Source organism: Jaculus jaculus, unplaced genomic scaffold, assembly GCF_020740685.1.
Source record: "Jaculus jaculus isolate mJacJac1 unplaced genomic scaffold, mJacJac1.mat.Y.cur mat_scaffold_103_1_207660_arrow_ctg1, whole genome shotgun sequence".
In the NCBI taxonomy this organism is placed as follows: Eukaryota; Metazoa; Chordata; class Mammalia; order Rodentia; family Dipodidae; genus Jaculus; species Jaculus jaculus.
In genome coordinates, this window is record NW_025423391.1 from 1 (window position 1) to 144,179 (window position 144,179).

The window sequence follows — 144,179 nt, forward strand, 5'->3', positions numbered from 1 at the left end:
CTGTGAAGCCTAAGGACCCCGGTTCGAGGCTGGATTCCCCAGGACCCACGTTAGCCACATATACAAGGGGGCAGCATGCATCTGGAGTTCGTTTGCAGTGGCTGGAGGCCCTGGCGCGCCCATTCTCTCTCTCTCTCTCTCTTGCTGTCTGTTGCTCTCGAGTAAATAAAAATAAATGAAAAAAATGAAAAATGAAAGAAAATATATTAAATATATATTCAGGGACCAATACACAAAGTGAGATCAACCTAGAAAGGCTATATTAAGAGCATCAAACAAATTTTTCAACTAAGTAAAGGAATTGAAATGTTCAATGGGTTGAGTAGAGTTGCTCAAGTAGGAAAATTAGTAAATTTGAAAGCATTAATTTGAAACTACTGAATCTGACAAGCAAAGAGCAAGTAAGAGTTTGTGAATGTGCAAACAGAGCAAGGGAGTAAGTAACACACAGTCTCAGGGTTCAGGATATACGCATTATGGGAAACTCCAACAGAAGGAAGAGAAGAGTGCAGGCTGCACTGGGAGCAGCAGCCTCAAGTTCCCTAAATCTGAGGAAGGAAATGGGCATCTTAATTCAAGAATTTTGCAACATTCTACTGGCCTGGATACTTGACATTTAATTATATTTTTAATGGCCTTAAAGGGGTTCTACTATGCAGGTGAACTCCAGGTTACTTTTGTTCAGTGGAGGAACATCAGGTCTACAATAGTTAACATGTTGTGTTGGTCAAGGTAGAAAGGGAAGCCAGTCTACCAAGCGGCAGGACTCAGGAGAAGAGGCAAACAGGCTTCATTGTCCATAAGGCCTAGCAAAAGCAATGTGTAAGGGGAATTGTGATGGTTTGATTCAGGTGTCCCCCATAAACTTAAGTGTTCTGAATGCTAGGTTCCCAGCTGATGGAGATTTGGGAATTAATGCCTCCTGGAGGGAGTGTATTGTTGGGGGCGGGCTTAAGGGCTTTATAGTCAGTTTCCCCATGCCAGTGTTTGGCACACCCTCCTGTTGCTGTGTTCCATCTTATGTTGGCCAGGGGGTGATGTCCACCCTCTGCTCATGCCATCGTTTTCCCCTGCCATCGTGAAGCTTCCCCTCGAGCCTGCAAGCCAAAATAAACCTCTTTTTCCCAGAAGCTACTCTTGGTTGGGTGATTTCTACCAGCAATGCGAACCGGACTGCAACAGGAATCATGTCAACTCTGATCTATAACCTTCTGCAACTTGTTCTTTTTAATGCATTTTCAAGGCATTATAACATATAAGTAATGTTAGCTAATTCCTAAAACCAAAGTTTTTTTGAGGTAGGGTCTTACTCTAGCCCAGGCTGACCTGAAATTCATTATGTAGTCTCAGGGTGGCCTCGAATGCATCATGGTGATCCTCTTATCTCTGCCTCCTGAGTACTGAGATTAAAGGCAAACACCACCACACTGGGAGTTTTTGAAGTAAGGTCTCCCTCTAGCTTACACTGACGTGGAATTCACTAAACTAGAGTTACCCAGTCAGATTTTATTTAATTTCTGTTGTTTTGAGGTAGTCTTGTCTAGTACAGTCTGACCTGGAACTCACTATGTAGTCTCGGGGTAGCATTGAGCTCAAGGTATTAAAGAAAGCTCATCATTTTGTTAATGCAAGGTTTTTATTAACTTATATACAGTGTTTTACAACTGTCATATAAGTCATATGAATTGCATGCATGTTGCATAAATTTTGCTGGGTGTAGTGGCACACACCTTTAATCCCGGTACTTGAGAGGCAGAGGTAGGAGGATCGCTGTGAGTTCAAGGCCAGTTGGAGAGTACAGAGTGAATTCCAGGTCAGCCTGGGCTAGAGAAAGACTTTAGCTTGAAAAACCAAAACCATAACAAACAAAAATATATACCTTTTGAGTCTATACAGAAAGACTGGAAATGGTTTTTTAATAAGTTTGTTCTTTACAATATATAAAAATAAATAGTCCAATGTTTCAAAATGTTAAACATGAGCAGAGTACTGTTATACTGTCATTTTAAGTTATTGAAAAACGAATTTCTCGTTCCTTCATTGTCTCAGTTTAAAGACAAAGTAAAAATTAAACTGAAATTAAGTCGGACTATAACATTAATGGGTAGATACATAAATAAAGTTACTGCAAACATTCCAGGTTAGTGTGGGAAGTCTACTGCATTTTGCAGTCATCTGTTTCTTTTCTTGAGGAGGGTGGCCACAGATCTGGCATAGCATCCAGACTGTTTGTTTCTATTGTTCGTTCCGCTGAGAAAGAAAAGAAAAGTCAAAATTAATCCTACTACTTAAACCTAGAACAGCAGGAAGCAGAAAGGGTGTTAAAACAGAATATTTAAGGAATGAAAAACAGCAATGTGGTTCATGTGTTTGGTAACAAGGAAGATCTGTCACCCTGTTATAGAACTTATTTCCCACTCACGCAGAAGATGAACTGCTAGGAAATGGTATTACATATCAAAGAAGTGATAAAATTTTATTTAGAATTAATTAACTGGATATTTAAAGTGAATCAAATATGAACTAGTTGTCTTTAAAAAAAAAATCTAGTTAAAAAAAGGAATACTAATCAAATGAAGTAGTCTTCCCTTGTCCATAGTTAGCCATAGTTATCCATAGTCTGCCTGGTTTCACATACCTGTGGTCAACCTCATTCCAAAACTATGAAATGGAAAACTGAAAAAAAAGCATGTCAGACATCTTTCAGTTGTATTCTGGGCATGGTGGTGCATGTCTATAATCCTAGCACTTGGGAGGCTGAGGCAGGCAGCCAGGAATATGGCTGTGAGTTAGAAGTGTGCTGCCTGGACACATAGTGGAAAAAAAAAAAAAATCAAATGTGAGCTATTCTGAGCAGTAATGAAATCTCATGCTGTCCCTCTCATCCTGGATACCAGTCATGTGTCCATTCCACAGTATCCACTGTGTGTGCCCATCCATCAGCAGCCATCAGATGGACTGTCACTGATGGTGGTGCCTGTTGTCAAAGGAACCCTTAACTGTGATAATCCCCTAAAGCATAAGAGTAATAAGGCCTGAGGTGTGTGGAAATGCCAAAGAAGCTGTAAACCACCCATTATACCTCACAAGGGCCCCATCTGAAATTAAGAACAATTGGGGAAATGAGAAAGAGTGCTGCTTCTTTGGTGAACCTGGTACCAGCCCAAGGGTGAAGGAGGTAGACACAAAGAATACTCAACTCCTACCAAATCAGATATCCAGAGACACAAAGGCTCCCAAGACCTCATCACTGAAGCAGACCTAAAATGAACTCAACATGGCTCAGGGAGATTTGTGGAACAGGAGGTGGAAAGAATGTTAGAGCCACACGTTGGGCCATTATGCACAGAGACAAGTGCCTCTTACCCATAATTGATGGCTACCACCCACAATGTATGAGCCATATTCCCTGCAGAGAGAGGAGGACAGGGAGGAGGCTAACAATGGTACCAACATGACTGTATACACTGTGTCCATAACTAATTAAAAAGAAAAAATTTTTGAGCATTCAGATGCAGAAGGGGGTGCATCCACCTGGAATTCACATGCAGTGGCTAGAGGCCCTGGTGCACCTATTCTCTCTCCCTCCCTCTGTCTCGAATAAATAAATAAAAATAAAATACAATAAATTTAAACATTAAAATGATACTTCAGGAGGAAATTTACACTGTTCCAATGGTCGCTGACACACTGACAAATTCACTTTTTAATGGTTCGGTGTAAAAACATTTTTGTTTCATGCAAAAAACTGTTAGAAACCACCCATTAATTATTAATTATCAAATTACCTTCAGGCTTTGCATTTATGTGTCTAAGAAGCATACATGAATCATTTTGAAATAGATACTCAGGAAGTTCAAGCTAGAGTAGGTATCAGGCAACATCTTTTACATGGCTTTCTCTATTTTCTTTTTTTAAAACTAGATAATACATACAATTCTATATTTTGTTTGGCATTTAGTACCACTTTTTTTTTATTTTGGTTTTTCAAGGAAGGTCTCGCTCTAACCCAGGCTGACCTGGAATCCACTATGCAGTCTCAGTGTGGCCTTGAGCTCCCAGCCGCCATCCTACCTCTGCCTCCCAAGTGCTGGGATTAAAGCCGTGTGCCACCACGACTAACTTGTTTGGCATTTAGAATTCTCATTGTGCTTTCACATTTCTTTTGGTGTGATCCGAACAAGTGTGTGTGTGACTGATATGGTTCTGACCTCCACTTATGGTGTGCCATAGTCTTTGAGGGCAGAATTGGCAGCCTGGAGACTTGTTCTGAGCTTAGCTCAGTGGTGCATCAATACTAGTTAGTGCAGTCAACATTTTCTCAAAGGAAACAAAAAACAACAACCACATCAAAGGCAGTATGAGTGCATCTGCAGAAATGTGATCATTCAACCTTAAAACTGTGTTGAAGATAAATTTCAGTTTTTTTAAGAAATTACCAATGTTTTCAGTTTTTAAGAGCAAGCAGGCTAACATTAACCTCTACCCTGCAGCAGTTGTTATTTATTACTTACTGGTATACATTTACAAAAAGAGTCTGTGTGTGGAAAAGTTACATGAAAAGTATTGGAAAATACCTGCAGTTTTCTACTTACTTGAAGTATCTTGGGCCTGTTGATTTCTTCTGAGATTTTCTCTTAGTGCCCTTATCATTACTTTTTGATATTCAGTAGTAGCTTTTGTAGAATTAATTCTAATGAAAACAATAATTAAAATGTAAAATCCCAGTATATAATGTTATATGGAAGAGTAAGTAGAGCTACTGTTATGGATTTTCTAATAATAACAATAAACCATACTGACACAGTCTCCACAAGTACTAGTAGTAGTCAGCCTCCAAAGACAGCACACTGCTATCATGCCATTGATGATAAAAGCCAGCCACATGGAAACTAAGGCATGTAAAAGTCCTTAATGTTCACTTTGAAGTATACAAGACAACTTTTAAGTTTTTATTGATAGATGATTCAGGAAGACATATTCAGAGACACAGTGACCAGAGCTGGGCTCATTATTATTTTCCTTTTCAGACTGGCTGTCGAAACCAGGGAGGCCTTGAGCTTACTAGGCAAGTACTCTACTATTAGCTTCACCCCAGTTCAAAATTGTACATATAAGGTGACAACTGAATGAGTTTAAAGTCTGTGGGCATTTGAGTTTTCAAACAGCAATAACAATTATTTTCATAAGTTGCTTTTTAAAGAGTAAGTTAATGCTAAGATATTCATGTAGTTCAGAAAGAAATGTTTTATGACTAAAGCCATGTTCAACAGAGGCAAAAAACATACTCTTTTTCATGTTCTCTGCCATTTTTCATCTTTTCTAGTTCTGCTTTCACCAGTTTTGTTTTCAGGTATTCAATGTCTTCTTTATACAGTTTAGTTCTTACAGCAACTTCGTCCTAATTGTTATAGGAAAAAGAAAGGAAAAATAATGATTAGTTTTAATTTCTCCAGTTTGATTTTTAAAAATTTATTTGAGAGAGGAGAGAGAGAGAGAGAGAGAGGGAGGGAGAGAAAATGGATACAACAGGGCCTCCAGCCACTGCAAATGAACTCCAGATGCAAGTGCCACCTGGTGCATATGGCTTACATGGGGCCTGGGGAATTGAACCTCGAACTGGAGTCCTTAGGTTTCACAGGCAAGCTCATCACCACTAAGCCATCTCTCCAGCCCCTAATTTCTCCAGTTTTGAAGAGAGTTTGGCTACCTTTGCTAAGAATATTCAGTAATTTTCAACGCATGAAACATAATGTTAGTCATTAACTTTAACTGAACATCTAAGTATCTGATATAAAGTATATCTGAAGGTAATAAGGCAATATTTGATTTTTATTTATTTTCTAGTTTTTTACTTTCAAGAAGACAGAGATAGAAACAGAGAGACAGAGGATGAGAGTGAATAAATATGGGCATGCCAGGGCCTCTTGTCACTGCAAATGAACTCCAGATCCATGTACCACTTTGTGCATCTGGCTTGGTATGGGTACTGGGGAATGCAATCCAGAAGATCGGGCTTTATAAGGAAGTACCCTTAACTGCTGAGCCATCTCTCTGGTCCCTATAACATGTACATTTTCCCCCAAGGAAAATAGCAATATAATTTACAAAATGAAACAGGATAAAAATTATGAGTGGACACAGGCAGATATGGAAAAGGAAAAATAGCAGTGGTGACACTTTACACAACAAAGCAGTGTGAACATCAGTGACATCACACCACAAAGCAGTATGAGCAGCCCTGACTTGCATGCCACAAAGGAGGGTGAGCAGCAGTGACTTCAGGCCACAAAGCAATGTGTGGTAGTTTGAATGTGAATGTAGGGCCCCATAGCATAAGAAGTATTTTAAAAACATTATTTCTTTGTGAATGAGAGAAAGGGAGGGAGGAAGGAAGAGAGGGAGGGAAGGAGGAAAGGAAGGAGGAGGAGAGAGAAGGGGTGCATCAAGGCCTCCAGCCACTGCAAACAAACTCCAGATGCATAAGCCACCTTGTGCATCTGGCTTTAAGTGAGTACTAGGGAATCAAACTTGGGTCCTTAGGTTTTGGAGACAAGCACCTTAACCACTTAGATATCTCTCCAGCCCAGTAACTTTTAAGTAATTAATTTATCTGTAAGGAGAGAGAGGGAGACAGAGGGAGAGAACACACACAGAGAGAATAGGAGTGCCAGGATCTTCAGCTGTTGCAAACAAACTTCAGACACATACCACTTTGTGCATCTGGCTTTATGTGGGTACTGGGGAATTGAACCAAGGTTGTTAGGCTTTGTAGGCAAGTGCTTAAATTACTAAGCTATCTCTCTCCAGCCCAGTAAGTTATTTTTTAAAGAGTAAACTAACACATGCAATTCTAGCAACATGGAACTGACTATAAGACAGTGTGAGCAGCAGTGACTGCACATCACAAAACATTATTGGGAATCCTTTTTTATCAAAAGATGGTTAAGTCATAACAATATTATCTGCATGTGTTTTGGTTTGCTTTTTCGAGGTAAGGTCTCACGCTAGCTCAGGCTGACCTGAATTTCACAGTGTATTCTCTGGAAGGCCTCGAACTCACACTAATCCTCCTACCTCTGCCTCCTGAGTGCTGGGATTAAAGGCATGTGCCACCATGCCTGGCTCAAAACTTTTATTTTTGAAATGATTTTAGCTTACCTGAAGTAACTGAATGGTTTCTTTTGCTTTTTCAAGACATATGTTTGATTCATTAACTTTGTTTTCAAGTTTTGCTATTATGTCATTAGTCACTTTTAGTTCTCCCTGCAACTTTACAATCTTGTCTTCTTTACGTACAGCACTTTCTTTAGCTTCGTGTAGGGAAGTTTCTAGTTCCTGAATTTTCTGTTAGAAAAACATATATCCCTAATGTGTATCTTAAAGACAGTACATTTATTTGAGACAAACGGCATGTTGGCATTGTTAGTACATACCTCTGCAGTCATCTGTACGTATCCTGAGGCAACATGCTGAGTCTTCCTGCTTGGTGTAGTAGAACAAATCCGGACACTCGATTGAGAAGCTGTCAAAGATTGGTAGTCTTCAACTAGTTTTTTAGTTTTTTCTTTCATGATGTTTAGGTCACATTTCCAGTCTTTTGATCTGATAGCACTTCTTTCCTCAAACTCGGTGGATTCATTTATTATGGCCTGTGAACAGTGAAAGGTCACTGCAGCTCTAAATATTTAAAAAATCTAGAAACATGAGGAAAAATACTAGACTCCCAGAACGGAGTATACCTTGAAACTCATTTTTTAGAACATTTTGGAACAGTGCTTACAACAGTGATGGCTGGAGAGAATTCATATTGATCTGTAAGACAATCTCACTTTGTATGCAAAGAGATGGCAGACCTGTGCAGTTAGAGTCATCATCTCTGTCATGTCTGATAAGGAAATACTAGCTGTATCTGAGAGCAGAGCATTCCTAGTAGACAAGAGCTAGCTCTTTTTCCTGCCTCACTTCAAACGTCAGTGCTCACATAGATCTAACTCACTTGGAATTCATCTATAAATCTTGGCTTCTGTGCAGAGATCAACAATCAGTTTCTCTTTTACACTGATGGCTATGAACCTGCCACACTTTTTTACTTCCTAATTCCTAAGGACTGCACTTTTCACTCTCACCATGAATGTTTTACTAGTCTCATCCGTATCTGTGTGGTTTTATGGTCATTCTTCAGGTCTGGATCTAAGTTAGTTGTGCTCGGGTTGGCTTCTTGGACTATCTTTGGTCTTCTTCCTTCACACAATTCTTACTCCTGGTGGGCAGATCCACACAGCAGAAACTCCTATTTCCTGGTTGAATCACAAATGAGCCCTCAATATTATAAGAAAAGTACTGCATATCCAGAGGTTATAGCCTTTCTTCTCTGTGGACTATAGACTTATGTGTGGACAACAGCCATTTACTGTCTTACTATTTATGATTACTTAACATATTTGATGAACTATCCATGAGAAAACTGTTTTCTATAAGCATTTCAAACATAAAATATAAAAACAAACTTGGAAACTATAGTATCAATCTAGTTTTGCTGATTTCATAAATAACAAACACTTTGACAGTACATATTTTATTAACTATGCAAGAAAGGAAATATATCAGAAAGCAGAATGAATACACTCATCACTGTTAAAACTGATTAGAGCAATACTGGCTCTTATGAAGCAGTGTTATAAGACACAACATCTGGTAAAGAATGATAGACAAGCGAACATAAGACTCCCAATTGGTGGACAAATACGTAAAGGAAGATGAGAACACAGATTTTTTAAAAAATTTAATATTTATTTACTTGACAGAGGGAAAGGGGGAAGGGAGGGAGGGAAAGAGAGAGAGAGAGAGAATGGGTGCGCCAGGGCTTCAAGCCACTGCAAACGAACTCCAGATGCATGTGCCACCTTGTGCATCTGACTTACATGGGTCCTGGGGAACCAAACTGAGGTCCTTTGATTTTGCAGGCAAGCACCTTAACCACCAAGCCTTCTCTCCAGCCCAGGAACACAGGGATTTTTTATGGCATTAAAATGACCCTTCATGAGAATGGGATGATAGGTGATGTCATTACACATGAAACAGGATGTTCAGTACCGAGTGAGACTCTAATGTAAATTATGGCCTTTGGATGAGAATGAAGTTATTAGTCTAGGCTCACAGACTGCAATTTTGGTGCAGAATGTTGGTAATGAGAGAGAGCAAGTTTGTGGAGGATGGGTATGTGAGAATTCTGTAGTTTTGGCTCAATTTTGCTGTGAACCTAAAATCACTCTATTTCTCTCTGTTTTTAAACTAACACTAACCCCACGAAGTCCAGGATTAGCACATATGGTAGTGAGAATGCTGAGGTAAAAGGCATGAGTGGCCCTGCCAGAGATAGCCAGCAATGCTTATGGCTTTCCAAGTAGTTCCTGCTCAGAGCCTGCTGACACAGACTCAAGTCTCACCTCATCTGAGATGACTTGGGGGTAAAGCTCAGTTCTTCAGGAATGAGAAGGAAAAGGGAAAGTAAGAAGCCAGCAAATTCAGGATTCCATAAGTGGAAATTGAGTATCACACATAGTAGTTGTTACTATAATAAGTACAGACATAGTTAAGGAAGCAGAATACATTAGAAGCTGTTCAAAATCAAAACGTTTTATAAAGCCTATGTAAATAAATTAAGAACTGTACTCAAAATCAAGTCATCATAAGCCCTTTCAGATATGCAGTAGAAAAACAAAAACCGCCAACAGAAAGAATGAGGTAGAATAATGGAACATTGTACTTACAGTTATCTTATCATTATAGAAGTTATTCACTCGAAATAAGCTACTGTTTTCTTTCTGGATAGCAAGTTTAAGTTTTTCTGTATCAAAAGGAGCACTCAACCATTCTTCTAAGAACTGACACATTTCTTTTTGATCATTTAGTAGTTGTTGAAATTCAGTCCTTATACTTTGGAAGTCATATTCTGAGAAATCTTTGAGAATTTCCTGTGTGAGAATTAGTATCAAATTGCTTGAAGATTAGCAAAGTTGAGACTCAAATGTCATATGAGAAATAAAATTGCCATAAAAAGGAGAAAATACCTAGTGTACTCTAATTCTTCATATTGTAAAGCAAATTAGAATTATAATTCTAACTTAAACTTTATTCTAGTTATTTACATTACAAAATGTGACAATGTAGTCTAATGTGACAGAGGGACATCTATAAATTCTAATTTGTGCCTCAATATCCCAATTCATATACTGCTTCTAGAAGCTGCTATTTTGTGTCTCCAGCAGGCCTATTATGCATGTTAGGAATTGGCTGTCAGTTTTGTACAGCTGGGGAAAGGAGAAGAGTCTTTGTGGAGTGTGATAGTGATAAGACTTCTTTCAGTCGCAAGTGTAGGGATTTTCAGAGGCATTAGAAAACCTATTCCAGTGGCCTATGATTGCTGATGTTGTCAATTTCAGTGTCTATGAAAGGAGTCTAAGACATCACTTGGTAATCCTATGTCTGGTCAGGTGTCACTCAGTAAGCTATTTTTAATTAAAAAATATTTATGAGAGAGAAAGATTATGGGTACCAGGGCCTCTAGCCACTGCAAACAAACTCCAAATGCATGTACCAATTTTTGCATCTGGCTTATGTGGGTAATGGGGAATCAAGCTTTGGACCTTAGGCTTTACAGACAAGCACCTTAACCATTAAGCATTTTCTCCAGCCCTTATTTTTAATACGTATTTATTTTGTCGTTTTTGAGGAGGTCTTGCTCAAATTGAAATTGCTTTAGACATATGGAAAGGTACTTTTTGGTGTGATAAAGGCTTAAAATCATTAAACCCATTTGAAATAAAATATACCTCAATATGTAGGTCGATATTTGGGTTCAATTTGAGATCCTTTAATTCTCTGGGTGCTGGTGCATTGTAATCCATATCAAGACACTGAATTTTAGTTTGCAATTCATTTTGCTTCTCTACTTCTTCAACAAAAGCCAATTCAAATTTATTGATGGTATCATGCTGTTCTTCCTTTATCCTTGTAACATGGCTTAACACATACTTGAAGAGAAAGAATAAACAAGCTGTAAAGTGAAACTCTTACTGCATTTAGAGTATACTTTGTGCCCTTGAAATGGTAAGGAAGCAAGTGGGGAAGAAGGAAGCAGCTACTCTTCATCCTTAAATGTCTCCTCTTGCCATCTACTACTTCCACACATGACTTCCTATTGGATATACCTCCTAGATGTCTTAGCAGGATCTCCTATTCAGTATGTTTAAAGTGCTACATCGTCCTTTCTCCTTTTCATGTTGTCTTACTTTTTGTTAAATTGGCAGCCACCTAGATCAAGCATTTGAAATATTCAATGCAGTGTCCTGCCAACCTTGACTGGATAACCAAAACAGTGTCATATGCTTCTAGTTTTTGTTCCCAGCCCAGTCAGATGTAAGTACTGGATATCTGACTGTCAGGATTTGCAGAATGATTAACAGAATCTAAGGAATCAAGGTCAGGAAGATGCTTTCTCATTTCCTCAACCATTCCTTAACTTCTTATAATCTGACCAGACAACAACTTTCACTGCGTCTATGAACAGGAGCTGAGGTAATATCTCTACGCCATCGTCCTGCTCTCTGAGCATTTCTGCCCTAGGGAACTTCATCTCTGACATCCTCTCATTCATGTATCTGAGTGACAGTGCTTCTGCTTAGTTCTCTTTTGTCTCTTGGATTTATCTAACTTTGATCCCATGTTTTGTTCCTTTTTTGGGGGGTACTATCCTAGACATTTATAGTTTTTGCTGTTCTCTTCTTATGCTTTCTAGATGATCTTACTCATATTATCTATTACCTACACGGTGATGGTTTCCAAATTTTAGCCTTGACTCTTCTGACAAAGCCTAGGCACACACTAAGTGCTTTCTCGATTCTCTTCTTGAATGGAAACACAAGGGTGCTGCAACTTTAACTAGTTCAAATCAAACTCCTGATAACTCCTGTGCTCCCCTCCCCCCCAATTCCTATCTACAAACCTAGCTAAGAAGTCATGTTGGGACTCCATTCAAACTTCTCCCCCTTACTTCTACTACTGACTACACTTGCAGCTGCCAAGCATTACCTTTAATCCCTGTGTTCACTTCACCCCTAAAGAACTTTCCCTAGATGCACAGATAGTTACAAACCATACCCCATCTGGACCACTGTAACTCCCTCTTATCTCTTCTCATATTGGCCCCCCCCCCCCCATTGGAATGGTAATCTCAGCATGTTCCTACCACTACTTAAAATGACTGTCCATAGGCTCTATGTCACTTACAAAATGAACTCAAAGCTTTACTGCTTGAGTCAGGTTTCTACTACAGCCTCATTCTCTGCAACTTCTTACACATGGGATGCGTACAGCCCTCCATCACTGCACTCATTACCTGTGATAGCCAGATTATGACATCTTCAAGAAGTGACGCATATCTGTCTCCTGAGCACCCTTACAAGCCCTTAGACAGAGCTCAGGTTTTGTTTAATGAATCCTATTTTCAAAACCAAATAATCTTTAATTTGGTGATATAAATAGTACATATATTACCTTCTAAAGAAGTACTTAAATACAATGAAATGGATAGCTAAAATTTCATGTGGATATTAAAACAGGTAGTACCTTAAGTTTCTTCATGACTCTGTAGGATTCTATGGAACACCTTTGGTTTACTGCAAGAAGTTTTTGAATCTGTTTGGTTTGTGAGTATGGAAGGTACAGGTTTCCTTTTATTCTAACTGAAAGCTCTTTTTGGGTTTCAATTTCCTTCTCCAAATCAAGAGAGAATCTATCCAAGCACTCATAATCAGTATCCATCTCTGAGTACTTCTTCAGAAGCTCCTAAAGGAAATCAGAATTCATCCAATTGAACACAAAGTAGTTCCAAAGTTAGAATTTAAACAAAACTCATACTTTAAAACTTTCTTTTGGAAAGAAATTAAGATCTTTGTATGTGAAAGAAATTAATATTAATTTCTGAGTGAGGCAAAGGAGAATTATTGATAAGTGGTGAAAAAGTCCCAGTGTTTCAGGACATACTTAGGCTTTCAGCTGGTATCCAAAGAAGAAAACGTAAGGGAAAAAGGAAAACAGAAAGAAGAAAATTATGCTGAATTAGAACTCAAAGAAGTGGGCAAACTCTGCTGTGAGGGTCTGTAAGCAATTGCCTCAATTGTGGATTACACAAATGACATAACATGGAAATTAAAACAAATATTGGCAAATACAACAAAATCAGAAAATATTATCATTTGGAGGCATTTTCTAAGTTTTTTAAATCATGCATGATTTGAACAAGCAGTGGTAAAGTATGAAGAAAAACGTGAATTCACTTTAGAATTCATCACATTCAGGTTGAATGTTGGCTTACTTTTATAAAACATAAGTGTTTGCAGGTAAAGCCAGGTTGGCGTAGCCAGTTCACACATTTTATGACTTGTCAGTACTGCTTTCTAAGCCTGTATCACTGGAGTTCAGACTCCGTTTGAATTGGGGAAGTCATTGAGTCACTTTTCAACAAACTATGATATCTAGGATTGTCAGAAAGTTTTCTAGTGGGTCAAGTAAAATACACACACGCACACATACACGCACACTTATAAGGCATGGAATAGATACAAACATAACTTGAAGGAAATAAAATAAAAAATTTAAAAATATTTCTACCACTCCTAGGCATATATCCTAAGGACTTGTCTCACTACCTTAGAGATACTTGCTCAACTATGTTTATTGTTGCTCTATTCACAATAGCTAGGAAATGGAACCAGCCTAGATGGCCCTCAACTGATGAGTGGAGAATGAGGATGGGGCACATTTACACAATAGAGTTCTACTCAGCAGTAAAGAAAAATGAAGTTATGAAATTTGCAGTAATATGGATGGACCTGGAAAGGATTATACTAAGTGAGGTAACCTAGGCCCAGAAAGCCAAATGTTACACGTTCTTTCTCATATGTGGATCCTAGCTACAGATGATTGGACTTCTATGTGAGTAGTAAGAAAACTCAGTAGCAGAGGCCAATAACCTAGAAAGGAGATATAAAGGGAAGAGAAAGAAAAGGGAGGAGGGTACTTCATAGGATGGTATTTATATATGTAAGTAGAATAGATTAATGGGGCTAAAAAGGCCCAAGTGAGGTCAGGGGAAGAGACTGAGTAAAGGATAGGTGGAGGGAGGGCTAATCAAAATCTAAGAGGCTATAAATAAATCATATCGAAACCTACTTTTTTGGACAATGGAACACTCAGGAGCCATAGATTGTTACTAGAAAATTTTCAGTGCCAGGGATGGGATACCTTCCAGGGAGTTGTTGGCCAGGGAGTTCCTGATGCCCTCAAAACATTACAGGACATTACCGAGTCCCTTGGTTTCCCACCAGGAATAGATGGATGGTAAGACCCTATTGCTGAAGACTCCACATACTTGGGCTACAAGGTCACTGAGAAATCCTGCTGGAACTGAGCTGAAAACCTCCTCCATGTAGACCAGCTGACAGAAAGCTGGAAAACCACACTGCATACAGCTCAATGGGAGAGAGAAATCACCAGTGAAGATACTCAGCAGTGGACACTGCAAGCCTTATATTAGGCCAACCAGGCAAAATGAGCCAACAGGTGCAATAGTGACATGTCTACTATGGGGGAAACTAACTTCCCTCTAATGGGACTGGAGGCCTGCTCCATGGGAGGGAATTCATCCCTGACACTAAAAACCTACAACAGGGGCAGTCATGAGCCCTAGGGGTATAATGTCTGCTGCTGTCTGGCTAAATGTATATACTATGCTCACCAAACTGCCCAGTAAGCACTTCTCTTAATGTCCATACTCATATATTAACACTATTCTCACTTTTGGTTAGAGAAGCATGTCTTTTCGGATGGCAGTGACCTTGGGATGACTCAGAAGGCACCATAGTGCTGAGAAGTGACAGAGGAGTGCTCAGCAGTGAAATATCTCTATCACACCTCCCAAGATGCAGAGTCCATTGCAGAAGAGGTGGCAGAAAGAATGTAAGAGCCAAAGGAAAGTAGGACTCCTTACAATGTGCTCCTCCAGACACAAAATAGCCTAGATATCCATGACCTCACAGTGCGTGATACTACCTACACAAACCAACATAATAGGAGGAAAAGATGATGACATCAAAATAAAATAGAGGGGAGGGGTGGAGGGATGTCTTAGTGGTTAAGGCATTTGCCTACAAAGCCAAATGGCCCAGGTTAAATTTCCCAGGACTCACGTTAGCCAGGTATACAAGGGGTCTGGAGTTTGCAGTGGTTGGAGGCCCTGGCATGACCATTCTCTCTCTCTCTCCCTCTTTCTCTGTCAAATAAATAAACAAGCCGGGCGTGGTGGCGCACACCTTTAATCCCAGCCCTTGGGAGGCAGGGGTAGGAGGATCACCATGAGTTTGAGGCCACCCTGAGACTCCATAGTGAATTCCAGGTCAGCCTGGGCTAGAGTGAGACCCTACCTCGAAAAACCAATAAATAAATAAACAAATAAAAATATTTTTTAAAAAAAGAGATGGGGAGGGAATTGCTGGAGAGTAGAGTTTCAAAGGTTAAAGTGTGTGTGTGTGGGGGGGGAAGCAGGGAATTACAAAATTACCATGGGATATTGTATAAAATTATGGAGGTTGCAAAGGGACATTGTTTATAATTATGGAAGTTGTCAATATAAAAAATTAGAAATACATAACCAAAGCCACGAAAGAAAGAAAGAAAGAAAGAAAGAAAGAAAGAAAGAAAGAAAGAAAGAAAGAAAGAAAGAAAGAAAGAGAAAAAGAAATCTGACAAAAAGGAAGCTCTTCCATAGACCTGAGAAGATCGTGGCCCTTATCCATTCCTATTTAAACATCTGCATTTCCTGTCATAACATTTTTTGCCACCTATAACTAGAATGAAGTGTTGTCTTGGGTGCTGGTGTATATTTCAATAAACTTTTGTAAAACAAAAAACAAAACTGCAACTGTAAAGTACTTCTACATCCAAATTTAAACTTGGGCCTGGCAGAATCAAATTCTGACTTTACTAATTTACTTTTTGTGTAACACTGAGCAAGTGCTAAACTTCTTCCCTTAACTTCCTTTTTCATAAATAGAGTAATAAAACCTATTTCCTAAGGTCAAGGACCTAGTACGGTACCTGGTGCAGGGGATATATGTAATAAACCTGAGCCCATATGCTCAGGTAACTAAATACCAGGCAGGTGACAAACTGGCCAGAGCACAGGGGAAGGACAAAACGGGGAAAAAGGAGGGGAAAGAGCACAGCTTCTCACAATCTGTTCCTTAATCTGGGAGGTCTGAGAGGGGATTCCTGTCTTTGTCTCATGATGAACTACCTAACCATATGGAACAACACATGAAATCCATCAGCCACGAACGAGATAGCCTACACAAATTACAGAAAAGTTCTTAAAGCGCTACTTCAATTATATGTTCAGAATAGAAACACTTCTTACCACCAAATTTGCTACCACTCTACCACCTCTGGCTAGATTACTGAAATGAGTCTTTCTTCTTTCACACAGTTTTCAATACAACATTCAGAATTTATCCTTTAAAATGTAAGTCAGAAGCCAAGTGTGGTGTTGCATGCCTTTAATCCCAGTACTCAAGAGGCCAAGGTGGGAGGGCTGCTGAGAGTTTGAGGCCACCCTGAGACTAAATAGTGAATTCCACACAAAAACAAACAAACAGAAAAATTAAGTCAGACTAGGAGGTTGTCTCTCATATGGTCCAAACTCTCCAGTGTGAACTCAGAGACATTTTGTGGCCTCTTGGTCTGCTCCTTTCTGCCAGAGACGGCAAGCATGCCATTTCAGGATCACAAAGAATCGAGTGCTGAAGAGCTGCTTGACATAGTTACAGCCCAGCTGTCTCTTCCTTGAAGTCCAATGTGGCCCCTCTATAGAAAAATCTTTGGCTCTCTATGCTACAGAAATATGTGGTTTTCTGTGTAATGTTTGTCTTTCTCTGTCTTTCACTTGGTGTCCCAATCTCTAAGTTTACTTTTCCAGTAAAAATTGGTGTTGGTAAAGTGTTGGTCAATGTATCTGAAAGAGGCTCTGGCATAGAATTAGAAAAACAAGAAGATGGGTCAAAGATAATTGTTTTCCTTAAAGGCCTTAAAGAAAGTCAGGCATGGAGTACAGTAAACTTAGGAGGAAACAATAAACCTCCTGGAACAATGTAAGCATTGTTATATGACTAATTTTTCTAAATGGTGGCAATTACAATTGACTCTTTACCAGGAATCCTTACAGAAAAACAACCGAAGTCAGAAATAGTTCAATTGGGGGGACCAAAGTCTAAGTATTGGAGGGACGTGAAAAGGAAAATTCAAAATAAATAATTAAAGGATAAATGGATCTGCTGGATCAGTGATTAATGATGGGAAGCCCTATTTGTGGTTGTTTTACCTCTCACCTTTAATAGAGTAATTGAAAGTAGAATTCCAGGAAATCACAAGTGCTTGACCGCACATACATGGGAAAACAGTTAATCATTACAGGAGTCTGAAGACTTTACTTGAGGTGAATAATTATGGGAATATTGTTTGATGATAAGGAATAACAAAAAGTTTCTATGAATTCTGTAAAATTGTACCTTTCTTGAAGTTTGTTCTTGCATGACGTGATCAGAAAATAAAAGACTGAGACTAAGAGCTGTGGCAGCAGAGAAATATAGAAATATGGAAACATAGAAACAAGGAAAAACAGAAAAAAGACAAAAAATAGAAAAAGAAAAAACAAGAAAAAAATAGAAAAATAGAAAAAGAAAAATAAAAAAAATAAAAACAGAAAAGGAGGCAGAGAGAAAAAGATAGAAAAACTCAGCTGCCTTCAGCATTAGCCTGTCAGCTTGCACCAGAACTTGACTTCGAGTCGTTATTTTGCCGCTCCCTTTCACACCTCTCTTCAGGGACCCTCCTTCAAGCCAGGGCTTGGCCCTGGCACCTTTCCACTAGCTCTGACTCTCCTCCTCATTAAACTTTCCCGGTCTTGATGCCCCTAGAACACTGGGCAGGCCTGTGCCCCAGGAGCCTAGTACCACTGTGTCTTCCATCTAGACAGCTCTTTCCTCTCCATGTCCGACTGGCTGAACCCTTTAGTGGTTTCAAGAATTGCTTAGTATCAGTGAGGCCTAAAAACAATCACAAACTTGCCTTTCCAGAATCTTAGGTTAAAGTGACCAAGACAGGGTAGTAACATGATAAGGAACAGGGTGTAGGGAGAATGCAAAAGAACACATATGACATGTAAATGGCTGAGCACTCCTAATCTGATACCCAAAGTGGAAGGTTTCTGAGCACCTATGTATAAGTATACTCATGCATACAGTACCTGATATCAAGGATTAGAACAACCCTGGTAACTACCTGTTCACTTCACAGAGGCTCCCTTTACTGTACACGAGGCTTTGGGATGCCTTTGGAATAGGAGTAACATGCACATGAGTTTTTATAGAGGACACTTACTTTTATCTTCAGGCATTTTTCTATCAGGCTTTCTGTAGGGTGTTGTTCTGCATCATATAGCAATTTTCCTTTGTGTTTTACTTCCCCTTTGTGGTTCTGATACAAAGAAAAAAAATGCCACAGTGATATATTTGTATTTTACATTTCATAAAGAAGTAGGAAACAAAATAAGAATCCCTCCTCCCTTCCACAGCTTCTCCAAGTTGTGTGACTTGGTCACCTTAGTGCCTAGAAGAATGTTTGCTAATTAGGCTTGCCAAATGGATATACCTGTCTATGAATTTACTTAGGATCCATACGAAGACAATTTACTAAGCACCTAGAGTTTTGTTGATACTGAATATGATGTGTTTAACATTAATCTTCAAATATGAAATGAAAAAAATTAATTCATTTCATTCAAGTATTTGACTGAACTTTGTTGTTTTTTACAAGATCTGACTGGGCTTAAAAAGAAATGTTTCAGGGCTGGAGAGATGGCTTAGCAGTTAAGGCATTTGCCTGCAAAGCCAAAGGACCGAAGTTCAATTCCCCAGGACCCACATTAGCCAGATGCACAAGGGGGCACACACATCTGCAGACCATTTGCAGTGGCTGGAGGCCCTGGCGTGCCCATTCTCTCTCTTTCTCTCTGTCAAACAAATAAACAAACAAAAAAATTAAAAATAAAAAAAATGTTTCAAATATAAGAAGAACCTCCCCCCTTTAAAAAAAACAAAACAAAACTCTTATCTTACTTTTTTCCTTCTAACTTTACCAATGAAAAGCCATATCTAGAATTCTTTTTTTTTTTTAATTTATTTGAGAGCGACAGACACAGAGAGAAAGACAGATAGAGGAAGAGAGAGAGAATGGGCGTGCCAAGGCTTCCAGCCTCTGCAAACGAACTCCAGACGCGTGCGCCCCCTTGTGCATCTGGCTAACGTGGGACCTGGGGAACCGAGCCTCGAACCGGGGTCCTTAGGCTTCACAGGCAAGCGCTTAACCGCTAAGCCATCTCTCCAGCCCCATATCTAGAATTCTATCATAGAGGTAGGGAAATGGATAGTCTTTTTCAAATTTTCTCCTTCAAATATTTTTCCATTTGGAATGTTATTTGCTTCAGAAAATGAAATCTTTGTTGTTTCCCTGACTGCACGTTTCAGTATTCGTATGGGTGTGTACATGTGAGAGTGCGTGTGTATCCGCGTACATATGTGGAAGCTGGGGATGACACTGGGTCTCTTCTTCAGTCACTCTTTACTTGATTCTTTGAGACATGGTCTCAATGAACCTACAGCTCACCAATTCAGTGAGACCAGCTGGCCAGCCAGCCAGCTTGAGGAATCCTCCTGTCTCTGATGCCCCAGTGCTGGGACTGTAGGTGCATGCCACCACACCTGGCCTTTACAAGGGTTCTGGGGACCCAAACACAGGTTCTCATGTTTACATGAAAAAATTTTACCCAGTGAGTCATTTCCTTGCCCCAGTCAATCTTTTTAAAAAAATACTTAATTTATTTATTTGAGAGAGAAAGAGAGGGGAGAAAGAAAAAAAGAATGGGTACACCAGGGCCTCTAGCCACTGCAAACTCCAGACACATGCAGCACCTTGTGCATCTGGCTTACATGGGTACTGGAGAGTCTAACTGGGACTCCTTAGGCTTTGCTGGCAAATGCCTTAACTGCTCAGCCATCTCTTCAGCCCAAATCTTTTCTTAAAAATGAAGAATTAAATAGCATTTTCTAACAAATATTTGGCCTCTTTAAAAATGAGATTCTTTCTTAGGGAGGGACAATCACTTTCTTTTTATTTTTTTTTTTTTTTAAATGCATTTATTTATTTACAAGCAGAGAGAAAAGAGACAGACAGAGAAAGAATGGGCATGCCAGGGCCTCTAGCTACCGAAAACGAACTCCAGACTCATGTGCTACATTATGCATTTGGCTTATGTGGGTACTAAGTAATTGAACCTGGATCCTTAGTTTTTGCAGGAAAATGCCTTAACCACTAAGCCATCTCTCCAGCCCAACAATCACTTCTTTTATTTTATTTTATTTTTGTTTTTATTTTTTGGAGTAAGGGTTTCACTCTAGCTCAGGCTGACCTGGAATACACTATGTAGTCTCAGTATGGCCTTGAACTTGTTGTCTGGCGGTCCTCCTACCTCTGCCTCCCGAGTGTTGGGATTAAAGCCATGCACCACCACACCCGGCTGACAATTACTTTCTTTAGTGGTGTAGCCACTGCTCAGTTGCCCACACACACATGAATAACCCCCAACCCATGTTCATACAATCACTTGACATTAGGTGGGTGGCAAACAACGAAGACTACAAAAAGACACTGAAAGTAGGAAGGGGACTAGTTGGGAAGAAAATGGTTCAGTGGGAAGAGAATAAGACGGCAATGTGGGAGTAAATATGATCAAAATATACACAGGTTTGCTGGGCATGGTGGCACATTTCTTTAATCCCAACACTTGGGAGGCAGAATTTGGAAGACTGCCAAAAGTCCAAGGCCACCCTGAGAGTACATGGTGAATTCCAGGTCAGCCTGAGCTAGAGTGAGAACCTACCTCAAAATCTATATCTATATGTGTTAAATTATTAAAGATACCAACATTTAAATAAAATACTTTTATACTTCCTTTTCATCTAAAAATTATGTTAAGTTTTCCTACCACCCCTTACTGTTCTCAGAAGTTTCCAGAAAAATAAGATCAAAAGCAAAAGAAAACAAAATTTAAATAACCCATTTTTTAAAAACAAACTAAATTCTTATAGTTATAAATAGGGAAAGATTCTGAACTCACTCTAGTTTTTGTTTTTCTTATGGATTCTCTGAATTGGTTTCTTTCCATTTTGAGAGACTCTTTTATCTTCCTTAGCTCATTACATTCCTTAGCTACATTTTTTATTTCTTCAAGGTTTTCATACACGGTTTTAATCAAGTGAAAATTGTTTGTAGCCATACTCTGCACAGATGTATGCTGGGCCTCATATTTTTTCTTCAATTGTTCTATTTCATTCATTTTGGTATAAGTTTTACTGAAATCTTCTTTAAAAAGCTGAAGCTCTTTCATCAGAAGTTCTTGGATCTTGAGATAATTATAAAATAAATTACAATGCAAATATAATTTCTTTATGGGAGGAAAATAGTATTTTTTTTCTTATCTATGCATATATATAAAGTTGAGCTTCCTTATCTGAAATGCTTGGTAGCACAAGTACTTCAGATTTTAGAGAGTCTGTGCTAACATCACTTGTTTCAACACCCTTGATCTCAAATCTCTCAAGACCAAGGTTTTGAGTTTCACAGGTACTCAGAAACCTTCCACTTCAGTTATCAGATTAGGAGTGCTCAACTAGTTTTTACTTAAACATAGCAATATTCTTTCTCATTCTACAGATGATTATGGACATGGTTACTATCTTAAGAACAACAAGATATATACCTTTTTTGGTAATTCATCTTTTGATTTATCTAAATCCTGGATGTCTGAAATTTGAGTTGCCTTTTCTCCAAGTTTCTTTCTCAGTTTATCAATATTTTCTTCTTGTTCTTTCAAATGCATGTGAGCAATTGTTAGTTCTTGTTGTGTGTCTAGATCCTTTATTAGAAGAAAAATGTGATAATATAAAGGAACATTATTATTCTTAATGATTACTGACTTTCAGCATAATTTAAGAAAACTGTATGCTCAGCTATAAACAAGTCCTATCTCATGTCACAGATTGGAACAGGACTGCAGGACATGAGGTACACATTCCCACCCCTAGCCTTTCCTTCCAGCCCTGCTCCCTGCTGGACTCTGCCACCTGCACTTTTCCTTTCCTACACCCATTTTTGAAAAAAGCACCCTATTCCTAGGCTCAGAATTCCTTTATAGGAGAAACTTCACCGACCTAGTGCCCTGTGGGTAGATACATGGGTTACTTTTAGATTTTCATCACCACAAATCACAATTTACTATAGAATGTTATATTTTTGTCCAATGAGTGAAGAAAATATTGGTAGGATAAATTCCTATAAGTGGTACTTCCATGCCACCAAATACATGTACTTATAATTAAAAAAAAAAAGACATTGCTGAGCTGCCTCTTAAAAGGTTGTAACATTTACCTTTCTACCTCCAATATATATTGTATTTTCTAGGAAGAATAGTTTTTCACTAAGAATAATGTGTACTGCCGGGCATGGTGGTGCACACCTTTTATCCAAGCACTCGGGAGGCAGAGATAGGAGAACTGCCTTGACTTCGAGGCCACCCTAAGACTCCATAGTGAACTCCAGTCAGCCTGGGCTGGAGTGAGACCCTACCTCGAACCCCCCCCCCACCCCCCACAAAAATAATAGTGTGCACTGGGTAGGAAGAAATCACACCACTCACTTTAGCTGTGATTTTCTCTAAGTTCTCCTTAAGTTGGTCTCTTTCCAGTTTGAGTATCTCCTCTGCTTTCCTTAGGTTATCTCTTTCTGTTACAAGAGTCTTTATTTCTTCAAAGTCTTCATGATGTTTCTGAGCCAAAGTTAAATTCTCCATCTCTATCTTACTCAGAGTCCTGCCTTGTTCCTTGAGTTGTTTCTGTGCTTCACTGAGTTCTCCTTCTAATTTAAGAAGTTGAAGTTCATTTTCCTTCAGTTCTTGAATCTGAAAATATCATGAAACTCTGTTAAGACGCAGATGTTTAAAAGAAAGGCTAAAGAATACTTTCTAAACATCTTAAGATGCTAGTTTTTCCATGTTATTCCCATTCTACATAAATTCACATACTTTTCTTTTGAGGTAGAATAGAAAGTCTACTAATCTTCAGTGTGCAGCTAAATTGCCCTTGATGTATGCATGCATGTATAACAGTATAACCCAGATCAAACTAAAGGACATCTCTAGCACTTCACAAAGTATCTATGTTCCCCTTCCTAGAAGTAACCCTATTCTCATTTTTATCAACTTGGATCAGTTTTTTTTTTTTTTTACTTTTGAATGTATGGATGATAATACTATTATCTATTTTCTCATTGATAAATACTTAGATTGGTTTCATTTTCCCATTATTTTGAGTGAAGTTGCTATGAACATTCTTGCAGGTTTTTTAGGTACATACCCAATGAGTGGAAATGCTAGGCCTTACTGCAGGGGTATATTCACCAGCAGCAAAGTGCCAACTTGTTTCTCAACATGGCTGAACTCTTTATATCCCCAGAGGTTTTAGACATGAACAAACCAGATGCCAGATCAAGGGAGTGCCCTTTCCTTTCCAAAAATACTTTTTTTCTCTTTTGAAAGTTAGTCTCTGAATATTCTAAATCCACTTTCATGTGGATTCTTAGAAACAGTCACCCTGAGCATGTTGATAGTTTCTTGGTGCTCTTTCTGAGCCACATAAGCAATTCTTAGTTCCTTTTGCTTTAAGAGACCCTTAAGAGAACAGTGACTCAGGCTGGAGAGATGGCTTAGTGGTTAAGTACTTGCCTATGAAGCCTAAGGACCCAGGTTCAAGGCTCTATTCCCCAGGACCCATGTTAGCATGCCCATTCTCTCTCTCTCTCTCTCTGTCTGTCTCTTTCTGTCTGTTGCTCTCTAATAAATAATTTAAAATAGCTGGGTCATAAAATAAACAGAATAAATTTAAGTAAAAAAAGAATAGTGACTCATCTGATTATTAAACAATAAAATTAATTATGTTTTAACTTGCTCATTACTGTGAAACTGGAGCTTGAACCCGAAGCCAGTGAAGACTAGGCAAGAGCTCTACTCCTGTGCAACACTGCCAGCCTGCTTATATTTCTCTATTGTTAGAAAACTCTACCCTGAGCTGGGCATGGTGGCGCAGGCCTTTAATCCCAGCACTTGGGAGGCAGAGGTAGAAGGACTGCCAAGAGTTCGAGGCCACCCTGAGACTTCATAGTGAATTCCAGGTCAGCCTGAACTAGAAAAACCAAAAACCAAACCAAAACAAAACAAAACAAAGAAGCCCTCTTCCTGTGCTTATCTCCCCACGCTCTTTCTACTTCAAGAAATAGACAGCTGGAACTGTGAACCTGGTCCCTAGTCCATGGCTGGGAGGGTCACAGGCCCTTTTGTAGAAGCTTCTGCTGCTTTTTGGCTAAATGGACATGATGTGCTTATCAAGTGTCTTATAAATAACCACATTTCTGCCTATAGATCAGTGCTGCTGACAGCTTTGGTCACAAAAATCTGCTTTTTGCAGTGGTCAGTTGTACCAGTAGAGCCTCACAGCTGAATAAAGTGCTGAGAATAAGTGATTGATACATGTCTAGCCATAAACAGGTTATCTGTATTACTTACCCAAGGCTTAGGGAATATTTCAGAAGAGGGAACAAAAGAATTTATGAGCTGGAAGAAATGGGAGAAAATGTGTGGAATGCTGACTTCCAGGCATCTTGTAGTACTACTCTCTTACTTCACAACAGCTGTGGTTACCTTCTCAAACTGGGGTTCTGAACATCCTTTGTAGGATGGCACGCCCCATCCCTCCCTGAGGATTTATACATAGTTAATGGTTAATGGGAGAGAGGGAGGCATTTTCAGTGATGTAGCCACTGGTAAGGTACACGATGGTCTTGTACACAAACTCTCACATCTGCGCCTGGAAACAACCTTTCCAAAAGAAAAAAAAAAAAAGTAGAAAAGGGGAGAAAAAGGTGGGAAGAGGAAAGGAGTAGGTGGACAAAAGGAAAAAAATAGGGGTGAATTAAAATGCATGTTTGAAAACATCACAAGGGCTGGAGAGAAGGCTCAGGAGTAAAGTATGCTTCCTGTGCCAGTATGAGAGCCTGAGACTGTTAAGACTTCAAATCTCCAGATTGCATGAAAAACAGCTGGGCGTGGCCACTGTCTCCTCAGTCTTACAGGGGAGCAGAGACTTGAGAATCTTCAGAGCCTGGCAAGCTCCGGAATCAGTAAATACTCCCACCCAAAGAAGACCAGGGGGAAAACTGATGGAGCAGGACATCCAATGTTCCACTGTGGCCATCACAACCAGGTGAGCAAATGGGGTGCTGCAAGGGCACATAATCATGCCTACAGCACACAAACCACATACACACATACCACACTATGCAAACATGCATACAGGCAAAAAATAAAGAACATGTCATGGTGAAACTCATTATTATACATAATTATTACAGGATAACAAAAACATTAAAAGGGAACAAAGACCTAAACACACACACACATATACATAAAATTTAACAGCATGCTTCTCTGTTAGTGGTTTAGTTTTTCAGCTTCCAATAAGACTTTCAAGTTGGGTTTCCTTTTTTCAGGCTTATATAGGATTTTGACACATTACTAAGTTTCTTTCTAAGGTACACTATGATTGTTTCCCATTTTTATTACAAGCCACTCCAATAAACAACTTTATGATATATATATATTTGGGTGCATGTTTATACACACACACACACATACATATATATGCACATAAATACACATTTCTTTATTTTGACAACTGAGTCAATATATAGGTGTAGGATAAATTTCATAAACAAATACTGCTTATAGAATTTAAAAAGTGCAAGGATACTGACATATTGTATTATTTCTCATTTGCCAACAATATCACTTGTTGCAAAGAAGGATGCATTAATTGCCAGAAAAATTTCCCTTGTTGCAAAAGGGATGTGCATAACTTACATTGGCTTCTGCTTTTGTAAGGCTTGCCTTCAGTTGGTCTCGCTCTGCTCTGAGGGTTTTCTCCTCACATTTTAGGTTAGCGTTTTCCTCAGTAATGAATCCTATTTCTTCAAGGTTTTCATGAAGTTTCTTAGTCAGCCTTAACTTCTCTGTTTCTGCACATTCCAGAACTGAATTCTGGGTTTCGAGTTGCTTCTTCAATTGCTCCATTTGATACATGAATTCCACCAGATCATCTTTTGCTTTAATAAGTTGATCTTCTTTTTCTTTAAGTTCCTGGATCTTAAGATAATCATATAATAATTTCGGGCACATACAGAAAAAGCCAAATCAGTTTACTATGGAAATTTTTACCTGCCTTTGGTTTTAGGTTAATTCACATTCTGTTTCACTACACAGAAGAGCTAGCTGGTTCAGGCTCCTAGTTACTTAGATAAATTTAAAATGCATACCTGTGCTTTTGCAGCAGCATTTGCATGTCCTAAGTCCCTCTGCACAGCTGCTAGTTCATCTGTCTTGTTGGTAACATCCCTCCTGAGCTTGTCGATAGTGTCTTGCTGCTCTTTCAGGTGCACGTGAGCAATTCTTAGTTCTTCTTCTTTTTCCAGGTCCTTTATATTAGAGAAAGACAGACTACACTGAGAGGAATACTATTCCAATAGCACAGGAATGCATGTGGTCTCCTTATCCTCCCTGAGGCCTTCAAGTCCTTACCCTCCAAGTTACTTTTGCATGTGAACATATATTCTAGATATACTGCTACCCACTTAACATTTTCCATAACAGAACACTTAAGAATGCTGCATTATGGTTCTACTTGTTATCCAAGGTGCAGCACTCCATGATCTGAACATACTTGCTGAACTGACTCCTATTCATGTTATCATGTGAACATGCTTCTACAAATATATGTGCATAATCATGCAATGGGTGTAGTACAACTAGCCACAACTAGACTCGGGAGCTAATTTTATACTTCCAGTCATCCTGTCACACTGATCTTTTAGGGAAAGACAGACCAACTCGTTTTAGTGATAGTTAGCTGAAGGTTTCCCTTGAGGTGGTCTCTCTCAGTTTTATGAGTCTTCTCTACACTCTTCAGGTCATCCCTTTCTGTTATGACACATCTCATTGCTTCAAGGTTCTCATTTAGTCTTTGAGTCAACCTCACATTCTGCATTTCCACATTTTCCAGAGCTGACCTCTTGGCCTCAAGTTGCTCTTTCAAGTGTTCTGTTAGACATGTATTTTCTGTGGTGCCATCAATAGAATCTGTCTTAAGAAAGTTTTTCTCTTTCTCCACAAGCTCTTGCTGCTGAGACAGCAAGAGGGGGACACAGGCAGAACATGTTGTTTTTAAGAAAAAGGATGATGCATTTTAAATTAAGGCAAAAAAAACCCTTACATTTTAGTCTAATGTATGAAGCTTTCATTGATAAAGGGCATGAAGACAATGAGATGTCATTTTCTTTCCTTTTTTTTTTTTTTTTTTTTTTTTGTTTGTTTTTCGAGAGGTAGAGTCTCACTGTTGCTCAGGCTGATCTGGAATTCACTATATAGTCTCAGGGTAGCCTTGAACTCACCGTGATCCTCCTACCTCTGCCTCCCAAGTGGAAATGTCATTTTCTAACTTAATAAAACAAAAGAAGACCCGTGTTTTCCTGTAACTCTACATTTGAGTTTCCCAAATTCCTTAGAATATTTGCTACTATTATTATTACTATTTCTTAAAATACTCCTTGCACTATGATTTCTGTGTAATCATTAAGATCTCTTATTACAAGTAGCTCCTTAACTTGTTTAACTTCATACATATATTCATGAGATTTCTGAGCTTCCATTCTATTAAGTTTTTCCTGTTTCTCATAAAGCTCCTGGATCTTCAAAATAACAATAAAAGAAGTTACTGCCCCAAAATATTCATGCATGTGCACATATACGTTTATTTTAAGGATAAATGAAAGATAAGTTCCAAAATACTTTGTTTGTAAACAGTAGTATTACAGACAGCTGTCTCCTTCTCAAGGCTCCTCCCACTGTTCCTCATCCTCAATTTACCTTTCTCTGTAATTCATTATTGGCTGATTCCAGCTGCATCTGAAAGGTGGATATTTCATATTCCTTCTCTGATAGGTTCACTGTCAATCTATTAATCTTTTCGTGTTGCTCTTTCAGACAACAACGAGCAATTTTAAGTTCTTCCTCGGTTTCCAGAAGCTGTAGTATTAGAGACAATTCCAAGAAATTTATAGAAACATAACCATTACAATATAACCAACTTCTTTTGCCAAGCAGTTTTACAACATTTGCTTACAAAATATTTTAGGAAATTATCCATGCAAAGATGAAACCTACTTTGGCTGTGACTTCTCTTATGTGGCCTGTGAAGCGGTCCTGCTGTGAGGGAAGATTCCGCTGTATTTGGTGTAGGGCACCCACTTTCCCATGGCCTTCAAGGCTCTCAGGCAACTTTTCTATATCTATTCTTGGTGGTGCTGAATATCTGGCTTTGAACCGCCTCGTCATTGGTCCTTTCTTACTTATTTTTGTAGTATCACCATCCTTTTCCCCCATAGTCAAGGGACATTCTCCGTCTTGGGCTTCTTGGATCTTAAGAGAATCATAGAATACAGTTGTTACTCAGAAATATTTTAAATTAGGGAGAAAGAAGAACACTGAGACAGTATTCAGTGGCTCATTATACAATCTTTCTTTCTTCTTTATTTGGCTTTTCAAGGTAGGATCTAGCTCTAGTCCAGGCTGACCTGGAGTTCACTATGTAGTCTCGGGGTAGCCTTGAATTCAGGAATATTCCTACCTCTGCCTCCCAAGTGCTGGGATTAAAGGCGTGTACCACCATGCCCAGCCAGAATGATCTTTCTATTCCCCTATTCTTCCATTATTCAAGTAGTCAATGTCTTTTTAAAAGGACTAACTGTATTGTCGGGTATCTTATTAAGAGCCTGGAGATTAAAAGATATAAGATCTCATATTATTTCTATCATGAACATTAAGGAAAAAGACAGATACTACCCTAAACCTCAGCACACAGAGGTGCTGGGCTCCTACAGCAGAGCATTAATATCAAACCTACTTATAGGTGAATAGAAAGGGTTTCCTGGTGGTGGCTGGGGGGGGGGGGGCTAAGGGGACGTTCCCTGGGTCATAGAAAACTAAAAGCTGAAAGCTGTAGGAAGGAAGCACAAGTTCCACAAATGAGAGAGTGTGTGTGAATAGTGTGGGCAGTGAGATGATACCAGAGCACCCCAAAATCCCAAGAAGGTTTGCAGGAGAGCACTGTAGGGCTGTAGTGAGGCCGAATAGCAGCAGAGTTCCTAGGCTACAAGTAAGATTCTGATCTTGATTTCAAGAGTGACAGTAAGATAGCAACCAATCAGTGAAGAAAAGTGTGCTTAGGATCAGAATGAAAAATGTCACTTATATGTCTCAGGATGGCCTGGAACTTGCAATCCCCTGTCAGCCTTCCAGGAGCTAGGAGTATAGTTCTGTGGTAAGATAACGGAGCAAATAATTTATTGCTGGCTTTATCCTGTACTTTAGCTCACCACTGCTTCTTCTAAATCAGTTTTGAGTATTTAAGAAACAGTTGCTTCCTTGAACCAATTTTTTTTCAGGTTCAAGAGTTTAACACTCATGAGCAATTTGTAATAATTTTCCAGTTTCAGTCACTTAATGATTAAGAAACATTTGAAAAATATTGGCTGGCAGTATGATTTTTACGAAAACAGAACAGGCTTTTTGTAAAGACTTAATTCTGATGAACTGCTAATTAAATGGAAGAAAAAGGAGCTCACTTCAGCTAAGAATGATGTGCATGTCTGAAATCTCAGCACTAGGGAGGTGGAGCTAAGACCAGCCTTGGATACATGAAACCATGTCTTAAAAAAAAAAAAAAAAAAAAAAAAAAACCCACATCAAACAAAAACCAACTAGCCAACCAACAGACCCATTGACCAACCAACCAACCAAAAATAAAACAAAAATCCCAAGCCCTCACTTTAGCAAGAATTTCTTTATGGTCTTGTTTGAGCTGGGAATGTTCAAGTTGAAATGCCTCTAAGATTTTCCAGTCATCGCTTTGTTTAGTTAGATATTTTATCTCTTTCTTTCCTCCTTGAAGTTTCTCCGTTAGCCTGAGCTTTTCCATAGCTAAGTTTTCTACTGATGTTGAATCCGTGGGTTTGGATTGTTCTTCTAGTGGTTCTAATTTATTCACTGTTTCTGGACATTCACTGACTTCTTTCACATTAGGAAGTTGCACTTGTTCTTTATGAAGCACTGCGATCTTGTAATATTAATAAAGTACAATGGTTACTATCTTGGCACTAGGATCTTGTAATATTAAAAGTATAAAGGTTACTATCTAGGCACTATAATCTTCTGATATTAATGAAGTACCCAGGCTACTATGTAGATTATTATCATTTTTTAAAAAGAAAATATCAGGGCATTTAACAGCAGTAAAGTGACCTTCAGGGTCTAACTTAGATCATCAACCTTTGTTTACTAATTTTCTTTAATTCCCACTGATGCTATTCATGACTCTTGAGTGGCTTTCTGCTATAACTTACTTCACTCCCGCTTAGATACAAAGAAAAGCAACCCTTATATTCTATCATCAAAGTCTTAACTCTGTTAGTGTTTGAGACTAGTTCCCAAACTACTCCCCTTTGAAAAAAAATTTTTTTGTTCATGTTTATTTATTTGAGAGTGACAGAGAAAGAGGCAGATAAGGAGAGGGAGAATGAGTGCACCAGGGCTTCCAGCCACTGCAAACAAATTCCAGACACATGCACCCCTTGTGCATCTGGCTAACGTGGGTCCTGGAGAATCCAGCCTCGAACTGCTAAGCCATCTCCCCAGCCCTACTTCCCATTTTTTATTGGGGCAAACTGAATCCCCTTTTCTCCTGATCTTAGTGGGACCATGCCATTTTGCATAGCATATTTCTGCATAGGAATTGAGGGATTCAAAAAGTATGTGTGTACTGGGGGAAAGGACACTTTTCTTTATAGCATAGTTTCAATGCTTAGCACACAGAAGTCTTATTAGAATCTGTCAGTTTCTACACAGCATTAATGAATATTTGACATCTTTATTTGATTGCTTGTGTTTTGACATCTGAGACAATACATATGTGTAGGATAAATTTCATAAGAAACACTGGTTACAGAACTCAAAAAGTTCAAGGATACTGACAGACTATATTATTTCCTACTTGCCAACAATATCACGTGTTGCAAAGAAGGATACATTATTGCCAGCAAACAACATTTCCCTGGTTGTGCATAACTTACATTGGCTTCTGCTTTTGTAAGGCTTTCCCTCAGTTGGTCTCGTTCTGCTCTGAGGGTTTCATTCTCAATTTTTAGACTATCATTTTTGTAAGTAAGGAATCTTATTTCTTCAAGGTTTCTATGAAGTTGCTTAGTCAGCCTCAACTTCTCTGTTTCTGCACATTCCACAACTGAATTCTGGGTTTCGAGTCGCTTCTTCAATTCTTCCATTTGATACATTTGATACATGAATCCCACAAGATCATCATTTGCTTTTCTAAGTTGATCTTCGTTTTCTTTAAGTTCCTGGATCTAAAGATAATCATACAATAATTTCGGGCACAAATACAAAAAGCCAAATAGGTTAACTATGGAAATTTTCACGTGCCTTCAGTTTTAGGTTAATTCACATTCTTTCACTACACAGAAGAGCTAGCTGGTTCAGTCTCCTGGTTACTTAGATAAGTTTAAAATGCATACCTGCGCTTTTGCAGCAGCATTTGCATGTCCTAAGTCCCTCTGCACAGCTGCTAGTTCATCTGTCTTGTCCATAACAGCCCTCCTGAGCTTTTCGATAGTGTCTTGCTGCTCTTTCAGGTGCACATGAGCAATTCTTAGTTCATCTTCTTTTTCCAGGTCCTTTACATTAGAGAAAGAAAGACTACACTGAGAGGAATACTATTCCAATAGCACAGGAATGCATGTGGTCTCCTTATCCTCCCTGAGGTCTTCTAGTCCTTACCCTCCAAGTTACTTTTGCATGTGAACATGTGTTCTAAATATACTGCTACCCACTTAACATTTTCCCTAACAGAACACTTAAGAATGCCGTATTATGGTTCTACTTCATTTGTTATCCAAGGTGCAGCACTCCATGATCTGAACATACTTGCTGAACTGACTCCTATTCATTTTATCATGTGAACATGCTTCTACAAATATATGTGCATAATCATGCAATGGGTGTAGTACAACTAGCCACAACTAGACTCGGGAGCTGATTTTATACTTAAAAGATGAGTGCCACAGGATGACTGTAAGTATAAAATCATCTTTTAGGGAAAGACAGACCAACTCACTTTAGTACTACCTTGAGTGGGCAGTGGCAGAGAAAAATCCCACCTTGTTCCAGACATAAAGGGCAGTGGTATCTTGAGAAGGATCTATTAATAAAAACCGGACTACAGGGTCGTACACACAGCTGGAGTTCCTCTGCAGTGGCTAGAGGCTCTGGCATGCCCCCATGCCCACCTCTTTCTCTCAAATAAATAACATATTAAAACAAAACAAGACAAAACAAAACTGAACTACACTAGCAGTCTAAGTCCAAAGAACATCTACAGGTTGGGGGTTTCAGTTTGGCCTGCTACAGTTATGGGGTGAGGGAGAGTCCAGACAGGCATTTGTGGAGAATAAGAGGGCTGGACAGGGTATGGCCATGTTTAGATGTCAGGAGCAGTGTGGCTCAGACAATAAAGAATGGAAGCAAAGTATGTGTGTGTGTGTTGGGGAGTGCAGAGCTTATCAATTGAGATTTACCCTAGAATTTAATAACTGAGCTTGAGGTCAGAGGGTGAAACAGATTCTGGAAGCAACACTGTTGTTCACTGTGGTAGAGTCTGAATATTTTGAAGTCCTGAGGTGTACATCATAATTATAGCAGAATTCCTCCAGCAGGCCAATTAATATTTAGGAGGCTGCATAAGTGCATAAGTATGAACACAGGTTCTAAACTCTTTTCAGTGCTGTGGGTACCCCCAGACTCTCAACACACTTGGGAGGCATCCTTCAATTTAAATGTATGTATATCAATGAGCTTAACAGCAGCATCCAAGAACTGCTTTCTTTTTCAAAGAACCAGATGTGTGTGTGTGTTTGTGTGTGTGTGTGTGTGTGAGAGAGAGAGAGAGAGAGAGAGAGAGATAGAGAGAGAGGGAGGGAGGGAGAGAGAAAGAAACAGGCATATCAGGGCTTCCAGTTGCTATAGGCGAAGTCCAGACACATGTGCCACTTTGTGTATTTTATGTGGGTCCTGGAGAATCAAACCTTTGGCTTTGTGGGCAAGTGCCTTAACCGCTAAGCCGTCTCTCCAGCCCAAGAACTTTCTTATATAATCCAAACACCAAACCTAAGATTCTACAGGCTAGGAGTAGGGACTACACTGAAGGCACAGACAGGCCAACTCCCTGATCAGATCATTACACATTGTACAGCAAAAGTGAAATATACTATGTACTGAGAGATGAGAGAAAACAGAAAACGAACTTCTGTATTTTAAAAGACATTAATAAGTGAGGGATGGAGGTCACTGGTAGAGCACTTGTCTAATATGTAGAAGGTCTCGGTCTGATGTTCAGTAGAACATGACAAAACAGCATCATCAAACTATAAAAGTAACCCCTATGGAATGAGAAAAGTACTTGTGAATTATATAATGAATACCACATAAAAAAATTCACAACTGGCCCTGCACTGGAGGGTGCGTGCAGTGGGCACAGAAAGGCAGCAAGACTGGAGGAGATAAACTACCCTGTGGACTTGAGCCAAATGACAGCTGAATGGAGATGAGTGAAGGTGCTGCTTCCATGCTGGTCCCGATAACCAGCACCAGGGTGCAGGAGACAGATGTGGAGGATGCTCAACACCTACCAAAACAGAGAACCAGAAGCTCCTAAGAGCTCATCACTGAAGGAGACTTAAAACTCACTCACCACAGCTCAGGGAATTTTGCAGAAGAGGGGGTGGAATGACTTTAAGAGCCACAGGTTTAGACATCATGCCCAGAGACATTTCCTCCCCCAAAAGATAACTGACTGCTACTCTCTCAATGCATAAACTACAACCCCATGGGGAGTATCTGCAACCCCACTGAGGAGCATCCCCAATGGAATGGGGCAGGGACAAGGGAAAAGAGGGTACCAGCACATGATGTATCCATACGAAACATCTTGTTAATAATATAAAAAATTAATAATTAAGAACTCATTAAAAAATTACAACTCAACAAAGAATAGAAACACTCAGGCATCCTGCAAATAAGATATCAAATAGCAAAGATCTAGAGAAGGAAACTGTTCTTCTTTGAGTGGTTCTAACATCAAACCCAGGGCTCTGTTCATGCCAGGCACATGTTCACATGGAGGAACACACCTGACGCAGAAGCTGGAACTATGTCCGCACCGCAGCTGGTGATTACACAAAAGGGGACAGCCACCATGAACAATATTGCCATATTTCTTCAAAAGCTTAGAAAAAAAATTGCCATATGACCCAGCAAGATATGCACACCAACGAACTGCAAGCAGAGTCTTGATATCTGCACACACAGATTCACAGCAGTGTTAACTTTGACTACTCACAGCAGGCAAAAGGTACAAGCACCCTATATGTCCTGAAAAGATGAAGGCATAAGTGTAGTGTATACACAAACACACACACAAATGTTATTATGCCATGTAAAGGAAGGAAAAACATATTGAGGATTTGAGGACATTATGGTAACTGGAGAAAAACCACCAAATAAGATAAACAGTGCATTATTCCATTTTTCCAAAGACCCCAGAGTAGTTAAGTTACAAAGACAGCACACTTGAGTGCCCGTCAGGTCTGAGAAGGAAGTTTCTGTTTGATGGCTTTTTAAAGATTCTAAACATCATCAAGTATCAGAAAACATCTGATCTTCGATGTTTAATACATTTTTTCTCTTTCCTTTTATGCTGCCTGCTAGCAGTTTTGCTCCACGTTACTTCAAAGATATTCAAGTTGGGCTCATAAAATTGTGAGCTATTCCCACTTTAAATAACAGATAAAAGTGTGACCACCACTACATATGAAGCATGTGCTGCTGCAGAGAAAGCTTCTGTAAGAGAACATGGAAGAGTGAAACTCATCCTTTTCCTCTTGCTGAAGTTTACCCTCAGCATCCACTGAATGCAGTGTCTCAGAAGAGTCCTCAGAAATGTTCCTTTTCTGTGTGTTAATTGTTTCTTTGTGGTGCTTCAAAGACTCAAGTGCAGTGTGCAATTGTTCTTGAGTGTCTATGTTCTTTGTCAGAGAACATAAAACAATTCCCATTAGAATATGATGCACAATGATTTTATAGCTTTTATTTAATCAGAAAAATGATGCCTATAAAAAGTGTTCAGAAGGGCTGGTGAGATGGCTCAGCAGTTAAAGCACTTGCCTGCAGAGCCTAATGACCTGGGTTCGATTCCCCTAGCACCCACATAAAGGCAGATGCACAAAGTGTACATGTATCTGGAGTTTGTCTGCAGTGGCTAGAGGCCCTGGTGCAACCATTCTCTCTTTCACTTTGCTTGCCAATAATAGTACTAATTTTTTTTTAATTAAGAGTGTTTAGGGCCAGGTGTAGTGGTGCATGCTTTTTATCCCAGCACTCGGGAGGCAGAGGTAGGAGGATCACTGTAAGTTCGAGACTACCCTGATACTACATAGTGAATTTCAGGTCAGCCTGGGCTAGAGTGAGACCATACCTCGAAAAAACAAACAAACAACAACAACAACAAAGTGTTTAGAAAAAAAAAAAAAAGCGTTAGAGAGGCTCTGACTTTTCAATGCTTAATCAGCCCAAACCTTACCGTATTTATTGTGTCCGGAATGTCATTTCTGAGTTGGTCTCTCTCAATTTGCAGGCTCTTTTGGAGCTGCTGCAGGTCATCTTTTTCTTGAGTCAAAGTTTTTACTTCTTCTAATGTTTCCTGTAGTGTCTCAGTCAGCAGGCTGTTCTCCTTTTCTACAGATCGCAGTGCAGAATCCTTGTTTTCTAGCTCTTCCTTCAGTTGTTCCACCTCATCTAATCTGTCGCAACTCTTGGCTGTTTCCTGCTGGAGCTCCTGAGTCTTTCCAGAAAGCTTTAAAGTAAGAAAAAGTAATGGGATACAGTAAACACACACACACACACACACACACACACACACACACACACACACACACAAATCAAGAAAACAATAGGTCAATATTTTTCTAGAAAACATTTTGTACCAACTTCAGTTGTCAAACTTACACCAAGACATTCTGCATCTTTAGAGAGATTTCCTACCTCTTGTTTCATTTTCTCATTCTCTTCCAGGATATTTTTGTATTTTTGCTCAAATTCCATATGAAGAGTTTTGAAATTTTGAAATTCTTCATCAATGTTCTTGCAATCCAGCTGGGAAGCTGCAAGGTCACCTTTAGTTTTCCCCATTTCTTCAAGTAAACTTTGAATTTTATTGTCTTTATAAACTACTTCAGAAAGTAATTTTTCTTTTTCTGAAGTTATTATAGTGAGCTCTTTAGACTTCTTATGTATCTGTGGAAAAGATGTAAGATTTAAAAATGTTTGCAATATATGACAGCTATCCTGAAACAAGTTTCAAGGAAAAATAGCTGTTTAAATTAAGGAAAGGCAATTATTACTATTTTTGCGCTGCTGGAGCCGAGCACACTGGGCGTAGTAGGCTATCTCTCCTACTCAGATTCATTCTCAGCTCAGGCCACATTCTTGCCACTACTCCTCTACCTGGGGCTATTTAACTTCATCTTCAATGCTGTCTTTCTATTCTCTTTGGGCTCTAATAAGGAGTACAGAGAAAAAAGAGCCAGTGGAAACACTTAAGTGAGTTCTGTCTTTGTTTCCTTAGCAATCATTTTGGATTTCCAATACTATCACATGGCAGGAATTTTGTGGTTTCCCTCAAAATTAATCTCTCTCTCTCTCTCTCTCTCTCTCTCTCTCTCTCTCTCTCTCTCTCTTTCTTTTTCCTTTAAATTAAAACTACTGAATGCAGCTGCTCAAGAGTTAAAAAAAAAAATTAATCTCCCAAGTACTAATCAGGACTGACCCTGCTTAGCTTCTAAGATCAGAGGAGACTGGGCATGTTTAGGATGGTATGACCATAGACTACAAAAAAAAAAAAAAACAAAAAAAAAAACTTACGGATAAATGTTCGTATAAAATTGTTCTTTAAGAAATATTATGGGGCTGGAGAGATGGCTTAGCAGTTAAGCACTTGCTTGTGAAGCCTAAGGACCCCAGTTCGAGGCTCAATTCCCTAGGACCTACATTTGCCAGATGCACAAGGGGGCGCATGTGTCTGGAGTTCACTTTCAGTGGCTGGAGGTCCTGGCGCACCTACTCTCTCTCCCTCTGCGCCTCTTTCTCTTTCTGTCTGTCACTTTCAAATAAATAAATAAAAATAAACAAATTTTAAAAAATTATGTATGGCTTAGTACTTAAGATGTTTGCCTGCAAAACCAAAGGACCCAGGTTTTATTCCCCAGGACCCACTTTAGCCAGATGTACAAGGAGGGACACGCGTCTGGGTTTCATTTGCAGTGGATGGAAGCCCTGGCATGCCATTCTCTCTTTCTCTGTCAAATAAATAAATAAAATATTTAAAATTATTATGTAAAAAAATCAAATAATCCATATTGAGTTGATAAATAGTTCATCACTGTGAAAGATTAACATGGAGGAAAATGAGCAAAAAAGAAAGCAGGACTGAAAAGATGGCCCAGTGGTTAAGGCACTTGCCTTCAATGCCCAAAGACTCAGGTTCAATTCCCCAGTAGCCATGTAAAGGCAGATACACAAGGGGGCACATTAATCAGTTCATTTGCAGTTGCTAGAGGCTCTGGTACACCCATTCTCTCTCTGCCTCCTTTCTCTCTCAAATAAATAAAATATTTAAAAGACAGCAAAGAAGAGACAAAGAAAAGGTACATTACAGAAGAAGGTATAGTTACCAGCTTCACAGGCACATCACTGTGAATCAACTATTACATGTATTTTTCCTTTGGAGGGAAGACTAAAATCAGTACCCACTTTTGTACATCTCAAGTGTTGAGAAGTAAAAAACTTAGATTAAAATTTTTGTTGTTGTTGTTATTGTTGAGAGAGAGGGGGGAAGTGCATGTGTACAGGCATACCAAAGGCTACTGCTACTGCAAATGAACTCTCGATACATGTTCCACTTTGTGCATCCAGTTTAACATAGGTGCCAGGGAATCAAACCCAGGCCAGCAGGCTTCACAAGCAAGTGCTTTAACCACTGAGCCACCTCCCCAGCCCAAGAACTTAGTTTTATGTTTATAGGACAGCTGAATGAAATGTTCCTGAGACTAGTAAGATCTCTGCCAGAGTAGGCACTCCCATTCTCTTTTCATTTTTGTAGAGGGAAAGGTACATAGAAAGGAGACACTGACAAACCAGGGATTTACAGGCTCATTTCTTTTTCTTTCTTTCTTTCTTTTTTTTTTTTTTGGTTTTTCAAGGTAGGGTTTCACTCTAGCTCAGGCTCTCCTGGAATTCACTATGTAGTCTCAGGGTGGCCTTGAACTCACGGCAATCCTCCTACCTCTGCCCCCCAAGTGCTGGGATTAAAAGCGTGCGCCACCACGCCCGGCTTTTACAGGCTCATTTATTAGCCTGGAGTTTCAATAGTGACTCTAAAAACTACTGGTGCTAACTTTCTCCTTCTTTTCTTTTGGATGGTAGCACAAGCTGGCCTGGACAACTTCCAGCAAACTGGTTGCTTCAGCCTCCCAAATGCTGGGACATCAGGCATGAACTATCATGCTTAGCTACTTTTTGACTTTTTTCTTCTTCAACATAGTTATATGATTAGTAACACCCCTCTCCCCACACCCAATAACGACGATGACAAAAAGATAAATACCATACATGACTACTGAAATGGCTGGAACATGAATTATGCTATTAAGTGTATTGGTAAATATATCTTATACACACGTTTCTACTCAGTAGCATAAACAGACTAGAAGATGCATTTATTTTCATTTCAGGTTTAGTCAAATGTTTAGTGTCTTTTTTCTAAATCTGCTTACCTCTGTCCTTAGCATTTGCACTTCTGAAGGTAAAGGTTTTAATTCTGAGAGCAATTTAACTTCTTTTCGCAAAGCTTCATTTTCATTAGTTTCTTTATTAAGTTCACTTTGGAGGTCATCAATCTTTCTTTCCAATTCCAAATTACAGAGCAAGTCTAGGAAGTTTTTTACAAATTAGCCAATGTTGAAAAATCTTAATTTAATTCTTAATAGATTCTGAACCACTTTTCTCAAAATATGGTCCCTTTTTTGAAAAATAATTTGTTAAACCCCTCAGCCTGTGGAAACTTTAAAATAAACACCAACAACGGAATGATATTGCAAGCACATATTGTTATTAAAAATCAGAACATTTCAATTATGGGGATGTAGTCAAATTATTTAGGTACATTTCTATAGAAAGTCAATTTGCAAAAAGATGTCTGATATTGTAAATACCGTTTGGAACTTTGCCATCTAGGAGGGAATTGAGTTTTCTTATTTCATTAAAAGAAGATTGCAATTCTTTATCCAGATCAGCTTGCTTTTTCTTTTCTGTCTCCAATTGGCGTTGATATAGTTGAATATCATTTTCCATTTGCTTGCAGGAGTTTAGAAGTTTTTTCTATTTCAGAAAGATTGAAAATTCACAAAAAATGGAGTGACTGTGATAACTGCCTTATTATAAATGTGTATGTGTGCACCATGATGCATGTGTGCAGGTCCAAGGGCAGTCCCTGGTGACAATCCTTGCCTTCCATTCTGAGGCAGAGTCTCTTGCTGTTCACTACTGTGCTCACTAGGCTAGCTAGCTCCCAAGCTTCTGGGGATTCTCCTGACTCTGCCTCCACCCACTGTAGGAGCTCTGGGGTTACAGACACTAGTACTACTACTATTCCAACTTTTTGTGAGTTCTGAGGTGAGATCCTCACACTTGCATGACAAGTACTTTATCCCTTGAGCCATCTCCCCAGCCATGGAAACTTTTGGATAATTACTCACTATTTTCTCTTTCAGCTCCAAATTTTCACTTGTAAGGAAGGTTGGTTTTCTCTTGGCATAAAGGACTACAGCTTCTGTATCAACCAAATCTTGTTTCATTTGTTTTAGGTCTTTAGTGGTTTCCTGATGAGGAGACACATAGGATCCAGTTAGATCCAATTTTGGTAGATTTGGAAATTATTTTGGAAAACATGTACATAGTACATGTACATATTGATTTCCTGGGGACCTAGCTCAATTGGTAGACAGTTTGCCTGGCTGCACAGAGGTCTGGGTTCAATCCTCAGCAACACATAAATGCAGTTATGGTGGCAGCAAACGTGTAATAGGAGACCAACACTGGCTACATGAGAACAAGAGACTCTGTCTCAACAAGTCAAACAAAACAAAAAAAGATGTTGATTCTAGCTAATCAAAAAGTGTGAAACTTGGGGCTGAAGAGATAGGTTGGCAGTTAAGGCATTTGCCTGGCAAGCCTAAGGACCCACATTTTATTGCCCGAGTACCCATTTAAGCCAGATGCACAAGGTGGTGCATGTGTCTAGAATTCTTTTGCAGTGTCTGTAGGCCCTGGTCTGCCCCGGCTCTCTCAAATAAATAAGTAAATAAATAAAAATGTAAAAATGTGAAACATGCCGGGCGTGGTGGCACACACCTTTAATCCCAGCACTCAGGAGGCAGAGGTAGGATCACCATGAGTCCGAGGCTACCCTGAGATTACAGAGTGTGTTTCAGGTCAACTTGGACTACAGTGAGACCCTATCTCGAAAAAAAACAAAAATAAAAAAATAAAATAAAAATGTGAAACATATGCTATTCAATATGAAAAGAATTTTTTTTTTGGGGGGGAGGTTGAGGTAGGGTCTCACTCTAGCGCAGGCTGACCTGGAATTCACTCTGTAGTCCCAGGGTGGCCTTGAATTCATGGCATTCCTCCTACCTCTGCCTCCCAAGTGCTGGGATTAAAGGCATGCGCCACCACGCCTGGCTTAAAAAGCAATGTTTTTCACAATGAAAACATTTAAGAGATTCTAGCCATACTGTTCCATATCAAAAGAAGTAATATATGCAAGTAGAATAATTTTTTTTTTGTGTTCACAGTATGTGTGTGATGTATAGGGCATGCACATGTGTGCACCTCGTGTATGCAGAAGACAGAGGACAATGTGGTGTTCCTTTCTATCGCTCATCTGAGTATCTTCTTGAGTTATGGTCTCTCCCTCAACCCAAGATGCTGTACATCAGTAAGCCCCAGGAATTCTCCAGTTTCTGCCCCCTGCAGACTAGGGTTCATACATGTGCATAGAAATGCCCAGCTTTTTATGTAGGCTCTGTGGAGTGAAGTTTAGTTTCTGGTCCTAATGCTTAAGTGACAAGTGCTTTTAATTGCTCAGCCATCTCCTTGACACTACAAGTATAACTTAAGACATCTGTCCTGCTTAATAAATGACTTAATTAATAAACTATGGAAGCAGTTATTTTGAATTATAATATTTTGATCTCTATTAATCAAATGAAAAAACTTCAACTTATTTATTTGAGAGGAAGGGAGGGGGAGACAGAGACAGACATACAGATAACACAGATGGATCAGGGCCTCTTGCCACTACAAAAAATTCTCCAGACACATGACTATGTATCTGGCTTTACGTGGGTACTGGAAAATTGAACCTGGGCCAGCAGGCTTTAAAAATAAGTACTTTTAGCCCCTGAGCCATCTCCCCAGTCCATAAATTTATTTCTAAATTCTATGAAGTGGTAATGACACTGACAGTATATTTTTGAAAGAGTTATTGACAGATTAAACATATTGAGGCCCAGAATATAGTTGGTTCAATATAAGCATCTGCTCTCATGATTATGATGGCATATTAGAAATGCCAAAGCAATCACATAAAAAAAAAAAGCCAAATTTTACCAATGAAGATGACAAGTCCATTTTTATAGTATCAGAGTTTTGTATGTCTATGTGTTTCTGTAAATTCTTAATCTGGTCTTCTTTATCTTTAAGAAGTTCAACTTTTGACCGTAGTTCATTCTAAAAGAATGAGAGAAAAATAAAACAGTATTTAGTATATAACTTGAATTTAAAAGGATTAAAAATCACATACATAATATTTTGAATTGGTCAGAACTCAGTTGGTAATATTTACAATGTAATCCCTTTATTTTCTATAACCCTGTGTAATTACATAGTACACATTTTATAGCTGCAGTTACTTATCAACAGAAAGAACATTAGCGTTTACCTCCAGATCCTGATTATATGCTTTGGCATACTTAACTAAATCCTTTAAGTTGGAAATTTCATGAATTAGTTCCACCTGTAAGAGCACGTGAACAGGAAACACAGCAAGTGAATAGTGAAGCAAAATAAATAAACGAATAACAATTTTTTACAAAGGGTATGGGGAAGAAAACCAGAGAAGGCATTCTTTCCCAGCTTCAGAATCTCCCACACAGGTGGGACTGAGAGATCACTTCCTAAAGCTACTGCAACAGAGCACCTCGTGACTTACACCCTAAGAAACACCACCTAAGCAAAACAAAACCTACAAAATAAGGAAATACAACAAAAAACAAACACAGAAGACCTTGGCCATGATCCTATAAAGCTACAATAATGTTAGTAGCAACTTAGTAATCACCAACCAGAGGAGACAGTAAAGTGTAATCACAATTTTTAAAATATACATTATTGGACTTTGTTTAGAGTATGTTTATTCTATATGGTTTTTTTTTTTTTTTTTTTTGGTCTTCCCAGTAACCATTTACTTGGCTCTATACTAACATGCTTTTGCATAGGTGTGATCTGGAATCAATGTTTGAAGTAGTGTCATTTCATATAGGAACTTTATGATATCATTATCACTCAGCCAAGCTGCACAAGTTTGGGATTATTAATTATTACTCTGTGAGTAATATAGGAAATATTGGGAAAGGGATGCTATTGCTTTATATTGTTTATCTATTTAAGAGTATAGAGATGAAAGTATTTAACTTTAGTTTTGTTTCCACCAAAATATCTGTAGCTTAATTTTTGAGTACTGGAAAGTCTTGTACTCAAAACTAGTAAACCACAAGTGATCAAAGAAAAATAAATTTTCCCTTAGAACCATTTAATAACATTCAGACAAACACCTAAAAGTCTAAGAGCAAAGTTTCTGGGTACATGTGCATATATTGGCATGTGTGTGTGGTGAACTTGTGGAAGTCAAATTTCAATGTCAAGTTTTTTTCTCAACTGTTCTCAACCTATTTATTAAGACAGGGTCTCTGACTGAATCCAGCGAACACCCATTTAGTTACTGTAGCTAGTCAGTTTGCCCTGAGGGTCCACTTGTTTTTGCACATTCATAGGTGTGCATCGCCATACCATTTGGTCCTTATGTTCATGAGGCAAGTGCTTTACCAACTGAGCCACCTTCTCAACAGAAAAGTATTTATCAATGGAAAAAGCATATTCTAAGGAAATGTAAGGCATTTAATAAAATGGTATTTGTTTAGAACAGTTTTTGGAGGCCTAACTAGGTTCTGGTGAGTTTCAGACTTCAGACTAGAGCTATAATTGACATTCCAATTTAAGTCCTATCCAATAAAAATGTAAGAAAGAACCCCTGAAAAACATCTTAGCACTATTTCTGAGTGCTTATAGTCTAATATTTTCTCGATTAGTTCCTGTTAACCTACAACATAATATTAAGTAGCTAGAAAATTTAAGTGACCTGGTTCATTTCTAAAGAACTCCTTTTACATGCCTTTCTATATATTTTAAGACTATTTTAACTACTTATGAACATACTTTATTTTTTAGTTTTTCAAGGTAGGGTCTCACTCTAACCCAGGCTGACCTGAAATTCACTATGTAGTCTCAGGTGGCCTCGAACTCATGGCAATCCTCCTACCTCTGCCTCCCCAACTGCTGGGATTAAAGGCATGCACCATCATGCCCAGCTTATGAATATACTTTTTAAAGTGAAAAATTGTTAATACGAAGCAGCCACATGAATGACAGCTACCCACATAGTAAATTCCTATTGGTCTCAGCAGGAAATGAGGTGCTCTGGGCAGCATCTAGCGTGCCTTCAGTAACTACAACACAAATAACCAAGAGACACAGCCCCACGCTTCCCCAAGATGTTCCTGTAAGCATGATGGAAACAAATATGTGTAACCAAGTTAAAACAAGGTAAATACATTCATTCTTAAATCCTCTAGTTGTGTGTATCTGCTTACTTCTGAATCTTTTAAGAGAATGATACTTCTGCTAAGTGTGGTTTCTACTTCAACTTTCCCATTTCTCTTCCTCTTACCTCTTGATCTCTTTTACCTTCTCTTTTTAGAGTCTCAAATTCACCTATACCATTTTTTTCTGTTAATTTCAATTCCAGGTATTCATTTTGTCTTCTTAGCTGTTCATTGTCTAATACCAAATTATCATATTTAGCATGAAGGGAATTCAGCTCGCCTTCTAAGTTCTCCTATTATAAACAAACAAAAAAAAAATTTCCAAGAGATTTTCAAATCACAAATTTTTTATTTCCTTAAATAATATTTAGATGAGTTGAAGGCCTAGGGCATTCTCTTCTTCAACCTTTCTAATACTTGGGCAAATTTGCTAACTCTGACTAGCTTATTTTGGAAGGAGCATAATAAATTAACAATCATACAAATAAATCATAACTCTGTCTGTGCTAGATAGGGAAAGCCCAATTGCAAAAGCAGAGAAAATACTGATAAGCCCACGTAAGTTAAACTCAGTAATTAAGCTGATTATTTAGCTGCTCATCTGTCTGACTCATTTCTCAGATGGTTCTGAATTCAGGAAGAACAGAGATATTAGGTTGACCTCTAAATCTCTAATGGTTATTGTATTTTATGATAGATCCTTAGAGAAGCCTGTTTCTATGTCATTTTGAGAAAAGCTATGATGAGGCAAAAAAGGTTAAACTGAGGATTTGAGAATATGCTGTATTGTTTTTATTTTTTTAATTAATTATTCATTTATTTGGTTTTCTGAGGTAGGGTCTCACTCTAGCTCAGGCTGACCTGGAATTCACTATGTAGTCTCAGGATGGCCTCTAACACTGATCCTCCTACCTCTGCCTCCCAAGCACTGGGATTAAAGGTGTGCACCACCACACCTGGCTTTGCTGTATTGTTTTTAAAGAACAAACTCTAATTTCTAATGTCTTAGGGATACAAAAACACTTTGCCTTTAATATCTTATAGTCATCAGTAATGGTAATCATAAATGCAGAAAGTACTTAAATTATATTCCAAAATTAAAATAAAAATTTCTTTGACATTTATAGAACTATACTATATGTTTGAATATTTTGTCACTTTTAAATCAGCCTTATATCCTCGTGGCATTTCCAAAATCAAACTTAAAACTTTCACATATATTAAGATTTGCTGGTGAATTTGTAACTTCTTAGCACACACCTGTAGCATGGAATGTTTAGCCTACCTCTAGATGTCTCATAGTTATTAACCAGAGGTATAAAATGAGAGAAATCTTCGTTATAGTGAAAATTTTCTAAGATATTGTCAAGGTTAACAACATGCTGCAACAATAAAATCCGGTAACAAATTTAAAGACAATTATTCTGTAAGATATTTTAAGTTACCTGACTTAGTAGTGTTGTTGCTGAGCTCCATTCTGTCTCAGTTAGTGGTTCGAGAGTATTACTAAAGGTATCAGTATCAACACACACAGCTAGAATTAGAAAAAGACATGTCTATAGGCATTTATACATGTACATATATAATTTGGATATGTACATATTTATAAATAATTTTGCTCCAATTCAAATGCATGATTACTGAAATCCATTTTGAGCAGAGGTAAGGACATAGAAACTCACGGACTCTGAACATAAACACTGAGCATACACTAACAAAAGATGGGCTTAACTACAACACTGTGAATTAAGACAGCTGGATGGAACCAGTACAGTGATAACATATATCCTGGAAAGCCGGGTGTGGTGGTGCAGGCCTTTAATCCCAGCACTCAGGAGGCAAAGATAGAAAGATGGCTGTGAGTCGGAGGCCAGCCCGAGACTAGAGTGATGGCACCCTGAGCTAGAATGAGACCCTGCTTCAATCATCCCTCCCCACACAAATAGTTTTATCTCCTTGACACAGTGTAGATTTTTGAATTTAACATTTGATCATTATCAGTAGATCTTTAAACATCTCTCAAATATATTGCTGCAGACATAATTCTGAAACAAATTTCTATATAAATACCACTCTTTAAAAACTGGAAAGGCTTAAGGCAGATGTTCCATTCCAAATGAGTAACATAATATCAAGAAAACATATGACTCATGATTCCACATTCTGTTACCGTCTTTTCTTTCTTTTTGACACAGGGTCTCACAGTGCAATGCTGACTGGCTTGAAACTACATAGCTCATGCTGGCCTTGAACTCATGGTAATCCTCCTACCTCAGCCTCCCAAGCGCTGGGATAATAGGCCTGAGCCACCATACCCAGATTATTAAGAGTTCTGGAATAAGGAGAGAATATTTTACAACGGTTTGCTTTCTTAAAATTATTTTTGTCATACTCTTGTAATCAGATCTACCATACATGCATTTTACTTAACCATCTTTAACATATTGACTGAGTTAGTGTATCTCTATGGAGAAGCTTTTGTAATCCAATGCGGTTCCACTTAAGGCACTCACATTCACCGCTTTCTCCTGATACAGTTATGGAAGATTTGTGTGTTCTTGTTGTTACATTTGTTGGCACTTCAACTTCATTTACATCAGTTGAATCACTCATTTTGTTAACTTTGTCTAAGCACCAAGTAACTCTTCGCTTCTTTTTGGCCTATAAAAAAAGAAACCAAAATTACTTCATACAGATCAGGGCTCAGACATTAGTAAAACAAAAGAACTAATTCCTGGATGTAAAAGCAGCAGTGTCGCACCATGTTCAAAGCGAAGGAAATGGAAAGTGAGGATCAATACCTGAAAGCTGTCCTCTGACCTCCACCTGTGTGCTGTGGGATAGGTTCTTTCTTTCTTTTGCTGATATGTGCACATAATCGCACCCCCCACCCCAAAAAAAGAAAGCCACTGATTTGATAGAATTCTTAGGTATACTCAAAATTTTCAAATCAGTAATTACATAATGCATTTGGTAAAAACTTCTTTTGTTTTAGTTTCCCAGATGACAACCGTTATTGGAAAGTTATACACCTAGACTTACTCATCTTATGTAGTTGTTATCCTTTCAGTTTATCTGTTCTGTTAACCCCATGATGGCTACTTCCTTAACACAGTCTGCCCCTTGCTGCAGCACGTTCTTCCTGCTAACTCCTCTTGGCTCTCAGTAGTCATTCCAGATTCCATAGATTATCAATTTCACCATGTTTGTTACTTCAGGTTAGTATCCTCAAACAATTTGGCTCCTTCTCTGTCCCTCAGCTACCTCATGAAGCACATTTGCAGCTAGATCACACTGCCTTTAAGTTTCTACCAGCTTCCTGCACACTGCCAGAGTCACATAGCTGGACAAGTAGGTGCCAACATTTAAAGTCTTTAATGCTCCCTGGCAGGACTTCTTTTGCTTGTCAGATTTCTTTGCCGCTTCTAGCAAAAACAAGAATATTCAAATTCTTGGACTATCTGGGAAACCTGTGATTCTGCCTTTACCTGCCACCACAGCACACAAGTAGCCTGGATTTAGAAAAGCAATGGTTTTCCTCCACGAGTCCTTCCAAAAGACAGTCTCTGTCTTTCACCTAGGACCAGCTCTCTCTTTAAGATTCAAGAGTTCATCCTAGCCCACAGCAAGGCAGCGTTTTACCTTCACAGCTGTCAACTTACTTTTGGATATGAGTTCCCTTTTCCTAAATGCAAAGGGACTTTATTTATCTTCATTTAATTTCTTGTCAGAATGTGATACTACTGTTCATTCCTTACTTGAAATCTCTTCTCAGCTGTGACAGTCACCTTACTTCTTTGTTAACACTAGAGCAGAATTTAGACTCCTTCCTAGTTTCTTCCCTTCTTGTCTCTGCCATTAAGGTTTGTGCTGGGTCGCATGTTTCTGCTCTGTGCTCTTCTTTTCCTCTTTTAAAAATTTCATTTATGTATTTGTAAGTACAGAGAGGAGAGAGAGGAGAGCAGGGAAAGTGTAGGCACAATAGGGCCGAGGGCTACTGCAAACTCCAGAGGTATGGGCCACTTTGTGCATCTGGCTTTACATGGGTGCTGGGGAACAAAACCCAGGCTTCCAGGCTTTACAAGCAAGTTCCTTTAACCACCGAGCCACCTCTCTAGCCCTGCGTTCTTTTTTTAATGTAGATATCCCAGTACCTCTTCAGTTTCTCATTGCATTAATGAATTCTGGGCCCCCAGCAAGCAAAGCAATGATTGCAGGTCTTTTTGGGTGTCTCTATCTCTAAACATTCACAAAATGCTGCTGAATCTAACTCTCTTCTCCCAGAATGACCATTTTTACATAGGCTCAACTAATCTGATATACCCAGTAGCCACATCTTTCTAAACAGCAATTCTGATATAAAGCTCTTTCTTGTCTTTAGCACATCACATTCAAATTCCTCAATGTGACTGGATATGCCTTGGTCACCAGAACATTTTTTAAGTCCAAAGAATGTGTCATGCATGTTCAAAAATCCAGGCTTTTGTTTATGTAGGTTTTCCTGAAACACTCTTCCCGTACCTTCCACTAGGCTATTTCCTACTTATCACCCAATACTTCTACCTTATAAACACTGAGTATGCTGACTGATACAGTATGTCTAATAATAACAACAATCATATTTATAACTTAAACTTACAGAAGATTTGCTGTGCTGAAGTATTATGTTAAGCATGTTCTGTGTATTATTTCAGTCTCATAAGGTGGGATATCAATTTACCTTAACAATAAGGGCAAGAATCAGTCATCAAGGTAAGTGAATTAAGATCAAATTGGTATAGCTCTAGAGTCCATCTTTCTGTCCCTCAAAGTATCTAGTGGATGAACAAAGTCCTACTCCAGTAAAAACAAAAAGGACATGAACTAGAAAGTAGAATTTTGAACACAGCATTACCCTACTGTCCTACAGTTCCCAATCATGCAATAAATTTCATTCGAATTTATTAAGAATCATTCACATAGATTATTTTGACAATATTCTAGAGTTCTTGAATTAGGCTTTCTATGAGGGAGAATTGGGGAGAGGTACTTTTTTAAAAAGTTTTTTTTTTTTTAATTATTTATTAGAGACAGAGAGAAGGAGGGGTAATGGGCATGCCAGGGCCTCTAGCCACTGCAAACTGAACTCCACATGAATGTGCCACCTTGTGAATCTGGCTTATGTAGGACCTGGGTCCTCAGGCTTTGCAGGCAAGTACCTTAAGCACTCAGGCATATCTCCAGCCTAGGGGAGAGGAACTCTTAATGAAATACCTGTAAAGTAGATATACAGACAAACACATTAATTTGGTTTTGTAAGGTAGGGTCTCACTCTATCTCAGGCTGACCTGGAATTAACTATGTAGTCTTTCACAGTGATCCACCTACCTCTGCTTCCCATGTGCTGGGATTAAAGGTGTGCACCATCACGCCTGGCCCTATTTTAGGTTTCTTAAGTATATTGTAGTAATGAATAATTAGCACACAACCTTATAGTAAACACACAGAAATGTGTATTCTCTTTTTTACTGACATGATCACTGGCCATCTTTCAGTGTACCTTTAGCTCCTGTTGCAAGGCAATAGAAGACGAGGTGACCAGCATCCGCTTTAAGTTCTGAATTTTCTCGTCCTGTACTTTTTGAAGCAAGTCTTTTTCATCTAAAAGTTGGGCCAATTGGTCTTTTTCCATTTCTTGTACCTGAGTCTTTATGCTTACCTAAAATGTGATATTAGGTCATGTAAACCATAAATGTAGCAAAATTTTAAATCCTCAAACAGTGTTTCAACAATATTAATTTGTACTTAATGTATCAAATTTCTGTGAGCATTTAAAATTTTTGAAATAAGGCATTTCATACATGTAGAAATTCAATAGGCAGTTACCATAACTAATAACTTCTCAAACTTAAATAGAACATATTAACTTATCATACTATGTATATAATGTAAAATATGTTGTTAAAACAATTCTATTATTTGCCTGTGAATATATGAGTAACATATATTAAATATCGTAACAGCTGATATTTAAACACCAACAGTCATATTTCATCTCATTTATTTAAAATTTTTATTAATTAGGAACTTTGTTATCTGGGCAAAATATGTGTTGGTCCCATTCCTCTCATCTTATTCTTTTATATCCCTCCTCCCCAGTAAGGGCCCTCCTCCGTGGGATTACTGGTATTCATGGGGTATGTGTTAAGGGTGCAGCAGTCACTCAGTGTGTATGGGGTGGGTGGCTCTTACAATCTTTCCAGCCCCTCTTCAATGTTTCCTGACTCTTGGTGGGTGTGTTATAAGCCTACTTTAGTTCAACTCATTCCTTAAAAGATCACTAAAATGAGTTTTATGAACTATGAGACCATGATGACTCAAACAATTAGAATGACAGGTTGACTGTGCTATATTATTAGAGGACTACTTATACTCAAGAAGGAAGAGAAATTCAAGAACAGTTATCTTTCAATTTATAGTATATTAATTTTTCCTTCAGTTTTATAGTAAATTAATTTTTTTTCTTTCCATTTTGTAGTGGCCCCAGGGATACAACTCAGTACCTTGTCTGTGCTAGGGAAGCAGTTTACCATGAGCTTCAACCTTATTCCTGAAGTTAAATTTTTATAAGTTGATTTCAGTTAAAAACTGTTTTGGCTGGTGCTGCCTAAGGTGGGGGCACAAACGTGTGAACTAGCAGCTGCAGCGGCCCCTCTCGCTCTTCTTTGTAGCCAATGCTGTCAGGCGCAGGCGCGATGGGGGCCGACAAGGACCAGGAGGCTCCTTACTAACAAGATGTGTCCTTGGTACACGACCCAGGTGCGCTTGCCTGTCCTTAAATACAGCTGTGGATGACTGCTTGTGTACTGACGGTCTTCAGATTTTAAAATGTTGTCTCACAGAGATTTAACTGAATGGAACTAGAAGCTTTACGTTCTATTTATGAAGGTGATGAAAGCTTCCGGGAATTAAGTCCAGTTTCATTTCAATACAGGGTGAAAATGGTGATCCCAAAGCCTTCTTAATAGAGGTTTCCTGGACAGAAACATATCCCCAAACGCCTCCAATTATATCTATGAATGCTTTTTTTTTAATTTTTATTTATTTATTTATTTGAAAGCGACAGACACAGAGAGAAAGACAGATAGAGGGAGAGAGAGAGAATGGGCGCGCCAGGGCTTCCAGCCTCTGCAAACGAACTCCAGATGCGTGCGCCCCCTTGTGCATCTGGCTAACGTGGGACCTGGGGAACCGAGCCTCGAACCGGGGTCCTTAGGCTTCACAGGCAAGCGCTTAACTGCTAAGCCATCTCTCCAACCCTATGAATGCTTTTTTTAACAACACCATTTCCTCAGCTATAAAGCAGAGTATATTAGCCAACTTACAGGAAGCAGTGGAAGTTAATCTTGGAACCGCTATGACCTATACATTGTTTGAATACGCCAAGGACAATAAGGAGCAGTTCATGGAGAATCACCATCCCATTAACTCCACAACATCCATAAGCAACATCATCTCAGTTGCCACTCCTAATATAGCCCCATCAAGTAAGAAAAAAAGACAAAAAAGAACATCTTTCTAAAGCACAGAAACATAAGCTGGCAGATAAAACAGATCATAAAGGAGAATTTCCTCAAGGCTGGAACTGGGTTGATGCCATAAAGCATTTAAGCAAAACTGGCTCTAAAGAAGAAGAATAGTACTTAGAAACCGAGAAAAAGCAAGAGCACCCTTTACAAAGTACATTGGGTTCAACATCCTTCATTATTTGGGGGAATATAAAAGTGGCTTTTTATTAGACACAGTTCTTTTGTAGGTTTCTTAAAAATGTTAAGTGGAACGATCATGAAGAAATCTGGTTGTATTAAAATTGTTTTTCACAAACTTGCCTTAATAAAAGGTGAAAGTGTAACTTTAGAATTCTTTATAAAGCCTGTTGAGCTTTGTTAAATAGATGATGGAGTAGAACATTAATCAGTGTTAATGTATATGATCTTATTTAGTGGATGTGGTATATGCTAAAGGAGTCCAAGTCCTTTTCATACTGCCATCCCAGTAGAGAGAGCCAAATGCTTAGTCTACAGTTGTTCCAAGGCAAGAGCCTATATCCACAGGCTTCTAATCTGGAAGTCTCCATCTCTTTTCTGCTTAACGACTAAGGCATAACTTGCTTTGGAAAACTTTAATACTGATTTACCTGATTCTCTTTGTAATTAATCTTAATTTTTCAACAGTGAGCTGCTTCCCTTTAACAAATTGATGTATTTATACTTTTTTCTTGATTTGAGTCAAAGTCTTTGATCAGGAGAGCTTTCAGTGACATGTGTAATAAGAGAACTTGAAAACAAATTTGCCAAATACTTTAGGAAACATTTGAATAAGTGCTAGCTCTTATTTAAAACACTTCTTGGGCTGGAGAGATGGCTTAGCAGTTAAGCACTTGCCTGTGAAGCCTAAGGACCCTGGTTCAAGGCTCAATTCCCCAGGACCCACGTTAGCCAGATGCACAAGGGGGCGCACGCGCCTGGAGTTCGTTTGCAGTGGCTGGAAGCCCTGGCGCGCCCATTCTCTCTCTCTCTGCCTTTCTCTCTGTCTGTTGCTCTCAAATAAATAAATAAAATAAACCAAAAAAATTAAAAAAAAATAAAACACTTCTCTTTGCTGCATATACCAGGATGGAAGTAAAAGATGCCTTAATATTTAATTTTGTATTGTTGGAGATAAGTGATTTTAATAAATTTCTGTTTATCTGCTATTGTGGTGTTTTTAATTATTGGCTGACTGAGGTCTTGAAGTTGGCATGTGACAAAACCACATTTCAAGTTGTGAGGGTTTTGTAGTGTCTCTTCAAATGTGCAAATGTATTTTTTGCCCTGTGTATCTTTTCAACATTATATATAGAAGTCTTTCAAATGCTGAACTCTTACACATGCTTGTTAAAAAAAAAATCACTAGTAGAGAAACCATTGCTACAGTTTACTAGGAAAGTTACTGATATTTATGTGATTTACAGTGACTGTATGTGTGTTCCCCAGCTTGAAGAACACTTAGAACTCCATTATATCCAGAAGGGGGGATTAATAAATACAGAAAGGGGGATTGTTAATGTGTCACATTATACTTGAGTAGTTTATGTCTGAGGTTTTAAAGAATAATTAACTTTTATTAAGGACTTTATCTTAGCATAAGAGCAATTTGTGATATATCCATAGATTTATACAAAGTTAGTCTTAGCTTCAGTTAAATTGTGTGAGCTGTAAAGTGAGAATAGTAACAGTGAAAAGTTTACTCTCCTTGTGAGAAGCTGAGTCAAATTTTCCTTCTTGGGTTAATATTAAAATAGAGGAGCATTAGATGATGACATCTTTTGTTTTCAAGTTATGTGGAGTCTTATTGTCATACTGATTTGATTTTTTTTTTAAAGAAACATCTTGTAATGAAAAATATGTGTTTGTTCTACTCTGAAGATTATGAAACTGGTCAAGCTTATGGTTCTTCAATTACAAAGAAAAAATGCTAGTTAAATACCAATGAACTATTTTTACTCTTTTATATGAAATGTATAAATTTCTGGGGGTGATGGTGGCAGTAGTGCCTCTTGTTACCATATGTAAAACACTTGAACCCTTTCATCAATATTGCCATCATCTGATGAACACTCCCAATATATTTTCTCAAAGTCTGTTTAATTAAAGTTGTATGGAATGATGTAACTAATAAGCAATAAAGTCTGAATTATTATTATAAAAAAACTGCTTTGTTTTAAACTTTAGAGTTTTAGTCTTCTGGGCAGATCTCCATTATTCTAATAGGCCTGTATTTACTAAAGCAAATGATTCATACATACTTCTTCGAATTGTTTTTTCAGATCCACTATTTCTTTATTATATCTTTTTAGGAGTGCTTCATCACTTGATACCTCATTCACAAAAGGAGTGTTCTTCATATATTTAGCAATGCTGGCAAACTGCAACAAAGTAGTATAAAATGTTCAATATCAATTCTAACAGTTGATAGAATATCTTATTTTCTTAAATCAACTTTATTTGAATAAACAAACTCTTCTCAGTTGGCTTAACACTTCTGACTACAGGAAGCATTCCATGGCCTTTTAATGTTTTGTAACTAGGTCAAGTCAAGGAGAGGTGAAAGTATACCTTGAAGACAGATGCCATTAGAACCTCCAGGCACTGGTTTCTTGGAATCCCACTCAACCTGCAGCATGCTTCCTCTATTCTGAAGCTCCACTTCTGCCCCATAGTTTCTGCCCTTGCTTTGGACTCCATTCTACTTACTGGCTACTTAACTAGCAATTCATGGCAAAAATGGTGGAAGACAAATCTTTTATCTATTTTATGAATTTTGGCAGTAGTATGACTCATTGCTAAATAATGTTTTATCCCTCCTTCTTTTTTTTTATTTGTAGCCTAGACTGGACTGAAATTTCCTATGTAGACCAGGCTGGACTAGAACTCGGCAGTTTTCCTGCCTCTGCCTTCCAAGACCAGAATGACAGGCTGATCTCAAGGGATTCACCCTCCCAAATGCTGGGATTAATGGCATGTGCCACCATGCCCAGCTTTAAAGCATTCTTTTTCTTTTTGCCTGGGGAGGGGATCAAACCAAGTGCCTGTGCATGTTATGCAAGCACTCTACCATTGAGGTATGGCCCCAGCCCCTTTGGCAGCTACTTAATACCATGGTTCTTGAGTATGAATCCTCGAAGTAACCTTAAGTGGGTAGATAAGACGACCACTGAATCTATCATTGAGAAAACAATTCTGTTAATCTTTTCATTTCTTCCCCTTTATTTCCTCTGTTTTATTTTTTAAAGTTTTAAAACTCATGCTGATCCTCCTACCTCTGCCTCCCAAGCGCTGGAATTAAACGTATGCACCACCATGCCCCGCTTTACCTCTTTTCAAAAAAAATGTGTAAGTTTGAAGCTCAGATCAAGGCAGGCAATAGTTAGATAGCAGAAATTCAACAGTAATATCTACATATATACATAAGTTAGTTTTTATTTATGGAACTATATTAGTCCTATAACATTTCCTATGCTCCTATTTTAAGTACAAAAAATGAATTATTTAAACAAAATACCAAGTGATTTACGTTGGATCGATCAAAAAATCATGGAGAAGGGATACAAATTAGTAAAGCCCAGGAAGATGTTATTTAAGAGATTATTACAACAGGAATTATGTCCAGAAAGAAAACAGTACCTAATCTGACTGCTTTTCTTATATTAAGGTTAGATAAAAATCAAGCTCACCTGGAGAGTAGAAAGGGTTTCATCGAAAGAAATTGGAGTAATTGTGCAAATAATACGTGTTTTTGCATTTCCTCCCAAGGAATTCTGAAGAATTCGTGTTAATTTGCTATCTCGATAATTTATGAAACCACTTCACCAGAAACAAGTTTGGGAAGAAAAAGATTGATAAAATGCATATAGTAAGATTTTTTTAAAACACTTAAATTAGTAATCATTAAAAATGCTTTTACAGGTTATATAAGACAGATCAAAATACTAATCAAAACTACTTAAAGTAGCAGGTCAACTCAATAGGTTACAGTCATACGAATAAGAACCTATTCTGACAGAAGCCCCAAAGCTTTTGAATATGTAGATGAAATCAATATATGTGATTATTACTTAAGTATTGCTTTTTTTTGAGGTAGGTTCTAATTCTAGCCCAGGTTGGAGCTCACTAGGTAGCCCCAGGCTGACAATGAATTCACAGATCCTCCTAGTTCAGCCTCCCTAGTGCTGGGATTAAAGGTGTGTGTCACCACACCTGGCTCTGCATTTTTCTATTGAGTATAAAACACAAGCAATAAGTGCACAATGGGACAAACTTACCCAATTTGCCCATCACTAAGTTTCTTGATCACTTGTCCCAAAATAAATAAACTTCGATTTATATTGCAGCCTTCCTTGAGTCGCACACCTGAATTTATTACACAAATATAAAAATTAACCCCTGTACTAAATGATGAACTGACTTATAGGGAAGTTATGGGAGAAATCAGACATGAAAGGTCAGATGCTAGTTTATGCTCTGAGTTGGACAGAAGTCCACAATTAGTAAAACTGAGAAGCGTTCTTTTGGTATTCTGCCCACCTACTATATCAATCAGAAACATCATCACCTGTGACAAAGAGGAGAAAAAACCATGTCCTAAAAGAGCTCATCTATAACCTCAGTTCAAATCTGATTTTTAAATAAATCTTAAATAAACACAATCATGGACTCCCAACAAAATTAGTCAATTTTATTTTAGTTATTTGTTTTAGTGTATGTGTATGATGTGCCTATGTGTGTGTGGATGCACGCATGCCGCGTTATGAGTGTGGAGGTCAGAGGCCAGCTTCTGGCGTCCATCCTTACCTTCTACCTTGTTTGAGGCATTGTTTGCTCAGTGTACACCTGGCCAGCTAGCCCATGAGAGTCCAGGGATTCATCTGTCTCTACCTCCCAATGTTGGGGTAAGGAGTACTGGGACTACAGATGCATGCCACTGTTTCCAGTTTTATGTGGATCCTTGAGCCATATCCTCAGCTCAATTTTTAATTTATTTTTATTGACTTATTCATTGGGGTGGGGCACAGAGAGAGAATGGGCACGCCAGGGTCTCTAGCCACTGCAAAGGAACTCCAGACACATACACCACCATGTGCATCTGGCTTATGTGGGTTCTGGGGAATCGAACCTGGGTCCTTCGGCTTTAAAGGCAACTGCCTTAACTGCAAGCATGAATTTTTAATTTTTTTTAAACTTAAAAGGGATTTATTTGTGATTTCCTATATGTTTAGCTTGTAAATGCATTAAGAGACAATTTCTGTTAAAGTTTTCATTGTGTTTCACTTCAAGTACTACACAAGTTAAAATCTGATAAAGGATTTACATTTGATTATCTGAAACTCCCCATCTCAGACTTTTATTTTAATGTGGTGGGTGACTTCATTTCCATGGGTACCACCAGCAGGAAAGTCTCTCTTATGGCTCCTAGGACTTCCATTAATTAGTGTGCATACAGTTTTCATTCTCTAAGTCATTGTCATTTCACTGCTATCTTCATCACTTTCTACGGGGATGCCAGTGCCTTAACTGCAAGCACAAATTTTTAATTTTTTCACTTAATATGCTTACATGACTCAAGAAGTTAAAGAAAGAAAACATGTACCCTGTGAGAAAGCTCCCTCCTACTTCATCTCCCATTTAAACAGCTTTTGTTCTCCACAAACAAACCACTATCATTTCTTTTCTCACTCTTCCAGAGATGTTTTTAAAAAGTTTGTTTATTTTCATTTATGTATTTATTTCAGAGCAAGAGAGAGAGATAGAGAGAGGGGGGGAAGGGAGGGAGGGAGGGAGAGAATATGAATGAATAGGCACACCAGGGCCTCCAGCCACTTGCAAATGAACTCCAGATGCATGTGCCCCCTTGTGCATCTGGCTTACATGGGTTCTGGGTAATTGAGCCTCGAACCCAGTTCCTGAGGCTTCACAGGCAAGTGCTTAACTACGAAGCCATCTCTCCAGCCCCAGAGATTTTTTTTTTAAATGCAAATCCATACATATTCATTTTTCCTTTCTTTTTTTCATATAGACTGCATACTTTATTTTGTACTTTGCTTTTTCCCTGGACAATATATCTCAGAAAAATTTCCACATCAGTAAGGATTTTTATTTATTTTGTTATCACAGAGCACTACCATATGGATTTACCAGAATTACCTAAGGCTGCAAAGAAAGACATGTAGTTTTCCAACCTACTTATCCTATAAAAAAATACTATGCCAAACATTTTGAACAAATATGTTTCAGTTACACCAGTTAATGATGAGTTTCTACTTAACTAGAAATGTTTCTTGGTGGCCTGAGATGGCTCAGTGGTTAAAGGCACTTGCTTTTAAAGCTTGCAGTCTGTGTTTGATTCCCCAGTATCCATGTAAGGTAGATACGCAAAGTGGCACATGTATCTGGAGTTTGTTTGCAGTGGCAGAAAGCCCTAGCAAGCCCTCACATTCTATCTCTCTGTTTGCAAATAAAGAAATATTTTTTAAAACCTTATTATTTCATGTTCAGATGCCTGATAGACTGGTTTGGTGCATGACCAGTGGCTCTGGGGAGGCAGCAGAGGAACTTCTGCATCACATCTTCCTGGAGGCAGAAGCTTTCCTTAGTGCTTAGCGTGAATGCAAGCATTGCACATCCTGAACCGTTCTAAACCTTCCTTTGGGTTTTACAGCTATTAGTCTTTCTTTTCAGTTTCTGCACTTAGTGTAGTAGGTATGCAAACTGACTTCTAATAATTTTCATGGCTCTTTGTAAGACAAATTCTTCAAGCTGTTCAAAATGTATTCCTTGGTATGTGACGATGATGTAATCTAATTTCTTTCAAATAACTATCACAAATTTGAAGGACTTTAAGATTCTTTTTTTTAAATTTATTTTTACTTATTTATTTGAGAGACAGAGACAGAGAATGGTTGTGCCAGGGCCTCTAGCCATTGCAAACAAACTCCAGACGGACGCATCCCCTTGTGCATCTGCTTACATGGGTCCTGGATAATCGAACCTAGGTCCTTTTGCTTTGCAGGAAAATGCCTTAAACACTAAGTGTGGTGGTTTGATTCAGGTGTCCCCCATAAACTTAGGTGTTCTGAATGCTACATTACCAGCCGATGGAGATTTGGGAATTAATGCTTCCTGGAGGAAGTGTATTGTTGGTGGTAGGCTTATGGGTGTTACAGACAGTTTCCCCTGGCCAGCATTTGGCACACTCTCCTATTGCTGTTGTCCACCTTATGTTGGCCAGGGGGTGATATCCACCCTCTGCTCATGCCGTTATTCCCCCTGCCATCATAGAGCTTCCCCTACAGCATGTAAACCACAACAAATCTTTTTCCCACAACCTGCTTTTGGTCAGGTGATTTCTACCAGTAATGCAAACCTGACCTGGAACTCACTATGTAGTCTTAGGGTGGCCTCAAACTCATGGCCATCCTCCTACACCCCCCCCACCTCCCGAGTGCTGGGATTAAAGGTGTGTGCCACCTTATTTGAGGACTTAACATACAAATTGTTGTTACTTTTATCAGCTTCTAAATGTGTCAAGCAGCACTTTGAACTCATAAAAGAATAGGAAGACCCCTAGTAGTTCTTTTTACCTTTGCCTCCTGTTTGAGTAGCTCTTTCACTGCCTGCAAGATCCACCAAATTCTGTAACACAGATGACAATGAATTTTTAGGCAGGGAAATTGAAGTCCTAAAATACAAAATACTGAAGGAACACTTAAAAAACATAGCTTAGGACACCAAGACAATGAAAGATTTATGCCTGAGAATACCACAGTGTTATTCAGCTTTCTCAAGGATCAGTTGTGGCCCTTAATGGAGGAGCGAGAGTGGCAGCAGGAAAGCCAGTAGAAGCACACAGCAGAGGACACAGGCAGCTGGAGGCAGCACGGCCTAGGCCGGCAGCGGCGGAACCCACCTCTCTTAAGAGAGGGCTCTTGCCTTTCTTTTCATCTCAAAGCCTAGCCCTCTACTCTTGATGTGAGAAAGACTCAATATATATTCTGAATGCCTTACATGAGTTAGAGCTTTATTTCTCTGTGGAGATTCTCAAGGAACTTGTGAGTAATTATATACTCCCTCCTCTAAACTATCTATCTTACAAAGTATCCACCATAGACAATTCAGATATGCAAACACAAGAAAAGCAGCAACGAAGGCATCATGAGTGAAAGAAGCTATTACAGAGGGAGCAAGAAGTCATAAGCAGAGATGCTTTGAGAGAGAAAGTAATGGAAGGAAGTAAACTGAGAGTGATTAAAAGTGGCCAAATCTTTCCTAAGATTTGGAACCTAACAAAGCAGTATTTAGTTGCCTCAGAAGTCTGCCTGATGGACTGAAGTAAGGAAAACTGAATCACGAAGGTCAGATTCAAGAGACATGATCACTTAAATAGTGTAGCACCCACAGGAATGTACCAAGATGAAATAATTGAGACATGTGACCCACAGACAAAAGGAAAGGCAGAAAAAGATGAGTTAAACTTGACTAAAGGTTTCCTGCTTATGTGCAGAATGTTTCTTTGGTTTTGTTTTTCTTTTTTGATTTTTCGAGGTAGGGTCTCACTTTAGGTTACGCTGACCTGGAATTCACTATGTAGTCTCAGGGTGGCCTTGAACTCACAGTGATCCTCCTACCTCTCAGCCTCCTGAGTGCTGGGATTAAAGAGGTGCGCCGCCACACTTGGCCAGAATGTTGCTTTTAATGGGAAATAAGAACAGTGACTAGGGTGGGAAGAAATTCATTTAGTTCTAGATACCCTTAAGTTTCAGATAATGGATACCAAATTGTAGTAGTCTTTCTGATGATATGAATTAGAAGTCAGACATATTAGACCAAATAAGGATTGGGCAGTCAATGACACAGAAATGTTGACAGAATCATGAGAGCAAGAAAGGCCAAAGACTTTGATAAGAGAGTAGGAGAAAAGATAGGCAGGGAGAATGAGCAGAGCTAAGAGAGCCTGGATCTTGCCATCTTCCTGGGGCTAGGACACAATTAGAAATAAGACCACCCCCGAGAGCTAAAGCTCACTCTGTGGGGAAGACTTCGTCCCCAGAAGACTTTTACTTCCGGTTTGGCCCAGACAGAATCTAAGAAGCACAGATGATATGTCAGAGGAATAAGGGAGAGAACCAAATATGTTAAGAATATTAAAACTAAATTAAGAGAAATGTCAAAATTACAGTAAACTACTACAAGTCAGAGTTAGAAATAAAGCAGGAAAGGTTTTATCCATTTTTTTGGTATTAATAAACATGAATGGGATACTGCTACTCTTCAGTTGAAAGGATTTATAGTGTATAATGCTAATCATAATTATGCGTGTGTATGTGTGTAGCTGAGGGTTAGAGCACTTGCCTAGCATGCCCAAGGCTCTAAAGTTGATCCCTAGAGAGCAAAACAACAACCCCCCCCCAAATTCTCACCATTTATAATACAAACTTTCTCACTGTTTCCAAGAAAAACCTTAAAGAATGTGTCTTAAGCATTCTATCTAGTTTTTTTCTTGATTGCACAAATCTAAATTATTATTAGCTGAAGTAAAACAAACAAAAACTCCCAATTCTAAGATTATTAAAACTATCAGATATGTATAGAAAAGAACATTACAGGGCTGGAGAGACGGCTCAGTAGTTGAAGATGTTTACTAGCAAAGCTTGACAGCTTGGGGTGCAGCCCCACCCCCAGTATCCATGCAAAGCCAACTAAATGCACAAAATGATGTGTGTACCTGGAGTTTGTATTCAGTGGTATTCACCCATTCTCCTCCCCCCCCTTCCTCCCTCTCCCCCCGCCTCATAAATATTTTTAAAGATTTTTTTTAAGATTACATAATCACATTAGTAGATGGGAATAAAAAAAGAAACTCAACACCTGTAACCTTCACAGGTAAATTAGGAGACAGAAGTCTGACATACCAAAGCATTTTCTACTGAAATTAAATTGTGTGTGTGGATGCATATACACAGGGGGCCATAGGTTGATATTGGTTATTTTCCTCAATTCTTCTCCACTTTATTTACTGAGGTACAGCCTCCTACTTGAACCCAAAGCTGCCTAGTGTAGCCAACTTGCCCCAGAGACTTCTTTATCTCTGCCTCCTGCATGCTGGGATTACAACTCAGCCACCATCCCATCTGGTATAATATAAATGGGTGCTGAGCACCTGAACTCTGGTCCTCACCCTGTATGGGAAGCACTTTATCAAGAGCCATTTCCCCAGGCTCCTAAATTCTCACTGAAACATTTTGGCTAGTAATTTGAGGCTATTGATAAGGCCATTTAAGCTGCCAACTTACTAGTCTTTTCCCCCCATTTATTTAGCTAACAATTCTTATTAAAGCAAACATCCAGCAACTGAACTATCTTCTTTCAGCCTGTATGAAATTTATTATGGTATATTAATACTCACCAAATGTGACACTTTAACAGAGCCATCACAATTTGAAGATTCACCTTTTTCTCTACTTTCTAAAATCTAAACAGAAAAGGGAACTTGTCAAAAATGAGTTAATTCTTATTTAGAAAGATCAGATATAGAAGGAGGAATTACCTACCATTCTGAAAATGGCATGTGAATGACTGTTTCTTTGATTCATTTTGGCTATTCCACAATGTCTGTTTTCTGTAAAAATGAATTATATTTCTGCTGCATATATATTGAACTCAAAAAAAACCCCATCACTCTTTTTCCCAGTCTATTGATATAAAGTGTAGTCAAATTGTATTGTATTTTAGCTTAATGGTCTTACTTTCTCCCTTGGAGAGCCATTGCAGAGCCATTTCTGATGTATAAACCACTTCCTCTGTGAGATCAGCAACATATACATTCCTCTAAAAATGGTTTAATCATGGAAAGATGAGAGAAACAGTCAGTTTGCTTTTCAAAAAGAAGTTGCAACTTATTGTAGAATTCATCTGTGAGTGTTAAAAAATGGAAGCAGGGGCTAGAGAGATATCTCAGTGGTTCTGCAAAGCCTAAGGAGTTTGATTGCCCATTACCTACATAAAACCAGATGCACAAGGTGCTCATGCATCTGGAGTTCATTTACAATGGCTAGAGAACCTGGCATGCCGATTCTCTTTCTCCTTCAAATAAATAAAAAGGAAGCATTATTTTGTAGAAAATAGTAATGTATCCATAAAATTCACAAAACTGCATATGTTACAGTACACCAGATTCTATCCTGATTCAAGTTTTCTTTTTTAAAAATATATTTCATTTATTTATTTGAGACAGACAGACAGGGAATGGGTGTGCCAGGCCCTCCAGCCACTGCAAACAAACTCCAGATGCATGTGCCACCATGTGCATCTAGCTTACATAGGACCTGGGCAATCAAACCAGGGTCCTTCAGCTTTGCAGGCAGACGCCTCAACTGCTAAGCCATCCCTCCAGCCCTGATTCAATTTTTCTATTGTCAGCACGTAAACCAAAATATTCCAGCTGCTAATACATTGAAACTACACACACTGAATCAAAGATGGATCTCCACAAAGACTTAGAATATGAAAAAGAAAGAAAAAAAACAGAAATTGGAAAAATTTTAAATCATTCCAAACAACGTGGATAATCACATGTGTTGGAGTCACCTTAATTCTATTACTCACATTGATGTCTTCCCGAATTATCAGTGGTTTCACTTTCTGAGTGTTACAAAGTAAATCTGTAATGGTTTCATTATATATTTCCATGTAAGATACCCGTAAGAGAAACTCTCTCTCAGGAAGCTAAGACAAAAAAATAGTTTTAACACATTAGAGAGCACCCAATTATACAACATAATCTTGATGTCTGTTTTCTAATAGTTTTTAATTTTTTTATTTTTAGTTATTTGACGGAGAAAGAGAGAGAAAGAATGGGCGTGCCAGGGCCTCCAACCACTGCAAACGAACTCCAGATGCATGGGCCCCCTTGTGCATCTGGCTTACATGGGTCCTGGGGAATCGAACATGAGTCCTTTGACTTTGCAGGCAAATGCCTTAACCACTAAGCTAGCCCTCCAAGCCCTGTTTTCTAATATTAAAGAGGAAAAGAAGTTATTTTTATAAAACAAGCAAAACCCATGGTTATATGTTAATAACAACACTCAAAATACAAAAGGGCTATTGCAGAAATAATAAAAGTATGCTATCATTAAGAACAGAGAACTCAATCCAACTGAGTAGGCTCAAAATAAAATTCTAATACTTTACCTTAAATAAAATGCTCATTTAAAACTAGGCCTTAACTAATGAGCTTGGGGAGTCTGGCCTTCTGACTTCTTTCTATTTTTACCTACACTGTTACTGTTCCTTAGTCATCACTGGTGGTAATGCTGAACTAACCATTTGGTCAAGAATTCTTTAGCAGTTAAATGAGTTGACTTTTTTGTTGAGCATATTCCTGTTGCATGACTCCATGGGAAGAATGAAACAAGTTTAAGCTTTATAAAGTATGTGTAATAAAAGTGAATCAGTGCAATCCCTTTCTTCTTTTCGCACAGAAATCAAGAGGAAGTTTCAAGCCTGTTTTAATCATAATTACAAGAGGAAGACACTAATTTCTATCCAGTTATTATTAGTTTACCTATCTTTGTAAGAAGTCAGTGAAATTATTACCTTCCTAATTTTTTGAAAAATGTCGTGTATAGCTCTCGGGATGATTCCTAAACAATTTTCTGAACCCATCATGGTATGTGTTTTTCCTGATGCAGTCTGCCCATAGGCAAATACAGTACCTGTAACAAACAAACAAATGAGCTCAAAGCATACAAACAAATGTTTGAAATAATCCTGTAGTGAGTAAGACTAACAATGCTGCGGATGGACCCAAAGACTTAAAATGCTTCTGCAGCACAAGGTGAATACAAACCATTGTAGCCCTGTATGGCAGAATCGATGATCGGTACTGTGATTTCGTCATATACATTTTTAGTCGTTTCATTACTATGAAAGACACGATCTAAAAAGAAGATACAAGTTAAACAAATCAACTGTGTTTTCACTGAATGAGTAATTTCCCAAAGATAAAACATTGTCAGGATCTTAAATGGTGCCATATTTAAGACAGTATTTTTATCAAGTTTTTTCTTTTCTGAAAATATCCTTCTCAAAGGTTAAATGTGTTGGTTCTCATAAACAAAAACTAGTCAACTCTGTTTGTTTGTTTTGTTTTACGAGGTAGGATCTCATTCTGGTCCAGGCAGACCTGGAATTAACTATGTAATCTGAGGGTAGCCTCGAACTCTCGGTAATCCTCCTACCTCTGCCTCCCAAGTGCTGGGATTAAAGGCGAGAGCCACCATGCCTGACAACTCTATCATTTTCAACAAGCAGTAGAGTGCAGTGATTGTATATGGGGTTCAGGGCTGTCTGGGTACCAATCCTGCTTTTTGTAGCCCAGGTTGACCTTGAACTCTTGATGTTCCTGCTTCACTACAGGGATTAGAGGCTACTAGGACTTTTAAAAGCTAATTTTGATGCTGTTGTGACCTTACCAAAACTGAAGGATTTACTCCCATCAATCTGATAAATAGCATTATTGTCAGTTTTCCAATAAACACGAGTAGCTTCTTCCAGTCCTTCCCTAAAATATAAAAATAAAAAACCTTGTACTTTAGGACAATATAATTGATCACAGAAATCACGTGACAGTAAAGCTAAGTGAAAATATTTCATGTGGTGAAGGACAACTGAACAGATGGGAAAATACTAGAGAGAATGATGTAAAGTCTGCTTTGGAAGGCTTGAGTGCTGAAGTAGGGTTTAGTGACTATTTTCATCTAGATGAAGTGCTTCACTCCCATCCAAGTACCTGCACTGGAAGGAACAGATACAGACTGAAACTCTGATTATGTCCTTCAGGAGGCTTCACTGCTAAAGTGAGATTTAGTGACCTCTTTCTCAATGGAGTTTCTGAATGAAGTGCTTCACTCCAAGACAAATTGTAAGTAACAGATACAAAATGCAATGCTGATTATGTTCTTCTTGCTTTAAACCCTTAAAAGCCTTCTGGAGCTGGGTGTAGGGGCGTAAGCCTTTAATCCCAGCAGTCACAAGGCAGAAGTAGGAAGATTTCCATGAGTTCAAGACCACCCTGAGACTACATAGTAAATTCTGGGTCAGCCTGGGCTGGAGCGAGACCTACCTCGAAACACCAAGAAACAAACACAAAAACCTTCTTAAAATTTCTGAAATACCTGATATGCCACAAGACACTTGAATCACCTCCCTTCTCTCTTCAATGTCACTTTCTCCTAAATTCATACAAACATGCCAAGTATCACATTGACCAATCAATCTGATTAGGGTCTCCCTTTCCATTAACTAACCAACTAACCTATTCTTCCATTCATAAAATGTCAGGATTTTCCTGACACCCATTCTGCCCCTCCCAAACTGTCATCTCTCCATAGGTCTAATGACTGACTTCTCCAACCATCCTGCCAGTCACCATGTTTGCCTTATGTAGACACCTTTTCCCCCAACTTATTGTGAGCTTATTAAACTCAACACATTCTTCTGGCTTTTCAAACCTGAGGGACGCAGCTGGCTTCCTTTCTGTTCCCGTCCACAGGTCCACAGACAGGGAAGGCGCTGTGTGCAGCGCCCACCCCGCCAACCAGAACCGGAGCGGGGAGGTGCTGACAACCGCCAGCCCAGCACGGACCCGCGGCCAGGCCCGGCGCCCCTACCTGTTACAGACGGGCCTCACCCGCACGCACACGGCCACGGCCACGGCCACCTCCTCCGCCATCCGGCCTGGCCGAGACCCAGTGAACAAGGAAAAGGAAATCCGTAGCTGCCTTCGCCGACCGAGTGAAGTTTAAAATTTACCTAACGACACTCTGGTTCAGCAGTGGCATTGTGACGTCACGGCTGCGGAGGGGGCTTGAGACACGGCGTAGTGCTCAAGGCACTAGACTGCAAAGCCAAAGGACCCAGGTCCGATCCCCAGGACCCACGTAAGCCAGATGAACAAGGTGGCGCATGTGTCTGGAGTTTGTTTGCAACATTTAAAGGCCCTGGCATGCCTATTCTCATTCTCATTCTCTCTCCCTCCCTCCCTCTCTCTCTCTGTCTTTTAGCCTCTTTCTCTATCAAATAAATAAATTAAAAATATTTTTTAAAAATTATGGGTTGGAGAGATGGCTTAGCAGTTAAGTACTTGTCCTTTTAGCCTAAGGATCCTGGGTTCAGGGCTCCATTCCCCAGGACCCATGTAAGCTAGATGCACAAGGTGGCATGCATCTGGAGTTCGTTTGTAGTGGGCGACCATTCTCTCCCTCTCTCTCTCTCTCTCTCTCTCCCTCAAATAAATAAATAAACATAAAAAGAATTATGACTAGGTATAGAGAGGTGACTTAGTGGCTAAATTGCTTGCCTACAAAGCCTAACGACCAAGGTTTAATTTCCCAGTACCCACGTAAAGCCAGATGCACAGTGGCACATACATCTGACGTTCATTTGCAAAGGGTGGAGGCCCTGGCACACGTGCTCCCCCCCACTCTTTCTCTTTGTGTCACACTCTCTCTTTCTGCTTGAAAATAAATAAATAAATAAAACGTTTAAAATTTTATTTAATTATTTATTTGAGAGAGGGAAAGAGCAGATAGACAGAGAGACAATGAGCGCACAGGGGCCTCCAGCCATCACAAACAAACTCCAGACACATGCGCCACTTTGGGCATATGGCTTATGTGGGTCCTGGGGAATTGAACCTGGGTCCTTTTGGCTTTGCAGGCCTTAGCCTTAACCTTAACCACTAAGCCATCCCTCCAGGCCAATAAAGCATTTTTTTAACACACGTAAAACTTTATTTTAAATTTACTTAAGCACATTGCATCCCCCGTATGGAGTGCTGTGCTGCAGAGCCCAGACCTGATGCTCTTCTGTCAAGCACACAAATGGATCTGAACAAGTGCTTCTGTTTTGTCTCCTAATTTTGATCTTAAATACAAAACCAATTTTGAAATCAATTAAGAGTCATTTTGATTCAAGAAATCCTAGGAGGTCTGCACCTTTAAAAACAGTTTCTGACAGCTTTCCCTACTCTTATCACTACTGGCCCATGCCACAAATGCCCACTGGTGCAGGAAGTAACATTCCATAAAAGAGGAACCTAAAGCCTTCACCCATCACCACCAACATTCTGGTGGGTGGGCTCACCCTGTGGTGCAGCTTTTTTGAGTGGGAGGGCATGGGGCAATCAAAATGGATGAGAAAACATCTTGGTAAAGCAGCTGTTATTTGTCCACAGAAAGAGTGGAAAACAGTGATACAAAAAGAATTAATAAAATATAAACTACCATTCTGCATTTCCAGAACTTGGCTTTGTACTTGTACAGTGGACTTGATCACTATACGCCAACATTTTCTACAACAATTATCAAGTACTTTTATTATTAAATAATTAAAACTGCTGTTTTGACCATCAAGTCACATATACTGGGATGGTTAGGAAATCAATTTACTCAGTTATTACTCTGTGAAGTGCACTTGTCAGCCTGGCAAGTGTAGAGGAATTGAAAATTGAATAGAAGTCTCTCACTTTAAACTGGACAGAGGGAATTCTCAAATTAAAACCATAAAATTTTTTAAAAAGGAAAAGGAGCGTCAGGGGAGCTAACTGGCAACATTAATGCTAGACAGCACAAGACAGTGAAACTGTTTGATCAGAACCTCAGGACATAATTGCCTTGAAAAGTTTTCTTTTAAAAAAAAAAAAAAAAAAAAAAAAAAACCCTAACCCAAGCATGGCCTTAAGTCCAGCCAGTGCAACATTTCGTTAAGTTTCCCAAAAGCAGTCACTGGTGTTCACTGATGATGACCAATGCAGTCCCTGTGTCCTCCTCCCAGGTGAAGGGTTCCTTTGTCCCATCTCCTCTAACTACAGGCGATGGTCTCCAACTGCTGCTCGGCCTCTACGCCCATGGCCGTGGCCTGCAACTGTTCTGTCTCGCTCTGGATGGCACTGGGGGTGACCGGTTTCCTCTCACTGTGCATATTGTTCTCGTGCCTCTTAAGATCCGAGGCCTTGGCAAACACCTTGGTGCAGGAGCCACACACGAAAGGCTTTTCCCCTCGGTGTCTCTGTTTGTGGTCCTTGAGATGGGACTTCTGTTTGAAGGCTTTGACACACATATGACACGCGAATGGTCTCTCCTTACTGTGGACTCGGTGGTGCTTCTTTAAGTCTGGGGTGCAGATGAAGGACTTCCCGCACACCTCACAACTGCAGGGCTTATACCCTGTGTGGATCTTCAGGTGCTCCTTCAGGTGGGCCTGGGTGGTGAAGCCTTTCATACACATTTCACAGACGAACGGCCTGTCTGCCATGTGTAGCTTCTCATGCTTCCTCAATCTGCCTTCATCACAAAAGTTCTTACACACGCCTGGCAGGCAATCTGCTCCCGGGGATGGTCGTAAAGCAAATACTAAAACTTCATGTCACTGGTGGCTGTGGTCCAGCCTGACGTCTGTTCATCTTTTACCTCACTCATTCCTTCATGAAACGTTAAGGCTTGAGGGGTCTGCAACCCTAAATCTTTGGACTCAGGGGTCTCCATGGATTCTACTTCCTGGCCGTAGCAGTTGACTTTTCGAACCTCCTCACTCCCCAGCTCCTTCAAAATTGCTTTTTGAACCCTGAGCGTGGTCGTGGGTGACTTGCCGTCCTCCAGACTCAGGGGAGTGCCTTCTACACTGTCGTCAGAAGGACTGTCATCCTGATCCCCGATTTCCTCCATGTCATCGTCTCGGGCATCAGCCGCATCTCCTATGGGGCAGTTTATTTTGAGGCAGTATTTACTCTTGGACTGACTGTTGTTTTCGTCGGGACTAGACACATCACGCTTCGGAGAACAGAGTTTATCCATAAACCGGATACCGAGAATCTGACTGGAGGACATCATTAAGTTAACATCTTCCTTCTTCACAGATATCTTGGCTGTGTACATGTAGTTCAGTACTTCTTCGAATATATCGGAACAAAGGAAATCTCTCTCTATTACTGAAGAACTGTGGACCTCAAGTTTCTTGAACAGCTTCTTAAAATAGGTGCTGCAGGCAGCGAGAACGCATCGGTGTGCTCTGAACTTCACATCTTCCACCACAATAGCAATGTCACAAAACTCTCCTTCCAGGCACTGTTCATTGAGTTTTCAGAAACAGTGTTTTATGATCATCGTCATTGTACTTAATGGTTTCAGACATACTGATGAAAAACTCCATGAACAATCCAGACTATTTTCTTACTTCCTTGAACACCGAAACGTTCGGATCAGAATAACTCTGATCGGGGTATGCCAGACCCTTGCTATTTTGTGTTGGGTACATAGCCCTTCATGTGTTAAAACAGAAGTACAGATGTCCAACTGTTAACATGGGAGAGGTTAGGTGATTTTTCTTTGTACACCTGTGTGATGTAGCACACACCTGTCCTTACCACTGCACTGGAGAAATCCAGGTTGTCCTTATCCCTACATGCAGGCTCATCAAAGTTTGCTTTGGGTTTTAACTCTTACATAAATTCCATTCTGCAGCCAAGAGTCTTGAAAAAAACGCATGTGCCTGTACATATAGCCTGCTTGGTGTGGTAGGGGCAGAGGGCTGGGTTGCATACTACAGCCCCACATAAAAACTATGCAGTCAGATCTCAACTTAGAGATGACCATCTGAAACACTGAACTCTACATTAGAGGGTGTTTTTATCATCAGCAGTGTGTGAAGGCTGCTAACATTATTTCTTTCTTTTTTTTTAAATTTCTTTAAAAAATTATTTATTTATTTATTTGAGAGTGACAGACACAGAGAGAAAGACGGAGGGAGGGAGAGAGAATGGGTGCGCCAGGGCTTCCAGCCTCTGCAAACGAACTCCAGACGCGTGCGCCCCTTGTGCATCTGGCTAACGTGGGACCTGGGGAACCGAGCCTCGAACCGGGGTCCAAAGGTTACCCCATCTCTAATCCTTTCATCTCTGCCTTCCAACACCCTGGGCCTGTTGTCAGTCACTGAGGGCAGGCTGCCCCAGGCAGAACCTTTATTGGTGACACTTCCTCCAGCTGTCAATAAGTAACTCCGGAGGCTTGTGGGTTAAAAGTGCAGGGAGCTAGGGAGAGGAGTGTCCCTACAATAACCATGGGAACATATCTGTGTGCTGCTTCTCATTTTGGGCTGGTATTTAGCCAATACTTTAAAAAAAAAAAAAAAAAGTCCTCTGTAGACTGGAAAGCAGAGCACACATAAATCAGCACCCCTCTCTCCCATAGAGATGTTGCAGTTGCTAAGTTCAAAATGAGTCAAACCGGAAGACAGACATCGCCAGTATCTGTGCAAATAGGTAAGGGACTGGAAGCAGAGCCCACCCCACTAAAGTGCCAAGATAAAGCAGTCCGCCTTCCTAGGGGTGCTCCAAGCCTCGGGCTCCGCAGAGATGCCTTTTATGGAGCAGAAAAAAAAAAGAACTTACATAAGCAGCGGCATCCCCTGCTCAGGAGCAGCCGCGACAACCGCAGCTACCTCACTTCCCGGCTGCAAACCCTCAACTTGGGCACGGGGAGAAAGCAAACACCGAAAGCGTGAGTCTCAGGGTGCCATCCTAGCGTGTAGAGCCCTAGCCGGCACCTCGAGGCCACCCCACTACAAGAGGAAGCCGGGAAGTGGATAAAACCTTTCTGCATTAAACAAAAAGCTCTGGAACGCCGGGCGATGGACAAGGCCCACTTTCTCTTTCAGCGTTCCCACGATCCCCTCCCAGCGCGAGAGCATGGGATTCTCGGGCCTTAGTGATGACACCCCCAACTCCCCGCCCCAGGCTGCGGCTGCGGTGCCACGAGCTCGGGAGCGGCGTGCGGCCGACTCTTCCACAGACCCGCGCCACGCCGGTTGGTTGGTCAATGCCATGAGTTCAAGACCACCCTGAGACTACATAGTAAATTCTGGGTCAGCCTGGGCTGGAGCGAGACCTACCTCGAAACACCAAGAAACAAACACAAAAACCTTCTTAAAATTTCTGAAATACCTGATATGCCACAAGACACTTGAATCACCTCCCTTCTCTCTTCAATGTCACTTTCTCCTAAATTCATACAAACATGCCAAGTATCACATTGACCAATCAATCTGATTAGGGTCTCCCTTTCCATTAACTAACCAACTAACCTATTCTTCCATTCATAAAATGTCAGGATTTTCCTGACACCCATTCTGCCACTCCCAAACTGTCATCTCTCCATAGGTCTAATGACTGACTTCTCCAACCATCCTGCCAGTCACCATGTTTGCCTTATGTTGACACCTTTTCCCCCAACTTATTGTGAGCTTATTAAACTCAACACATTCTTCTGGCTTTTCAAACCTGAGGGACGCAGCTGGCTTCCTTTCTGTTCCCGTCCACAGGTCCACAGACAGGGAAGGCGCTGTGTGCAGCGCCCACCCCGCCAACCAGAACCGGAGCGGGGAGGTGCTGACAACCGCCAGCCCAGCACGGACCCGCGGCCAGGCCCGGCGCCCCTACCTGTTACAGACGGGCCTCACCCGCACGCACACGGCCACGGCCACGGCCACCTCCTCCGCCATCCGGCCTGGCCGAGACCCAGTGAACAAGGAAAAGGAAATCCGTAGCTGCCTCCGCACGGCTGGGCTCTCGCCGACCGAGTGAAGTTTAAAATTTGCCTAACGACACTCTGGTTCAGCAGTGGCATTGTGACGTCACAGCTGCGGAGGGGGCTCGAGACACGGCGTAGTGCTCAAGGCACTAGACTGCAAAGCCAAAGGACCCAGGTCCGATCCCCAGGACCCACGTAAGCCAGATGAACAAGGTGGCGCATGTGTCTGTGTTTGCAGCGGCTGGAGGCCCTGGTGCACCCATTTTCTTTCTTTCTTTCTCTCTCTCTCTCTCTCTCTCTTTCTCACAAATAAATAGATAGATACATAAATAGATAACTAAATAAATGTACTTCCTGCATTTTAAGCACTCCAATAACCAGGAAAGCATCCTGAAACATGTGATAGATGATGAGCAGAAAAAGAAAGAAGACAAAGAAAGGCTTGAGTTCCTCTGAGGCAGGCTATATGTATGTGCAGAACTGTGGCAGAGGAAAACCAGTGGAAAGGAGCCTGTGTGGCTGGAAAGATTTCCCCAGGAATTTATGGCTTAGTTGATACAAAATTAAAGCCTTTGGAACTCTCTCTCAAATAAATAAATATAATAACAATAAAAGGGGTGGGAGTGATGGCTTAGCTAAGGCACTTCCCAGCAAGCCAAAGGACCCAGGTTTGACTCCCCAGGACACAGGTAAGGCAGATACACATGGTAGCACATGTGTCTGGAGTTTGTTTGTGGTAGCTGGAGGCCCTAGAGTGCCCATATTCTCATTTTCTCTCTCTCTCTGCCTCTTTCTCTCTCTCTCTCAAATAAAAAAAAAAAAAAATCGTTATTTTTTTTTTTAAAGACATTAAGAGGTAGCACAAATGGAGCAGAGAATGGTGGGACAGTGGGGGTTATCTGTCAACCCAGCCCTTCTGAGGCAGGAGGGTAATATGAGACCAGCCTGCACTATAGACAGGAACATATATCATATATAGTGTGTATGCATATGTTTTGTGCTTTATATTCAATACATTGTACTTCAGACACTAACAGAAAAAACAGATCTGTGAAAAAACAAAAAAGGGCCAGAGAGATGGCTTAGAGTTTAAGGCACTTTCTTGAGAAGCCTAAGAACCCAGTTTTGATTCCCCAGTACCCATGTAGGCCAGACGCACAAGGTGGTTCATGTATCTGGAGTTCATTTGCAGTGGCTACAGGCCCTTAAATAAATAAATAAATAAAATGAGATATATTTTAATATATAATTTACATACTTAAAATAAACAAAAGAAAATATATTTAAAGAAGAAGACGAAGAGGAGAAGGAAGCCAGACATGGTGGCACACACCTTTAATCTCAGCACTCTGCAGGCAGAGGTAGGAGGATTATTGTGAGCTCAAGATCAGCCTGAGACCACAGTGCGGGTTATAGGTCAGGATGGGCTGGAGTAAGACCCTCTCTGGAGATCTATTGCAGTGGCCGAGGCCCTGGCAAACCAATTCTCACCCCCCCCCCCAAAAAAAAGAAAAAAAGAAAAATAAAAGCTATGGACTTCAAACACCTCTGAGAAAAACAGAAGACTTTAGACTTACAATAATGCACTGGAGGCCAAGTGGGCCAACTAGACAATGTTTTCTAAAAGGCTTCTTGCTAAAGACAATAAATTGCGCTTTCTAGGGGTAAATGAGGCATTCCAGAGACATCTCCAAGGTGGTTTGGATAGCAATTAGGCTGTGTTTACTAAGGGTTAAAAACCTTGGGTCTTTAGAACTCTCCTCTCATGCCTATGTCCCTGTAAAACCACTTTACAACTTTGTTTACTAAGGAAAATTCTTTAACTTTTAACTTTGTTTCACATTACACTCTAATTTAGAGAAGGGAGGGGTGGTTTCCTAGCGACCTGGGCTAAGTCTCTAAGCATGCACTGGTGTAGTCAGTCCAAAGGAAGTTAACTGCCATCCTGCCCTGAGGCGGAACAAGCCACACCTGTTTAAGAATGCTTTTCCTTTCCTTACCCCGCCCCCCAGCCCCTTTTCTATTTCTTTGTTTTCGACCTAGAATTTACTCTGTAGTCCCAACTGGCCTTCAACTCCCAGTGATCATCCTACCTCAACTGAGATTAAAGGTGTGCCACTATACCTTGCCCAGTTTCTCTCTCTCCCTCCCCCCACCTCCCCATTCCTCCCTCTCCCCCCTTTCTTTCTCTCTCTCTCTCTCTCTCTCTCTCTCTCTCTCTCTCTCTCTCTCACACACACACACACACACACAGGCAGATACACATAGAAACAGTGATACTGTTTGTGTGTATTGGGTGTGCCAAGGCCTCCATCCACTGCAAACGAATTCCAGATGCATGGACCATACTGCATCTAGCTTTTACGTGGGAATTGGGAAACTGAACCCAGGCTGCCAGGTTTTGCAAGCAAGCGCCTTTAGCCACTCTCTACAGGCTCTTCTGCTATTTTTATTTTTTATTATTATTTTATTTATTTAATTTATTTAGGTTTTATGAGGTAGGGTCTCACTCTATTTCAGGCTGACCTGGAATTAACTATGTAGTCTCATCTCAGGGTGGCCTCGAACTATGGGCGATCCTCCTACCTCTGCCTCCCAAGTGCTGGGATTAAAGGCGTGCGCCACCACACCTGGTTTTTAAAAAATATTGTTATTTACTTATTTGGAGGGAGGAAGGGAGGGAGGGAGGAAGGGAGGGAGGGAGGGAGAGGGGGAGGGGGGGGAGGGAGAGAGAGAGGGAGGGAGGGAGGGAGGGGGGGGGCGCGCGCACGCACCAGGGCCTCCAGCCGCTGCAAACAAAACTCCAGATGCATGCAGCACCCTGTGCAGATGGTTTACGTGGGTCCTGGGGAATTGAACGTGGGTCCTCTGGCTTTGCAGGCAAACACATGAACCACTAAACCATCCCTTCGGCCCTTTATCACTTAATAACATTGCCAACTCTGCTTCCTTGATCACCTCAACCTAAAATTCAGATTAGCGTCCGAGTCCCGGAGCCCCGGGGTTGAAGGTCTCTTACAAGTGAACTCCCCCAGGCTGGACAGACCGGTGCTAATTAAGTGGACAGTGAAATTTCCACAGCTGACATTCTGCTTTCTTTACTGAACTGCACCTATATCGCAAGAACGGTTTATTTTGGGGGGGGGGAGGATGAGAAGTTACTACAGCCAAGGGAAGGAATCTAGATAGGCCTAGACCCCCGAGGTCAGCCCAGTGAAAGGCTGGAGACCAGGGCTACGACAGGAGGATGGCAGAAGAGCTGCAGCAGACGGAGGAGCGGGGTGTGCAGCCATGCGGTTGGGCTAAAGCCAGAAAGGGGGGTGTGTCGGCAGATCGGAGGGACCTGTGCCAAGGGCTCTTTGGGGAGCGAGGCGGTGACTCACCTGGGCAGCTGGGTCGGGGCCATGAGCCCGAACCGAAGAGCAGCTTCCGGTAGCGCTTGAAGGCCTCGTCGAGGACGGCGAGCCGGGCTGCGCGGCCGACGTGGCATGGTAGCAGAACTGGAAGATGTTGGGGTACAGGGTGCAGCGCCGCTGGGACGTGCGGATGTACTGGGGCCAGGGCCACAGGGCCGCGGCCCAGCACGCCAACCCCGTCACCAGCAGCAGCCAAAACACCAGCCTGCAGCAGCAGCCCATGGTTCCCCCACCCCGCCCCGCAGCACCGGGCGACTCTTCTATCCTGGGCCGGCCGAGCCCCACGTGAGAGCCCGGTCTCGTGAGCGTCGCCTGCGCGTGGAGGCCGGCTGGCCACATGACCGCGGCCTACGCCGCGCAGCCGCCTTTGAAGGGAAGACGCCCGCTTCCGCCCGCCCCCTGCACGCCGCTGGCCAATCAGGAGAGGCGCGTCGGCGCGGGAGGAAAAGGGCGCCGCCTCGCTGCCTGCTCACGCGGTGGCCTGGCCTCCAGGAAGGCCTAAGGCCTTAAGGCAATTTCAGGAACCGGAAAAACAGGGTTAAAGCCCCTGAGGCATTATTAAGTGTGAAGTGCTGCGGGGCGGAAAGGCACTGAACTTGTGCAGTTCCGACCCATTCCCCATTCGGCTAGAAGGAAATGGCAAAATCACAGTGTGATCTACTTATAAGGAAAAAGTGGTTTTGTTCTCTTTAGTTTGTTTTGGGGTTTTATCAAGGCAGGGTCTCACTCTAGCCAAAGGCTGACCTAGAACTCACTCCATAGTCCCAGGCTGCCTTCGAACTCATAGCCATCCTGCCACGAACCCCCCCTCAACCTCCTGAGTTGGGATCAAAGGCATGCGCCCTCAGGATTGGTGTAGGAAAATGTTTAGAGGTACACCATTGCCTACCTCCCAGTGGGAATGATTATAAATAACCTATTCTTCTACCCTCAGACCCCTTCCCTTCAGAAAGAAATTTACACATCCTGGAGTGTGTGTGTGTGTGTGTGTGTGTTTTACCAGTAAACTTGTAGAGCACTTTTAGCAAAGTAGCAAGATACAAAATCCGTATCATTCATACATTCCAACAGTGAATTTACTGAGAAAGAATTCAGGAAAACTATACCTTATAATAGCTTCAAAAAAGGACCTAGGCGCTGAGTGTGGGGGCACACGCCTTTCATCCCAGCACTCGGGAGGCAGAGGTAGGAGGATTGCCATGATTTCGAGGCCACCCTGAGACTACATAGTGAATTCCAAGTCATCCTCGGTTTGAGTGAGACTCTACCTTGTAATAAATTAATAAATAAAATGAAATCTAGGGCTAAAGAGATGACTTAGTGGCTAAAGGCACTTGCTTGCAAAACCTAACAGCTTGGCTTTGATTCCTCAATATCCACATAAAGCCAGGTGCACAGAGTGGTGCATGAATCTGGAGTGACTTTGCAATGGCCAGAGGCCTTGGCGCCCATACTCATATTCTTTCTCTCTCCCCTTCTTGCTCTTCCTCCCTTTCAAATAAGCAAATAAAATATTGTTTAAAAAGAAGGAAAACTAGTGCCAGGGAGATGTCACAATGGTTAAAGGCACATGCTTGCAAAGCCTTACAGCTTGGGTTAGATTCCCCAATACCTATGTCAAGCCAGATACACAAAGTGGCACATGGGTCTAGTTTTTGTTTGCAATGTATGTCTATTTCTCTCCCCATCTTTTTCTCTTTCTCCCATCCAAGTATTAAATAGACCCGGCCCCACTTAGCTTCCAAGATCAGACGTGTTCTGAAAGACAACTGCCAATCCAGACTTTCATACTTAAAAAAGCTATCCATCTTAATTTAAAGAGAAAGGAAAAAATTTTATAACAAAACTGGCTCTGTAGGATATATTCATTGATGAATAGAAGACAAAGGAAATAGTAATAAATAAAGGCACTGAGAGAGGAGCATAATAAAATTACATGGTGTTAATTTCATGAATTGTCAATTAAATAAGTAACTTTTTAAACAATACTCAAAGGAACTCTCTAAACTGCGTAGAATGACAAACACATCCATAAGGCTATAGAAAAGTATAAACCATGATTGAATAGTAGTTACATAAGAAAGGAATAGGGAAAATCCCAGGCACATTCAAATCAACTCAATGACAAGACTTGTTGACTAGATTATAAAGGAGATTCTAAGGCTAGAGAGATGTCTCAGCAGTTAAAGGCACTTGTTTACACAGCCGGACACCCTGGGTTCAATTCTTCAGTACCCACATAAAGCCAGCAAGCCAGATACACAAAATGGTACATGTGTCTGGAGTTTGTTAGCAGTGGCAGGAGGTCTTGGAAAGCTCATACTCTCTTTCTCTCTCTCTCTCTCTCTCTCTCTCTCTCTCTGTGTGTGTGTGTGTGTGTGTGTTTGTCTTGCTCTTTCTCCTTAAAATAAATGAAATAAAATATCTTTTTAATATTTTTATTTCTTTGCAAACACAGAGAGAATGGGCATTCCAGGGACTCCAGGTGCTACCAATGAACTCCAGATGGAGGTGCCACTTTGTGCAACTGCCTTTATGTGTGTACTGGGAAATCAAACCTGGGTCATTAGGCTTTGCATGCCTTAACTGAGCCCCAAAAATATATTTTTTTAATTTTTTTCCATTACTTTAATTTATTTACTTGAGAGTGACAGAGAGAGAGAAAGAGAGAGATACAGAGACAGAATGGGCACGCCAGGGCCTCCAGGCCCTGCAAATGAACTCCAGACATGTGTGCTCCCTTGTACATCTGGCTAACGTGGGTCCTGAGAAATGGAGCCTCGAACCAGGGTCCTTAGACTTCACAGGCAAGCATTTAACCACTAAGCCATCTCTCTATCCCCCCAAAATATTTTTTTAAGGTAAGGCTTAGAAGTGTTTATTTTTTTTTTTTGCTTTAATTTTTATTAACATTTTCCATGATTATAAAAAAAATCCCATGGTAATACCCTCCCTGCCGCCCCCCACTCTTCCCTTTGACATTCCATTCTCCATCATATTACCTCCCCATCTCAATCATTGTACTTACATATATACATTACCAACCTATTAAGTACCCTCCTCCCTTCCTTTCTCTTCCCTTTATATCTCCTTTTTAACTTACTGGCCTCTGCTACTAAGTACCAAAAATACTTTTTAAAAAGATAAAAAATGGGAAAAAAAAAAAGCAGGTTCTATTGACCTGGTGTTTCCATGAAACTCATCTCACTATCCAACATATAATATCATAGGTGTAAAGGATGAAAGAAACATTTTCCAAACAATAGGAAGTTGAAAACAGGCAGTTGTCACAGTTCTAATTTCTGACCAAACTGACTAACAAAATCCTACTCAGTATTCACTGACTAAGGGCAGTCAATTGAGAGGATATCATAGTTCTAAACATATATCTACCAAAAATGGGTGCATACACCTTCATAAAAGAAACAATGTTAGAGGTAAAATCAAAGATTAGCAAAAGAGTATGGGTGACTTCAAAACCCCAATATTGACAACTGTCAGGCAATACAAGGAAAAAAATTAAACATGCAAACAAATGAATTGAATGACATAATAGATCTATTGGACTTAATGTTAACATCTACAGTGCATTTCACCCAAACATTCCAAAATGCATATTCTTCTCTGCAGCCAAATGAAAATTCTCTAAATCAAACTATATATTAAGACAAAAGAAGGTCTTAATACATATATTTGAAATAAGTCCTTATATGTATTACAATAGAATAAAGGTATATATCAACAATAATAGAATATATAAACATATGGAAACTCATGGAGATTAAACAATACACCATTGAATGATGAATGGGTCATTGAAGAAATCAAGATATTACTAGTAATGAATGAAAATAAATCAGAATATACAAAATTTATGGATGAAATGAAATGAAAAGTCCTAACAGAAAGGGTCATAATTCCAAGTGTGTACATTAGCAACTTTAAGCAATGTCAAATGGACAAGCTGATGGTTTACCTTGTGGCACTGGAAAAACAAGAGCAATCCAAACCCAATACCAGTACTGGAAATAATTAACATGATGAAAAACAGTGAAAAAGAAACAATAACAAAAAACATAAACACAACAAATATATAACACAAAGAGTAGGCCTTTGGAAGAAACCAATAATATTGAAAAACCCTTAACCAAAATAATGAAAAAAAAATATAAAGAAGGCTCAAATTAATAAAAGTAGAGACATAAGGGGAGCCATTACAAGAAATACTAATGAAATTCAAAAAGTCAACAACACATACATTAGAACATATATTTCATGAAATTGGATAATCTGTAAGAAATGGATCAATTTATAGATGTGTATGACCTCCCCAACCTAAACCAAGAAGAAATAAATGAGTTAAACACACACACCCGCACACAATCACATACACACACACAAATTAAAAAATCCCTTGATAAAAAAAAAATCCCTTGATGAAAAGAATTCAAGGACTAGATAGGTTCATTTCTTCTGAATTACACCGATCTTCAAAGAAAAAGTAAGTAACATTATTACATTAAATATTCTCCAACTATTTCACAAAATGAAAAAGGAAAAGAACCAATCTTTTTATATGAAGCCAATATGTGATATCAAACTAGATGGGAAGAAAAGAAAACTATACAGTAGTCCCCTGATGAACACAAATGCAAAAATTATCAGTGAAATGTGTACAAACAGATTATAGGATTATCAAACATGATCATTTATCATAATCAAGTTGGATTTACTCAAAAACAGTAAAAATGTTTCAACATGCAAAGCAGTAAATGAAATATAGAGACTTAAAGAGAAATCACATGATCACATAGATTACTGTATCTCAACATAATAAAGATTATATGCAACAAACATATAACCAACATTGTACTAAATGGGAAAAAGCTCAAAGCATTGCCACTAAAATAAGGAACAAGATGTGTATCCACTTTCTCTCTGCTTATTGAATATTGTGTCAGAAGTCTTAGCTAGAGATATAAGAGAAGCAAATAAAAGGCATACACATAAGAAAGTAAGTAGTCAAAAGGTCAGTATTTGCAGATGTTATGATTGTATATATAAATGACCATCATGACTTAGAATCCATAAACACTTTAGATAAGGTGGAAGGTTGCAATATTAACATAAAGTATGCTGCCTTCCTGTGTACTGATAACAAATATGCTGAGGAAGAAACGGGGAAATAAGTATAATATAATTACCTGAAGAAAAAAAATAACCTGGAATAAATGTAACCAAGAAAGTGAATGACTTCTTAGAACCAAAGCTTTAAGACACTCAGGAAAATAATTGAAGAGGGAGTGGTCTCCCAGGCTCATAATGTAGAAAAGTAGTGAAGAGGGCTTTGTCAAAAAATGCTACTTACAGATTCTATGCCTTCCTCATCAAAATGTCCATTCTATACAGAAATAGGAAAAACCATCTTAAAATTCACTTGAGGCACAAAAGTCCTAAGATATGCAAAGAAAGTTTGAGCAGAAGAATAGGGCCTAAGGTATCACCACACCTGCTTTAGAGCTCTACTACAGAGCCACCACAAGAAGCACTGCGTGATTCCTGCACGTAGAGAGACCGACAATAGAGGAGCCTGACACGACCCACTCAGGCGGAGCTACCTGACTTTTGACATCAAAGCTAAAAATACTCTCTGGACCCAGGCTGCCTACAACAAATGGTGTTGGCAAAGCTGCCTATCCACATGAAGAAGATTGAAACTATATTTTCTATCTTTCACCCCACACAAAAGTTATCCCTAAATGTGACATGTAAAACTTTGAAACTCTCACAGGAATATTGGATATCTTCAAAACACAGGAATGGATAAGACATTTTGGAATGGGATTCTCATCACCTGAGATAGAAGTCAACAAGATTAGAAATTCTGTACAGCAAAGGAAACAACTGGGTTAAGAGACTACCTACAGGGCTGGAGAGCTGGCTTATGGGTTAAGCGCTTGCCTGTGAAGCCTAAGGACCCCGGTTTGAGGCTCGGTTCCCCAGGTCCCACGTTAGCCAGATGCACAAGGGGGCGCACGCGTCTGGAGTTCGTTTGCAGAGGCTGGAAGCCCTGGCGCGCCCATTCTCTCTCTCTCCCTCTATCTGTCTTTCTCCCTGTGTCTGTCGCTCTCAAATAAATAAATAAAAAATGAACAAAAAATATTTTTTAAAAAAGAGACTACCTACAGAATAGGACAAAATCGTCACCAACTATACATATTATAGAATGTTAATATCAAGAATATACAAAGAATGCAAAAAAACTCAAAAATAGGAGAATAAGCAGCTGTGTAAAAAGTGGACTAAGGAACTAGAGTTCTCAAAGAAGGAATACAATGGGAAATATATATTTTCAAAAATATTCAACATACTTAGCAACCTGGGAAATGTAAAGTAAACTACTACTGAGATTCCATCTCATCCCTGTCAGAATGACGATCATAAAAGAAACAAATAACAACAAATACTGCTAAGGGTGTGGAGAAAGAGGAATCTTCATTCACTCTTGATGGGAATGTAAACGGTGCAGCCACTATGGAAATCAGTGTTTTTCAGAATGCTGTAAAAAAAATTTACCTTATGACCCAGTCCAGGCACATACCTTAACAACTCTACACTGTACTATAGAAATGCTTGTTCAACTGTGTTTATTGCTATACTCATCAAACTAGCAAGGAAATGAAATCACCTGAGATGTCCACCAACGAAGAGTAGATGGTGAAAATGTGTACACACACACACACACACACACACACACACATACACACACTGGAATTTGTCTCAGCAATAAAGCAAACATGAAAATTTTGGGAAAATGGATTGCACCAGAAAATACATATGTTAATATAATCCAGGTGCAGAAAAACAATCACTACAAGTTCTCACACATATATGGATTCTAGCTTAGAACATTTGTATTGTGGGGAAGAGAGAATTGTAGGTGCCAGGAAACTAGAAAGCTGGTTAGAGAGAGAAAATATTTGGTTACAAAGGAGAAGAGAAGGAAGTGTCAAAAATTTAAAGTGCTATGAAAGTCAAAATGGGAATGATAGAGTAGAAAGGTGAAAAAGCAGGGTTAGAGGCAGGGAGTTACATCAAAGAAGATAAGGATGAAGCTTACCAAAAATCCACAAATGTACTAACAATGCTGTGGCAGTCAGGTTTACATTGCTGGTAGAAATCACCCAACCAAGAGGAGCTTGTGGGAAAAATGTTTATTTTTGGTTTACAGACTTGAGGGGAAGTTCCATGATGACAGGAGAAAATGATGGCATGAGCAGAGGGGTACAACACTTCCTCACCAACATCAGGTGGATGACAGCAACAGGAGAGTGTGCCAAACACTGGCATGGGGAAACTGGCTATAATACCCATAAGCCCTCTCCCAACAATATATTGCCTCTAGGGAGTGTTAGTTCTCAATTCTCTATCAGCTGGGAACCTAGAATTCAGAACACCTAAGTTTATGGCGGAACACCTGAAAACCACCACAGATGCTGTATTAGTCAGGGTTCTCTAGAGGAACAGAATTACTAGAATGAATTATTTTATAAAGGGAATTTATTGGATTAGCTTACAGTAGTCCAATAGCAGTTGCAGGCCTGAGAATCACCGAACCTGGTAGCTGCTCAGTCCACGTGGCCAGATGCCTCAGCAGTCCCGACCGGCACTGCAGATGTGCCGGAAAGCCTGGAGGCCTCCTGAGGAGCTGGAAAGCCTGGAGGCTTCCTGAGGAGCCGCTGGGTTTCGATCCACGTGGGTCTTCAGTTGATGTTGGTCTTTAGTCCGTACTGGTCTTCAATCCACGCTAGAAGGTAGGGAGCAGCTCCGGCAGTCAAGTGGAAGGAAGGAAGGGAAAGGGAACTCTTCTACCCAGAGCTTCCTTATATCAAGTCCCTCTCTGAGCGGGACCGCCCACTCTGGGGGAAGGGCTCACCCTGGGAGAAAGACCTCCTCCTTTAGTTGATCCTTCCTAGAAGCAGCCTGTGGATTACTAAACAGATCAAGTTGACAACACCTTAACTATCACAGATGCATAAAAAATATTATTAGCCAGTCATGGTAGAGCACCCTTAACAAAAATATATATCTTGCTAGTCATGGTGGCACATGCCTTTAATTCCAGCACTTGGAAGGCAGAAGTAGGTGGATCACCATGAGTTCAAGGCTACGCTGAGACTACATAGAGAATTCTAGGACATCCTGAGCTGCAGTGAAACCCTACCTCGAAAAACGAATATAGATAGAAATATAGATATAGATATTGATATAGATATAGCTAGATTTTATAATATATATTATCTTTGCCCTTACCCAATTAACAACGTTATACAAAGGTCACAATTTTTTATATTAGAATAAAAGGGGAAATAAAAACATTCCAAAACAAAAATAAACTAAAATACAGATTCTACAAGCTGGTATTTCAGAAGATAATTAAAAGGATACAATACACAAAGACATAAGAAAGAGTTAAATAATCATAATAGCACAGGAAAGAATAACTTCCATGAGAGAAACAGGTGAGTAAACATAAGTAGGAAAGACAAATCATGTTCAATTCAGCAACAAAACAATCCCTAAAACATAAATTAAAAGGAAGAAAATCAACTAGAAACAAATAGGAATTTGTAAATGTTCTCTTATTACTTATTTATTTACTTATTTATCTATATTGGTTTTTCAAGGTAGGGTGGGTCTCACTCTAGGTCTAGGTAATCTCTATGTAATCTCAGGGTGGCCTTGAACTCAGTGATCCTCCTACCTCTGCCTCCTGAGTTCTAGGATTAAAGGCATGTTCTACCAGGCCCAACTATCTCTCATAACTGATCCTAAATATGAATTGTTATATTTATCCCATTAAAAGTTATAAACTTACATGGCTGGGTAAAAACACTAAGTCCGCTTCTTTTTCACTTTTTTTTTTTTTTTTTTTTGTTAGTTGGCCTACTAAGATTGATCCACCTTTTAGCCTTTAAGAAACAAACATCACTTGCCAAAATAATCTTATAAAGGGTAGTACAGAATTCAATATACCAAGAAAACATAGGACAAAAGCAAATCATAGTAGTTATATGTGATAAAGTATACTTGAGGCATGTTTAGCCAGGAGCGCTAAGGACGGTCACTATGTATAATCAAAAGAAACAACTTATCAAGAAAATATAGCAACTGTAAATATGCATGAAGGAGAAAAAAGAGGATAAGAAAGAGGAGGAAAACATATTCCAAGCAAGCAAATGTCTTAAACACTGAGCCATCTCTCCAGCCCCAGAGAGAATATTCCATATAATAGCAATGGAAATCAATCTCAGCAGCCTACAGAACTATTAATGAATAGATCATTTTAGGTCTAAAAGTGTATTATTAAATACAAAAAGCACCTAATTTCTAGTTTATTATCAGGTCATTGTAGAATAAAACTAGAAATCAAGAGCAACAAAAATTACACAAATACCTTGAGATTGAACAATACAATCAGAAAGGGCGATGCATTTTAATATTCCTAAACTCAAAAGAAGGTGAGTTTTGTAGCGATGGCTAAGCAGTTAAGGACTTACCTGCAAAGCTTAAGGACCTGGGTTTGACTCCCCAATACCCATGCAAAGCCAGATGCACAAAGTGGCACATGCATCAGGAGTTTGTTTTCAGTGGCTGGAGGCCCAAGGGTGCCCATTCTCTCTCTTTCTCCCTGTCTCTCTCTCTCTCTCTTCTATCTATCTCTGCTTGCAAGTAAATAAATAAAATTTACAAGAAAAGAAAATGTAAGAATAAATTTTCAGAAATATTGCAAATCTATAAAGGCATTTCGAAAGGTAATACTTGTAGTTATGAATACTTACACTAAAAATCAGAAAAATCTCAAATACATGACAATGATCTACCTCAAGGACTTAGAAAATTTCTCTTGTATATGGGTGTGACCCACTAAATTTAATTAGGTTGACTAAATGGAACCAGGTAGGCAATTATTTACCCAGGAAGATGGGAATACACATGCAGAAAACATCTTCCATTCCCCAGCCACCATTAACCACCAGGAACTCTTCACAGAGGAACAGGAGCCTCGTGCACCCCTCTATTGTCTATGCTGGAATGTTTTGGGGATGGCCACTACTGTCATTAAGCTATAACTCCATAGAAGGTAGCATATTTAGTATGGTGGAAATGCGTTAGAAAGAAACAAGAAAACATCTCAGCACAAAATGAGATGATAGGAAATGAATTTTCTATATTAGTATTTTCACTCAATGTAATTGGATCAAATTCATCTGTAAAGACAGAAAATCTCAGATTAGATAAATTCTATTTAAAGGAGACATTGGAGATTATACACAAGATAAATGATTTTCAAAACAAAACACAGATTTATAAAACTGTAAAATATTGGGCTGAAGGAATGGCTTAGAAGTTAAGGTGTTTGCCTGCAAATCTGAAGGATGCAGGTTCAATTTCCCAGGACCCACGTTAGCCAGATGCACAAGGGGGCACACACATCTGGAGTTTGTTTGCAGTGGCTGGAGGCCCTGGTGTGCCCATTCTCTCTCTCTCTCTCTCTCTGTCCTTTCTGTCAAATAAATAAGTAAAATTGAAAAAAAAGTAAAATATGGGCCATGCATAGGAAGTAAACATGTTTCTGAAATAGTTCAGAACACACACACACACACACACAAAGACACAGAGAGGGAAAGATTAGTGGTGTGCTCTTTACTAAAAGAAACTTAAGAGTTGTAGCAAACATATGGACCTTGTTTAGACAGTGATTCAAATTACCAACTACAAGAAAACACAAGGTTTCAGGAATGAATTATGTATTTGACAGTGCACAATACCAAAAAATTATTATTTTGTTATTTTGTCAGATGTGATACTTATACTTGATATTTTTAGAAAGAAAATGTACTATTTACAGATACATGCAGAGTGAAAAATGTAGTAAGATAATTAACTCTTGATGGTTAATCTTGTCAACAAAAAGATACTTAGAATCACAATGGAAACAAACCTCTGGGTATGTTTGTGAATGTTTCCGGATTACATTATTTAAACTAGGAAGACCTACTCACACCATTCAATTGTTACATAGTTACCTCTAGTGGTCTTGGAATGTGTAGAGGCCCAGGGGTGTTTTGTTTTGTTTTGTTTTGTTTTGTTTTGTTTTGTTTTGTTTTGTTTTGTTTTGTTTTGTTTCTGTTTGTTTGTTTTTCAAAGTTGGATCACTATCTAGCCTAGGATGACCTGGAATTCACTATGCAATCTCATGCTGGCCTCGAACTCAAAGCAATCTTCCTGTCTCCCAAGTGCTGGGATTAAATGCATGTACAATCTCCCATGGCCAATTTTTAAAAAATATTTTTTTAAATTTACTTTCAAGAAGAGAAGGAGGGAGAGGAACAGAGAGAAATAGAGAGAGAGAGAAGAATGAGTGCCCTAGAGCCTCTTGCACTGCAAATAAACTCCAGATGCATGCACCACTTTTGTACCTGCCTTTATGTGGGCTGATGAGAATTGAACCTGGGCACACAAGCAATGTAAATAGCACCTTTAACCACTGAACCATCTCACCTACTTGTATGGGACAATCTTTATATCATCTTCCTCCTAGCCTTCCTTATCTATTTTACTAAATCTCTATACATTGAATTTTTGTTAGATGCATGCAGCTGTGTATAAAGAATGTTAAAAGTACAACTGAAAGGAGTGTGTTTTCCAGAGGCAATATCTGCACTGACCTTAAAAGATGAAGGAAAACAAGTAATGGGAAAGTAAATAGCACACAAGGCAGGTAACCCAAGATTAAGATTAGAGGAAGATGTTTGTTGAAATGCATAATGATTGCTGAGGAAGGCCACACCAATAATTTTAAATCTTAGAGAACTAGCAAACAGTATTATAGCAGACAGCTTCAGGTTCACTGAGATGAACTTCCAGACCAGGCACAGTTATGGAGGAAGGGAGTTATTGAAGCTTACAGATCCAACGGAAGTTCTATAGTGGCAGAAGAAGCTGGCCTGCCTTCACAGTTCCAAGCAGACAGAGAAGCACAAGCCAAAAGCCAAAAGCCACACCACACAGCACACTTCAGGAACTCCAGCCAGGCACACTTTGCATATCTTCAGATTGAAATCTCACACCCACTACCACACCTTAAGATCTTCCCAGTGACATGCCTCCAGCCAGGTGGCTGCAGATGCAAACTACAAACTAATAAATCACTGAATATTATTGAGGGCCATCTATTAAAACTACCACATTCTGCCTCTGGCCCCCAATAGATTTATAACCATCACACATGTAAATTGTACTCAGTTCAATTTCAAAGATCCCCACCAACTTGACCATTTTAAGATAGTAAGTCCAGTAAAATCAAACAAGTTATATACCTCCAACATATAAAGGCACAGAGTAAACATTTTTAACTGGTATAATGTGTAGTAAAGAGAGAATAAAACAATGAAAACTCAACCACCATCAACCAAACATCAAACGTCTTCATTTCAAGTTCAATATAAACAGAGACTGTCTCCAGATATTTCAATTCCACCCCTCCAGCTGGGCAGGGTAGCCAGTGAATAGTTCTATCCTAGGCCAACAGTGCACTCTATGGAAGCCCTTGTATAGTCCTGGTATATCCCAAACATCCTCAGGTCTTCATGCAAAACCATGGTCCATCTTCCAAAGGCTCTTTCAGCCTATCAGGACATCAGGCTCTGCCTCATGCCACATCTCAGCAGTGGCTCTTGGAGCCATGTGCAATTCATGACCACTCCATGTATTTTTTATGTTTCTAAAACCAATACCAGGTGTGCAGGACACAGTTATATTCCTAAATCAGGGACAAAATAAATCATAACCTTGAAAAGCATGTTCCTTCTCCAGTCAATTCTTTCCAAATGAGTTTGCATTTCTATGATAGTCTTTTCTCAGGCATCCTTTCTATAGCTTTAATGTAAAGCAGGTGGGCCATTTTCCTTAAGATATAATATATTGAGGGTCATCTATTTAAACTACCACAAGTATCAAAGAAAAGACGGAAAGGTATACAGGAGGCAAAGTATGAACAATCATATGTACCTTCATGTTGCTTTTCCAGTAATGATTTAAGTGTAGTTTATGATGATATTGGCATTGGGAATAGCTGACCACACTAGCTGCAGGTTGAGGGGAATATGATGATGTACTACACAAACCTTCACTTGCAAGCTTTATCTTGTTTGACTCACACCCTCCATATTGAAGGACATTATTTTGGTTATTGATGAAAAAGGAAACAAAAAATGGAAATACAAATTATTTGTATATACAAGAAACATGGGATTTACACCTTATATTCAATCCTCTACATGACAATTTATCAATTTGGCTAAAATATTCTTATTCTATATCAATACAAAGAAAATACATGGTAAGTTTTCTTAATTCATACCTCCTCAAATGAGTAACTAGAACACTGAATTAATCAGTAAATGAAGATGAATAGATATGACATAAAATTAACAGAATGAATAGCCTAGTGGAATGATAATTGATATTTATTTATTTACTGTTGAGGGGACTGGAAAATTCAGTCCAACCACATATGGACTCAATCTCCTGGTAACTGCTGAGAGAGAGAGGCAGAGAGAAGGGCAGAGAAAGAGAGATGGAAAATCAATTGGTGTGCCAAGGCCTTCTGCTACTACAAAGGAACTCTAGATGCATATTCCACTTTGTGCGTCTGAACTTAGATGGATACTATTGAATCAAACCAGAGTATTCAGGCTTTGCATGTAAGTACCTTTCACCAGCCCTGCTTCATACACTTGAGCATCTGTAAATAAATAAATAAATAAATAAATAAAAGTTCTAAACCATTATAACTAGCTCTTCAGTAAGTATTTGAACATTTTGGGAAAATCTGAGAGTCTCATAACTAGCTAGCCATAATGACTCTTAAAACACAAAGATTGTTATTTAGAAAAATAAGAGACTGAAATACAGAAGTTAACATCTTAGTTAAAGCTTAGATATAAAATTTTTCTGGTGCTTTTTCCCACAAGGATGTCAAAAAAGGCATTTGCAACATTGTGCTAAAACTTTGTTAAATTTGTTAGAAAAAAGAAGTTAGTAATGAAAAGAGCAAGTTCCAAATATCTTAATATACTTACCTCCAGTAGTTTCAATTTTATTACCTAATTTGAATTTCTCATCCTACACTCCTTCCTCTTGGTTTGGAACATCTTTCCCTTCCTTTCTGGGCTGGATGATATTGGATATAAGATCACTACTGTATGTGTAATGTGATACATAGTTAATGATTCAGGAGAGAAAGATCAATATCAATACCCTTTGCTGAAGGCATTCCTCTGAATTTTCTAAAAAGCAAACATTGATTAAATTATTTTCAAACTTAGCAAAGCCAGACATACATCTGTGCAATACTTTGTTAGAATGGACATAAATCTGCATGTGTGTGTCTGGACATGTTGACGTTAGCTTTAGGTTTGGCAATATTTTTCACAGAAATATGTCATAGATATTCTGAACATAAACTAAGAAGGAATATTGTCTTAATAAAAGAGAAGGTTATCCTTCAAAAAAAAAATACTCTAAGAGCAACAGGATGGGAAGGAATATCATGAGGCACTGATTGCTTCTCATAGAGACTGTTACATTCATGAGCGCTCGGTGGATACCAGTAATCCCACTGAGTAGGGCCCTCAGTAGAATAGGGGTAAAGGGGATGGGATATAAGAGCATAATGAAATAGAAAATGGCCAAAATGCCAGATGTTTATGCAATAAAGTTCATAATTAACAAATGATGCCATTTCCATCAAGTAGAATTACCATGGGTAAGAGCACACAAAACATTGTGATGTATTCAGTGATGTAGAGAAAAGTGATCTGTAATCTGAGCAGTATATTATGACCCGTTCAAAATAAATGCTATTGCTGAATGGAAAGGACAATAGCCCACATCTTAATTAAAATATTTATTTATTTGTGTATGTGCATGTGTTACTGTGTGTGGGCACAACAGGGCCTCCTGCCACTGTAAACAAACGCCAAACCAGATGCTTGCATTACTTTTTGGATCTGGCTTATTTGGGTAGCTTTGAAATTGAACCTAGGCCTTCAGGCTTTGCAAGCAAGCACCTTTACCTGCTAAGTCATCTTCCCAGTCCCAACATTTTGAATATAGTGGATCTGACCCATACAGCATCCGTGTGGGTGTGTATGTGTGTGCGTGTGTGTGTGTGCATTTGTAATTTGTTATATTCTTAAACTGCTCCTATAATTTTGGGAATATTACACTGCAATTCCAGTGTATCAAGCGGTATAATTCATTTCACAGAACAGAAAGTCTTCTGAATTAACTAGATTAGAGAAACATGGTAAAATATCATACTTTTCATACCCACATACACCACTGGATGACCTATGGTCTTTGATCTTACAGACTAGTGTACTGAAAAATTCCTGGACTTCTGGTTAAGATGGCGGCATAGGTACTACACCAAAGCAGCCTGGGGGGAGGTGGGAAAGACCAAAAAACTCAGGAAAATACACACTTTTACTACAAAGCAAGGAGTGTAGGAAACTGAAATGGCAGTGGAGTAGTACAAGAGATCCAGAGGATCCAGAGCCCACACAGGCCGGCAAAAGCGGCCCCAGCACGTTCACCAACCACAGCGACAGCGGTGCACCAGAAAGTCTCCATCCTCAGCTTGAGCCACAGGAAAAGCCAGGTTAGAGGAGGTGCCACTCACACTGGAGCTCTCCACAAACACTAGAAACGTGAAGGGAGAGCGGCAGTGAACAACGGAGAAGCAGATCACAAGGTACAAAAACATGTGGAACTGTTAGAGAATTAGAGCAGCATCAGCTCCCTCCCCTCCTCCACCACCTGTGCCCAGCTCCAGCAAACAGAGCAGCGGTCCCATGACCTGGCCACGCCAACTTGAGCCAACAGCCGGACCCAAGCAGGATCAGAGTCTGGCAGCAACATCAGCAGCTCTGGCACTGGCAACAGCAGCCCCAGCGGCAGCAGATTCAGCAGTGGTAGCTTCAGTGGCAGCAGTGGCAGATCCAGCAGCAGCAGCTTCAGCAGCAGCAGTAGCGGTTCCAGCAGCCGGGGTGCCATTCTGCAGGGCCACAGTTGCCAGCCTCATTTGCCCCACAGGAAAAGCCAGTGCCCAGCTCCAGAAATCAGAACAGCAACTTGACTGAGACCAAAATCATCCAAAAAGGTAACTGGGATTGTACCAGGGAAGGGTCTCACTTGGACACAAGCTGACCTTGGATCCCTCAACAGACCAGAAATCTTAACCTCTATGTTGATAGAGGATTATAATACCTACTGTAACATATATACTCGGTGATGTTTTTAATTGAATGTGTACAGTGTTTAGTTAAACTTTAGAATCTACCTATATTTTATTCCATTCAGCCTACTGGAATACACCCATAGCAGGCAAAATCAACCCCTACGAGCACCTTTGTAGATACTCTGAGAGTCTTAAGAGCCACACCTAACACCTTAAACTCCTACCCTGAAGATATATACCATTAGATCAATTGATACAGCTAAAAACACCCTGATAGCTAGAAAATCCAAGCATTAACTTAATCCAACATGCAAAAATATATACATTATAACACAAGAAACACTAAAAAGCAAGACAATATAAATCCACCTAACAGTAATAATGCATCAGAAATGACCTCCAGTGAGAACGAGTTAGAGGAAATGCCTGAGAAATATTTCAAAAGAATGATTGTAAATATGTTCAAAGAATTCAGAGAACAAATCAAACGAGTCAAAGAGGAAATCAAAGGAATCAAAGAAGATGCAGAACACCAATTTCATGAAATAAAGAAGGCAATACAAGACATAAATAAGGAAATAGAAATAATGAAGAAAAACCAGTCAGAATTACTAGCAATGAGGAACACAGTTAGTGAAATAAAAAAAACTCTATAGAAAATCTCACCAGTAAAAAGGAAGGAGGAGAGGACAGAATATCTGAGCTAGAAGACCAGTTTGCAGATCTAATACAGTCCCACAAAGAGAAAGATAAACATATAGAAAAGTATGAGTGGGAGTTTCAAGATACTTGAGACACTATGAAAAGATCAAATATAAGAATTCAGGGCATAGTAGGAGAAGAATTCCAGTCCAAAGGCAGAGTAGGCATCTTCAGCAAAATCATAGAAGAAAATTTCCCCCATATTGGGAAAGAGGTACCAATGCAGATACAGGAATCCTTTAGAACCCCAACCAGACAAAACCTGGAAAGAACCTCTCCTCACCATATTATAATCAAACTACCAAACACACAAAACAAAGAAAAATATTGAAAGCAGTTAGAGATAAAAATCAAGTTACCGGGCTGGAGAGATGGCTTAGCGGTTAAGCGCTTGCCTGTGAAGCCTAAGGACCCCGGTTCGAGGCTCGGTTCCCCAGGTCCCACGTTAGCCAGATGCACAAGGGGGCGCACACGTCTGGAGTTCGTTTGCAGTGGCTGGAAGCCCTGGCTCGCCCATTCTCTCTCTTTCCCTCTATGTGTCTTTCTCTCTATGTCTGTCGCTCTCAAATAAATAAATAAAAAATGAACCAAAAAAAATTAAAAAAAAAAAATCAAGTTACCTACAAGGGCAAGCCCATCAGGATTACACATACTTTAAAAGTCAGAAGGGCTTGCAGTGATGTATTCCAAGTTCTAAAAGATAGCAAATGTCAACTAAAGTTACTTTATCCTTCAAAGCTATCCATTCAAATAGATGGAGAAATAAGGACATTCCATGACAAAAGCAGGTTAAAGGAGTATTTGAACACAAAACCAGCTCTACAGAAAATATTTGATAGAATCCTCCATGCTGAAGAAAAGGAAAAGCACACATATAAGGAACCTAGAAAAAAACAAGGATTACTCAAATACTAGTTAACACAAAAGAGCACAGGTAGAACTGGAAACGCACAAAAAAAAAAATGGCAAACATAAATAAACAGCTTTCAATAATATCTCTTAATATCAATGGCCTCAATGCCTCGAAAAGACATAGGTTTGCAGACTGGGTTAAAAAGCAGGATCCTACAATTTGTTGTCTCCAAGAAACTCACCTTTCTACAAAGGATAACATTATCTTAGGGTGAAAGGTTGGAAAATGGTGTTTCAAGCAAATGGGCCTAGAAAACAAGCAGGGGTTGCTATCCTAATATCTGACAAGGTAGACTTTAGTCCAACATAAGTCAAGAAAGATAAGGAAGGTCATTTTATATTGATTAAGGGCACACTCCAACAGGAGGACATTACAATCCCAAACATATATGCACCTAAAATGGGGGCTTCCAAATTCATCAAACAAAGACCATTAGAATTAAGGTCACAGACAACACCAAACACAGTGGTGGTGGGTGACTTTAACACCACACTCTCATCAATTGACAGGTCATCCCGGGAAAAAATAAACAGAGAGGCATCTGGACTAAATGAGGTCATAGAAGTAATGGACCTAACAGATACATACAGGACATTTCATCCAAAGGCTGCAGAATATATATTCTTTTCAGCAGCACATGGAACCTTCTCTAAAATTTACCATATATTAGGACACAAAGCAAATCTTAACAAATTCATGGAAAATTGAAATAATTCCTTGCATTCTATGTTACCACAAGGGAATTAAACTACAAATCAATAGCAAGAAAGGCTACAGAGCATACACAAAATCATGGAAACTAAACAATACACTACTAAATGATGAAGGGGTCAATGAAGAAATCAAGAAGGAAATCAAAAAGTTTATAGAGTCAAACGATAATGAGAACACAACTTACCAAAATCTCTGGGACACAATGAAGGCAGTCCTAAGAGGTAAATTTATAGCTTTAAGTGCCTATATTAAGAAATTAGAAAGATCGCATTAATTGACCTAATGCTTCACCTTAAAGCCTTGGAAAAAGAAGAACAAGGCAAACCAAAAATCAGTAGACGGGAAGAAATAATAAAGATTATGGAAGAAATTAATGAAATAGAAACAAAAAATCCAAAGAATTAATGAAACAAAGAGTTGGTTATTTGAAAGGATAAACAAGATTGATAAACCCTTAGCAAATCGACCAAAAGAAAGAGAGAAGAGACACAAATTGATAAAACTAGAGATGAAAAAGGTAACATCACAACAGATTTCAGAGTAATTTAAAAAATCATAGGGACATAGTATAAAAGCATATACTCCACAAAGTATGAAAATCTGAAAGAAATGGTTGATTTCCTTGATTTATATGCCCTCCCTAAATTGAATCAAGATTAGATTAATCACTTAAATAGACCTATAACAAGCATGGAGATCTGAACAGTTATCAATAATCTCCCAACTAAAAAAAGCCCAGGCCCAGATGGATTCACTGCTGAATTTTACCAGACTTTCAAGGAAGAGCTAACACCATTGCTTCTTAAGCTTTTCCAGGAAATAAATAAAGAAGGAATTCTACCAAATTCCTTCTATGAAGCCAGCATCACCCTGATACCAAAACCAGGCAAAGATAGAACAAAAAAAAGAAAATTACAGACCAATCTCCCTCATGAACATAGATGCAAAAATTCTCAACAAAACATTGGCAAACAGAATACAAGAATATATCAAAAAGATCATTCACACTAACCAAGTAGGCTTTATCCCAGAGATTCAGGGATGGTTCAATATACAGAAATCTATAAATGCAGTACATTATATATATGGGTTGAAGGACAAAAATCACATGATCATCTCATTAGACTCAGAGAAAGCGTTTGACAAAATCCAACATCCCTTCATGATAAAAGTCCTACAGAGACTGGGAATAGAAGGAACATATCCCAATATAATAAAAGCTATTTATAACAAGCCTACAGCCAACATATTACTAAATGAGGAAAAACTGGAAGCTTTTCCACTAAAATCAGGAATAAGACAAGGGTGTCCACTGTCCCCACTTTTATTTAATATAGTTCTGGAAGTCTTAGCCATAGCAATAAGGCAAGAATCACACATAAAAGGGATACAAATTGGAAAGGAAGAGATCAAGTTATCATTATTTGCAGATGACATGATTCTATACATAAAGTACCCTAAAGACTCTACTAGGAAACTGTTAGAGCTGATCAAAACCTACAGCCATGTAGCAGGATACAAAATAAATACACAGAAATCAGTAGCCTTCATATATGCAAACAACAAGCACACAGAGAATGAAATCAGAGAATCACTCCCACTCACAATTGCATTAAAAAAAAATGAAGTACCTTGGAATAAACCTATCCAAGGAAGTAAAGACTCTCTACAATGAGAACTTTAAAACTCTCAAGGGAGAGGGCTGGAGAGATGGCTTAGTGGTTAAGCGCTTGCCTGTGACGCCTAAGGACCCCAGTTCAAGACTCAGTTCCCCAGGACCCACGTTAGCCAGATGCACAAGGGGGTGCACATGTCTGGAGTATGTTTGCAGTGGCTGGAGTCCCTGGCGCACCCATTCTTTCTCTCTCTCTCTAAATGCCTCTTTCTCTCTCTGTCACTCTCAAATAAATAAATAAATAAATACACAAAATATTTTTAAAAAAAACTCTCAAGCAAGAAATAACAGAAGACACTAGAAAGTGGAAAAACATCCCTTGTTCCTTGATTGGAAGAATCAATATTGTGAAAATGGCAATCTTACCTAAAGCAATCTACACATTTAATGCAATCCCTCTCAAAATTCCAAAGGCTTTCTTCATGGAAATAGAAAAAACAATCCAAAAATTCATTTGGAATCACAAAATACCTCAAATATCTAAAATTACACTGAGCAACAAAAATAAGGCTGGTGGTATCATCATACCTGATTTTAACCTATACTACAGAGCCATAGTAACAAAAACAGCATGGTACTGGCACAAAAACAGACATGTAGACCAATGGAACAGAATAGAGGACCCAGATATAAGTCCAGGTAGCTATAGCCACCTGATATTCGATAAAAATGCCAAAAATACTCATTGGAGAAAAGACAACCTCTTCAGCAAATGGTGTTGGGAAAACTGGATATATATATGTAGAAGGATGAAAATAGATTCTTCTCTCTCTCCATGCACAAGAATTAAGTCCAAATGGATTAAAGACCTTAACATCAGCCCTGAAACTCTGAAACTGCTTGAGGAAAAATTAGGGGAAACCCTTCAACATATTTGTCTTGGCAAAGACTTTCTGAATACAACCCCAATTGCTCAGGTAATAAAACCACAGATTAATCACTGGGACCTCATGAAATTACAAAGATTTTTCACTGCAAAGGACACTGTGAATAAAGCAAGGAGGCAACCTACAGAATGGGGAAAAAAATCTTTGCTAGTTATACATCTGATAGAGGATTCATATCTAGGATATAGAATGAACTCAAAAAGTTAAATAATAAGGAATCAAACAAGCCAATCAAAAAATGGGCTATGGAGCTAAATAGAGCATTCTCAAAGGAAGAAATACGAAAGGCATATAAGCATCTACAAAATGTTCTACGTCACTAGTCATCAGGGAAATGCAGATTAAATCTACATTGAGATTCCATCTCACTCCTGTCAGATTGGCTACCATCATGAAAACAAATGATCATAAATGTTGGTGGGGATGTGGAAAAAGAGGAATCCTTCTACACTGCTGGTGGTTATGCAGTCTGGTCCAGCCATTGTGGAAATCAGTGTGGAGGTTCCTAAAACAGCTAAAGATTGATCTACCATATGACCCAGCTATAGCGCTCCTAGGCATATATCCTAAGGACTCATCTCATTTCCTTAGAAGTTTGTGCTCAACCATGTTTATTGCTGCTCAATTTGTAATAACTGGGAAATGGAACCAGCCTAGATGTCCCTCAACTGATGAGTGGATAATGAAGATGTGGCACATTTATACAATGGAGTTCTACTCAGTGGTAAAGAAAAACGAAGTTATGAAATTTGCAGAAATTGGATGGATCCAGGAAGGATTATACTAAGTGAGGTAACCCAGGCCCAGAAAGCCAAGCACCACATGTCCTCCCTCATATGTGGATCCTAGCTACAGATAATTGGGCTTCTGCGTGAGAAGGAAAATACTTAGTAGCCTTGGCCAATAAGTTAAAAAGGAGATATAAAGGGAAGAGAAAAGAAGGGACAAGGGTACTTAATAGGTTGGTATTGTATATATGTAAGTACAATGATTGAGATGGGGAGGTAATATGATGGAGAATGGAATTTTAAAGGGGAAAGTGCGGGAGGGGATGGAGGGTATTACTCTGGGATATTTTTTATAATCATAGAAAATGTTAATAATAATTGTGAAAAGAAAAAGAAAAATAATATAAAAAACCAAAAGACAAAAATAGCTCCTACCATTTGCCTTTCCCTCTTATTTTTTTAGTATATTGAATTCCATGCATTCTTTCTCCCTCTGCTTATATTCTTGGACTGTGATAGAAGTTTCTCATAGCTAATGAAGACATGCATCAGGTTACTGAATCCAATCATGTAGTCTATATGTTTTAATTACATAATTGTTATAATTTATATTTAGGATTGATATTGGAAGTTATTTGATTATTCTTCTACTTTCTTGTTGTTCTTCTTATATAGTTGTTTTTATCTTTTTTTTTGGCTTTTAAAATATTTTAATTTATTTTATTGAGAGAGAAAGAGATATATAGAGAGAAGCACAGAGAGAATGGGTGTGCCAGCATCTCCAGCCACTGAAAGAAACTCCAGATGCATGCACCACCTTGTGCTTCTGGCTTACATGGGTCCTGAGGAACTGAATCAAGCTACTCTTCTGTTTATACTGTCTGCAAATCCATCCTATGGGATAGTGCTGTCCACAGTTGGGGTTGTGCTCCTCAACTAACCTAATCTTGATAAAAACCCTCATAGAAAAGCTTGACCAGAGATTTATTTCCATTGTGAATTCTAAATTCTGTCAAGTGGACAGCCCAAGATTAACAAGTCCATCCCTTGTCAACTGACACTCAAACATGGCATGTTTAAGTCATACCTTCCACTTGTCTCCACAGATACACTGTTATCACATAATATAAACTACATTCAGTCCAACTTCAAAAGTCTTCATAGCTTTTATCAATTCCAACAGTGTCTAAATTGCTGGAGGCCCTGGCACACCTACTCATTCATAATCTCTGTCCTTGAAAATAAATAAATAAATAATTCCTTTAAAAATCCTTGCTTGCCTGCCCTAACTCTGTCTGAGTTTGTCATTCCTTCTGATTGTAAGACAATGAACTCAACTCCAACCCAGAAAACCAAGAATGTATTTTTGAGGTCCCACCAATATCTAAATAAAGAAAACAGCTGGTCAAATATTGACACAAATTCACCCTGATTTCAACAAAGACCACAGCATTTATACAGACATATATCTGAGAATAAGGACCAGTGCTTTTCCATCATGGAGTCTGGGGATATTGTCTTCTTAATTTGGTCACCACGTTTCTCTCCTCTCATAAAAAGTGACCTGTACTGAAGATACAGCCACAAAAGCCCTACCGAGGCCCTTGGATAGGCACCCAGAGGAACTTTTAACTGTCACACCTTGCAACCTTATTTCACATAAAGGTGTTAAAATGGCCATCTCTCCATTTCTCTAAGAAACAGTTAGCGTTATATCTCAGGAGGGATAGTGACAGAGATCAGGAGCAAGGTAGCTTACTTCATAGGTCTCTAGTTAAGGATCCGGGCCCAAAAGAACAGAACTGTGAACCTGCTCTGGTGAGATTGAAGGACAGCTCCAGCCTGAAACTAAACCTGATTTATCGAGGTGGTGATTAGGAGCAGCCCTCTCTTCTCTTTACTTCCTGGATCTTTCAGACAAGCTGTTTGTTGAGACTGTGTTCTTCTCCCTGACCAACAACCCAGTAACAGTCCTTTATGTACACTGAATCTTAACCCATAAAGTTCATCTCGATTTAATGTGTAACTTCCATATGGGCCAAGGACACAAAAGCTCCCAGTATGGATTCTTTGGTGGCCACATCTCTGGAGTCCTCTGCTTAGGTCAGGGAACTTCTGGTTTTCACTTCTCCACAGAACTTTCTTGCTTGCCAGCCAGAAAAGGCGGGCTCAGTCAAGGCAGGACTTGAGTGCTGGGAGCAGAATCTTCATGCTGTGGTGGTGAGGAACACTGAAGACGTTCAGCAGAGAAGCTGCAGAAGTGCTGCCGGTCCTACCATCCCTCCTGACCACTCCTGCAGCTCTTCCTGCTGTCTCAGCTCTCCAGAGACCCTGTGACCTCTGAAAGAGGGGCCAGCACTGCCAGAGAGCCACTGTTCTTCCACGCAGAACGCTGGCTCCAGCTGGCAGAGGCTACTATCTGTGAGCACAGAGCAGTCAAGACTTGATGGTCATGAAGGAGTGACAAGGACCAGTGCAGGCTGCAGATGACCTAATCCTCACCTTACCCACACACTGGGTTTAGCGTATGAGTTAATACTGGAAACTAGAAATAATTGAGTCATATGGTTTTAGCTAAAAATTATTTTGACTCATATTTATGGTATTTCATAATTATCAAGTTGTCCATAATTTACCTGAATATACAGCTTTTATTATATTGTTTTTAAGAACTCTAAGGATCACATCTTTTGTTTACATCCATATGCTCAGAGGCCATGTTATTAGTTATCTTTGCCATAGAAGCCCTGCAAAACTTACATTTTCTTTATATACTATCACTCTTATTTTCCATTATCATTCTAGTTATCATGACTTGAAAGGCAGCTATAGTATTATCATTTACTGATCTATGGAGAATATAATGTTTAAAACAGTTTCTTACAAAGCTAAAAATCTACTTTTCCCACTTTTATACTGATTCCTTTAACACGGTATCACAAAATTATAAAATTGTTTGAAAGAGCAAGGGGTTCAATGGAAGGAGAATGGGGGACAAAGGAGAGTGACAAGAGGATATTATGATCAGGGTCAGTATGTATTTGGTATTTTGCAATTTATATATCTTTGTGTTTATTTGCAAGGCAGAGGGGGGAATAGGTTGCCAGGGTCCTTCTTTCCTCTGCAAATGAACTTCATATGCACATACTACTTTGTGCATCTGGTTTTCTGTGGGTACTGGGGATTCAACCTGGGCCATCAGGTTTGCAAGAAAGTTCCTTTAACTGCTAAGCTGTCTCCCATGCAATACATTGTGTATTTGTATGAAGACTGTCAATAAAAGTTTGAGCTGGGAGATTTCTGGTTAAGATGGTGGCATAGGTACCACGCCAGAGCAGCCTAGGGGGGAAAAAGACCAAAAAAAACTCAGCAAAATACACACTTTTACTAAAAAGTGAGGTGCATAGAAAATTGAAGTAGCAGCAAAGTAGAAGAGATCCAGAGCATCCAGAGCCCGCACAGGCCAGCAAAAGCGGCCCCAGCAGCTCTGCCAACCGCGGCGGTGGCGCACCAGAAAGCAGCCAGGCTTGGCTCCAGCCGCAGGAAACACCAGATGCGGGAGCTTCCACTCACACCACGCTCTCCGCAACTCGGGAAACGTGAAGGGAGAGCGGCAGTGAGCAACAGAGGAGCAGACCGGGAGGTAGAATAACACGTGGAACAACAAGAGAACTAGAGCAGCTGCAGCTCCCTCCCCTCCCCCACTGCCTGTGCCCAGCTCCAGCGAACAGAGCAGTGGTCCCAGGACCTGGCCATGCCAACTTGGGCCGACAGCGGGACCCAAGCAGGAGCAGAGTTCAGCAGCAACATCAGCGGCTCCAGAACCGGTAACAGCAGACACAGCAGCAGCAGACCCAGTAGCAGCAGCAGCAGCAGACCCAGCAGCAGCAGCTTCAGAGGCAGCAGCAGCAGATCCAGCAGCAGCAGCCTCAATGGCAGCAGTGGTGGTGGACCCAGCAGCAGCAGCTTCAGCAGCAGCAGTGACAGACCCAGCAGAGGCAGCTTTAGCAGCAGCAGTTCCAGCAGCGGGTGTGCTGATCTTCAGGGCCACAGTTGCCAGGCTCGGTTTGCCCTTCAGGAAAAGCCAGTGCTCAGCTCCAGAAATCAGAACAGCAGCCCGACGACCCAGGCAGCAACTTGACTGAGACCAAAATCATCCAGGGTAACTGGGATTGCACCAGGGAAGGGTCTCACTTGGTCACAAGCTGACTTGGATCCCTCAACAGACCAGAAATCTTAACCTCTTTGTTGATAGAGGATCTGGTTGTTATAACTACTCTTGCATACATACTTGGGGCTGTTTTTGATTGAATGGGTACAGTGTTTAGTTAAATTTTAGAATCTACCTGTATTTTATCCCACTCAGCCTACTTGAATACTCCCATAGCAGGGAAACTCAACCTCTAGGAGCACCTTTGTAGATACTCTGAGAGTCTTAAGAGCCACACCTCACACCTTAAGCTCCTACCCTGAAAAAGTTTGAGCTGAACCATTTAAACTAATTTTCCCTGTTATAGCTTAATAATTATCCTTGTAAATCTTTTTGCCCTTATTGAATATATGAAAAGAATTTCAATTTTTCTCTGACTCATTATTGTCTCCTCAACTGATGCTCCTGTTGTCATCCAGGGCTGACTTGTCACAGGTTCTCCCAACTGCTCACAGTCTAACTCACCTCCCAGCTACACCTCCTTGAAGGGAGAGGACATTTCTTACACTTTGTCCTCAGCCACATGAAGCCTAATATGTGGGAGACACAAGTGCTTCATACTGGCCTGTTGGCAGGTCAGAATGACAGAGTCCACCTCTGGCAGCACTGGGCGACCCTGAGAGAGCAAGAGACCCCATTGCTTTCTCACTGGGGCCACTAGGACACACAAAGCCTGTTTTCCAGCACAGCGATGCATCCTCTCTGACCAGCTCTCTAAGCTCTCATGTGTCCAGGAGACTCTGAGAAAGGAAGAGACAGTCTCTGACAGTGACCTAAAACCATGTCACAGCCAGACTTCCAGCATGGAACACCTGCTTCCAAGAGAGTGGTGAGGTGGGTCCCCTGGGCCTCTCAGCTGAGGCTAAGTTAGGGTTGAACTCCAGCAGTTAACAGCCCATCAGTCATCTGAGCCTCTCAGATCCGCAACTAGCTGGAGCAGGGTCCAGCTCTGGGGGTCACAGTACAGCCAGCTGAGTGACTGCTCCTGCTCATTCCCTCTCTGGGCCTGTCCAACAACTCCCTCTGCTGCTACACTAAGAGCCTAGTCCTGGACGGGCTGAGTCCATCAGTAGCTCTGAAGAGGCCAGCAGCCCAGGCGCTGTCCACGGTTCTGGATTTGGACTGCAAACTAGAAAGTCCTTCTAAATAGCCAAGTCCGGAGAAGGACCCTGCCAGCAAGTGGGAAAAGGAGAAGCTGAGAGTGCTGAGCTCAGGTCCTGCTGCTGACCACAACTCCTGGGCAGGCCACTGTGCCTTTATTACCATTCTAAATAATTCATGTCCTGAAGAGGTTTGCAGGGAGGAAAATGGAATCCATAGATATACCCAGGACAGGCGACTCCAGCTGTCAGGTGAGTGACCAGTAGTGGTGGAAACAGCACTGGGTCCCAGGAGAAGGGCCAAGTGAGAAGACAGAGGACAAGTCAGAGCATGGGGGGCACATGAAGAGCCTTGTGGACAGAAAGCTCTCCGAAAGCAGTTGTTTAAAATGGATTTACTCCTTGTCAGATTCTGAACCCAAATGAATGAGGACAAGTCTCATGCAAACTCCCTTATGCCTCTTATGTGAAGAAGGTGGTTGCAAAAACCACTTTAATATCCGAGCTTGGGTCCATTTACCTACCATCTGGGGCCCACAAAGGCTAGAACTCTGCTATCCTGTCTTGCTTCGAATGCATGATGCAATTGGCATGGTCAGATTGTATCCTCATGTTTGGGGGACTCCCTAAATCACTTAGACATGACTAATCACATTGCAAATACTGGGCTGTCCTGTTTCCAGAGGATGATGCAACTGGCCTGCCCCCCAAAACACACCTCACTCCATCAAGGTTCCACCACCCAAATTGCCATCAGCTGTGAACCCAGCATTCAAAACATGAGTTTATAAGGGACACCTAATTCAAACCACCATACCCTTAGTCATTACATAAACTTGTAGTAGGTCTTAATATCTCCTGTATAATCTTTTCATCTTTCTTTCCTCCACTTCTTCCTCTTGGTCCTTAGCATTTCATTAGTTTTAGAATTATTTTATTATATTACTATAAAATATATAAATTAACAAGCCGGCTGGGTAGCATTGAGATTTGTTGAGTAAGTGAATTCCATATTGCTGGCATCATATCTGCATGGTTGCCTCTTGACTCACCTCATCTTGAGGCATGGCAGTGATTAACGACCTAACAAGTGGAGCGTGTGCTCAAGGACCTGGCCCCACCATCCCTGGGTCTAGACTTCTGGTCCCTCACTTCCAAGAGAAAATTCAGTCATGAGTAAGGTACAACACAGGAAGCCTCAGGGCAAACATGGCCCTAATGATGCCAGCCTTCCCAGCTCTGTCCCCAACATGAAGGCAGTTTTCTCTTTGCAGTTCCCTGAGGTGGTGCTATCACAGGAATGTCCTTGAGCAAGAGCTAGCTGAAAGCATCATCTCCAAGCAGGTGGCACCACTGTTAGTGGCCCTGGGCCACGCCACAGTCCAGTGCTTAAGCCAGCAGGCTGTGGGCCTCCTTCCCTGTGTGCAGGACACCTTCAATGTCTTGGATGCCCATGGAAACTGTGGGTTTATCCAACTTTCCAAGCCCTTCCATACAGAGCAGTCTACTTCCTTTTTACTTTCTTCTTGTCTTACTCTGAATAAACCTCAGGCAGAGACAGATCAGGTGCCTGGGTCCTCCTTGGGGCAATCTTGTGATCCTTCCTTAGCCTATTGAGTGCTGAGGTTACAGGCTGGGCCACACTGCACTTTTCTGTTGTTTCTTTTTCTGTCTTTTCCTTTTTCTTTCCATTTCTTCCCCATTTCTTTTGTCCTTTTCTTTTTTGCACATTATCTTCAGGCTGACCTGAGGCACATACATTTCATCTGAATCTGGTGGTACTCCTGCTTTACCTATCAAGTGCTGGGATTAGAGGTACAAGCTAACACATGGATGTTTACATCTTCCCTTTTTAATTTTCTTTTTCTGGCTACTGGGAATTGTTTCTAGGTAAAAAAAACTGTCTCCAGCCCTATTTTCATTTTTATTTTGAAACGAGTTCTCAAAAAGTTACACATGCTGGATTTCAAGTGATTGGGTTGCTAAGGCAAGTCTTGAATTTATAATCTTCCTGCCTCTGCCTTTGTAGTAGATAGGATTACAGGCCTGCTGCCCTAGGCTTCATCCTTTTGCCAGTGTATATGTGTACAGTGTGTGTGCCACCTTATATTTGTGTGTATTATGGGAATCTGTATGGGTGTGTGTGGGGGGGGTGGGGAAGAGTGCACAAGGAGGAAGTTAAAGAAAAATAGGAGAAAACTGTTTTAGGCTTTAGACGTTTTCTGATGACATTTTCAGTTAAGGGTGTATTTTAAAGGTGGCCATGAATCCTTACTGATGTCTTCTTTCAGGTCAGTGTTGTCATAGTTTTCTGTTCATTTGTGTTTTGTGGACATTTGGACTTGGTGAATGACGTTTTTATAGCTGTGGGTTCTATATCCCTCCAAGGGGTATTGGTTTGCTGATTTTCTATAGCAGGATTTACATTAACTTAATTCAGAGCCAAGCCTGAAGCACCATGCTATTCTGCAGCCTTAGCTGGGTTGCTTGGACGGTGGCCCCAGCTGAACCACCCAAGAAAGAGCAGAGTGGGAAATAGCATTTACTCTCTCTCACTTGCTCTGGCGTTCTCTCTCCTCACTCCCTGTCTACCTTTGATATCTTCCCACCACACATGATTTACTACAACCTGCCTTGTCTTACAAACATATATAATTACAGACTTTTAAAAATCTTGTTCATGTATTTGATAAAGACAGAGACAGAGAGTGTGGGCATGCAAAGGTCTCCAGCTGCTGCATATGAACATCAGATGTGGCCTGGTTTTACACAGCAAGTAAGGAATCTAACCTAGACTCTCAGTCTTTGAAAGCAAGAGCCTTTAACTACTGAGCCACCTCTTGAGTCCAGCTGCACTTTTGTGTTAGAGGTTCCTCCGTTCTGTGTGGTTCTGTACACAGACTAAGCACCACAACAAGTAGGAGTGCACCAGCTTCAATTCCATTCTCCCAAGTGTCTGCCTTCTTCCAGAGCCGGCCTACCTCCAGTCACTCATCAGAGCCTTCATGCCATTGTCTTTACATGTCATATTAAGTTTGTCCTATGATTACGTCATTTTTTTTGCACAATTGGTGTAACAATAATTTGGGACTGGAGAGATAGCTTGGTCAGTAAAGCGCTTGTCTCATAAGTGTGAGGACCTGAGTTCAATTGCCAATTCCAACCCAAAGGCCCAGGGCATGATGACATCTGTCATCCCAGCACAGGAGGCAGAGGTAGTAGGCTGTTTCAGGCTCTTTGGCCAGTTAGTCTAGCTGAATTGGTGCACTCCAGGCCAATGAGAGACTCTGTGTCAAAGAGTGCTCTGAAAGATGACACCTGAAGATGTCCTTAGGCCCACATGTTACATAAACCCTCTCAAACATGGGCCCACACACATATGAACATGCATACCCACACATGCAACACACATACTCAAGAAGTGGAAGTAGATACATGTTAACCACAGACTGTTGCACAGCATTACAAATTAAGTAGCCACAGAGATAACAAAGGCATCCAAGGTACCTTTTTCTGTCTACCTCACATCTCCCACTTGCCTGTGGTCATCCCCCACAGTTACTGGCAAACCTGCATTAGTAACTCCTATCATCTTTTATTTAGATGACCTAACTCTTTTTTTAAGTAGAATGCCCATGATAAGGATAACAAATTTGTTGACATTCCTCCCTTCAAAACGTGGGTGTGTTTCCTCCTCTTTGTGGAATCAAGAAGTTGAAGTGCTCTCACATCAAACAATTAAGCAGAAATAGAACATGTTGAGAATAAAGTGAGTCTTATGTGTGTGGGTATGTAATTATTTTTTTAAATTTTTTTTTTTTTTATTTGAGAGCGACAGACACAGAGAGAAAGACAGATAGGGGAGAGTGTAATTATTTTTTGAGGCAGGATCTCACTCTGGAGCCCAGGCTGGCCTGGACCTTGCGGCAACTTTCCTGCCTCATTCAGCTTCCTAAATGCTGGGGTTGCAGGTGTCCCCATACTCCTCTTAAAGTACGTCTGTACTGAATAAAGAATTATTCATCTACTCTATCCTTGAAAAATATGCTCTTCTTAGTCACTATGTGAATTCATATTAACTCTTGGGATCTGCTAGATAATCCTTCCATAATCTTCCACTTCTTCCTCTTGGCTCTTCGTATTTAAATATTTTTTACAATTATCTTAGGGTTGGAGACATGGCACGGCAGCTAGAAGTGTTTGCTTACAAAGCCTGCTGTCCCGGGTTTAGTTCCCAAGCCACTCTTGCAAGCCATCCATGAAGATCAAAAGTGTCTGGTTTTCTTTTCCACAGGCAAGAGGCCTTGGTGCTGCCCTTTACCCCAACACATGCAACTAAGTAAATAAAAATGAAACAATAAAATCATCTTAGTATATTACTATAGTACAAAAAATGCAAAAGTTGGCTGGTTTGTACTGCTCTGAATCAGAATTCCATGAATGCCAGTTTTCTTATCTATGCCTGCCTCTGGCTCATGTCATCCTGTGACATAGCTGTGATCAACATCCTGCCAGGTACAGGATGTGCTTCTGAACCTGGCCCTGCTATCCCTGGTCCAGAGGTGGAGGACATGGCAGTAAGTGAAGAAACCAAGTTTTGCCTTGTCAACAGAGTTAGGGGTAACAGACCAGATAAAGAGACAAACCACACTGCATGTCTTATAACAAGGAAGGAGAGCTGTAAAGAGGCCGAGGAAGCTTTTGAAGGGCCGGGACAGAGGAGCACAGGCCCCAGGGAAGGCCTGCTTCAGGAGAGGAAGGAATGTGAGCCAGGAAGGATGACAATGGAAATGGGATGTGACAATCAAAATCAAGGTGAGCAGGTGACATTGCCCAAGCCTCGAGCAGCCATACCCTTCATCTTCACACCTTTCCCTGGCTTCCAGCCAGAACCAGCCTTCCTTGGCCCTCTCATCCAGGCACGGCTCACCACTCCTCTGAGGCAATCGCTGCTCTGACACCAGGTGTTGAAGCCTGCCCTACACAAGGAAACTCAAGCCATCCTCCAGATGCTGCCACCACACTCTGAGCATCCTGTGCCTGCAGCTGCCTAAATGCTGGGATTGCATGGTTGAGCAGGATACCCTGAAGGCAGGTCCGCGGCTGTCTGTATCAGGTCCCAGGACAATGCCTAGCACAGGCTCCAAGTTGAGAACCTGTGGCTAAGGGAAGGGGCAGTGGTGCCCAGGAACTCTCCTGTGTATCCCACACAGTCTGCACTCTAGCTTGAGACCCAACAGGATACCCTCACTCTCTTAATGCCCCTGAAAGACACTGGCAATGCTCAGAGGAGGCTGCTCATGAAAAGTGCACCAGCCCCAAGGCTCCCATCTCCAAGGATTCAGGCCCACCACAGATTTTAAGGTCACTGGCTTGACAGGGTCACAGTTACTGAGAGCAGAGTGTGGGGAGGGGGGACTCTTGAGGGAGCATTGACCACAGTCTCCAACTGTGTCTGGGAAGTTGTGACGCACTGGTATGGAGGGAAGAGGGGGAACCTCCAGCAGAACCAAGACCTGGGCAGAAGCACCACGAAACACCTGCAGGGGCACCACGCGTGCACCTTAAAGGAGATCTCATTGCAGTCAGGCAGCTTCGTGATCCGGACCATGACCCTGGAAAAAGCTGGTCTGCTCCCTGCTCTCACTTCCTCACTTCTCAAGCTTACACAAGTTTCCCAGCCTTGCACCCCATTGATACTCACTCACTCACACCCTCCCTCCCGTATCTACCCCTCAGCTTCTCTGAGGCCAGCTCCATGGTCAGTTGCTGAGATGCTGTGACAGGGACCAGCGGAGGACAGGAGTTGGCTCCTGCCCAAAGAGGGCAGAATGGAGGAATCCCATGTAGGGCCAGTGGTCCTTGCTGGTCAAGGGGAGTTGGGCCATGGAGAAGGTACAGAGGAAGGAGAAGCCACTTCTTGTCAGGAAATGAAGAAAACCTTCCCCTACTCTACTCACCAAGAGTCACTACAAACCAGCCAGACTTGAGGACTAGAGGCATCCATGATGCAAAGCATACAGCATACTTGTCTGATGTGTTCACTCCTGGGAAAGGGGAAACTGGTCAGCAGCTCTTCCATGATGAAGCCACTGGCCATGGATTCATAGTCTGTGAAGATCAGGTCTCCCCCATGGGATGTCTCCTGTATCCCCACCCTGGTCCAGAACTCACTATGTAGCTGAGCACCAAGAAGTCCCATATTACCTTCACACCAAGGAGGAGGCTGTGGGCACTCCCTATTAGCCAGTGTTCCTCTGAAAATTTCCTGTGGAAAAGCCTGAGGCAGTTGGCATATCTCCTCCTGTACGGGACCAGGGGTGGACTTCAAGCCTGACTTCCTGTTGGTACTCTGATGGGAAACCAGGCTGGACCCCACTCTGTGATCCAAGACCACAAAGCCTCACCCCTGAGGCAGAAAGACCTTCATACACAGAGGACTATCTCTTGCCTGTGCTTACCCTGCTGCGCCAGAGTTCCCTCCCACGTTCCTCCCTCTGAAACTTTGCTCCCCCGCTGCAATTCTTTCTCCTCCATCTCCAGCCTCAAGACTTGCAGTCCTCTCTGCTGTCCATTTTTAACTCAACTGTCTCAGCTTCCATATAAGACGATGCTGGAGATTGGTCCTTCTTGGGTGGTACCTATGGAAGATTGTGTATCCCATGAGTACCATGATCATTTGTCCATTGCAAAGGATATTTTGTAAAGCACAGATAAAATAAAATTTGTATGTACAACTTGATTGCCCCACCTATCTCGATTCCTGTGGCTCCAGTCTGCTTGCCACTTCCTGGAACCACGTGGTTTTCACTCAGGTTTGAGTTTGCAGGTCAACAGCAGCATAAGCTTCCTAGGAATTTGCCAAGTCTCCTCTTTAATCTCCTAGAGCCCTGGTAGAGATTGTGAATGAATGCTGTGGCTGCATCCTGTGGGGTTGAACCGTGGGAGGATGCACTCTGGTGGTTTTGTATGTCTCTAGTTGTCTCCCCCTCAAGTGATTCTGTGGGTCTCATTGTGGGGGGTGTACTGTCAGAGTAGAAGCTGGAATTGGTGATAGTCCTACTCTCTGGGGCATCCTCAGAGTCCTTTTCACCTGTTGTATTTATTGATGGGAGCCACTGCTATTGGAAGGAGTTGGAGACCGGTGTCATGCAGCTCCAAAAGAAAGGAAGCTTCTTTTTGTGGATGCCGGAGTACTGCACATCATAGACCCCGAGGATACACTGGAGGAAAGATGAGGTGATCTGTCCACTGATGATGAGCTGCTTCCAAAAAGGGCCTCAAGGCTATCACCATCCTGGCCTATTTTGACAGCAGCTGTGGGTTTTGTCTTCAGGGCAGAGGAGCCTAATGCTACCACCCTTCTTGGCTTTCTGGACATTTGTCTTGGTGGGCCTGGAGGAAGCATGGAGAGCAGGCTGGCTGGCTGGTCTTCCCACACAGCAATGGGATGTGGAATCACCCACCAGGGTCATGGCCATGCTGCTGAGGAATCTAAGTTCAGCTTGATGCAATGAGCTTTCTCCCCAGGATGTCTCTTGTTTTACTATCAAGTATGTGCCCATGACTGGGTTGCATTTTCTGGTACATAAATCCTCTGTAATAGCTTCAAATTGATAGCCCATGAAGCACATTAGCATGCATATTCTGTGCTCAGTGTTGTCTAGAAGTGTGTTCGTGGATGGAGGCTGGGTCGGTTTTCACTGAACTTCATCCAAGCATTCTTCCTAACTTTGCCAATCGTGGGCCTCTGCCCAGACTCAATTGTCAATAGTTGTTTGACTGTTTTCACCAGATCTGTGGTCGGCCCTGAAGACAACCCTGAAGACACTTTATATTTTTAGATCATGATATTTCTTTATATTTCAGAGCGAGTCACTCCATAGAATGGGAGGTCTGCAGTGACTAAAAAATAGAGGACCACACGCATGCTCCATATATCCTGTTTTTCAGCTTTATAACTCTGTTCATCCAACACTTCAGGGGCACAAAACAGTACTGTCCCACAGAACTTACTAAGAGTCATTCCAGGGATGACATTAATTGCAAGGCCAAAACCACATAATTTTATATAGCCTTTCTTGTCTACCATAATATCATTGGGCTTGATATCACAATGGGCAAAGCCATTGCTATGACAATGTTCCACAGCTAGCACTAATTGGACAAAGATTCTATGGGCCTCCCTCTCTGACAGAGTACCTTTTTCAAGCACATGTGTCAAGGCATCTCCTCTAGAAGCGTTTTCCTGACAGTATAGGTAATGTGTCTGATCTCAATTACCTGATACAAGCGTATACTATTTGGTTGGTGTAAACTTCTCATAGCATGTAGCTCATTCTCAATGAGGAGCCAGGCTCTCCTTTTCTTCCCCATCTTAGTGGCTACATGTATTTGGGTAGAGAGGTGACAAGCAAGCTTGACCTTTGCAAAACCCCCATGGCCAAGGGTCTTTAAGATTTCATAATCAATTCCAGGACATCCTCTTTATCAGGGGAGCTGACCCTCTGGTCTCCCTCCATCCTTCCTCCTGATATGGATTCTCTGACTGGAAGTTGTTGGCACACCACTTTGCAATTCTACATCAAAAGAAAATAAAAGCAGGTCTAGGAGGTGTGTATAAATATAAATTCCCCACTTAAAAGTCAGATCTAACAAAACAAAAAAAGTCTGGGCTTTGATGGCTGGATGTGGTAACATACGCCTTTAATCCCAGTAGAAGTAGGAGGATCACTATGAGTTCAAGGCTACCCTGAGACTACATAGTGAATTCCAGGTCAGCCTGAGCTAGAGTGAGACCCTACCTCAAAAAACCACAAACAAACAAACAAACAAAACCCTTCAGATCTGTAAGCAAATTAAAGATGCACTTCAAGTTCATAAAAACAAAAACCAACCATAGAAACCCAAACTTAATAGAACTCAGAATTAAAATCAATGAGATGGAAACAGACAGAAGCAATCTAATGAACAAAGGATTGATTATTTAAAATGACAAACAAAATCAACAAACCCTTAACAAAACTAACCAAGAAAGAGAAGCTTCAAATTAATATAATTAGACTTAAAAGAAGGTGATATAAACACAGGCACTACTTAGATCCTGAGAATCAGTAGGGGAAGGTTCTGAGAACTCATTCCACAGTGAATTAAAATAAATCTGTGATAAATGGTCAAATTTATAGACACAGATGGCCCACTAAAATTGAATCAAGAAAATTGAAAAGCTAAACTGAAAAGTAATAAGCACAAGATTGAAATACTAATGAAAAGAATTCTCAGAAAAGCCCAGAACAGTCATTAGCAGAGTACAGTAGATTCTACCTTGAAATAAGAAAGAGCACCAATGTTGTCCAAAATTTCCATAGGGATCTGGAAAGGGTTATACTAAGTCAGGTAACCCAGGCCCAGAAAGCCAAGCATCGCATGTTCTCTCTCGTATGTGGATCCTAGCTACAGATAACTGGACTTCTGTGGGAATAGGAAGAAAACTCAGTAGCAGAGGCCAATAAGCTATAAATGAGATATAAAGGGAAGAGAAAGGAAGGGAGGGGAGTTCTTAATAGGATGGTATCATATATGTGTAAGTAGAAGAATAGATTAATGGGGGAGAAAAGGCCCAAGTGAAGTCAGGGGAAGAGATTGAGTAAAGGAAAGATGGAGGGAAGACTAATCAAAATCTAAGAGGATATAAATAAATCATATGGAAACCTACTTTTTTGGACAATGGAACACTCAGGAGCCACAAATTGTTGCTAGAAAGTTTTCAGTGCCAGGGATGGGATAACTTCCAGTGAGTTTTTGGCCAGGGAGGTCCCTGATGCCCCCAAAACATTATAGGCCATTGCTGAGGCCTTTGGTTTCCCACCAAGAGTAGATGGTAAGACCCTATTGCTAAAGATTGCACATACTTGGGCTGCAATGCCAGTGAGAAACCCTGCTGGAACTTAGCTGATAACCTCTTCCATGTAGACCAGCTGACAGAAAGCTGGAAGAAGCTATTCTGCATGCAGTTCAAAGGGAGAAAGAGAAAATGCCAATGAAGATACTCAACAGTGGACACTGCAAGCCTTATATTTGGCCAGCCAGCCCAAATGAGCCAATGGGTGCAGTAGTGGCACATCTGTCATGGTGGAAACCAACTGTCCTCTAATTGGACTGGATGTCTGCTCCATGGGAGGGAATAAATCCCTGATACTGAAAACTTAAAACAGGGGAAGTCATGAGCCCTAGGGGTATAACGTCTGCTGCTGTCTGGCTACATGTATATACTATGCTTATCAAACTGCCCAATAAGCACTTCTCCTAATGTTCATACCCTTACATTAATGCTACTCTCACTTTTGGTAGAGAATCTTCTCTTTTCAGATGGCAGTGATCTTGGGATGACTCATAAGGCATACTGGTGCTGGAAAGAAGCGACAGAGGAGTACTCAGTACTGCAATATCTCTGTCACACCTTCCAAGGCTCAGGGTCTATTGTGGAAGAGGTGGTGGAAAGAATATAAGAGCCAAAGAAAGGGTAGGATTCCTTATCAACGTGCTCCCTCCAGACACAAGATGTCACAGATATCCATGGCCTCACAGTGCCTGCTACTACTTACACAAGACCATCATAATAGGGGCAAAAGATCATGACATCAAAATTAAAGAGAGACTGATTTACATGGAGAGAATGGAGTTTCAAAGGGGAAAGTGGGGGAAGGTATTATAATGGGATTTTTTTTTTTTATAATCATGGAAGTTGTTAATAAAGAAAATTTGGAAAATAAATATTCCATAGAAAGGGAATGAATACTGCCAAACTCGCTCTACAAAGCCAATATTATACTCTGATACCAACACCAGATAAAAGTACAATAAATAGAAATAAATTTTAATCCAATACCCTTAAGATAGATAGATGTGAAACTATACTGGGAGTTGTGAACACTTTACACCAAACAGCACACTGAAAAGGCCATTCTGAGGGAGTCATAGGCCATGTTTATTTTTACAAGCAGTGAGGGACAGAAGTCCAAAGAGTGAACAGCCATCCTAGCAAAATTCTTCATGATCAAGATGGGTTCACTAAGGAGTGCAATGTTGGTTCCACACACACACATGGATAATCAATGCAGCACACCACACAGACAACAGAGCAAGAACCACATACACAACCATGAGGAAGAATGAGATTTTCTCATTTTTATGAAAAGGGATGGACCTGGAGATGAATGTGTTAAGTGTGAGAAGTCAGTCCCGCAAAGATAAATATCTCCTGTTTTCTCTCATAGGCAGAATTAGTGGGGGGTGATTAGAAAAGGGGGCTGCTTGTGGTATGATAAGGGAGAAAATATAATAAGCCAGGATGAACATGAAAAAACTATATCTTATGCATAAATGGAAGTTTCATTATAAGATTCCTTATTTTATACAGTTAATGAATAAAAAAGAAATATACCAAAGTAAAAATTGGCAAAGAAAATAAAGATACAGAAAGAAAAATATAGATGTTAAAACCCAAAAAGACTTAACCAAAAATCAAAATACAAAACCATAACATATGAGTGAAAGAATAATTAGTGAATGAAATAAAAACATAGGTCAAAACATAAAAACCAAAGTCCCAAACCCAAACCCCCAAACCAGAAACCAAACTCACTCTTTCAGTCTAACAGATGACAAAAGTCAATTCCAAATATTCACAAAGTAGAACTCTTTCTAAACTGAGTTCTTGTGCCTTTAATCAATCAAGCAACAATATTTCTCTGCACTATAAAGAAAATGCCCCATTTAATAATATATACTAACAAAGTTTCAAAGAAAGAAAATTTAATGAACCAAATTAAAAAATGACAAAGAAATTTGAAAAGTAAAATAAAATAAGGCATTCAAAACTAAAATCAGGCAGGAGCGATAGCTTGCACTTACTGTGCTTGCCTATAAAGCCTAAGGACCCATGTTTGACTCTCTAGATCCCATGTAAGCCAGACACACAAAGGTGAGTCTAGTGTAAGGTAGCATATGCCCTGTAGGTGGCACAAGCATCTGAAGTTCAATTGCAGTGGCCTAGGCCCTGGCATATCAATTTTCTCTCTCTCTCTCTCTAAATAATTAAAACGTAAAATAAAATAAATCCCAAACACCAATCAATCCATAAATTAAACAAAAATAAAAGACAAAGTCAAGTGTGGTGGATTACAACTGTAATCCCAGTTCTCAGGAGGCTGAAGTAGAAAGATTGCTTTCAGTTCAAGGTCATCCTGGGGTATAGACTGAGTTCATCAGTCTGGGAAGCACTGGAAACCTGTCAAAAAAAAAAAAAAGAAAGAAAGACAAACCCAGAAAACTCACTATGTCCAAACCCAGAGGTTGGTGAGCTGGCTGTGATTAAGAGCACTTCCTGTACAAACAGGATGGCCTGTGAGGGGGCCTGAGGCCTCCTGAATTTGATTACCAGCACCTATATAAACATCTGTTTGTGGCCTCACAGGTCTGTAACCCTAGTCCTGTGAGGAGCAGAGACAGGGAGTCTTTGGGACTTATGAAAACACCAAGCTCTAGAGTCAGTGAGAGTCTACATCTCAGGAAAACAAGGGAATGAAAAATGGCAGGGGACACCTGCCATTCTACTCTGGCCTCTGAGTACCCATCTGCTCTCATACACCCCCCACCTCGCAACACAAATACTACACACACAGCAAAACCATTCATCTTCCCTTGCTCTTTCTCATGTTTCCTGTGTTTCTCTCTTGCAATTTGTTCACGTGATGGTTTTTATATCTTGTCTGGTTTTGTTTAGAGATCTCCTTTGTGAATGCCATACTCAGAGGAGAAAATAAACTTCTGTAATAATAGCTAGATAAAAATTAACATAGTATAAAAATAAAGTTAAAGTTGATTAGAGCCTAATAATACACTACAAAATATTATAGTGCATAAAATTAAAAAAATAATGTGCTATATGCTATAAACAAGCATATTTAGGTTAAATGTATAAATAATGAATGAGATGATATAAGGAGAAAGAAAAGAATAAACACTCAAAAGGTAAATAAAATAGGGAAAAGATGAATGGAAAAGCCTGTAATAAAGAGGAGAATTCAAGAGATATAAAGACTTCCCAGTAATGAAGCATGTGTGGGACATAGTCAATGTTGCCTCTCCTGTAGTGTGGAATATTGGGAATCTTTTCCAGGAGAAGGGTCATATGATTGCCAGGGCAGTCCTAGTTTTAGTAGCCTTTCTTTTTTTTTTTTAATTTTTTTTTCTTTTTTTTCTTTCTTTAGTAGCCTTTCTTATTTACATACCAGTAGGCTGTGTTGGCAAAATGTAGTTTTGCAGGTGGTAGGATTGGCAAATTCTCACTCTCTAGTCTTGTAGTACACACCATGGTAGCTAATGTTCTCCACAGGAAGCAAGTGCATTGAGAGCATGGGAATCCAGCATAGCACTGATATCCATATAGGCAGACCCATCTCCATACTTTCAATATCTACTCAGTACCCTGCTTGAAAAATAAAAGTGTGAGTATCAAGTAGTCTTTGTACTAGAGATCTCTCAGCCACTATGACAGTGAACCCACCAGATATATCAGATATATCAGAGCTTGATACTCCCTCTGAACTAAGGCCTGGTATTACCAGACTCAACAATTAACCTCAGATGGTGAGTTAAACACCTAACCTCATATGGTGGGCTTATATCTCACTATATACTTACCTGGCTTCTTTGGACCTCTGGGTGTGTGAACATTCTGCCTTCTCAGTATCTAGACCGAGAATGACTGCCTCTGGACCTTCACTCACCCTGGGTTGGGGCTGTCATGTTGGCCTCAGAGTCCATAGTGTGTCCATAGTGGGTCTTGTTCCCCAGCACTTGTGTAGCTAAGGTTTAAACAATAGGTTCAATCTCAAGACAGCATGTGAATTCAGCCCTCTGAGACATAGGGAGTAACAAAATGGATCAAATTTCTTCTGTTTTCCTGCCACACCAGTGAGTTGTGATGGTCTTTCACTCCATTTCTCCTTAGAATAGACTCTATGCTTTGGTATCCTGACACTCTCATTTATTGGGAGACACTGATGTAGCTTCTAATCCCCATCTTTTGTGATGTTAATTTTTGCAGATTGTCTCTAAGAGTCATCCATTTATTTACATTGACATTGACAGTGCATTACAAGTAGATGGATAAAAAGTTGGTAAGAATTATGTTCAATAAAAAATGTTATTTGAGTTGATTGTAGGGCTCAAAAGAGATATAAATATTTGGAGGTGACTCAACAAATGGAAGATCTCAATAGCCAGTTGGTTAAGCTTATTGAAGACTTGATCAAATGCAAGAATTAATTCCAAGAAGCATCAAGAAAATCAGACCTTAAACTGAAATAGTACCTCAGAAAGGAGATGGATGCAATGTAAAATAGCAAACCGAAAACAAAAAATCAAATAGTTTTTAAAAACCTCCCTAGAATCCCTCACTAATAGAGTTACTCACATGGAAGACAGAACCTGTGAGTTGGAAGACAAGGTAGAAGAAATTGATCAGAAGGCCAAAAACTTTGCTAAGTTCAAAAAAAATCATGCAAACAATATGAGGGAACAGAGAGATACCCTAAAACAACCAAATATCCAGGTTATGGGTTTACCAGAAGGAGAGGAAATACAGGACAGACTCATAGAGAACATATTAAACAAAATTACTGAAAAAAAATTTCCCAATCTCTTAAAAAAGAGGCTCATTTAGACACCAGAGGGTTACAAAACACCAAACAGACAGGACCAGAGAAGAAACTATCTAAGGCACATCATAGTTAAAATTCTTAAAAACTAAAATAAAGAGAGAGGGCTAAAAGCAGCAAGAGAAAAACAATTCAGTATATGCAAAAGCAGTTCCATCAGAATTACCTCAGATTTCTCAGTGTAAACAACCCTGAAAGCCAGAAGGGCCTGGAATGGAACACTTCAAAGTTTAAAAGACTATGGCTTCCAACCTAAGCTACTCTACCTAGTAAAACTTCCCTCATAATAGATTGTAAAATAAAAACTTTCCATGTAAAAAGTCAACTCTCTGATTATGTGAACAAAAAGTCAAACCTACAAAGACTACCTTAGGGAATACTCCACACAGAAGAGTCAAACTACCAATCTCAAGAATGGTCTACAAGAAGAAGATTACCTGCCTGGGTTGCCTCACTTAGTATAATCCTTTCCAGATCCATCCAATTTCTGCAAATTTCATAACTTCATTTTTCTTTACCGCTGAGTAGAACTCCATTGTATAAATGTGCCACATCTTCATTATCCACTCATCAGTTGAGGGACATCTAGGCTCGTTCCATTTCCCAGCTATTATAAATTGAGCAGCAATAAACATGGTTGAGCACAAACTTCTAAGGAAATGAGATGAGTCCTTTGGATATATGCCTAGGAGTGCTATAGCTGGGTCATATGGTAGATCAATCTTTAGCTGTTTTAGGAACCTCCACACTGGTTTCCACAATGGCTGGACCAGATTGCATTCCCACCAGCAGTGTAGAAGGGTTCCTCTTTTTCCACATCCCACCAACATTTATGATTACTTGTTTTGATGATGGTAGCCAATCTGACAGGAGTGAGATGGAATCTCAATGTAGATTTAATCTGCATTCCCTGATGACTAGTGATGCAGAACATTTTTTAGATGCTTATATGCCATTAGTATTTCTTCCTTTGAGAATGCTCTATTTAGCTCCATAGCCCATTTTTGATTGGCTTGTTTGATTCCTTATTATTTAACTTTTTGAGTTCTTTGTATACCCTAGATATTAATCCTCTATCAGATTTATAGCTGGTGAAGATTTCTTCCCATTCTGTAGGTTGCCTCTTTGCTTTATTCACAGTGTCCTTTGCAGTTACAAAATCTTTGTAATTTCATGAGGTCCCAGTGATTAATCTGTGGTTTTATTTATATCAGGTGGTTATAGCTACCTGGACTTACATCTGGGTTGAATGAAGTTAATAAAAAATTCTTTTTTTGTTTTTGGCCTCTAACTCCCAGTATCAGAAATTGGTTGCTACCACACTGAGGTGATGATCGGAGAGACCTATGAGGTCCCCAAATCAAGACAGGTTTTTGTTAATGCACGTGATCAGCTGCTTATGGCAAAAGGTAAGACCCTATTGCTGAAGACACCATATGCTGCTAACACAGAACATGGAGAGACCTGGCTGGAATCCAGAAGAGAGCCAGTCCCTAGACAGTTAGCCTGTCTAGTGATGGAAAGCACTATATGAGCTACCAGAAGGAAGTGGCCAACAGTGGTCTGAGCAACCAAATGTCTAAGCTACTTAGAAGCAAACAGCTTGACAGGGTGTACATGGCAGTGAAATAGTGCTGCATTGTCTTGGTCGGTAACCAATAGCTTTCTGACTGGCTAAGAGATCCACTCTTGATGTTAAGGAATCCATACTTGGAATTGGGAACCAGGTTAGAATCCTATGGAGACAAAGATTACGCTTTCCAGTGTCAAGCTCTCACTAGCCTTTGGCTAAATGAGGGGTCACATACATCAAATTCTCCATAAATTAATACTGCTTACTCCATTTCAACTATGCTGACTTCACTCTCAGTTGGAGAATTTGTTCTTTTTCAGAAGGTAGTGAGACCCAAGGAGATAAACTACCCCTCACACTTCAGTCAAGCTATAGCTGAAACCGCACAGGAATTGGGGAAATGAGCAAGAGTTCTTCCTGTATAATCAGTGTGATAATGCTGAACCTGATAATCAGTGTGAGGGTGAAGGAGACAGATCCTGAGGATACTCAGCACCTACCAAAGCAGAGATCCAGAGGCTCCTCAGAGCTCACCACTGAAATAGACTTAAAACTCACACACCTTAAAACTCAGGGAATTTTGCAAGAGAGGAGGCAGAAAGACTGCAAGAGCCACAGGTTGAGTCATCAAACCCAGAGTCATCTCCCCACCCAAAAAATAACTGATTGCTGCTCCCACAATGCATAATCCACAACCCATAGGGAATACCTACAGCTCCACCAAGGAGGTTCCAGCAGAATGGGAGCCGGGACAAGGGAAAGGAAGGGTACCAATACATGTTGTATACATATGAAATATGTTGATGATGATGATGATGATAATAATAAGGTTATTTGGCTGGACTGAACATTTATTTAAGCATGACCACAGGTGTATACAATACCTAAGGTGTTTTAAAAAATATTTTTATTTACTCATTTGAGAAAGAGACAGATTGAGTTGGAATGCATGGGCATGCCAGGTCCTTTTGCCACTAAAAAAATATTCCAGACACATGCACCACCTTGTGCATCTAGCAGTATGTGAATCCTTCAGAACTGGACCCTGGTCAACAGGCTTTGCAAGCACGTGCAGCGCTTTAACAACTGAGACATTTAGCCATCTCTGAAAATTTCTTCTTGAAAAACAGAATACAAACAGATAAATAGAATGATAACCTGTTTTATCTAATTGCAGAAACAGGTACAATTGAGGACGTCAGTAAGCAAAGTGAATGACCAGCTCTATTTCAAGATACTCTATCACCAGAAGAAAGTGAGGAATTAAGAACACAAAAAGAGGGCTGTAGATAAGGATCAGCAGTTAAGGTGCTTATTGGCAATGCCTAACAACCCAGGTTCAATTCCCCACTACCAATGCAAAGTAAGATACAGAAAGTGGTGCATGCATTTGGAGTTTGTTTGCAGTAACTAAAGACCCGAGTGCATTCATTCACTTTCTCTCTCTTTCCCCGCTCCCAGTCTGTCTTTCTTTGCAAATAAATAAATAGAGTGGGTTTTGTTGTTGTTGTTGTTTTAAAAAATAATAGGAAACAGGAAAAGTCTACAAAGTGATAAAGGAGACATCAGAAAATAAAGAACAATAAGAAAGGCTGAGGATACAGGTGTTTGATGAGAGAAGCAAATATAAAAATACAGGTGGTAGGAAAATGAAACAATCCTTTATGCAAAATAAGAATGTGTTAGTAGATTCATGGGAAGACTATAAAGTGAGCTTCTGCTACCAGAATTTAAATTTGAAATGAAAACTTTTGTACTCCTTCTGTCTCCTCACCATGAGGAAGCCACCAAAAACTGAAGTTCTAACCATGCAAAACAATGATTTTCTTACCATAGAGGGCTAAAAAGATGTGTGGTCATCTGTGCATGAGTTCACTGGAATGTGATATAAATATTATTTAACAGTATAGTACAATTCTGACTAAATTAAGAAATGGAATGAAAAAAAGAACAAGCCAATCATGGTGGCACATGCCTTTAATCCCAGCACTAGGGAAGCAGAGGTAGGAGGATCACTATGAGTTAGAGGTCACTCTGAGACTACATAGTGAATTCCAGGTCAGCCTGAGCTAGAGTGAGACCTTACCTTGGAAAAAAATAAAAAGAATAACATAAGTGTTAGGAAGGTCAAAAATTCAAGGTGTGGTATTACTGATGAGCATTCAATATGAACATTTATTACTTCTTTGGCAGTTCAACAGAATAAGAGTGGTATGGAACAAGCAGAGGCCAGACTTGATAAAGGAATGTTGAGTAGAAATTTGGAAGCAGACTCAGTATAGAGCAGAGGTCTCACCCATCAGTGATCATCTGTTGGGATCACATTTAAAAATGCATGTAGTGAGGCATGAAGTCTGGGCTTCTGCACTTACAAGAAGTACTCATCTCATGCCCATGCTGATGGACTTTAGACCACAATCTAAGTAGCAAGGCTGTAGCTTTCTCTTTAGGAAATCTGCATGATGCTTCATTGAATTGCAGTTCAACACCTGACATGGTGAAGGGAAACTTATATTCACTTTATTTTATTTTACTTTTTATTATTATTAGTTATATACACAGTGTATATACAGCCATGTTGGTACCATCATTAGCCTTCTCCCTGTCCTCCTTGCTCCACAGGGACCTTCCTTGATGGGGAATGTGGGTCATGCATTGTGGAGTTAGCCATCAGTTATGGGTAAAAAGCAATGTCTCTGTGCATACTGTCCCAACACGTGGCTCTAACAATCTTTCCACCTGAATGATGAATGACAACATCTGTCCAAACAACTCGTGGTCTAAGCTACTCAGCAGCAAACAACATGACATGATGCCCACACAAATGCAATAGTCACACCCAGCCATGGTGGGTAACTAATTGCTCTTGATTTGGCTAATGGATCTGCTCAATGGAAGGAACCCATAGCTGGATCTGGGAAAAAAGTCAGAAACATATCCAAAAAATGAGCCTGTTTTCCATTATCTAGCTCCCATCAATCATGGGCTACTAGTGGGCCTATACCTATTAAATTATCTCTAAAATAATAATGGTTATCCCATTTATCTGGTATTGACTTCACTCTCTGTTGGAGAATTTGCTTCTTTTTTTCAGATGGATGCAGAATCTGAGGGAAGAATCAGCCCATTGCACCTCACCAGGGCCCCAGCTTAAGCCATAGAGGAATTGGGGAAATGAACAAGAGTGCTGCTTTCTTGGTGAACCTGGTACATTCACGTTTAATGCTGAGCAGGCTTCTAACAAGATAGAAGGCCTGAACATATGAATAATAGAACTTATGATTTCAAGATATCACTGCTAAGTAGAGAGGAAAGATGTCATAGGGATAATCCCTTAAATGTATCTGGGAAACAGTGAAGACCACATATGTAGAACATTTTTTGAAATGGAATACCTAAGAGGAGAAGAAAAGGAAAGAAAAAGCATATCCAAGTTATTTTTGCAGATCAACATTGGGAAGGTGGTTAGAACTAAGTTAGAATGTTCCAGTACATTGTAAACTCAACCAAAGAGTTTTTCTTTTCTGTTCCAGAGAGGAACAGGATTAGTGCTAAAATAAAAGCACATCTCAACCAGCCATTTCTCCTATCTCAAATATCACAGTCCAAAAATGAAGGTTGCACTGGAATCAACTTTTCAGATAGCTTAATTTGAATACAGAAGCATAATTTATTTGAACACAACTAATTTTCACTAAGGTATTTGTCACAGAAAATTTTAAACACTTCCATGATCTATCAACTTGAAGCAATTCTCAATACAAAATTACCCATACAATGTATTACCTTAATATAAGAATTACCTTTGTGAGATGTAGATTTTGAAATGTCAGAGCTTACTAATACCTTATTATTGTGATGATTTACTACATGCATTTCTTTTTCAGAACTAGAACTTTATTATTATGCATTAGTTCTCAGTTGTGGTTTACATACTTTCTTGCATGTGTGCCTCGGAATTTTTCAGTACACTAGTCTGTAAAATCCAAGACCATAGGCCTTCCAGTGGTGTATGTGGGTATGAAAAATATAATATTTTACCATGTTTCTCTAAGCTAGTTAATTCAGAAGACTTTCTGTGCTGTGAAATGAATTATACCACTTGATACACTGGAATTGCAGTGTAATGCTCCCAAAATTATAGGAGCAGTTTAAAAATATGACAAATTACAAACACACACACACACACACACACACACACACACACACACACACGAATGCTGTATGGGTCAGTTCCACTATATTAGAAATGTTGGGACTGGGAAGGTGACTTAGCAGGTAAAGGTACTTGCTTGCAAAGCCCGAAGGCCTAGATTCAATTTAAAAGCTACTCAAATAAGCCAGATCCAAAAAGTAATGCAAGCATCTGGTTTGGCGTTTGTTTTCAGTGGCAGGAGGCCCTGTTGTGCCCACACTCAGTAACACATGCACATACAGAAATAAATAAATATTTTCTTAAGATGTGGGCTATTGTCCTTTCCTGTCAGCAGTAGCATTTATTTTGTAGGGGTCATAATATACTGCTGATTACAGATCACTTTTCTCTACATGACTGAACACATTCACAAGGTTTTGTGTGCACTTTCCCATGGCAATTCTAGTTGATGGAAATGGCATCATTTGTTAATTATGAACATTATTGTATAAACATCTGGCATTTAGGCAATTTTCTATTTCATTATGCTCTTATAGCCCATCCCCTTTTACCCCTATTCCACTGAGGGCCCTACTCAGTGGGATTACTGGTATCCACCGAGAGCTCATGAATGTAACAGTCTCTATGAGAAGCAATCAGTGCCTCATGATATTCCTTCCAATCCTGTGGCTCTAATACTTTTTTTTTAAAGGATAACTTTCTGTTTTATTAAGACAATATTCCTTCTTAGTTTATGTTCAGAATATCTATGACATATTTCTGTGAAAAATATTGCCAAACCTAAAGCTAACGTCAACATGTCCAGACACACACATACAGATTTATGTCCATCTTAACAAGGCATTGCACAGATGTGTGTCTGGCTTTGCCAAGTTTGAACATAATTTAATCAATGGTTGCTTTTAAGAAAATTCAGAGGAATGCCTTCAGCAAAGGGTAGTGATATTGATCTTTCTTTCCTGAATCATTGAATATGCATCACATCACACATGCAGTAGTGATCTGGTTTCCAATATCATCCAGCCCAGAAAGGAAGGGAAAGATGTTCCAAATCAAGAGGAAGGAGTGAAGGATGAGAGATTCAAATTAGATAATAAAATTGAAACTACTAGAGGTAAGCATATTAAGATATTTAGAACTTGCTCTTTTCATTACTAACTTTCTAACAAATTTGACAGAGAATTTTAGCACAATGTTGCAAATGTCTTTTTTGACATCCTTGTGGGAAAAAGCACCAGAAAAATTTTATATCTAAGCTTTAACTACGATATTAACTTCTGTGTTTAAGTCTCCTATTTTTCTAAGTAGCAATCTATATATTTAAGACTCATGATGGCTAGTTAGTTATAGACTCTCAGATTTTCCCAAAATGTTCAAATACTTACTGAAAAGCCAGGTATAATGGTTTAGAACTGTTTGTTTTTTATTTTCCAGATACTCAAGAGTCTGAAGCAGGGCTGAGAGATGACACAGTGGTGAAAGGTACTTACTTGCAAAGCCTGAATACTCTGGTTTGATTCTATAGTATCCATGTAAGTTCAGATGCACAAGGTGGAACATGCATCTAGAGCTCCTTTGCAGTAGCAGAAGGCCTTGGCACACCAATTCATTTTCCTTCTCTCTTTCTCTGCCCTTCTCTCTCCCTCTCTCTCAGTAGTTATCAGGAGACTGAGTCCATATGTGGTTGGACTGGATTTTCCAGTCCCCTCAACAATAAATAAATAAATACCAATTATAATTCACTAGGCTATCCATTCTGTTAATTTTATACCATATGTATCATCCTCATTTACTGATTAATTCAGTGTTCTAGTTACTCATTTGAGGAGGTATGAATTAAGAAAACTTATATATTTTCTTTGTATTGATATAGAATAAGAATATTTTAGGGACTTCCGGTTAAGATGGTGGCGTAGGTACCACACCAAAGCAGCCTAGGGGGGAAAAAGACCAAAAAAACTCAGCAAAATACACACTTTTACTAAAAAGTGAGGTGTATAGGAAATTGAAGTGGCAGCAGAGAAGTAGAAGAGTTCCAGAGCATTCAGAGCCTGCACAGGCGGGAAAAGTGGCTCCGGCAGCTCGGCCAATCGACGCCGCCACGGTGCACCAGAAAGACGCCAGGCTCGGCTCGAGCCGCAGGAAAAGCCAGGTGCGGGAGCTTTCCCTCACACCGCGCTCTCCGCAACTCAGGAGACGTGAGGGGAGAGCAGCAGCGAGCAATGGAGGAGCAGACCGCGAGGTAGAAGAACGCATGGAGCAGCGAGAGAACCAGAGCAGCTGCGGCTCCCTCCCCTCCCCCACTGCCTGAGCCCAGCTCGGGCGAACAGAGCAGCGGGCCCGGGACCCGGCCACGCCAACTTGGGCTGACAGCGGGACCCAAGCAGGAGCAGAGTTCGGCAGCGACATCAGTGGCTCCAGCACCGGTAACAGCGACCCAGCAGCAGCAGACCCAGGAGTGGCCGCAGCGGCAGACTCGGCAGCAGCAGCTTCAGGGCAAGCAGCGGCAGTGGACACAGCAGCAGCAGCTTCAGCAGCAGTGGTGGCTCCAGCAGTGGCAGCTACAGCAGCAGCAGAGGCAGCAGCAGCGGCTCAGTTTGCCCCGTAGGAAAAGCAAGTGCCCAGCTCCAGAAATCAGAACAGCAGCCCGACGACCCAGGCAGCAACTTGACTGAGACCAAAATCATCCAAGGTAACTGGGATTGCACCAGGGAAGGGTCTCACTTGGCCACAAGCTGACTTGGATCCCTCAACAGACCAGAAATCTTAACCTCTTTGTTGATAGAGGATCTGGTCATTATAATAACTACTCTTGCATACATACTTGGGGCTATTTTTGATTGAATGTGTACAGTGTTTAGTTAAATTTTAGAATCTACCTGTATTTTATTCCACTCAGCCTGCTTGAATACTCCTATAGCAGGGAAACTCAACCCCTAAGAACATCTTTGTAGATACTCTGAGAGTCTTAAGAGCCACACCTAACACCTTAAGGTCCTACCCTGAAAATATATTACATCAAATCAATTGATACAGCTAAGAATACACAGCTAGCTAGAAAATCCAAGCATTAACTTAATCCAAGATGCAAAAATACATACATTATAACACAAGAAACACTAAAAAGCAAGACGATATAAATCCACCTAAAAGTATTAATGCATCAGAAATGTCCTCCAGTGAGAAAGAGTTAGAGGAAATGCCTGAGAAAGAGTTCAAAAGAATAATTATAAATATGTTCAAAGAGGTCAAAGAACACATGAAAACAATCAAAGAAGAAATCAAACAGGAAATCAAAGGAATCAAAGAAGACACAGGACACCAATTTAATGAAATAAAGAAGGCAATACAAGACATAAATAGGGAAATAGAAATAATAAAGAAAAACCAGTCAGAATTACTAGCAATGAAGAACACAGTTAATGAAATAAAAAACTCTGTAGAAAATCTCACCAGTAGGATGGATGAGGGAGAGGACAGAATATCTAAGCTAGAAGACCAGGTGGCAGACCTAATGCAGTCCAACAAAGAGAAAGACAAATTTATAGAAAAGTATGAGTGGGAATTTCAAGATATTCGGGACACTATGAAAAGATCCAATATATGAATTCAGGGCATAGTAGAAGGAGAAGAACTCCACTCCAGAGGCATAGTAGGCATCATCAACAAAATCATAGAGGAAAATTTCCCCCAAATTGGGAAAGAGGTGCCAATACAGATACAGGAAGCCTTTAGAACCCCAGCCAGACAAAACCCAGAAAGAACCTCTCCTCGCCATATTATAATCAAACTTCCAAACACACACACCAAAGACAAAATATTGAAAGCAGTTAGAGAGAAAAATCAAGTTACCTACAAAAGCAAGCCCATCAGGATTACAACAGATTATTCAACACAAGCTTTTAAAGCCAGAAGGGCTTGGAGTGATATATTCCAAGTTCTGAAGATAACAACTGTCAACCAAGGTTACTTTATCCTGCAAAGTTATCCATTCAAATAGATGGAGAAATAAAGACATTCCATGACAAAAGCAGGTTAAAGGAGTATTTGAAGACAAAACCAGCTCTGCAGAAAATACTTGATAGAATCTTCCATGCTGAACAAAAGGAGAAGCACACATATAAGGAACCTAGAAAAAACAAGCTATACTCAAATACCAGTTAACAGAAGAGAGCACAGGTAAAACCAGAAACACACACAAACACAAAAATGGCAAACATAAATACACACCTTTCAATAATATCTCTTAATATCAATGGCCTCAATGCCCCAACGAAAAGACATAGATTTGCAGACTGGGTTAAAAAGCAGGATCCTACAATTTGTTGTCTCCAAGGAACTCACCTTCTACAAAGGATAGACATTATCTTAGGGTGAAAGGTTGGAAGACGGTGTTTCAAGCAAATGGGCCTAGAAAACAAGCAGGGGTTGCAATCCTAATATCAGACAGGGTAGACTTTAGTCCGACGTTAGTCAAGAAAGATAAGGAAGGTCACTTTATATTGATTAAGGGCACACTCCAACAGGAGGACATTACACTCCTAAACATATATGCACCTAACATGGGGGCTCCCAAATTCGTCAAACAAACACTATTAGAACTAAGGTCACAGATAACACCAAACACAGTGGTGGTGGGTGACTTTAACACCCCACTCTCATCAATTGACAGGTCATCCAGGGAAAGAATAAACAGAGAGGCATCTGGACTAAATGAGGTCATAGAAGGAATGGACCTAACAGATATATACAGGACATTTCATCCAAAGGCTGCAGAATATACATTCTTTTCAGCAGCACATGGAACATTCTCTAAAATAGACCATATATTAGGACACAAAGCAAATCTTAACAAATTCAGGAAAATTGAAATAATTCCTTGCATTCTATCTGACCACAATGGAATTAAACTACAAACCAATAGCAAGAAAGGCTATAGAGCATACACAAAATCATGGAAACTAAACAATACACTACTAAATGATGAGTGGGTCAATGAAGAAACCAAAAAGGAAATCAAAAAATTTATAGAGTCAAATGATAATGAGAATACAACATACCAAAATCTCTAGGACACAATGAAGGCAGTTCTAAGAGGTAAATTTATAGCCTTAAGTGCCTATATTAAGAAATTAGAAAGGCTGCAAGTAAATGACCTAATGCTTCACCTTAAAGCCTTGGAAAAAGACGAACAAGGCAAACCAAAAATCAGTAGACGGGAAGAAATAATAAAGATTAGGGCAGAAATTAATGAAATAGAAACAAAAAGAATAATCCAAAGAATTAATGAAACAAAGAGTTGGTTCTTTGAAAGGATAAACAAGATTGATAAACCCTTAGCAAATCTGACTGAAAGACAGAGAGAGACACAAATTAATAAAATCAGAGATGAACAAGGTAACATCACAACAGATTCCAGAGAAATTCAAAAAATCATAGGGACATACTATAAAAGCATATACTCCACAAAGTATGAAAATCTGAAAGAAATGGATGATTTCCTTGATCTATATGACCTACCTAAATTAAATCAAAATGAGATTAATCACTTTAATAGATCTATAACAAACATGGAGATCCGAACAGTTATCAATAATCTCCCAACTAAAAAAAGCCCAGGCCCGGATGGATTCACTGCTGAATTTTACCAGACTTTTAAGGAAGAGCTAACACCATTGCTTCTTAAGCTTTTCCAGGAAATAGAAAAAGAAGGAATTCTACCAAACTCCTTCTATGAGGCCAGCATCACCCTGATATCAAAACCAGGCAAAGATAGAACAAAAAAAGAAAATTACAGACCAATCTCCCTCATGAACATAGATGCAAAAATTCTCAACAAAATATTGGCAAACAGAATATAAGAGTATATCAAAAAGATCATTCACCCTGACCAAGTAGGCTTTATCCCAGAGATGTAGGGATGGTTCAACATACGCAAATCTATAAATGTAATACATTACATAAACGGGTTGAAAGACAAAAATCACATGATCATCTCATTAGATGCAGAGAAAGCATTTGACAAAATCCAACATCCCTTCATGATAAAAGTCCTACAGAGACTGGGAATAGAAGGAACATATCTCAATATAATAAAGGCTATTTATGACAAGCCTACAGCCAACATATTACTAAATGGGGAAAAACTGGAAGCTTTTCCACTAAAATCAGGAACAAGACAAGGGTGTCCACTGTCCCCACTTTTATTTAATATAGTTCTGGAAGTCTTAGCCATAGCAATAAGGCAAGAGACACACATAAGAGGGATACAAATTGTAAAGGAAGAAATCAAGTTATCATTATTTGCATATGACATGATTCTATACATAAAGGACCCTAAAGACTCTACTAGCAAGCTGTTAGAGCTGATCAAAACCTACAGCAATGTAGCAGGATGCAAAATAAATACACAGAAATAAGTAGCCTTCATATATGCTAACAACAAACACACAGAGGATGAAATCAGAGAATCACTCCCATTCACAATTACATCAAAAAAAAAAATAAAATACCTTGGAATAAACCTAACCAAGGAAGTAAAGAATCTATACAATGAGAACTTTAAAACACTCAAGCGAGAAATTGCAGAAGACACTAGAAAGTGGAGAAACATCCCTTGTTCCTGGCTTGGAAAAATCCATATTGTGAAAATGGCAATCTTACCTAAAGCAATCTACACATTTAATGCAATCCCTCTCAAAATTCTAAAGGCTTTGTTCATGGAAATAGAAAAAACAATCCAAAAATTCATTTGGAATCACAAAAAACCTCGAATATCTAAAATAATACTGAGCAGCAAAAAAGAGGCTGGTGGTATCAACATACCTGATTTTAACCTATACTACAGAGCCATAGTAACAAAAACAGCATGGTACTGGCACAAAAACAGACATGTAGATCAGTGGAACAGAATAGAGGACCCAGATGTAAGCCCAAGTAGCTATAGCCACCTGATATTCGATAAAAATGCCAAAAATACTCATTGGAGAAGAGACAGCCTCTTCAGCAAATGGTGTTTTGAAAACTGGATATATATCTGCAGAAGGATGAAAATAGATTCTTCTCTCTCACCATGCACAAGAATTAAGTCCAAATGGATTAAAGGCCTTAACAACAGACCGGAAACTTTGAAACTGCTAGAGGAAAAAGTAGGGGAAACCCTTCAACATATAGGTCTTGGCAAAGACTTTCTGAATACAACCCCAATTGCTCAGGAAATAAAACCACAGATTAACCACTGGGAGCTAATGAAATTACAAAGATTTTGCACCGCAAAGTACACAGTGAAAAAAGCAAAGAGGCAACCTACAGAATGGGAAAAAATCTTCGCCAGCTATATATCTGATAGAGGATTAATATCTAGGATATACAAAGAACTCAAAAGTTAAATAATAAGGAATCAAACAAGCCAATCAAAAAATGGGCTAAGGAGCTAAATAGAGAGTTCTCAAAGGAAGAAATACGAATGGCATATAAGCATCTAAAAAAATGTTCTACGTCACTAGTCATCAGGGAAATGCAGATTAAAACTACATTGAGATTCCATCTCACTCCTGTCAGATTGGCCACCATCATGAAAGCAAATGATCATAAATGTTGGCGGGGATGTGGAAAAAAAGGAACCCTTCTGCACTGCTGGTGGGAATGCAATCTGGTCCAGCCATTGTGGAAAACAGTGTGGAGGTTCCTAAAACAGCTAGAGATTGATCTACCATATGACCCAGCTATAGCACTCCTAGGCATATATCCAAAGGACTCATCTCATTTCCTTAGAAGTACATGCTCAACCATGTTTATTGCTGCTCAATTTATAATAGCTGGGAAATGGAACCAGCCTAGATGTCCCTCAACAGATGAGTGGATAATGAAGATGTGGCACATTCATACACTGGAGTTCTACTCAGCAGTAAAGAAAAATGAAGTTATGAAATTTGCAGAAAAATGGATGGACCTGGAAAGTATTATACTAAATCAGGTAACCCAGGCCCAGAAAGCCAAGCGCCACATGTTCTCTCTCATATGTGGATCCTAGCTACAGATGACTGGGCTTCTGCGTGAGAATGAAAATACTTAGTAGCAGAGGCCAGTAAGTTAAAAAGGAGACATAAAGGGTAGAGAAAGGAAGGGAGGAGGATACTTAGTAGGTTGGTATTGTATATATATAATTACAATGATTGTAATGGGGAGGTAATATGATGGAGAATGGAATTTCAAATGGGAAAGTGTGGGGGTGGGGAGGGAGGGAATTACCATGGGATATATTTTATAATCATTGAAAATGTTAATAAAAATTAAAAAAAAAGAATATTTTAGTCAAATTGATAAATTTTCATGTAGAGGATTGAATATTAGGTGTAAATCCAATGTTTCTTGTATATACAAATAATTTGTATTTCCATTTTTTGTTTCCTTTTTCATCAATAACCAAAATAATGTCCTTCAATATGGAGGGTGTGACACAAACAAGATAAAGCTTGCAAGTGAAGGTTTGTGTGGTACATCATCATATTCCCCTCACCCTGCAGCTTGTGTGGTCAGCTATTCCCAATGCCAATATCATCATAAACTACACTTTAATCATTACTGGAAAAGCAACATGAAGGTACATATGATTCTTCATACTTTGCCTCCTCTATATCTTTCCATCTTTTCTTTGATACTTGTGGTAGTTTAAATAGATGACCGCCAATATATTATATCTTAAGGAAGATGGCCCAACTGCTTTACATTAAAACAACAGAAAGGATGCCTGAGGAAAGACTACCATAGAAATGCAAACTCTTTTGGAAAGAATTGGCTGAAGAAGGAACATGCTTTTCAAGGTTATGATTTATTTTGTCCCTGAATTAGGAATATGACTGTGTCCTGCACACCTGGTATTGGTTTCAGAAACATAAAAAATACATGGAGTGGTCATGAATTGCACGTGGTTCCAAGAGCCACTGCTGAGATGTGGCATGAGGCAGAGCCTGATGCCCTGATAGGCTGAAAGAGCCTTTGGAATATGGACCATGGTTTTGCATGAAGACCTGAAGATGTTTTGGATATACCAGGACTATACAAGGGCTCCCATAGAGTGCACTGTTGGCCCAGGATAGAACTGTTCTCTGGATTCTCTGCCCACCTGGAGGGGAGGAATTGAAATCACTGGAGAGAGTCGCTGGTTATATTGAACTTGAATTGAAGAAGTTTGATGTTTGTTTGATGGTGGTTGAGTTTGCATTGTTTTATTCTCTCTTTACTATGCATTATACGAGTTAAAAATGTTTACTCTGTGCCTTTATATGTTGGAGGTATTTAACTTGTTTGATTTTACAGGACTTACTATCTTAAATTAGTCAAGTCTGTGGGGATCTTTGAAATTGAACTGAGTACAATTTACAATGTGTGATTGTTATTAATCTATTGGGGGCCAGGGGCAGAATGTGGTAGTTTTAATAGATGGCCCTCAATATATTCAGTGTTTTATTAGTTTGTAGTTTTCATCTGCAGCCACCTGGCTGGAGGCAATGTCACTGGGAAGATCTTAAGGTGTGGTAGTGGGTTTGAGATTTCAATCTAAACATATTCAAAGTGTGCCTGGCTAGAATTCCTGAAGTGTGTTGTGTTTTGTGGCTTTTGGCTTTTGGCTTGTGCTTCTCTGTCTGCTTAGAACTGTGAAGGCAGGCCAGCTTCTTCTGCCACTATAGAAATTCCCTTCGATCTGTAAGCTTCAATCACTCCCTCCTCCATAACTATGCCTGGTCTGGACGTTCATCTCAGTGAACTTGAAGCTGTCTGCTACAATACTGTTTCCCAGTTCTCTAAGATTTTTAAATTATTGGTGTGGCCTTCCTCGGCAATCATTATGCTTTTCAACAAACATGCTCCTCTAATCTTATTCTTGGTTTACATGCCTTGTCTGCTATTTACATTCCCTTTCCTTCATCTTTTAAGGTCAATGAAGTTATTGCCTCTGGAAAACACACTCCTTTCAGTTATAACATTCTTTATACGCAGCTGCATGCATCTAATGAAAATTCAAAGTATAGAGATTTAGTAAAATAGATAAGGAAGGCTAGTAGGAAGATGATATAAAGATTGTCCCATACAGGTTGGTGAGATGGTTCAGTGGTTAAAGGTGCTGTTTACATTGCCTGTGTGCCCAGGTTCAATTCCCCAGTAGCCCACCTAAAGCCAGGTACACAAAGTAGTGCATGTATCTGGAGTTTATTTGCAGTGGCAAGACGCTCTAGGGCACCCATTCTTCTCTCTCTCTCTATTTCTCTATGTTCCTCTCCCTCCTCCTCCTCCCTTGCTCTCTCTCACTGCTTGAAAATAAATTAAACAATATATTTTTTAAAAAAATTGGCCATGTGAGGTTCTGTATACATTAAATCCCAGCATTTGGGAGACAGGAAGATTGCTTTGAGTTTGAGACCAGCATGAGATTGCATAGTGAATTCCAGGTCATCCTAGGCTAGTTAGTGATCCAACATTGAAAAACAAACAAACAGAAACAAAACAAAACAAAACCCTGTCCCTCCACAAATTCCAAGACCACTAGAGGTAACTATGTAACAATTGAATAGTGTGAGTAGGTCTTCCTAGCTTCAATAATGTAATCCGGAAACATTCGCAAACATACCCAGAGGTTTGTTTCCATGGTGATTCTAAGTGTCTTTTAGTTGACAAGATTAATCATCAAAAGTTAATTGTCTTACTACATTATTCACTCTGCATGTATCTCTAAATAGTACATTTTCTTTGTAAAAATACCAAGTATAAGTATCACATCTGACAAAATAACAAAATAATAATTTTTTGGTATTGTGCACTGCCAAATACATAATTCATTCCTGAAACCTTGTGTTTTCTTGTAGTTGGTAATTTGAATCACTGACTAAACAAGGTCCATATGTTTAATTTGTGTGCTATATCTCTTAAGTTTCTTTTAGTAAACAGCACACCACTAATCTTTTCCTCTCTGTCTCTCTCTCTCAGTGTGTGTGTGTGTGTGTGTGTGTGTGTGTGTGTGTGTGTTCTGAACTATTTCAGAAACATGTTTATTTCATATGGATGGCCCATGTTTTACTTTTTTTTTTCAATTTTGTTTATTTATTTGACAGAGAAAGAGGTGGAGAGAGAGAAAATGAGCACACCAGAGCCTCCAGCCACTGCAAACGGAGTCCAGATGTGTGTGCCCCCTTGTGCATCTGGCTACCGTGGGTCCTGGGGAATTGAACCTGAGTCCTTCAGATTTGCAGGCAAACGCCTTAACTTCTAAGCCATTCCTCCAGCCCAATATTTTACAGTTTTATAAATCTGTGTTCTGTTTTTAAAATCATTTATCCTGTGTATAATCTCCAATGTCTCCTTTAAATAGAGTTTATCTAATCTGAGAATTTCTGACTACAGATGAATTTGATCCATTTACATTGAGTGAAAATACTAATATAGAAAATTCATTTCCTATCATCTCATTTTGTGCTGAGATGTTTTCTTGTTTCTTTCTAATGCATTTCCACCATACTAAATATGCTACCTTCTATGGAGGTATAGCTTAATGACAGTAGTGGCCATCCCCAAAACATCCCAGCATAGACAATAGAGGGGTGCACGAGGCTCCTGTTCCTCTGTGAAGAGTTCCTGGTGGTTAATGGTGGCTGGGGAATGGAAGATGTTTTCTGCATGTGTATTCCCATCTTTCTGGGTAAATAATTGCCTACCTGCTTCCATTTAGTCAACCCTAGTTAAATTTAGTGGGTCACACCCATATACAAGAGAAATTTTCTAAGTCCTTGAGGTAGATCATTGTCATGTATTTGAGATTTTTCTGATTTTTAGTGTAAGTATTCATAACTACAAGTATTACCTTTCGAAATGCCTTTATAGATTTGCAGTATTTCTGAAAATTTATTCTTACATTTTCTTTTCTTGTAAATTTTATTTATTTACTTGCAAGCAGAGATAGATAGAAGAGAGAGAGAGAGAGACAGGGAGAAAGAGAGAGAATGGGCACCCTTGGGCCTCCAGCCACTGAAAACAAACTCCTGATGCATGTGCCACTTTGTGCATCTGGCTTTACATGGGTATTGGGGAGTCAAACCCAGGTCCTTAAGCTTTGCAGGTAAGTCCTTAACTGCTTAGCCATCTCTACAAAACTCACCTTCTTTTGAGTTTAGGAATATTAAAATGCATCTCCCTTTCTGATTGTATTGTTCAATCTCAAGGTATTTGTGTAATTTTTGTTGCTCTTGATTTCTAGTTTTATTCTACAATGACCTGATAACAAACAAGAAATTAGGTGCTTTTTGTATTTAATAATACACTTTTAGACCTAAAATGATCTATTCATTAATAGTTCTGTAGGCTGCTGAGATTGATTTCCATTGCTGTTATATGGAATATTCTCTCTGGGGCTGGAGAGATGGCTCAGTGGTTTAAGACATTTGCTTGCTTGGAATATGTTTTCCTCCTCTTTCTTATCCTCTTCTTTCTCCTTCATGCATATTTACAATTGCTATATTTTCTTGATAGGTTGTTTCTTTTGATTATACATAGTGACAGTCCTTAGCGCTCCTGGATAAACATGCCTCAAGTATACTTTATCACATATAACTACTATGATTTGCTTTTGTCCTATGTTTTCTTGGTATATTGAATTCTGTACTACCCTTTATAAGATTATTTTGGCAAGTGATGTTTGTTTCTTAAAGGCTAAAAGGTGAATCAATCTTAGTAGGCCAACTAACAAAAAAAAAAAAAAAAAAGTGAAAAAGAAGCGGACTTAGTGTTTTTACCCAGCCATGTAAGTTTATAACTTTTAATGGGATAAATATAACAATTCATATTTAGGATCAGTTATGAGAGATAGTTGGGCCTGGTAGAACATGCCTTTAATCCTAGAACTCAGGAGGCAGAGGTAGGAGGATCACTGAGTTCAAGGCCACCCTGAGATTACATAGAGATTACCTAGACCTAGAGTGAGACCCACCCTACCTTGAAAAACCAATATAGATAAATAAGTAAATAAATAAGTAATAAGAGAACATTTACAAATTCCTATTTGTTTCTAGTTGATTTTTTTCCTTTTAATTTATGTTTTAGGGATTGTTTTGTTGCTGAATTGAACATGATTTGTCTTTCCTACTTATGTTTACTCACCTGTTTCGCTCATGGAAGTTATTCTTTCCTGTGCTATTATGATTATTTAACTCTTTCTTATGTCTTTGTGTATTGTATCCTTTTAATTATCTTCTGAAATACCAGATTGTAGATTCTGTATTTTAGTTTATTTTTGTTTTGGAATGTTTTTATTTCTCCTTTTATTCTAATATAAAAAATTGCGACCTTTGTATAACGTTGTTAATTGGGTAAGGGCAAAGATAATATATATTATAAAATCTAGCTATATCTATATCAATATCTATATTTCTATCTATATTCGTTTTTCGAGGTAGGGTTTCACTGTAGCTCAGAATGTCCTAGAATTCTCTATGTAGTCTCAGCGTAGCCTTGAACTCATGGTGATCCACCTACTTCTGCCTTCCAAGTGCTGGAATTAAAGGCATGTGCCACCATGACTAGCAAGATATATATTTTTGTTAAGGGTGCTCTAGCATGACTGGCTAATAATATTTTTTATGCATCTGTGGTGGTTTGATTCAGGTGTTCTGCCATAAACTTAGGTGTTCTGAATTCTAGGTTCCCAGCTGATAGAGATTTGAGAACTAACACTCCCTCGAGGCAATATATTGTTGGGAGAGGGCTTATGGGTATTATAGCCAGTTTCCCCATGCCAGTGTTTGGCACACTCTCCTGTTGCTGTCATCCACCTGATGTTGGTGAGGAAGTGTTGTACCCCTCTGCTGATGCCATCATTTTCTCCTGTCATCATGGAACTTCCCCTCAAGTCTGTAAACCAAAAATAAACATTTGTCCCACAAGCTCCTCTTGGTTGGGTGATTTCTACCAGCAATGTAAACCTGACTGCCACAGCATTGTTAGTACATTTGTGGATTTTTGGTAAGCTTCATCCTTATCTTCTTTGATGTAACTCCCTGCCTCTAACCCTGCTTTTTCACCTTTCTACTCTATCATTCCCATTTTGACTTTCATAGCACTTTAAATTTTTGACACTTCCTTCTCTTCTCCTTTGTGACCAAATATTTTCTCTCTCTAACCAGCTTTCTAGTTTCCTGGCACCTACAATTCTCTCTTCCCCACAATACAAATGTTCTAAGCTAGAATCCATATATGTGTGAGAACTTGTAGTGATTGTTTTTCTGCACCTGGATTATATTAACATATGTATTTTCTGGTGCAATCCATTTTCCCAAAATTTTCATGTTTGCTTTATTGCTGAGACAAATTCCAGTGTGTGTGTGTGTGTGTGTGTGTGTGTGTGTGTACACATTTTCACCATCTACTCTTCGTTGGTGGACATCTCAGGTGATTTCATTTCCTTGCTAGTTTGATGAGTATAGCAATAAACACAGTTGAACAAGCATTTCTATAGTACAGTGTAGAGTTGTTAAGGTATGTGCCTGGACTGGGTCATAAGGTAAATTTTTTTTACAGCATTCTGAAAAACACTGATTTCCATAGTGGCTGCACCGTTTACATTCCTCTTCCCCCACACCCTTAGCAGTATTTGTTGTTATTTGTTTCTTTTATGATCGTCATTCTGACAGGGATATGATGGAATCTCAGTAGTAGTTTACTTTACATTTCCCAGGTTGCTAAGTATGTTGAATATTTTTGAAAATATATATTTCCCATTGTATTCCTTCTTTGAGAACTCTAGTTCCTTAGTCCACTTTTTACACAGCTGCTTATTCTCCTATTTTTGAGTTTTTTTTGCATTCTTTGTATATTCTTGATATTAACATTCTATAATATGTATAGTTGGTGACGATTTTGTCCTATTCTGTAGGTAGTCTCTTTTTTAAAAAATATTTTTTGTTCATTTTTTATTTATTTATTTGAGAGCGACAGACACAGGGAGAAAGACAGATAGAGGGAGAGAGAGAGAATGGGCGCGCCAGGGCTTCCAGCCTCTGCAAACGAACTCCAGACGCGTGCGCCCCCTTGTGCATCTGGCTAACGTGGGACCTGGGGAACCGAGCCTCAAACCGGGGTCCTTAGGCTTCACAGGCAAGCGCTTAACCCATAAGCCAGCTCTCCAGCCCTGTAGGTAGTCTCTTAACCCAGTTGTTTCCTTTGCTGTACAGAATTTCTAATCTTGTTGACTTCTATCTCAGGTGATGAGAATCCCATTCCAAAATGTCTTATCCATTCCTGTGTTTTGAAGATATCCAATATTCCTGTGAGAGTTTCAAAGTTTTACATGTCACATTTAGGGATAACTTTTGTGTGGGGTGAAAGATAGAAAATATAGTTTCAATCTTCTTCATGTGGATAGGCAGCTTTGCCAACACCATTTGTTGTAGGCAGCCTGGGTCCAGAGAGTATTTTTAGCTTTGATGTCAAAAGTCAGGTAGCTCCGCCTGAGTGGGTCGTGTCAGGCTCCTCTATTGTCGGTCTCTCTACGTGCAGGAATCACGCAGTGCTTCTTGTGGTGGCTCTGTAGTAGAGCTCTAAAGCAGGTGTGGTGATACCTTAGGCCCTATTCTTCTGCTCAAACTTTCTTTGCATATCTTAGGACTTTTGTGCCTCAAGTGAATTTTAAGATGGTTTTTCCTATTTCTGTATAGAATGGACATTTTGATGAGGAAGGCATAGAATCTGTAAGTAGCATTTTTTGACAAAGCCCTCTTCACTACTTTTCTACATTATGAGCCTGGGAGACCACTCCCTCTTCAATTATTTTCCTGAGTGTCTTAAAGCTTTGGTTCTAAGAAGTCATTCACTTTCTTGGTTACATTTATTCCAGGTTATTTTTTTTCTTCAGGTAATTATATTACACTTATTTCCCCGTTTCTTCCTCAGCATATTTGTTATCAGTACACAGGAAGGTAGCATACTTTATGTTAATATTGCAACCTTCCACCTTATCTAAAGTGTTTATGGATTCTAAGTCATGATGGTCATTTATATATACAATCATAACATCTGCAAATACTGACCTTTTGACTACTTACTTTCTTATGTGTATGCCTTTTATTTGCTTCTCTTATATCTCTAGCTAAGACTTCTGACACAATATTCAATAAGCAGAGAGAAAGTGGATACACATCTTGTTCCTTATTTTAGTGGCAATGCTTTGAGCTTTTTCCCATTTAGTACAATGTTGGTTATATGTTTGTTGCATATAATCTTTATTATGTTGAGATACAGTAATCTATGTGATCATGTGATTTCTCCTTAAGTCTCTATAGTATATTTCATTTACTGCTTTGCATGTTGAAACATTTTTACTGTTTTTGAGTAAATCCAACTTGATTATGATAAATGATCATGTTTGATAATCCTATAATCTGTTTGTACACATTTCACTGATAATTTTTGCATTTGTGTTCATCAGGGGACTACTGTATAGTTTTCTTTTCTTCCCATCTAGTTTGATATCACATATTGGCTTCATATAAAAAGATTGGTTCTTTTCCTTTTTCATTTTGTGAAATAGTTGGAGAATATTTAATGTAATAATGTTACTTACTTTTTCTTTGAAGATCGGTGTAATTCAGAAGAAATGAACCTATCTAGTCCTTGAATTCTTTTCATCAAGGGATTTTTTTTTTATCAAGGGATTTTTTAATTTGTGTGTGTGTATGTGATTGTGTGTGGGTGTGTGTGTTTAACTCATTTATTTCTTCTTGGTTTAGGTTGGGGAGGTCATACACATCTATAAATTGATCCATTTCTTACAGATTATCCAATTTCATGAAATATATGTTCTAATGTATGTGTTGTTGACTTTTTGAATTTCATTAGTATTTCTTGTAATGGCTCCCCTTATGTCTCTACTTTTATTAATTTGAGCCTTCTTTATATTTTTTTTTCATTATTTTGGTAAGGGTTTTTCAATATTATTGGTTTCTTCCAAAGGCCTACTCTTTGTGTTATATATTTGTTGTGTTTATGTTTTTTGTTATTGTTTCTTTTTCACTGTTTTTCATCATGTTAATTATTTCCAGTACTGGTATTGGGTTTGGATTGCTCTTGTTTTTCCAGTGCCACAAGGTGAACCATCAGCTTGTCCATTTGACATTGCTTAAAGTTGCTAATGTACACACTTGGAATTATGAACTTTTCTGTTAGGACTTTTCATTTCATTTCATTTCATCCATAAATTTTGTATATTCTGATTTATTTTCATTCATTACTAGTAATATCTTGATTTCTTCAATGACCCATTCATCATTCAATGGTGTATTGTTTAATCTCCATGAGTTTCCATATGTTTATATATTCTATTATTGTTGATATATACCTTTATTCTATTGTAATACATATAAGGACTTATTTCAAATATATGTATTAAGACCTTCTTTTGTCTTAATATATAGTTTGATTTAGAGAATTTTCATTTGGCTGCAGAGAAGAATATGCATTTTGGAATGTTTGGGTGAAATGCACTGTAGATGTTAACATTAAGTCCAATAGATCTATTATGTCATTCAATTCATTTGTTTGCATGTTTAATTTTTTTCCTTGTATTGCCTGACAGTTGTCAATATTGGGGTTTTGAAGTCACCCATACTCTTTTGTTAATCTTTGATTTTACCTCTAACATTGTTTCTTTTATGAAGGTGTATGCACCCATTTTTGGTAGATATATGTTTAGAACTATAATATCCTCTCAATTGACTGCCCTTAGTCAGTGAATACTGAGTAGGATTTTGTTAGTCAGTTTGGTCAGAAATTAGAACTGTGACAACTGCCTGTTTTTTCCTATTGTTTGGAAAATGTTTCTTTCATCCTTTACACCTATGATATTATATGTTGGATAGTGAGATGAGTTTCATGGAAACACCAGGTCAATAGAACCTGCTTTTTTTTTTTTCCATTTTTTATCTTTTTAAAAAGTATTTTTGGTACTTAGTAGCAGAGGCCAGTAAGTTAAAAAGGAGATATAAAGGGAAGAGAAAGGAAGGGAGGAGGGTACTTAATAGGTTGGTAATGTATATATGTAAGTACAATGATTGAGATGGGGAGGTAATATGATGGAGAATGGAATGTCAAAGGGAAGAGTGGGGGGCGGCAGGGAGGGTATTACCATGGGATTTTTTTTATAATCATGGAAAATGTTAATAAAAATTAAAGCAAAAAGAATAAATAAACACTTCTAAGCTTTACCTTAAAAAAATTTTTGGGGTGATAGAGAGATGGCTTAGTGGTTAAATGCTTGCCTGTGAAGTCTAAGGACCCTGGTTCGAGGCTCCATTTCTCAGGACCCACGTTAGCCAGATGTACAAGGGAGCACACATGTCTGGAGTTCATTTGCAGGGCCTGGAGGCCCTGGCGGGCCCATTCTGTCTCTGTATCTCTCTCTTTCTCTCTCTCTGTCACTCTCAAGTAAATAAATTAAAGTAAAGGAAAAAAATTAAAAAAAATATTTTTGGGGCTCAGTTAAGGCATGCAAAGCCTAATGACCCAGGTTTGATTTCCCAGTACACACATAAAGGCAGTTGCACAAAGTGGCACCTCCATCTGGAGTTCATTGGTAGCACCTGGAGTCCCTGGAATGCCCATTCTGTCTGTGTTTGCAAAGAAATAAAAATATTAAAAAGATATTTTATTTCATTTATTTTAAGGAGAAAGAGCAAGACAAACACACACACACACACACACACACACACAGAGAGAGAGAGAGAGAGAGAGAGAGAGAGAGAGAGAGAGAGAGAGAGAATGAGCTTTCCAAGACCTCCTGCCACTGCTAACAAACTCCAGACACACGTACCATTTTGTGTATCTGGCTTGCTGGCTTTATGTGGGTACTGAAGAATTGAACCCAGGGTGTCCGGCTGTGTAAACAAGTGTCTTTAACTGCTGAGACATCTCTCTAGCCTTAGAATCTCCTTTATAATCTAGTCAACAAGTCTTGTCATTGAGTTGATTTGAATGTGCCTGGGATTTTCCCTATTCCTTTCTTATGTAACTACTATTCAATCATGGTTTATACTTTTCTATAGCCTTATGGATGTGTTTGTCATTCTACGCAGTTTAGTGAGTTCCTTTGAGTATTGTTTAAAAAGTTATTTATTTAATTGACAATTCATGAAATTAACACCATGTAATTTTATTATGCTCCTCTCTCAATGCCTTTATTTATTACTATTTCCTTTGTCTTCTATTCATCAATGAATATATCCTACAGAGCCAGTTTTGTTATAAAATTTTTTCCTTTCTCTTTAAATTAAGATGGATAGCTTTTTTAAGTATGAAAGTCTGGATTGGCAGTTGTCTTTCAGAACACGTCTGATCTTGGAAGCTAAGTGGGGCCGGGTCTATTTAGTACTTGGATGGGAGAAAGAGAAAAAGATGGGGAGAGAAATAGACATACTAGGGCCTCTTGCCATTGCAAACAAAAACTAGACCCATGTGCCACTTTGTGTATCTGGCTTGACATAGGTATTGGGGAATCTAACCCAAGCTGTAAGGCTTTGCAAGCATGTGCCTTTAACCATTGTGACATCTCCCTGGCACTAGTTTTCCTTCTTTTTAAACAATATTTTATTTGCTTATTTGAAAGGGAGGAAGAGCAAGAAGGGGAGAGAGAAAGAATATGAGTATGGGCGCCAAGGCCTCTGGCCATTGCAAAGTCACTCCAGATTCATGCACCACTCTGTGCACCTGGCTTTATGTGGATATTGAGGAATCAAAGCCAAGCTGTTAGGTTTTGCAAGCAAGTGCCTTTAGCCACTAAGTCATCTCTTTAGCCCTAGATTTCATTTTATTTATTAATTTATTACAAGGTAGAGTCTCACTCAAACCGAGGATGACTTGGAATTCACTATGTAGTCTCAGGGTGGCCTCGAAATCATGGCAATCCTCCTACCTCTGCCTCCCGAGTGCTGGGATGAAAGGCGTGTGCCCCCACACTCAGCGCCTAGGTCCTTTTTTGAAGCTATTATAAGGTATAGTTTTCCTGAATTCTTTCTCAGTAAATTCACTGTTGGAATGTATGAATGATACGGATTTTGTATCTTGCTACTTTGCTAAAAGTGCTCTACAAGTTTACTGGTAAAACACACACACACACACACACACACACACACACACACACACACACACACTCCAGGATGTGTAAATTTCTTTCTGAAGGGAAGGGGTCTGAGGGTAGAAGAATAGGTTATTTATAATCATTCCCACTGGGAGGTAGGCAATGGTGTACCTCTAAACATTTTCCTACACCAATCCTGAGGGCGCATGCCTTTGATCCCAACTCAGGAGGTTGAGGGGGGGTTCGTGGCAGGATGGCTATGAGTTCGAAGGCAGCCTGGGACTATGGAGTGAGTTCTAGGTCAGCCTTTGGCTAGAGTGAGACCCTGCCTTGATAAAACCCCAAAACAAACT

At 39.7% G+C, this 144,179-nt stretch overlaps 1 protein-coding gene and 2 pseudogenes across 1 annotated transcript; 1 reads left to right on the forward strand and 2 right to left on the reverse strand.

Annotated features, from left to right (window-relative positions):
- Positions 1-2,089: 2,089 nt before the first annotated feature.
- Positions 2,090-66,759, reverse strand: LOC123457241 (centromere-associated protein E-like). The gene is given in 46 exon segments (XM_045141210.1): positions 2,090-2,250; positions 4,596-4,693; positions 5,289-5,401; positions 7,162-7,347; positions 7,437-7,652; positions 9,774-9,977; positions 10,836-11,036; positions 12,631-12,849; positions 18,496-18,591; positions 21,290-21,574; positions 21,932-22,087; positions 22,868-23,128; positions 23,746-23,800; positions 23,802-23,896; positions 26,593-26,751; positions 27,156-27,455; positions 27,877-28,020; positions 28,199-28,357; positions 28,496-28,750; positions 30,159-30,446; positions 31,459-31,749; positions 31,918-32,027; positions 35,352-35,481; positions 36,036-36,308; positions 36,443-36,748; positions 39,286-39,440; positions 39,724-39,889; positions 40,267-40,389; positions 42,185-42,304; positions 42,516-42,590; positions 44,580-44,747; positions 45,900-45,988; positions 46,968-47,115; positions 49,994-50,152; positions 54,281-54,400; positions 55,709-55,838; positions 56,297-56,384; positions 59,612-59,663; positions 62,434-62,499; positions 62,579-62,646; positions 62,774-62,855; positions 63,633-63,752; positions 64,623-64,741; positions 64,876-64,965; positions 65,501-65,589; positions 66,698-66,759. Coding segments are annotated over 46 exon segments (6,984 nt in total). The 3' UTR covers positions 2,090-2,155.
- LOC123457239 lies at positions 51,755-52,169 on the forward strand (annotated as a pseudogene).
- A 2,129-nt stretch (positions 66,760-68,888) lies between the features above and the next one.
- LOC123457238 lies at positions 68,889-70,237 on the reverse strand (annotated as a pseudogene).
- Positions 70,238-144,179: the final 73,942 nt, after the last annotated feature.